This window comes from Scyliorhinus canicula, chromosome 23, assembly GCF_902713615.1.
Source record: "Scyliorhinus canicula chromosome 23, sScyCan1.1, whole genome shotgun sequence".
In the NCBI taxonomy this organism is placed as follows: domain Eukaryota; kingdom Metazoa; phylum Chordata; class Chondrichthyes; order Carcharhiniformes; family Scyliorhinidae; genus Scyliorhinus; species Scyliorhinus canicula.
In genome coordinates this window covers 9,960,322-10,076,161 of record NC_052168.1, presented here as the reverse complement: position 1 = coordinate 10,076,161, position 115,840 = coordinate 9,960,322, and the positions used below count along the sequence as shown (strand labels likewise).

At 47.3% G+C, this 115,840-nt stretch overlaps 3 protein-coding genes across 14 annotated transcripts in view; 1 reads left to right on the top strand and 2 right to left on the bottom strand.

Annotated features, from left to right (window-relative positions):
- Nucleotides 1-29,395: 29,395 nt before the first annotated feature.
- Nucleotides 29,396-84,305, bottom strand: LOC119956454 (F-box only protein 47-like). 7 transcript variants are annotated; one of them, XM_038783713.1, is made up of 13 exons: nt 84,110-84,305; nt 81,956-81,981; nt 74,960-75,164; nt 68,461-68,640; nt 65,664-65,740; nt 61,831-61,908; nt 57,438-57,546; nt 51,570-51,746; nt 48,635-48,778; nt 47,165-47,307; nt 45,010-45,169; nt 34,286-34,419; nt 29,396-32,961 (listed from the first exon to the last, which is right to left on the bottom strand). In XM_038783713.1, the coding sequence occupies exons 3-12, from the start codon at nt 75,162-75,164 to the stop codon at nt 34,307-34,309; spliced, it is 1,386 nt and encodes a 461-aa protein (XP_038639641.1). In that variant the 5' UTR covers nt 81,956-81,981; nt 84,110-84,305; the 3' UTR covers nt 29,396-32,961; nt 34,286-34,306. The 7 variants fall into 7 exon arrangements, with proteins under 7 accessions (XP_038639641.1, XP_038639644.1, XP_038639645.1 ...); XM_038783716.1 differs by having other exon boundaries at nt 29,396-29,964; XM_038783717.1 differs by having other exon boundaries at nt 68,479-68,640.
- Nucleotides 84,306-85,001: 696 nt separating this feature from the next.
- rcn3 (reticulocalbin 3, EF-hand calcium binding domain) lies at nt 85,002-109,980 on the top strand. 4 transcript variants are annotated; one of them, XM_038783418.1, is made up of 7 exons: nt 85,002-85,149; nt 86,948-87,176; nt 91,707-91,900; nt 96,007-96,179; nt 98,214-98,274; nt 105,034-105,233; nt 109,789-109,980. In XM_038783418.1, the coding sequence occupies exons 2-7, from the start codon at nt 86,953-86,955 to the stop codon at nt 109,891-109,893; spliced, it is 957 nt and encodes a 318-aa protein (XP_038639346.1). In that variant the 5' UTR covers nt 85,002-85,149; nt 86,948-86,952; the 3' UTR covers nt 109,894-109,980. The 4 variants fall into 4 exon arrangements, with proteins under 4 accessions (XP_038639346.1, XP_038639344.1, XP_038639345.1 ...); XM_038783416.1 differs by lacking the exon at nt 109,789-109,980 and adding an exon at nt 106,460-106,700; XM_038783417.1 differs by lacking the exons at nt 91,707-91,900; nt 109,789-109,980 and adding exons at nt 91,442-91,635; nt 106,460-106,700.
- Nucleotides 109,981-115,821: 5,841 nt separating this feature from the next.
- Nucleotides 115,822-115,840, bottom strand: part of LOC119956416 (nitric oxide synthase interacting protein) — a 19,066-nt gene continuing 19,047 nt past the window's right edge. For all 3 annotated transcript variants that reach the window (XM_038783615.1, XM_038783616.1, XM_038783617.1), the window contains one exon: nt 115,822-115,840. This exon is cut by the window's right edge and continues 234 nt beyond it. The gene's annotated coding sequence lies outside the window, so the exon portion shown is untranslated.

Sequence of the window (115,840 nt, the reverse complement as noted above, 5' to 3'; positions counted from 1 at the left end):
GAGGGAGAGAGGGGGGGGGGGGGCAGAAAAACTCCTCCAAGTAATTCTTGAAACCATTCTCAGGGCTGTAAAGAGGGAGGAGGGGGTGAGCAGGCAGGGCAATTTCATCACACAGGGAGAGGCGCCAAATCAGAGGCTTTTTAATGATTAGGATAAAGCAACCTAAAACATGGAGAGAATAAGAAAAATTTGCTTTCATAGTTGTATAGAGAGAGATCTGTTGCAATCTCGGGATGTCCCCAAGTCATCTTCAGCCAAAGAAATCCTTCTGACATGCAGTCGCTGCTATAGGAATGGAGGCAGCCAATTTCCCCACAGGAAGCTCCCAGACATAGAAAAGTGACACCGATCAGGCGATCTGATGTTGGTAGAGGTAGATGTTGACTGGGGTAGCAGGGCGAACTGCCTGCTCTCCTTCACGGTCGCACAGTGGTTAGCACTGTTGCTTCACAGCTCCAGGGTCCCAGGTTCAATTCCGGGCTTGGGCCACTCTCTGTGCCACTCTCCCCCCCCCCTTCGTGTCTGCGTGGGTTTCCTCCGGCTGCTCCGGTTTCCTCCCACAGTCCAAAGATGTGCAGGTTAGGGTGGATTAGCCATGCTAAATTGCCCTTAGTGTCCAAAAAAAAAGATTGGGTTACGAGGATAGGGTGGAGGTGTGGGCTTAAGTAGGGTGCTCTTTCCAAGGGCTGGGGTAGACTCGATGGGCCAATTGGCCTCCTGCACTGTACATTCTAGGATTCTAGGATTATAAAATCTTGTCATGGGATCTTATGCATCCACCTAAGGCCAGAAGACCATAAGACATAGGAGTAGAAGTAGACGTAGGCCATCCAGCACCATTGAGTCTGCTTCGCAGAGCGGGAGGATAGGAACGCTCCCCCCTCCCCCCCCCCAGGGCAGCACGGTGGCACAGTGGGTTAGCCCTGCTGCCTCACGGCGCCGAGGTCTCAGGTTCAATCCGGGCTCTGGATCACTGTCCGTGTGGAGTTTTCACATTCCCTCCGTGTCTGTGTGGGTTTCGCCCTCACGACCCAAAGATGTGCAGGTTAGGTGGATTGGCCACGCTATTTTTCCCCTTAATTGGAAAAAATAAATTGGGTACTCTAAATTTATAAACAAACAGAACCCCCCTCCCCCTCCTCCGACCCGCCCCCCCACCTCTCTCCCTCCCCCCCCCCCCCTCCCCCCCGGCCCGGTGTCCTGGCCAACATTTATCCCTTAACCACCATCACAGACTGATTAGGTGATCATTGCTGTACTGCTCCTTGTGGGATCTCCCTGTGCGTAGACTGACTTCCGCTTTCCCTGCATCACAAAAGTGACTAGACTTTCCATCGGCGATTTGGGGTGTTCTAGGGCGGTTTATAGATGCAGGTCTTTCTTCGAAAAGAGAAGCGAAGGTACATGTGGTAAACACCACTGGTAACACATTGCATGTATTACGGTACTGCCACTGTATTACAGGTATCACAGTAAATCCCAGCCTGCTGGCTCCTCCCCAGCAGGCGGAGTATTAAAGTGTGTGCTCTCCCGCGCTGCTCCCATTCTGGTTCCAGCTGCAGGAGGCACAACATCTTGTGCAATAAAGCCTCGATTGTTTCGCCATTCTCGTCTTGTGGTAATTGACGGTGCATCAGTACATGAGGAGAGAAGAAAAAATGACTGCAAAAATCTGCATGACGATGGGAAACAGACAGCAAAACAATCTGGATGTCTCACCGGAAAAGAGAAAAGGAATAGAGGTCTTTGAAACGAAGACGGTCTGATAGGGTAGAACTGAAAAAGTTGCTTCCACTTGTGGGACAATCCAAAACCAGGGAGTATAAATATCAAATATAACAAACCCATAAGGCATTCAACAAAGCTTCCTTTACGTGGACAGCACCTTTAATAGCCAAAGCATAGAATATAAGAGCAAGGAGGTTGCGAAGGAGCTGTATGAAACACTTGTTGAGCCACAGCTAGAGTACTGAATGGAGTTCTGGTCGTCACACTATAGAACATAGAACAGTACAGCACAGAACAGGCCCTTCGGCCCTCGATGTTGTGCCGAGCAATGATCACCCTACTCAAACCCACGTATCCACCCTATACCCGTAACCCAACAACCCCCCTCTTAACCTTACTTTTTAGGACACTACGGGCAATTTAGCATGGCCAATCCACCTAACCCGCACATCTTTGGACTGTGGGAGGAAACCGGAGCACCCGGAGGAAACCCACGCACACACGGGGAGGACGTGCAGACTCCACACAGACAGTGACCCAGCCAGGAATCGAACCTGGGATCCTGGAGCTGTGAAGCATTTATGCTAACCGCCATGCTACCGTGCTGCCCCTATATTAAGGTAGTGATTGTACGAGAGAGGGTGCGGAGGAGATTCACCAGGTTGTTGCCTCGGCTGGAACATATCAGCTATGAAGAGAGACTGAATAGGCTCCTTTGAGGGGGGACCTGATTGATGTGTAAAAAATTATGAGGGGTGTAGATAGGGTAGATAGCAAGAAACTTCTCCCTTTAGTAGAGGGGTCAATAACTAGGGCACATAGATTTAAGGAAAGGGGCAGGAGGTTTAGGGAGGAGTTGAGGAAAATCCTTTTCACCCAGAGGATGCTGGGAATCTGGAACCCGCTGCCTGAAAGGGTGGGAGAGGCGGGAACCCTCACAACATTTAGGAAGCAGAGGACTTCCGGCAATGGCGGGCAGGAGGCAACCGCACACTGGAGGGCTCCCGCTCGGGAATAGAAATTTTGGAGTTTTAACGCCCGGTCCCGGGGGCAACGGAGGCTGAAAAGGCTGTAAGAAGGCACAGGGAGGAGAAATGTCCAAGTTTGGGAAAAAAAAACGACCGCGAAAAAGGGGGTTAACGAAAGTCCGCCGGTGAGTGAAAAAGTCAGCGCAGGACCTTTAAGGAACGCGGAGGCCGCATCGCTCACAGAAGAAGAAATGACCAAAGTGATGGTTATGGAACTTGAAAAACAGTTCACAAAGCACATGGAAGCGATGAGGAAGGAGATGGGGGCGGTATTGAAAGTGCTGGTGGAGGAGGCAATTGCCCCGGTGAGGGTGGCGGTATCAAGCGTGGCGGTGGAGGTGCGGGAGCAAGCTGAGACACTGAAGGAAGTGGAAGAGACAGTACTGCAGCACAGTGATCAACTCCCCTCGATGGGGAAGGAGTTGCGGAGGGTGATAGAGACCAACAAGGGTCTGCGAGCCAAAATGGAAGACCTGGAAAACAGATCCAGGCGACAGAATCTGAGGATTGTGGGTCTGCCCGAAGGGGTGGAAGGCCCGAGGCCGATGGAGTATTTTGGCACAATGTTGGCAAAGCTATTGGGGGAGGAGGTGGATCCCTCCCGATACGAACTGGATCGGGGTCATCGGTCGTGGAGGCCTGTACCAAAGGCGAGTGAGCCGCCAAGAGTAGAGACTCTGTGTTTCCGTAGGTACAGCGTGAAGGAGAAGGTCCTGTGCTGGGCCAAGCAGAAGCGGGTGGTGCAGTGGGCTGGAGCTGGTATACGCATATACCAGGACTTTACGGTGGAGCTGGCGAGGAGGCGGGCTGCCTTCAGCCGGGTGAAGAAGGCACTGTACATCAGCAAGGTGCAGTGCGGCATAGTATATCCAGCTAAATTGAGGGTGACCTGCAAATCCAAGGACTTTTTTTGGGACGGCGGAAGCAGCGGAGGGGCTGGTTTAGCACAGGGATAAAGAGCTGGCTTTTAAAGCGGACAAAGGCAGGCCAGCAGCACGGTTCAATTCGTACCAGCCTCCCCGAACAGGTGCCGGAATGTGGCGACTAGGGGCTTATCACAGTAACTTCATTTGAAGCCTACTTGTGACAATAAGCGATTTTCATTTCATTTCAGGAGTTTGCGAAGGCAGAAGGACTGTGGCAGAATTGAGAAATGGTCGCGTATCGATGTAGCCTCATGTAACTTTATTTTTTCACTGCGTGTTGGTGTATGTACTGAATGAGTCCACGCTGTATATATTTGGACAAGGGAAGAGTTGGGACTTTCATTTGCAATGATGGTTCTTTGGGATGTGGGTGTCTATGCTGGGGTTGTGTGCTGAAGGGGATTTCTTGGTTTTCCTGGGACTGGGCAAGGGGGAGGGAGACCCGGGCGGGGGCTTCCATGGTGGCCGGTTTAAGCCGGCCGGTGAATGGAAGTGAAATGGGGGGGAGGGGCTGCGGCCATCGGAGCCTGGTAGAACAGGTTTCAGTGTTCTAGCCGGGGTGAAAATTTGGGGGAAGGAACCGAGATTGAGGGGAAGAGTTTACTAGAGGAGGTGAAGGGGAGGAGTTTGGAGGGTGGCGGGGTGGGGGGGTGGGGGGGGGGGGGGGGGGTCTACAATTCATGGGTGCCAGTCACGGTATTCTTTCGGGGATTGGATGGCATTGAATATTATGGTCGGGTTAGGGGGGAGGTTGGAGGGTGGACCGTATATGTCAATGGTGACCGTAGGCGATTCCTGATTCCTTTTTCTTTTAGATAGATAGATAGAGAAATACAGCACAGAACAGGCCCTTCGGCCCACGATGTTGCGCCGAACTTTTGTCCTAGGTTAATCATAGAATTTTGGACAATTTTTCATGGCCAATCCACCCAACCTGCACATCTTTGGACTGTGGGAGGAAACCGGAGTACCCGGAGGAAACCCACGCAGTCACGGGGAGGATGTGCAGACTCCACACAGACAGTGACCCAAGTCAAAATCGAACTTGGGACCTTGGAGCTGTGAAGCAATTGTGCTATCCACAATGCTACCGTGCTGCCCTTAAGAAGTTAACCTACACTCCCTTATTCTACCCTAATCCAAGTACCTATCCAATAGCCGCTTGAAGGTCCATAAATTTTCCGACTCAACTACTACCACAGGCAGTGCATTCCATGCCCCCACTACTCTCTGGGTAAAGAACCTACCTCTGACATCCCCTCTATATCTTCCACCATTTATCTTAAATTTATGTCCCCTTGTAATGGTGTGTTCCACCCAGGGAAAAAGTCTCTGACTGTCTACTCTATCTATTCCCCTGATCATCTTATAAACCTCTATCAAGTCGCCCCTCATCCTTCTCCGTTCTAATGAGAAAAGGCCTAGCACCCTCAACCTTTCCTCGTATGACCTACTCTCCATTCCAGGCAACATCCTGGTAAATCTCCTTTGCACCTTTTCCAAAGCTTCCACATCCTTCCTAAAATGAGGTGACCAGAACTGCACACAGTACTCCAAATGTGGCCTGACCAAGGTTTTGTACAGCTGCATCATCACCTCACGGCTCTTAAATTCAATCCCTCTGCTAATGAACGCTAGCACACCATAGGCCTTTTTCACAGCTCTATCCACTTGAGTGGCAATGGGAGGGTTTGTTTTATTTGATGCTTATATTGTCAGGTGGGCCGTTGTTTGGGGGATGGTGGGAGGATGGGATCGTTGTTGGTGATAAGGGGATTGACATTGTATTTGTTACCGTTGATTGTTACACAATGTTTTAGCTTCAACTACTTTCTGTGGTAGTGAATTCCACAGATTCACCACTCTCTGAACAAAGAACAAAGAAAAGTGCAGCACAGGAACAGACCCTTCGGCCCTCCAAGCCTATGCCGACCATGCTGCCCGTCTAAACTAAAATCTTCTACACTTCCTGGGTCCGTACCCCTCTATTCTCATCCTATTCATGTATTTGTCAAGATGCCCCTTAAATGTCACTATCGTCCCTGCTTCCACCACCTCCTCCGTTAGTGAGTTCCAGGCACCCACTACTCTCTGTGTAAAAAACTTGCCCCGTACATCTCCTCTAAACCTTGCCCCTCGCACCTTAAACCTATGCCCCCAAGTAATTGACCCCTCTACCCTGGGAAAAAGCTTCTGACTATCCACTTTGTCTATGCTCCTCATAATTTTGTAGACCTCTATCAGGTCGCCCCTCAACCTCCGTCGTTCCAGTGAGAACAAACCGAGTTTATTCAACTGCTCCTCATAGCTAATGCCCTCCATACCAGGCGACATCCTGGTAAATCTCTTTTGCACCCTCTCTAAAGTCTCCACATCTTTCTGGTAGTGTGGCGACCAGAATTGAACACTATACTCCAAGTGTGGCCTAACTAAGATTCTATACAGCTGCAACATGACTTGCCAATTCTTATACTCAATGCCCCGGCCAATGAAGGCAAGCATACCGTTTGCCTTCTTGACTACCTTCTCCGCCTGTGTTGCCCCTTTCAGTGACCTGTGGATCTGTACGCCTAGATCTCTCTGACTTTCAATACTCTTGAGGGTTCTACCATTCACTGTATATTCCCTACCTGCATTAGATCTTCCAAAATGCATTACCTCACATTTGTCCAGATTAAACTCCATCTGCCATCTCTCTGCCCAAGTCTCCAAACAATCTAAATCCTGCTGTATTCTCTGACAGTCCTCATCGCTATCCGCAATTCCACCAACCTTTGTGTTGTCTGCAAACTTACTAATCAGACCAGTTACATTTTCCTCCAAATCATTTATATATACTGCGAACAGGAAAGGTCCCAGCACTGATCCCTGCGGAACACCACTAGTCACAGCCCTCCAATTAGAAAAGCACCCTTCCATTGCTACTCTCTGCCATTTATGACCTAGCCAGTTCTGTATCCATCTTGCCAGCTCACCCCTGATCCTGTGTGACTTCACCTTTTGTACCAGTCTACCATGAGGGACCTTGTCAAAGGCCTTACTGAAGTCCATATAGACAACATTCACTGCCCTACCTGCATCAATCATCTTTGTGACCTCTTCGAAAAACTCTATCAAGCTGGGGAGACACGACGTCCCCTTCACAAAACCATGATGCCTCTCACTAATATGTCCATTTGATTCCAAATGGGAGTAGATCCTGTCTCGAAGAATTCTCTCCACTAATTTCATTTACGGCTCATCGGCCTGTAGTTCCTTGGATTATCCTTGCTACCCTTCTTAAACAAAGGAACAACATTGGCTATTCTCCAGTCCTCCAGGACATCACCTGAAGACAGTGAGGAGCCAAAGATTACCGTCAAGGCCTCAGCAATTTCCTCTGTAGCCTCCTTCAGTATTCTGGGGTAGATCCCAACAGGCCCTAGGGATTTATCTACCTTAATATGTTTCAAGACGCCCAACATCTCGTCTTTTTGGATCTCAATGTGACCCAGGCTATCTACACACCCTTCTCCAGACTCAACATCCACCAATTCCTTCTCTTTGGTGAATACTGATGCAAAGTATTCATTTAGTACCTCACCCATTTCCTCTGGCTCCACACATAGATTCCCTTGCCTATCCTTCAGTGGGCCAACCCTTTCCCTGGCTACTCTCTTGCATTTTATGTATGTGTGGAAAGCCTTGGGATTTTCCTTAACCATATTTGCCAATGACTTTTCGTGACCCCTTCTAGCCCTCCTGCCCCCTTGCTTAAGTTCCTTCCTACGTTCTTTATATTCAACACAGACTTTGTCTGTTCCCAGCCTTCTAGTCCTGACAAATGCCTCCTTTTTCTTTTTGACAAGGCCAGCAATATCTCTCATTATCCAAGGTTCCCGCAATTTGCCGTATTTATCCTTCTTCCGCACAGGAACATGCCGGTCCTGAATTCCTTTCAACTGACATTTGACAGCCTCCCACATGTCAGATGTTGATGTACCCTCAAACATCCGCCCTCAATCTAGGTTCTTCAGTTCTCGCCTAATATTGTTATAATTAGCCTTCCCCCAATTTAGCACAGTCACCCTAGGACCACTCTTATCCTTGTCCACCAGCACTTTAAAACTTACTGAATTGTGGTCACTGTTCCCAAAATGCTCCCCTACTGAAACTTCTACCACCTGGCCGGGCTCAGTCCCCAATACCAGGTCTAGTGCAGCCCCTTCCCTAGTTGGACTATCTACATATTGTTTTAAGAAGCCCTCCTTACAAACTCTGCCCCGTCTAAGCCCCAAGCACTAAGTGAGTCCCAGTCAATATTGGGCAAGTTGAAGTCTCCCATCACAACAACCCTTTATTCGTTTCCAAAATCTGTCTACCTATCGGCTCCTCTATCTCCTGCTGGCTGTTTTACTACAGGAGGCCTGTAGTAAACCCCCAACATTGTGAGTACACCCTTCTTATCCCTGATCTCTACCCATATAGCCTCGCTGCCCTCTGAGGCGTCCTCCCGTCGTACAGCTGTGATATTCTCCCTAACCAGTAGCTTAACTCCGCCACCCCTTTTACATCCCCCTCTATCCCGCCTGACACACCTGAATCCTGGAACGTTTAGCTACCAATCCTGGTTTGTTGGTGGGGTGTAACTTCTGAAGAAAATGTGAAAACGGAGAATAAAAATATTTTTTAAAAAAATAATTTAAGAAGCATTCAGATCAGCGCTTGAAACGCCGCCGTGTACAAGGCTACGGACCGAGTGCTGGAAATGGGATTAGAATAGATAGGTGCAGAAGGGCCTCTTGCCGTGCTGTACGACTCTATGAATCTAATATGGAACTTGCTATTACAATGGACCAATTGAGGTGTCGAGTCAAGATATATTGAAGGGGAAGATGGGTGAGTACATAGAACATAGAACAGTACAGCACAGAACAGGCCCTTCGGCCCTCGATGTTGTGCCGAGCAATGATCACCCTCCTCCAACCCACGTATCCACCCTATACCCGTAACCCAACAACCCACCCTGTAACCTTTCTTTTTAGGACACTACGGGCAATTTAGCACGGCCAATCCACCTAACCCGCACATCTTTGGACTGTGGGAGGAAACTGGAGCACCCGGAGGAAACCCACGCACACACGGGGAGGACGTGCAGACTCCGCACAGACAATGACCCAGCCGGGAATCGAACCTGGGACCCTGGACCATGGCGAGGAAGGAATAGAATGATCTGCTGATAGAGTGAGATGAAGTCAGGTGGAAGGAAGTTTGTACAAAGCATTTTATTTTTAAAATCTTTTTAGTGGCATTTTCCATATTTATACACAATTGTCTATACAGTATACAGTTTTCTTAACCGCATTAATTTACTTTATTGTACAGAAAGGGTTATCCTGTCTTTCCTTTAATTAACTTTATATACATTTTGTCGCCTTCTGGCTCAGCCTATGGTCCCTTCTATTCCCCCCCCCCCCACCCCACCCCCCCTCCGCCGTCCCCGTCCCCCTCCCTTTTCGACCCCCGCACACCCCCGTGAACTTCGGCTGAGTTTGCTTTTGTGTAACCCCGCCCTCCCACCTCATTCTACGTTCTATGTCCTCCTCTTTTGTGGCTCTCCCACCTTCCCTCTGCCTTCTCCCACCCCTCACCCCCACTCCCTCCCCGCCGGGTTGCGCATTCCTTTGCTTCCTCATCTATCTTGGTTTTCTTTTACCTATTGTGATGATCGGAATACCTTGCCCCTTTAAGAGGCTTGTGATGATCGGAATACATTGCCCCTTTAAGAGGCTTGGAACCCTGGGGGACTCCGCCTCTGGCTACGCCCCCTGGGAAACAGTACTTAAGATGAGACTTCATTTTGCGAGCACACTTCTCATGGAGGCTGCCATTGTTCACTGCTTATTAAAGCCTTTGATTACTGACCTAACTTTCGCGTCGTAATTGAGAGTGCCTCACCTATCCTCCCTCTTTTTTCTTCCTCTCCTTCCCCGTTTTCTTAATTTACTCCTCGTTGCTGGCCTCGAACAGGTTTTGGAACAGGCCAACAAACTGCCCCCATGTACCTAGGAAGCCTTCCTCCGATCCTCGGACGGTATTGTCTGGAGCATTAACGCGGGATGGGAGCAGTGAGGCATGTGGCCAGTTTCTGCGCTGTGAATTCTATACAATAAATGCAATTTGATGGTCGATGCAAAAGACACGTGACCAAAAGTTTTGGATACAAGGGAGAGTTATGGAAAATAAGGACCTTGAATACAGAAATGGAAAGCAGGGGAGAAAGGTTCTTCCGGTAACGCGGGTTGTGAGAAAATGAGGAAAGAGAGAACGGACCTGGGGTGGAAGAGAGAATGGAGAGAAGGAGGAAGGGAAGGCTGTTGCCAATTTAATGGAATACTATCCCACGGGCATCACCAATAATGTTGCCCTTTAGAGTCGCCAATATGATACGGAGGCTCTTTTTATGATATGTTATATCCCAACAGCGTCGCCAATACTGTGGGTGTTTCTGTTTCTCTCATTGAACCACAAGGCTTTCCCGTATATCGGTCAAATGACCACACAACCAGGTAGTCAGTTCAAGTTCAAAGATGGTTTATTTACACACAAGGGTTACTTCGACATGCAGGCACAATATACTACAAGTTAAACTACACTTATCAACTGCAATATACTTAACTTCAGGCGACCGGCACTGTGCAAGTGGATAAGGCCTGAATCTTGATCTCACGTGGCTGGTTTGAAGAAGTGGCTCTGTTCCTGCTGGGCTCATCTGTCAGGTAGCGATCGCTGGTCTTGAACTTGGCTGTCTGGTCGTTATGCTGCAGTTGGGCTGGCACAGGTCGGATTCAAAGGAGGCTGAACACATGGCTGTGTCCCCTTTTATCCCTCTGGGATTTTGCGCTCTTTGGGGCGGTCCTTAATCTTGGACCCAATAATTCGACAGGGCTTCGATCACTGCCTTCGATTTCAGTCAATAAAGGGGCTGGTGCCTTGGTGGCTGGGCGGGTCCTTAGCGGTCATTGACCTTGGCAGTTGGGCTCTCTGAGTAAAGGGAGTGGCGCCAATCAGTCTGTGGCTGTATCGGTTTCTTGAGTGCAGTCCTATTGTTCTGGGGAAATGGGCCATTAGAAAGCAAACGAGCTGGGCTTTCGATCAGGTCTAGCTACCTGCGTTTCAAATACACAGAAGCTCTGTATCTGTCTGAGACCTGGGTTGGCCATAATTCCCATGGTCCTTTGCAGGAAGGCCTTCTCAGATGGCTACAAGGCTGAGTATACAGACATGCCACATGCAAAATTGCAAGGGGAGAGAAGGAATTAAAAAGGGGCAAGGAAAGAGGAGAGGAAAATAAATATAGAAAGAATGGAAAAGAGGAGAGAAAGTTGAGAGAAGAAACAGAACAAAAACACAGGACATTCCCCTTTAGTAGGCCAGGTACATTTTCAGACAAGTAACTATATAATTTATGCCTGGTTGACAGATACAGATTCATCTCAGACAACGCACACTAGATTCTATCTGACAATCTCCCCATTTCCTCTGCGTCTCTCCCTCGCTGGCATAGACATCTTAGACCCTGCTCTAGGCCAGAGGCAGCGACACGCGCCCAAGCATGCTTGCAAAAAAGGGTTTTCGGCTGTGCACAGCCAAGAAAAATCAAAAATTAAAACAATATAACTGCAGGGTGAGTCCGCGAGGCACGGATATTTTAATGAGCTCAACCACAATGTGACAAAAGAGCACAGAATCTTTAAAGCGGTGACAGTGATTCTGGTTAGATTTCATGCTCTGCCATAGCAAAGTAATCGCGTTAGTGAAAGAACCTTCATTTTCTTTCTCAAGAAGGCAAATAACATAACGTACAAGTGCAAGATCTTGTGCTCACTGAAAGCTATGCTGAAGCAGGGGGGTGGGGAATCCAAATACAAGACTAATACACTAGTGCGCTTGCAGATCATTCAATAATATTACATAGTTAACTATTAAAGATAATAAGTCTTGCATTTGCGTCGTCTCTTTCACAACCTGAGCACGTCGCAAGGGGCTTTACTGCTCTTTTACCCACACCCGCTATCACACGAACAGGAGTGGGCCATTCAGCCCCTCGAGCCGACTCCGCCATTCGATAGGATCATGGCTGATCTCAGAGCAACCTTCAATCTGCATCCCACCTACCCCTGATGAAATCATAGAATTCCTACAGTGCAGAAGGAGGCCATTCGGCCCATCAGGTCTACACCGACCCTCTGAAAGATCGGGGTATCACCCCCTTGCTTATCAAGAATCTATTCACCTCTGTCTTAAAAATACTCTTCTGCCACCGCCTTTTCAGGAAGAGAGTTCCAAAGACTAAGATCCACTCAGTGAAATATTTTTTTGCCTCATCTCAGTTTTAAATGGATTTTTAAACAGTGACCCCCTAGTTCTAGATTTCCCCACAAGTGGAAGCATCCTCCCCACACTCACCCATGCCAATAGCCCTCTGGATATATGTTTCAATCAATTCGCCCCCTTATTCTTCTGAACTCCAGCCGAAACCCAACCTGTCCAGTCTTTCCTCACAGGAAAACCTCATCAGACTGTACCGGGCGGCACGGTGGCACAGTGATTAGCACCACTGCCTCACAGCACCAAGGACACCAAGGGTCAATTCCAGCCTCGGGTGACTGTGTGCAGTTTGCACGTTCTCCCCGTGTCTGCGTGGGTTTCCTCCAGGTGCTCTGGTTTCCTCCCACAGTCCAAAGATGTTCATGGAATCATGGAATTCCTACAGTGCAGAAGGAGGCCATTCGGCCCATCAGGGGTGGATTGGCCATGATAAATTGCCCCTTAGTGTCCAGGGATGTGCACGTCAGGGGCGGTTATGGGGTTACAGGGATAGGGCGGGGTGTGGGCTTAGGTAGGTGCTCTTTCAGAGGGTCGGTGTAGACCTGATGGGCCGAATGGCCTCCTTCTGCACTGTAGGAATTCCATGATTCCACGAACCCGCCCAATTCCAGTATTAGTCTGGGAAACCTCTAAACTGCTTTCGATGCGTTTACACCCTTCCTTAAATAAGGACAACAGTACTGTACACTTGTCCCATATTTCAAGGGATGTATTGGTGAGAAGATTCCTCGGCTTCCCTGGAAACTTCAAATTAATCTACCATAGAATCCCTACAGTGCAGAAGGAGGCCATTCGGCCCATTGAGTCTGCTCCGCCATTCAATCATGGCTTCTCATCCCCATTCTCAGCATCGATTTTTTTATTCGCTGGATGTGGCTGTCCCTGTTAAGGGTGGCATTTAGTGCCCAACCCCCGTCACCCTATTCAGATGCAACTCAACAGCTTGTTGGACCATTTCGGGAGGCAGTTAAAATTCAACTGCATTGAGGGATTAATATGACCCTCTGCCGGCATGGTGACACAATGGTTAGCACCGCTGCCTCACATCGGCAGGGGCCCAGGTTCGATCCCGGTCTTGGGTGACTGTGTGTGGAGATTGCGCGTTCTCCCCGTGTCTGTGTGGGTTTCCTCCCACAGTCCAAAGATGTGCAGGTCAGGTGGATTGGCCACGCTAAAGTGGTGTCCAGGGATGTACATGTTAGGGTTACGAGGTTACAGCGATAGAGTGGGGTTGTTGGGAGGGTATCTAGGTAGGATGCTCTTTCAGAGGGTCGGTGCAGTCTCAATGGCCAAATTGCCTCCTTCTGCGCTGTTGGGATTCTATAGTTCTGATCTGCCCCTCAGGTGGACATAACAGGTCCCACTGCAGAGGAGAATAAGGAGAATACTCTGTGAAGTCCTCATCACTATTTATCCTGTTGATATCATAATTAAATCAGGTTATCTGTTTCTTACCCCATCCCTGTTGCAGATTCTTGATGTGTGCAAAATGGCTGCTGCCCTTGTTACCTTGACTACATTTCGAAAACGGCTTCGCTGGCTGTGGAGTGAAAGATTTGTGTAAAAGGAAGTCTTTCTTTCCTCCAAGCTTGCCAAACACCAGCATTTTCCCTCCGAAAACCTTGCTCCTTCATCCCTTCCCAGGTCTCCAATTGTCTGCCCCTCGCACCCCTTTCGGAGTATGGCCGCCCACGGCAGATATTTCAAGGAATCCATGGCCACAATTGGCGAGTGGGACCTGTGCTCCTTCCCAGGGGGACCTCTCTGCCGGCGAGGAAGAATTTCCAGAGTTTTAGGGCCTCGCTGTCTAATAATTGCTCCTTACTGGAGACAATGGTGGGCAGGTGGCGGCAACTTGATGAAAAAAGGGGATTGAGGATGGAGAAGGAGGAAGAAAGAAATGGCACATTTGGTCAACCACAAAGTATATGGAAAATAAACAATATACAAGCTAGTATTGGTGAGGATAAAGAAATTGCCCATATTGCAAATGCTGCACAAACATTGACGTGCTGTACAAACAGCGATTTACTGGGGAAAAAAGAGCCCCGTTTTGGGCGCATTTAGCGGGGTGTTTGTCAGCACTTGCAGCGCTGAGAATGACCCCGCTATCATACAGGACTCTTTCTTTTTCTGGCCTCGTCGAGGAACGCCCCACTGAGACAGCACTTAACCTCATTTCCTGCACAGTACAGGAAGTGTTTGAGACGCCATTTTTAAATGCAGGCCTGATCTCCCTACCCCTCTCCACTGCAGCCTCTGGACCCCATCCCAAACACCCTAACCTACTTGTTAGGGGGTCCTTGAGCACCCCACCCTCACCCTACCTCATAAGTGCAGGGCACCCCACCCCTCCCCAGCCGGGGAGATCCCCAGCACGTGCAATCTGCCAGCCTGGCAACGCCCCAGCCGACATGGTAGTGCCATCCAAGCACCCTGGCAGTGCCAGGGTGCCACTCGGGGTGCTCGGGTGGCAGTGCTGAGGTTCCAGTTGGCAGTGCCAAGGTGCGCAGGTGGAGGTCTCGTTAGATCTCGCGAGGCATCCCGAGCATTCGAGGTTTTGCGAGATTTAACAGCCTCTTCAAGCCCGAGTAACACACAATGAGGCAGTATGATTGCACCCTTGGTTTTTCACAGATCTGAATACCAGATTGACGTACAGTTTAATTTTAATTTAAAGTACCCGACTATTTTTTTTTCTCAATTAAGGGGCAATTTAGTGTGGCCAATCCACCTACACTGCGCATCTTTGGGATGTGTGGGTGAAACACACGCAAACAGGGGAGAATGTGCAAACTCCACACGGACAGTGACCCAGGGCCGGGGTCGAACCCGGATCCCCGACGCCGTGAGGCAGTACTGCTAACCATTGCGCCGCTGTGCCGCCCCAGTTTGATGTACAGTTGAGGGTACATGCACCCAATAGATAGAGGCAGCATGGTGGCACAAGTGGATAGCACTGTGGCTTCACAGTGCCAGGGTCGCAGGTTAAATTCCCCACTGGGTCACTCTCTGTGTGGAGTCTGCACGTTCTCCCCGTGTCTGCGTGGGTTTCCTCCGGGTGCTCCAGTTTCCTCCCACAGTCCAAAGATGTGCAGGTTAGGTGGATTGGCCATGATAAATTGCCCTGAGTGACCAAGAAGGTTAGGAGGTGTTATTGGGTTACGGGGATAGGGGGAAGTGAGGGCTTAAGTGGGTCGGTGCAGACTCGATGGGCCGAATGGCCTCCTTTTGCACTGTATGTTCTATGATTGATGGGCACCCTATTGTAAAGAGTAGGTGGGACTCTTTAGCACAGGTTGCAGCCTATCTATGAAAGGTTATGCAAAGACATGTAACTGTAAGGAAGCCAATGGAAAACCACCTCTGCTAAACCTCCCTAATAAACCCTTTAGATCGATGCACACAGCATCTGGCAATGTGATTTCAACCCTGAAGAAGACTGGACAAAAGAATAGCCTTCACAAGAAGTCGCAAGCGAGTTCCTTATGAAAGACCCGACACTGAAGGTTCCTGGTTTCAACCTCCCACGAGCATCACTGAACCACATCCGTACAAACCTGGCAGATGCGGAGACGGGATGCACAGATGGAAAATGAAAGACTCTCCTGTGTGAGACTGTGGTCACCCAGAACAGATTATGGAACACTTAACGGCTCAATGCCCAACTCGTGAATGTGAAGGAGGTATTACGGCGATACACACCACCACACCTGAGTCAATGGGCTGAATGGCCTCCTTCTGCACTGTATGGATTCTACGGTTCTATAATGTCCTGGCTTGAGCACCTTGATGCAAAATTATAACTTTTGCTCTATATCTGGCCAGAGGAAAGTATAAATAGCTGAAGGGTCCATGTGCAATTCTTGACCGAGGCCTTATCTAGGGGCAGAAGGCTCTGCAGGGGATGGTTTAGCACAGTGGGCTAAACAGCTGGCTTGTAATACAGAACAAGGCCAGCAGCGCGGGTTCAATTCCCGTACCGGCCTTCCCGAACAGGCACCGGAATGTGGCGACTGGGGGGCTTTTCACAGTAACTTCATTGAAGCCTACTTGTGACAATAAGCGATTATTATTATTATTATTATTAGAAGACAGAAATCTTTTTTTAATTTAGAGCACCCCAATTTTATTTTAACAATTAGGGGGCACTTTTAGAGCGGTCAATTCACCTACGCTGCACATTTTTTGGGTTATGGGGGGGGGGGGGGGGGGTGAGACCCACGCAAACACGGGGAGAACGTGCAAACTCCACACGGACTGTGGCCCGGGGCTGGGATCAAACCCAGGTTTTCAGCGCAGTGAGGCAGCAGTGCCAACCACTGCTCCACCGAGGCACCCCTTGCAGAAGCCAGAATGGACAGATGTTTTGCCACAACAATAAGAACCGTGACCGTTTAACTATGTCAAAGGCGCTATCTAAATGCCAGTTGTTAACGTTGTTGTGGTCGACATTCGAGAGGCGACTTAATGAAGAGGGGATTTTAAACTTGAATGAGACATCCATAAAAAGGATCTTGTTTTTAACATATTTACTGAATACGCAGATAAGTGAAATCTACTGTACATCAGGTTAGATCTATTAAAAAAGCTACACAGAATGACTCATGTGTTAACACAGCCTCAGGCTACACTTCGTTACTGTCACAGTCAATACATCCGACTTGAACTATGGAGCAAAGCCTACAGTTTTCAACCCTATACTTATGTTGTGGTTAGGAATGGAAGCCAAAATTCTTTGTTCACCCCGTGAAGTCCAGTTACTTGGAACCGCTGTAGCCAACATTAACAGCTGTGTGAATGGAGTGGGCAGACGGGAATTGAAAGTGGTGTTACTGTACTCCGCAGTACTGCTGAAGATTCTGCTTGAAGTGGCCGCAACCAAGTGTTCGGCACACTTTACATATTTTGAGCACATCTGTTCACGGCGCAATAGTCCTGACGGCAAATGAGCGTCGGCGACCTGAAAATATTGAACATGCACGTCGCCTTTGTAGTGTGATCTCTTCAAATTTGCACGGGTAAAGGCTTTGCTTATATCTCTCTTAAAGCAGTAGCTTTCATGTAAGAGACTCTTACTCGTCCACAGATGTCCTGCAAACGTACAGGGGGAGCTCTGCTCGTGACCTAATAAGAGAAAAATAAGACATTGGTGGAGTTCTCCCAACCCCCCCCCCCCCCAACTCCGCTCCTGGCGGGGGTGTTGAATCTGGCGGGAGCCAAAATGTCAGAAACCTGCTGGCGTAAAATCCTGTCGCAATTCTCCCAATGACCGGTCGCTCAGTGGCGCGAACGCCATTTGCAATCATTCGCACATCTAATGAATGCCCGTTACTCCACATAGTTTACTGGAAGGAGATCGATGAAGACTCCAGATTCGGTGGGTAGGGGTCCAAGTGGGGCATGGGTGCCTAGCTGGTGATTTTTTTTTTAACATTACAGCGCAGTACAGGCCCTTCGGCCCTCGATGTTGCGCCGACCTGTGAAACCCCTCTAAAGCCCATCTACACTATTCCCTTATCGTCCATATGTCATTTGAATGCGTTTAGTGTTGTCCACTACTGTTGCAGGTAGGGCCCTTACTACTCTCTGAGTAAAGAACCTACCTCTGACACCTGTCCTACATCTATCTCCCCTCAATTTAAAGCTATGTCCCCTCGTGCTGGACATCACCATCTGAGGAAAAAGGCACTCACTGTCCACCCTATCTAATCCTCTGATCATCTTGTATGCCTCAAGATTAAGTCACCTCTTAACCTTCTTCTCTCTAACGAAAACAGCCTCACGTCCCTCAGCCTTTCCTCATAAGATCTTCCCTCCATACCAGGCAACATCCTGGTAAATCTCCTCTGCACCCTTTCCAATGCTTCCACATCCTTCCTATAATGTGGCGACCAGAACTGCACGCAATGCTCCAAATGCGGCCGCACCAGAGTTTTGTACAGCTGCAACATGACCTCATGGCTCCGAAATTCAATTCCTCTACCAATAAAAGCTAACACACCGTACGCCTTCTTAACAACCCTCTCAACCTGGGTGGCAACTTTCAGGGATCTATGTACATGGACACCGAGATCTCTCTGCTCGTCCACACTACCAACAATCTTCCCATTAGCCCAGTACCCTGTCTTCCTGTTATTCCTGACGGGCTGTGTGACGGGCTTAGGAAAGGTGGTTGAATCGAGATTTCCTTCTCAGCGCTGTTAGCCTTCTTCCTCGGGTTTGCTGACACCCTGCACGGTCTGGTGAAGACAGACTGGGGAGAGCGATATGAATGCGCTGGACTGATATTTCAATATGGCGCTGGGGCCTTCGAACCCGTCAGCTGAGGGCGTGCCGACGTTATCAGCTGCCGGCCCGACAGGAGGGTACATGCTGTGAATAATTAATGAGCTCCCAATGCTGAATCTGGCGCAGGGTCTCAACTTCTGATCGGCGGGTCAGGCACAACCGGAGCCACATTTAGCCTCAAAATGTGGGAACTCTGCCCAGTGAAAGGCTAGAAACTAAAGAGAGAGAGAGAGAGAGAGAGAAATAACTTACATTTTTTAATTTAAGGGATGTGGGCATCGGTGGTTAGACCAGCATTTAATGCCCATCCCTAGTTGCCTTTGTGAAGGTGGTAGTCAATGACCTTCTTGAATCACTGCAGTCCCTGAGGTGCAGCTACAGCCACTGTGCTGTTAGGGAGGGAGTTCCACGATTTGGACCCAGTGACAGTGAAGGAACGGACGATATATTTCCAAGTCAGGATGGTGAGCGGCTTGGAGGGGAACATCCAGGTGGTGGTGTTCGCAGGTATCTGCTGCCCTTGTCCTTCTAGATGGTAGCGGTCGTGGGTTCAGATGGTGCTGCCTAAGGAACCTGGGAGAGTTCCTGCAGTGCATCTTGTAGATGGTGCACACGGCTGACACTGTTCATCACTGTCAGAGGGATTGAATGTTTGGGGAAGGAATAGCAATCAAGCGGGCTGGATGGCGTCAAGTTTTGTGAGTGTTGTTGGAGCTGCACTCACCCAGGAAAGTGGAGAGTATTCCATCACACTCCTGACTTGTGCCTTGTCGATGGTGGACAAGCTTTGGGGAGTGTGGAGGTATGATTCTGTCTCTGATCTGCTCTGATAGCCACAGTATTTATATGGCTGGTCCAGTTCAGTTTCTGCTCAATGGTGACCCCCAGGATGTTGATAGTGGGGATTCAGTGATAATAATGCTATTGAATATCATGGGGCGATAGTTAGATTTTCCCTTGTTGGAGATGATCATTGCCTGGCACTTGTGGGGTGCGAATCTTACTTGCCACTTGTTAGCCCGCCTACGTATCTTGCTGCATTTGGACATGGACTGCTTCAGTATCTGAGGAGTCATGAATGGTGCTGAACATTGTACAATCATCAGCGAACATCCCAACTTCTGACCTTATGATGGAAGGAAGGTTGATGATGAAGATGACGAAGAACTACCCTGAGCACTACTCCTGAAGTGATGTCCTGGAGCTGAGATGACTGATCTCCAATCACCACAACCATCTTCCTTTGTGCCAGGTATAACTCCAACCAGTACATGGTTTTCCCCTGATACCCTTTGACTCCAGTTTAGCCAGGGCTCCTTGATGCCATACTCGGTCAAATGCTGCCTTGATGTCAAGGACAGTTACTTTCACCTCACCTCTGTCATTCAGCTCTTTTGTCCATGTTTGAACCAAGGCTGTAATGAGGTCAGGAGCTGAGTGACCCTGGTGGAGCCCAAACTGAGTGTCCGGGAGCAGGTTATTGCTGAGTCAGTGCCGCTTGATAGCACTGTGGATGACTCCTTCCATCACTTTGCTGATGATGGAGAGGATACTGATAGGGCGGTAATTGACAGGGTTGGATTTGTCCTGTTTCTTGTGTACAGGACACACCTGGGCAATTTTCCACATTGCCGGGTAGATGCCAGTGTTGTAGCTGTACTGGAACAACTTGGTTATGGGAGTGGCATGTTCTGGAGCACAAGTCTTCAGTCCCATTTCCAGAATATTGTCAGGGCCCATAGCCTTTGCAATATCCAGTATCTTCAGCTGTTTCTTGATATCACGTGGAGAATCGAATAGACTGAAGACTGACATGTGTGATGTTGGGACCTCCGGAGGCAACCGAGATGGATCATCCACCCGACACTTCTGGCTGAAGATGTTTGCGAATGCTTCAGTTTTATCTTTTGGAGGTATGCTGGGCTCTTCCATCATTGAGGATGGGGATATTCCAAGGTCTAAGTCGTTAGCATAAATTGCTAACAGCAGTGGTTCCAGTACTGATCCTTCTGAGATGCCACTCTCAGTTGACACCCTGTACCTTTACCCTCTGCTTTCTGTCCGACAGTTAGCTGGCTATGTGTCTTGCGACTTATTCCATTACTTTGCATCCTCTGGCCTCATTCATCAGGCGATTTGTATTACACCAAATTGAATTCTTCTTGAAAATGCAGACAAAACACTGCAACACCCCTGACCACTTCCCCCTCCACCTTCTCAAAAGATTTTGTGAGGTTGGTCCAACAGGACCTTCCCTTTTGAAATCCAAGCTAACTCTTTATATGGCACCTTCCGTGGCTTCAAATTGCCCCAAGGTGCTTTGAAGCCAATGAAGTAAGTTTTTAAAAGTTCAGTTACTGGTGAAATGCAAGGAACGTGGTAACCAATTTGCGCAAAGCAAGCTCCCACAAACTGCACTGCGACAATGACTAAATAATCTGTGGTAGTGATGTTGATTGAGGAATAGATGTTGGCTAGGACACAAAGGCACGTTGTGCTTCAACTTAATTTGCGTCGTTAGTTCAAAGGATCGCAAGACAAAAGCTACCCCGATCTTCATCTCAATGTCTTAAATAGAATAGAGATTGGGCAAATATGACAATGTGGGGATATCAGCTCCGCACTATTAGCGCCCGGATGGTGAAGGAGAAAATTTCCCTCAATAGTCAGCGCTGTTGTTGGAACATCAAAGGTTCACCATCTGGGTTTGCACACGTTATTTGAGGCTCTTAGAGGGTAGTCATCACTCGTGCAGCTGTAGCCCCCCCCCCCCCAAGCAGTCAATTATTTTGGTATTACACTGCGGATACTGGAGTTCTGAAATAGAAACAGAAAGCGCTTGGAAACCCCAGCAGGTCTGGCAGCATCTGTGGGAGATAGAAACCAAGTTAAATGTTTTGAATATCATATGACTCTTCTCTTGAACTGATTTTGGAACCAGCCACTTTTGGTAAAACAGTTGAGAAAACTATGGGCGGCACGTTAGCACAGTGGTTAGCACGGCTGCCTCACAGCGCCAGGGGCCCGGGTTCGATTCCGACCTTGGGTGACTGCCTCCGTGGAGTCTGCACGTTCTCCCCGTGTCTGGGGGGGGGGTTTTCTCCAAGTACTCCGATTTGCTCCCACATTCCAAAGATGTGCAGGTTAGGTGGATTGGCCATGCGAAATTGTCCTTAGTGTGCAATAGGTTAGTTGGGGTTATGGGAGTAGGGCGGGGGCATGCTGCTCTTTCGAAGGGTCCGTGCAGACTCCATGGGTTGAATGGCCTCCTCCTGCACTGTAGGGATTCTCTGGGCAGGATGGCACCCTGGTACTTCTGGTGCCAGCCTGGCGCCTTGGAAGTGCCAGCCTATCATCTTGGCAGTGCCACTTAGGTGTCAACCTGGCACTGCCATGATGCCCAGGGGCACTGTTATGGTGCCAGGTTGGTGGTGCCAAGATGCCAGGCTGGCATTTTTAGCGTGGCGGGGATCGGGCCGCAGAGTGCCCTGCGGGGGCGTGGGGGGGGGGGGGGGGCCGAGGACTCCCTTAGACGTGAGTTGGGACTTCGGGGGGGGGGGGGGGGGATTCGGGGGTCACATAGGAGGCGCCAGGGCTGCACCTTCCCCGCTGAGGCCTACGAACTACGCGGATGGGCGTTAGATAGAAGGGTGTTTCTTGACGCTCCGAACGCCGGGAACCACCCGGTTAATTGTGTGTGCTACGGGACTCTGTCCCCACGCGGGTAAATCGCGCCCATTGTGTTGAATAATAATGATGTAAAGAATTATACTATTTAGAATTAATCACGTACTGTTGCAAAGTTTAGCTCTAATACAAAGTTACGGTAATTGCTTCTTCTTAGCCCTTAGGAGCTAAGCTAATGCAAAACGTCTGTTGTTATGCTTCCCTCCCTTGCACCCACAATCTACTGTACACCTTCCTTCTGCTTATAACAAATGCGAGCAGTCCAGTCAACCTTGAAGGCTTCAGACTCCTGCTTAATTCATCCATAGTTAGATTTGTTCTTCTAAAATCCCAAGATGCAGTTATGTCAAGTGAAGCTTAGGAATTGTCCCATGATGCAAAAACCCTTGCAGTCCACTACTCTTTTAGTCTTATTATATAATATTCATCACTGCACTAAACTAAAACTATTCATGTTATATCAATTTACCTGCATCCCCCTTTAGCTCAGCAATTACACACAGATTTTAAGATTAAATGGATTGCAAAGTACGTCTGAGGCTACAATGGCCTCATTAACACAAAGTGCCTTTAAATGTACAGATTGGCTGTGGTCAAATACACACTTTTTTTTGATTGATTGGTTGATTGATTTGGTTTATTGTCACATGTACTGAAGTATTTTTGCCCTAGTTCCCTGGTATCTGGATTGTATCTTGTTCCTTAGCAAGCTTGCATCTTTGCAACTCTCTTGTCTTGTCCGGCTTCTCCTGGCAGAGTCGGGAGCTATTCACTCCCCAGTGTCCTCTCTCCAACTGCCCTGTCTTTCAGTTAAAACTAAGAACAAAGGAAAGCCTTTCCCTCTGGAAAGTGGCCTACTGTTCCTAAGCAATTACTTATTTTTATTTACGCTGTAGCACTCTCTAAGCACAATGGAATCACAGTTGGAATTGAAACCAACCCTCACACATACAAACACCTTTGTCCAGCATGAACCTAACTATAGGTTTTACCCTTCCAGACACAGAAACATGAAACTAAACTAACTTAAAAGTGTACCTTATTTCTAATGTTTATCAGTACAAATATAAATCCCTCAAAACTACCTTTGTTTTTCTAAGAGCTGCTATTGGGAACTGTGGGATTTCTCTCAAAGTCATATCACAATTTATGAAGCTTTCTGATCTTCGTACGCGAGCAAATATTTCTCTTTATGTAAGAGGTCACTGGTTATCAGTTAAGTGTCAGTTCCCTTTAAAACATGCACTTGTACCCCTGCAAAATGTAATGAAAATTCACATTCATAAACGCTACTGAGCATTTATATCGACAAAAGGAGACAATATTTCACATGTGATCAGGGCTTTCTTCGGGTAGAATGGGAAGGCTGTCACCTCCAATATACTTTCTTTAAACTGGAGGTGAATGTGTCGAAGCAGAACTTAAAAATGGATAGACCGCAAAAATGTTTACGCAGGTTTTCTTCCCTGTGCCCTTCTATTCCCACCACCCTTCTCCATCCTCTCCACTTCCATAGGCGTTATCTACAACAAGCGTTGCGTTTTTTGTACATTCACTCATTAATGTGACGTGGAAATAGTTCACAAATATGGAATGGCCTCTCTGTCCAGGTCTCCATCGATTATGCCACAGCCGCCACCCCCCCCCCCCCCCCCCCCCCCCCCCAATCACCACCGATCCTGAAGGCATTAAGCTCTTGCCTTGAAAAATTGAATGAATGCTGGACACCCTCAATACTAAATGGTTGTTCTTCATGTGCATGCTGAGTAGTGAGTATTGGTAGAATGCCCAACTGCAGGAGCAATCACAATTGGAACAGGTCCTACCCTCATTCCATGTCTATGTTCACTGCACTCCATTCACTGCTAAGCTCAAAGATGAAGAATGGCTACTTGGCAGCATAGAATAATTTTGTTGCAGATGGAATTGCAGCCTAGAATGAGTTACCACCTTCAGGAAATAAAAGTGGAGAAAGTTGCTTTGGGGAAAGGTTTTCCCAATCCACAGTGCCATATATTGCTGAGCAAGGTTGGCTTATACTAGCTAGGTGGGAATGTGTGCTGTGAGGGAGGTGCAAAGTGGCTTCAAGAGAATTCAGACAGACTTGGTGAATGGGCAAGGAGATTCCAGATGGAATATATTGTGGAAAATGTGAGGTTGTCCACTTGGGTAGGAGGAACGGATACACAGGGTATTTCTTAAATGGCAAGAGATTAGAAAGCATAGATGCACAAAGGGACCTGGTGTCCCCGTCAATAAATCACTGAAGGTTAACATACAGTTGCAGCAATTAGGATGGCAATGGTATGTTGGCCTTTATCGCAAGAGGGTTTGAGTACAGGAGTAGCAAGGTTTAGCTTCAATTGCATAGAACCTTGATTAGACTGCACCTGGGGTACTCTATGCCATTTTGGTCCCCATACCTTACGAAGGATATTATTGCCATAGAGGGAGGACAACAAAGGCTCACCAGACTTGCTCCCAGAATGGAAAGACTGCCCTATGATGAGAGATTGGTGAAACTGGGCCTGCATTCTCTCGGGTTTTGACGAATCAGAGGTGATCTCATTGAAACATAGATGCAGGTATGATGTTTCTCCTGCTTGGAGAGTCTAGAACCAGGGACAAAATTCCAAAATATGGGGAAGCCAGTTAGGACCTACCGTAAATTAAAAATGTCTTTACTCAGACGGTTGTGAATTCTCTTCCCTAGAGGATTGTGTTTAAAGTTGAAATTGATAGATTTCTAAATGTTAATGATGCAAAGGAATATGGGGATCATGTGGGGAAAAAAGGCATTGAAGTAGATGATCAGCCTGAATAGCAGAGCAGGCTCGATGGTCTGAATGGTTCACTCCTGCTCCTATGCCTTGCAACATACACCAAATAACAAGTTCTGATCTGCCTTGTCACTGTCGAACACTGTGAGAGCAACAAAGCAGGGTCGAAGAACCAAACAGTGGAAAATATAATTGTTTTGTTGGGCAACAGGTGCCATGCACCACCTGAATCCAAAGCCCAGTATTCCTGAAACCCAATCTCCTACAGTTGACTTGCTTTATTCGATGAAGCCAATATTGAAGCTCCATTTTCTACACTCTGGATAGCACACGGTAACCACGTGAACATCAATTTGATTTTCTGTGGAATCCTTGACAATAAATGTCTGGCCTCCATAAACATTGCCAGTCACGGCTCTGTGGTAACATGCTTGCCTCTAACTCAGATGGTTTCACTCCAGGGGCTGGTGCACAAAAGTCTTGCCTGACACTTCAGTGCAGTACTGCAGGAGTGCTGCATTGACATAGTTCGCACCTTTCAGGAGACGTGGTAAAGCAAAGCACAGTTCATCCTATCAGGTAGAGGTAATAGATCCTGCAGGATCTTTAAAGATGAGCAAGGAGGTAACCTAGCCAATATCTCTCATTCAATCAACATCACTAAAACAGATGAGTGTGGTAGTATAGTGGTTATAAGTGTCCAGCAGTCTCGGACAACAATGGACTGCTCCCGGGGTTTATGTCACTTATGGATTGAACATCATCTGTCGTGACCATAGGGGCCGATTCATGAGTGTCAATCCCTTACGCAGCTGGCACAGACTAATAGTGTTGGCTCGAGGTCCACTGATGTTTTCATCAGACTTGTTTTTTCCGCCATCCGATGGTTTCTCTTGTCCTCGGCTATTTCCATGCCCTTCCTGTTTCCTTGTCTCCAGGCACTCTGGTCAGCAGCAAGGGCTTCCCATGCATCAACTCCGATCCCAGTCAGCTTGAGGACTCACTGCAGACGTCCTTGCATCTGTCTTGTGCAAATAGCAAGCTCCCATTGGAGCATGTATTCAGGAATGCTGCCGTCATCCATTCAGTGCAGACAACCCAACCAACAGACTGACTCTCAAGAGGGAAAATATGCTGGGATTCCTGCACATTGGTGTACTTTTGTACTCGGCACACAGTCCTGCCCAATATTTTTCTGAGGGAATCTGAAAACAGATTATCCGATCATTATCACATTGATATTTGTGGGAGCTTGCTGTGCACAAATTAGCTGTGTTCCCTAGATCAGTGCTTCTCAAAGTGTGGTACGCGTACCGGTGCCGGTATGCGAGCCATCGTCTGCCAGTACTTGGAGTGTTTCCAGAAAAGTAAGAGACAGTAATCCTGGATTGGCTTGTTTCGTTCACCGGTCCCTGGCACATTGAAAAAAAAAACTGCCGGTACGCCACATCAGATAGCTTGAGATGCACTGCTCTAGATCACAATTGAAATGAAATGCAAAATAAAAATCGCTTATTGTCACAAGTAGGCTTCAAATGAAGTTACTATGAAAAGCCCATAGTCGCCACATTCTGGCGCCTGTTCGGGGAGGCTGGTACGGGAATTGAACCCATGCTGCTGGCCTTGTTCTGCATTTCAAGCCAGCTGTTTATCCCACTGTGCTAAACCATCCCCTGCAGAGCCTTTTGCCCCTAGGGAAGGCCTCGGTCAAGAATTGCACATAGAACCTTGAGCTATTTATACTTTCCTCTGGCCAGATAGAGCAAAAGTTATAATTTTACATCAAGGTGCGCATGCTGTTCTGCATTACAAGCCAGCTGTTTAGCCCTCTGAGCTAAACCAGCCCCTTGACCCCTATACAAAACACTCCCGTTTTTCCACCGGAGTCGGCACTTAGCTGCCCGATGGGAGAATCCCGCCCAAGATCTGGATAACTGCCAAGATCTTTCTGCTGAAACACAGTACTTATACAACTTTCAAAAATCAATAGCCCATCCCAGTTGGACGCGATCCAATCTCTGAAGCTGTTATGCTTAAACTTATCCAATAGAATTGCAAGCAATGTTTAAACTTCATCCAATAGAATTGCGAGCAGCCCATGATTGAGCCTCAACCTGTCGGCTGTGTTTACAATCTCAGCATCCTATGCACTCATTGTTTGTGAGAAACAGGATAGCAGAATTAGCATCCTCTTTACCCCATGGATTGTTTCAGAAAGTCAGGATATCAGAAGTGACGTCCTTTTACTTCCAGAGGATATCAGGGCCACTTGATAACAACTTGTGTTTACTAGTATTTTGCTGATCACACATTTTGTGTGTCTCAAAAACATGGTCAAGTTAGCTATCCTAAATCCCATTTGAATACTTATTACTGCCATGTCCGAAAAATATATATTTAATGGTTAACAATGATTACTCTGTACATTTCCTATAATTAATCTCAATCCTTAATATACTAATTTATGTAAAACTACTCTAGTGGCATCCTAGCTATCCAGATTTAAGAGGTCTCACCACTGGACACCCCCCCCCCCCCCCCCGACTTTAGCATCCGGCAGAACCAGAGTTTCCACTTCATGGTCAACATTGCTGCCTCAGGAACGCTTGGCGGCAATTGCTCATCTCATGACTGCACGGGGGTGGCACGGCCCATGGTTTGGGAACCCCTGTGGTAACACTTAATAGGGGGAGAAGTTATCATCGAGGTCAGTCCAACCAACCGCAATAACTAATCTACCCCAACAGAAGAAAGCACATCCAACAATAAGCATCTGCAACTGAGCATGTCATTGGCAATGTGTGTGAAGTACCCAACCAACCGCTTTATGGAACTGGAGGGAGAGTGGGCAGAGCTGAAGGTTGGAGAGCAAGGGATTAGATCAGACACTTTCAAAAAACTTATTTCCAATTAAGGGGCAATTTAGCATGGCCAATTCACCTACCTTGCACATCTTTTTGGGTTGTGGGGGTGAGGCCCATGCAGACACGGAGAGAATGTGCAAACTCCACACGGACTGTGATCCGGGGCGGGGATCAAACCTGTGTGCTTGGCACCGTGCTAACCACCGTGACACCCAGGTCTGACGCTTCCAGTGTTCCCAGAAATCATCTTGAAAGGAGCTCGCAACTGCAAGACACAAACAGAAGCTCCACTCCAATAGGCCATGTCTGATAAAGTTACCTCAGAATTCCAGACTTTAAAGAATAAAAGGTTTTACACTGAATGGAGGCAGATGTTTGTTGAGTAGCTGCATGCAAAATACATTGACCTGTATTTCATGCAAGGCATTTTCAATGACAATGAATGCATTTTGGTAAAATGGTGTTGTTACTGGTGCAATACCATGGGCGGGATTCTCCCCTACCCGGCGGGGGGTCCCGGCGGGATGGAGTGGCATGAACCACTCCGCCGTCGGGCCGCCCCAAAGGTGCGGAAGTCTCCGCACCTTTATGGGCCAAGCCCTAACCTTGAGGGGCTAGGCCCACGCCGGAGTGTTTGGCGCCCTGCTGGCCGGCAGGAACGGCCTTTAGTGCCACGCCAGCGGGGGCCGAAGGGACTTCGCCAGCTGGCGGAAGTCCACGCGTGCGCCGGAGCGTCAGTGGCTGCTGACGTCATCCCTGCGCATGCGCAGGGGTCACTTCCGCCTCCGCCATCGTGAAGACTATGGCGAAGGCAGAAGGAAAAGAGTGACCCTGGTGCCCGCCCGCGCCGCCTGGTCCCGCCGGTAAGGTAGGTGGTTTGATTCACGACGGCGGGACCGGCATGACAGCAGCGGGACTTCGGCCCATCGCGGGCAGGAGAATCGCCGGGGCGGGGCCCGCCGACATGCGCGACGCGATTCCCGCCCCCGCCGAACCTCTGGTGCCGGAGACTTTGGGAGACGGCGGGGGTGGGATTCACGCCGCCCCCGGCGATTCTCTGACCCGGTGGGGGGTCGGAGAATCCCGCTCCATATCTGGGGAATTATCCTATCTACAATCAATGCCTATTGAGGCTGACTTGTGAAGAAGGGGTGATTGGGCAGGGTACTGAAGCAGCACCTTCATGGGGGCCAAAAGAGAGTTAAATAGGAATATATTATGGCAATGTCACAGATGAATCAAAACACTAAATCCCACTAAAATGTTTTAAGCTTTAATATCCATCAGCAACAAACATGAAAAATACAATCTCCAATCTATTTACAAATAAATAATTTAAATTATTTGGCATATTACTTTCCAAGACAGTAAAATAATCTAAATTAGCTTGCACATATGCATATACGCTAACAAATAAATAATGTAGTTATATATTCATTTTTAAATTAAAGCTAATTTCTAGCTGATACATTTTGCGTTTGACCTTTTTATGCATATCTTTTAAGGAGGTAGCCTCATCACTCCTATGTCTTCAAAAATAAGTTACAAAGAATTATGATTAATTTTAACATTATTATTTTATTTGTTTCTGTTTCTCTGTGGCTTGGTACTACACACGTGCTCACAACAATAGAGCTGGAACTCATGCCTTCACTCATTTTTTGGCAAAGGTAAAGTTGAACAAAAAGCCACCCACCACCTCTTAGCCACATCTACTTTGTAACTAAAAGACAAAAAAAAAATGTAGTTCCTGTCTCATTTCAACTGTGTGCATGCACAGTGTTGTTCTCGGAAACACCTCAGAAAAAAAATGTTAACGGGGCAGTGCAATCAACACTGAATTTTGGAACAAAAATGCACATCCTTTTAAACCAACAGAAATAAATAAAAGGGCATTAAAGTTCATTACAATTCTTTGCAACTCTACACTCGTTAAGGAAGGGAGGAAGTCTCCACACTGATATTGTGGATATATTTAGAGGCATGCAAGTAATGCACGGGTGGTTGGGTTTCACAGCAGAGATTTAATGCCACGGGGTAGAGCATTAGCTGCCCTTTATGGTCAGATTACTCATGACAATGCAGTGCTTTCTTGCCAGGCTAACAACTTGTATAAAGATCTACAAATTGTAGGCTAGGCTTTCTACTTTCACAGAATTGAGCCACTTCTCCAGTGGAACTGGAATTCAACCTTGCACCAGACCCGTCAATCTTTTCAACCTCAGGTTTAGAAACATATGTTTGGCAGGTGCAGAAGTGCCAGGCCGGGGTGATGTAGCAGACCTCTGAGCTGTTGGCAAAACAACAGTTTTTTTTCATAAAAGCCTTGTATATAAAAGCTCCTGCAGCCACTAAGCAATGCTGAATGCCAGGGATGAAGAGATATCCTTGACATCCAGAGTTTTTAAATCACACAAATGGAAGGAAACACATTGATATATTTCTCTCAACTGTATTATATTCAGAAATCCCCATACACCAAAACATTGAAGGTAACCATCAGAAGATTAAATGGTGGGTGTGCATCAATCAGCCCACAAATCAGCGAGGGGAGATGCCAGATCCCAGGCTGGGTTTAGCTTTGCTTCTCCTACTAAGTAGTGTGCAAAATGGCAATTAACAGAGGAATTTACTTATCCACACAACTGAACTACAATTTTTCTGATATGTCCCAATGTTAAGAAGTCCTCCAATGCTGACATTTTCCAATTAATTTTAGCTAACAGAAGGCAGTTTACTGGTGGAATAAAGATTGCTAACACAGTTGGAAGTGGCTGCTCTCAGTAAGTGGGGGGGATTAATTTTAAACTTGTCATTACTGTGTAATGGAGGTGAGCATAATATGAATTACTATGACAGTGATGTCATGCTTTTCTGTTCTAAGGGCTTTCTAATATTGCTTCGGTGCTGTCACATATGCTGGTAGCACACACACCTTCAGCGTAAAGGAAACTCTTTCTGCACCTTTGACAGAAACAAAATTCAACAGTTCCTGTGATTCGAACAGGAACCATCAAGAGTTTTAGCAAAAAATGTGAGTATCCTCCTCACAAGTGTAAAAGGGATTGGTGACTTGCAGATGGAAAAGAAACAGCAGCGCTCAGAAAGTGTGGATCTGTACTTAAGCCAGCATATCAATTTAACTACGTCTTAAGATACCAGTTCCTATCTCACAATGTCGCACAGGTCAAAATTCTAATCTCACTTGTGTTGCTGAAGGGAAAAACACTCAGCAGAGTTCTGATAATTTGCTCCAGGGGGGCGGGGGCAAAGAAAATAATGGGAAGATGAGAAAACGTGGGTTTTCTCTAGTACATTTGCTGGTGGCTAGCTTGAGCTGACGCATTGCCAGGAGCTCAGGAGCAGCTCACATGCATGACCTCTCAGCAAGAAAATGTTAAGCAGTATTGGAGGAATCGAAAGGGTAGGGAGAACCTGTAATATATAAAATCTGACATTTATAACCACACAAACCTTACTTGGGCTTCACCATTCTGTGACACACACATGCCAGCAATGTACATGACCAGGTAAGCCACAGATCCTCACACTAAACACATCATCTCAAATACTCTGAGGGCAATTCACTGTGTCCTGAGTTAGGTGGGCTGTGCCATGACAAATCCACTAATTAATGGGCTGGGAAAAAAAAAATATATTAATGCTCAGGTCTCGATACTGGAATAGTGTTCTGAGCCTAAATTCCACTGGGCACTACTTTTAGCATACTGGTTAACAGATTTGTGTAAGGTTCCTGTGTGTATGTGTTATAACAAAATCTTTAATCCTTTTATTTTGAATGAGTTACTGACTGTTAAGATAATGCATGGGAATCTTACATGAAAACATTAACCAGTGCTTTAAATACAGTAGAATTTTAAACTTCACCAACAAGTGGCGTTTTCTCTTCCCTTCCCTGCACTATGCCATCAGCTTATTCCATCTACTTTTCATGACCAAACACTAGTTATTAAGTGGCAAAGAACAGAAGTGGTGAAAACTCAATGAAGATATCTGGACACTAAAGTTAAGTCCATCGCAAGGCAAAGCCAATTACTAAAGTAAGCCTATCTAGCCTAATTTACAGACGTCTTGGCAGCAGCAGGGAACAGCAGCTTCGAAGCAGGTCAATGAAAGGTTCTGAGGGCCAGTAAATCCAAGGGTGGAATTGGGACATGACCGAGTAGGCAGCACAGATAGTATGGTGTAGGTTGCCTGTTATATACTCTGCCCCATATTCAATTCCAATTGACTTCAATTGACGGAAGATGCAATTCTGCCTATTTTGCATCCCTATCCATGTCCAGCACTTGGCCCATGGAGGCACACCTCCCAGGATCCCAAAACCTACTGTGATCTAGTCACACAGTAGGCACTCTAGCACTTTACCCCAGCTCTACCTTGGACACAGCTGATATGCAATGTAACATTTTATTTAACACAACCATGCGTCATATTCTTCAGCGTTCCAAGTGTCATGTGACTTCTCTTCTGTCACAAACTCTTGTTTCCCAGGAGCGCCAACTGGAAAATCAGATGAAGAGACCAGTGTGGCTAATTCTCGAACCACTGACTAGAAAACGAGCAGCAAAATGACTCGGTGAATTAACCTCAGTGTCTGATTCTTGCATCCACACCCCACAAAAAGCCAGACATTACACCAGACTATTAGGGTTCTGATAGGCATGGTAACAATGCTGCACGATAAGCATGACAGGTGCTTATTATAAAGTGTTACTGAAGCTATAAGCTGTATACACCAGGTGCGCACTGTAACGTGTTAGCTCAGATGTGTGTTGTGAGACATCTGCTGGTAGCAGCAGTTTCCATGCACGGTTACTGTGCAACAGCATGGAGGTAAAAGCTACTTTTCCTGACTCAGTGTATGCTGTAATACATTAATCCAACTGATTGCATGTTTCTCACTCTGGATTCCTACTGTAATAGGAAACACTTTTAATCGAGCAAGCAATTTACTATTTATGGAAATGTTAATGACTGAAAAGGTTAAAATTATAAACATTTGAAGTCTGAGCTTGGCATTCTAGATTTTGCGCTTTTTGCTTTTGTCCATCATTGGGACATGCTTCACATCCTCGCATCCTGGCTGCAGGTTTGTACCTATGATTCCCCATTCAGCCACTGTTAGCAGAGGAGCCTGGTGGAAGTTGAGTCTTCTCTCCAAAGGGAGGAATAAAATTGAGGATCATGAGCCAAGTGTTTCACTTTGTTGCCTTGTATTGGGAACCGATGTCTAAATTATATCATCTTCCTGCGCTCTAATGACCTAAAGGGAAGAAAATCAGTACAGTATGCAATAACTATTGGAAAAGATTCCTACACATCAACATGTTTGAGAGTTCGCTCTTCAATTTGATCTATGGTGCTCCTGAATCAAACTGTCTGGGGCCGAATTCTCTGCTTGAGAGACTAAGTGCTGACACGGGGACTGAATTGCGAGTATTCTGCGTGGATGAAAGTGGTGCCAGTCCCGGAGCGATTCAGCTCCCGTTAATGGGCTAGCACTGACGCCACACAGAACCCACGCAATTCCAATGCATGTCGACCCTCATCCAGCCAAGGTGAGGTACATTGGAGCACGCCCATACCATTGATGGATCGGATCTGGCCAGAGTACCTAGGGCGATGTCCTATAGAACTATAGAACAGTACAGCACAGAACAGGCCCTTCGGCCCTCGATGTTGTGCCGAGCAATGATCACCCTACTTAAACCCACGTAACCTGTATACCCGTAACCCAACAATCCCCCCATTAACCTTACACTACGGGCAATTTAGCATGGCCAATCCACCTAACCCGCACATCTTTGGACTGTGGGAGGAAACCGGAGCACCCGGAGGAAACCCACGCACACACAGGGAGGACGTGCAGACTCCACACAGACAGTGACCCAGCCGGGAATCGAACCTGGGACCCTGGAGCTGTGAAGCATTGATGCTAACCACCATGCTACCGTGAGGCCTGCGGGGCTCATCCATACGACTCGTGGCACTAAGCTCCCAGTGGCAGTTAGCGGCTTGCACAGCCACATGGCTACCTTGCAGACTGCGGGAATGGTGGTTTCGAACCCGACCACCCCTGACCCCAAGCCATCCCCCAGCCCCTAGCAGACGCCCCCTGGCCAACGGCACACAACTGCTAGCACACTAGCGATGTTGGACACTGTTTGTACCCCCTCCTGCCCTCCCATGAATATGGCACCTGTGTCCCAATTTGAAATGCTACACGTGAACCTTGCTGTTGGAGTTCCTAGTGGCGGCGGCGGAGCATTGGGGAAGGCCTGGACAATGCTGGGTCAGACCCGTTAATGATATGCCAACGGCCTCTACTGTTATATTTGCATTCCCACGCTGGCGTAACGCATTCACACTGTCACTGATGCACCAGAGCATGGGATTCTGTTTGGTGCCCGGCGCCACAGCTTTACCGTTTTAGCTGGAATGTTTTACCCTCAGAAGGAGAGCCCAAATGAATACTGCTTGGTTCAAAGGATAACTATCTTGTTTCCTCAATTGGCTAGGGAAATAGAAACAAAAAACTGCATAAGATTGTTTGGTCTGACAATAGGTTGGGTTATATAAAGTATTACTTTTGACTTCAAGAATGCCTTTCACGTTAGGATGTTGCTGAAGGCACAAAGCATGACTTCTTTATGAAACTCTGCTTGAGCATTCACCATATTGTACATGTTGTATGTTACACCTTCGTCTTCATCAAGGCCGCCTGCAACACAAACAGCACAGCGGCAAATTATCAGATTAGCAAATTTAATCACTGTTCATCACATTTAAAACAAATTACTTTCAGTATCAGAGACCCAAAGAGAATCATAGAATCCCTGCAGTGCAGAAGGAGGCCATTCAGCCCATCAGGTCTGCACCAACCCTTTGAAAGAGCATCCAGGCCCACTCCCCCGCCCTATCCCTTTAACCTGCACATCCCTGGATGTTAAGGGGCAATTTTAGCATGGCCAATCGACCTCACCTAAATATCTTTGGGCTCTGGGAGGGAACCGGAGCACCCGGAGGAAACCCATGCAGACATGGAGAGAAAGTGCAAACTCTACACAAGACAGTCACCCAAGGACAGATCCCTGTCGCTGTGGGGCAGCAGTTCAAACCACTGTGCCACCGGGAAACAAAAATTATAACGCAGCTGCAGGGTCAATTTGTTAATTTCTACAGGGGTAAAATTCAACTTGGGCAGGAGTGAAAAACTGGTGACATTGCATCTGCCAGTTTAAACCTCCCCCTCCCAATATTCAGACCCATTGAAGTAAATGGAACTGAATAACACAATCAGGAGCGAGAGCACTGATTCTTTTTTGTCTCCCAAGACATTTTGCTGACGTAATGGGAGGAATTTCTTGATATTGTTACTTAAATTGACAGTGTGACAGAACTAGATTAACTAACATAGGCACAAATTCAGTCAATAACTTGGGTTTATTTCAGTAATCATGTCATCTCAGCTGTATAGGGCGGCATCACAATAAGTGAAGTTCAGATGGCACAACATTCTGGTTATGTAAACCAAGTTGTCAACCAATCCCGCCAGCAGAATGGCACCTCCCACAGAATAATACCCATGACAAACTGAAATTCCGCCCGGGGAACTCCTTTCCAGATGTCCATGCCAACCCATCAGTGCGGGGTTAGACGACATGTGAGCATGAAATCATGAAGCGCTGGGAAAGTCACCATTTGACATCGATTTGATGTAGACCGCATTTTAGGCACATCAGTTACATAGACTTGGGAATGGGGCCTCCTCGGCTACCACACAATTCCGTTCAACAAAGATTTGTGGGCTGATCCCCTTGGGATCTGACTCATCAGATTTTACTGTGTATGTGTAAAACCAGCTGTCAAGAAAAGAAGAAAATTTAAATATCTTTCTTTTAGTAATATTACTGACATACTTCTTATGCTGTGTGAGACAAGCTCAAGGGGTTGTAAGTATAGGTACCTGGAGTAGGTGCAGGGTGGTTGCAAGTATCTAAATCAACAGTCAGAAGTGTTTTGATATATTAATGAACCAAGAGTTTTATATTAGGCAACAAAAAAAGTAGTCTTAATAAAAGCAAAATATTGCTGATGATGGGAACGTGGGGCGTGATTCTCCCAAATGGAGACAAAGTGCCGATGCCGGAGTGAAAACCGGAGTGTTTCACTCCGGCGTCGGAGGCTGCTCCTCACCCCCTATTCTCCTACCCCCAGGGGGCTAGGAGCGGCGACGCGTCAATCTTGCATGCCGGGCCCTGACGCTTGCGTCAAAACGGTGCCTCCTGAATGACGCGGCCGGCGGCGCCTAAATGACGTCACCCACGCATGCGCAGGTTGGCCGGTACCAACCCACGCATGCGCGGTTGCCGTCTTCCCCTCCGCTGCCCCGCAAGACATGGAGGATTTATCTTGCAGGTCGGCGGAAGGAAAAGAGTGAGTCTTTCAGAGACGCCGGCCCAACGATCGGTGGGCACCGATCGCGGGCCAGACCCCTGCTGAGCACCCCCCTGGTGCTCGATTCTCCCTCTGCCCCCCACAGGCCCCACACGCAGCGGTCGCGCGCTTTTCACGCCGGCAGCGAACAGGTGTGGTTGGCGCCGGTGTGAACCGGCTGTGTTAGGCAGGCCGCTCGGCCCATCCGGGCCGGAGAATCGCCGCTCAATGGGAGCGGCGATTCTCCGAGCGGCCTGGGGGGGGTGGGAGAATCGCGTGCGGGTGCCAGGGCAGCGTGGCGTGATTCGCCTGGCACTCCCCCGATTCTCCCACCCGACGTGGGGGTCGGAGAATCGCTCCCGTGAAATACAAACAGAAAATACTTGGTAAACCCTGCAGGTCTGCAGCATCTCTAGAGGGCCCGATTCAGCAACCTAATTGCACCTGCCACAGATTTGGGCACAATGGGTGAATCGTGCAAGACAGTGACCCAAGCCGGGAATCAAACCTGGGACCCTAGCGTTGTAAAGCAACAGTGCTAACCACTGTGCTACGGTGCCGCCCAACCTAGTGAAAACCACAGGTCATTGAAGGCAATATTCACAGCCTGTACGCTGACAGAACGCAATTAAAGCCTTTGCCAATTTTCACATTTAAAACCAGGCCGAAGATCAAGGGCTGGATTCTCTGCCGGCGGGATGCACCGTTTTGTCGGCAGCCCGGGGGTTTCCCGATGGTGTGGTGCTGCCCCACAATGGGAAACCCCATTGACCAGCCGGCATAATGGAACATCCCGCCGGCGGGGTGAAACAGAAATATGGCGCGGCGGGACGGAGAATCCAGCCCCAAGTTCTTTGCAGGATTTTATGCGAATGTTCATGACAAGTTTAAGAAATTAAGATGGAACAAAATTGTAAATCAATAATGTGTAGGGTAGACATCCCAGTGACTATGCAAAGAATGCAGCTTATTAGTATGGGACATTTTCAGCTCCCATGTAACAAATCAAATCAAGAGGCGCTTGCAAAGAAATAACACCAAATTGCAGTTATACTGGGGTCCAACATCCACAGTTCAACCTTTGGACGTGTTCCCCCAACAAACCATTCGAGGATCATGTTTGTCCCAAATGGAATTGATGAATGGTAGATGGACAAAGAGTGGAGATATGCGTGGTGCCTTACTTGATGTTCTTGTGATTTCGTTATCAAATCATAGGATGCTATTAATGCAGAAACTATTCTAGATAATTCAAAAAATTGCAGAATGTTACCGATATTAGATACCCAAACCAATGGATGAAGGGGAAGATAATTTGCTGTGGAGGGATGAATCTGAAACTGAAAATGCCAAATCTGATCCAGAGGGGGGTTCCTTATGTTCGACAAAGTGACTCATAATGAATTGGATTAAATCTTTGCCTCAGATGCCAAGAACAATGAATTTGACAGATTTTAAAACACTTTGTTCGGGGTTAAAGGTATCCATGTAGAATTAATTTGTTCAATAAAACGTGTCATATTGATTTAATTTGAATTAGCGGTGCTACGCTGTTTACTTTATGGGCAGGATTTACATGCTGTTCATGTTGGCAGGAAATTCCAGACCCACACCGACGCACGCTTTTCCCGACAAAGAGAGGTGTAGTCAACGGAAAATCCGGGATCTACTGGCGCGGGGCCAGTAGATCACGCTGGCGGTCCGCCTGCGCTGCCAAAAAACATGGGGTGGGGTGGTCGGTAAATCCCGCCCTATATTTCAAAATTGTCATCCCCACCCGCTACACAAGCATCAGCGATACATATATGTGCCATTTATAAAAAAAATCATTTTACAGTGTGGGCGTCGCTAGCTAGGCCAGCATTTATTGCCCATCCCTAGTTGCCCTTCAGAAGGTGGTGGTGAGCTGTCTTCTTGAACCACAGCAGTCCATGTGGTGTAGGTGCACCCACAGTGCTGTTAGGGAAGGAGTTCCAGGATTTTGACCCAGCGACAGTGAAGGAACGTCCAATACATTTCCAAGTCGGGGTGGTGAGTGACTTGGAGGGGAACCTCCAGATGGTGGGGTTCCCAGGTACCTACTGCTCTTGTCCTTCTAGATGGTAGTGGTCGTTGGTTTGGAAGGTGCTGCCTAAGGAACCTTAACGAATTACTGCAGTACATCCTGTAGAGGGTTCACATGGTTGCCACCAATCGTTGGTGGAGGGATTGAATGTTTGTGGAAGGAGTAGCATCAAGCGGGCTCGATGGTGTCAAGCTTCTTGAATGTTGCCGGAGCTTATTTTTCAAAGCTTCATAAGTTGATTTATACGCTGTGATCTGTGGTACCACATTCATCAATCATCATGCCTAGTTGTCTGCTGATCCAACAGATGTGGGGACACAATGGTTACGAGTGCCTTGGAAGTTCCCAAAATAGGCGCCAGACCCTTTGAAAGGCCAGCATCCGTTGCCCATCACTAGCTGCCTTTGAACTGAGTGTCTAACAAGACCATTTCAGAGGGTAGTTAAGAATCAACCATATTCCTGTGGGTTTGGAGTCAAATGTAGGCCAGACTGGATAAGAACGGCAGATTTGCTTCCCTTAAGGACATTAATGAATCAGATGTGTTTTTACAACAATCGATGATAGTTATATGGTCACCGTTACTGAAACTAGGGTCAGGTATTTCATAGGCGGGGTTTTCTGTCCCACCAACCGAAGAGTCCTTGCCGACACTGCTTGTCTCGCAGCTATTTCACGCGCAATGAGTGTTAATTAGCTGCAAACAGAACTTCTGCCCCTCAGTCAGGAAGGAGTACTGTCTTAGAGTTGCCAGCCAATCTGACAGAACCTGCAGTGGACAGAAATGGACACTCATGATATCCATGGAGCCTAAGTCACGGGAGTGCACAGAGAAATGAGTTTTCAGGGGCTCAAGACGGGGAGGGTAGGGAAGCCCCCGCGCGGGTGTCGAGGGAGAGCCGGGCAGGAGATGGAAGGGAGGTCCAGCGGCTGCTGGATCTTAAGGTGGGGAGGGGAGGTGCCTGAAGTTAGAAGGGGCCCCCTGATGGGAGCACTCCATCCCTTCCTTCCCACCCAAGCCTTAAATTCGATCATTTTCGGGCTTTCCCCATATCTAGGAAATCCCAGTCTAGAAATTGAGGCTGTGCAGGAAACGGCCATATGTTTTTGATAAATGACGGGGCCAAAATCATTGAGAGATCGTGGATCAAGCATGAAGCCCATCCATGCTACTTCACGCTCCACCACGCCTACAAACATGCTGGCAAGGGAGCATGAAATTCAGACCCAGCTTTCAATCCGTTTTTCTTATTAATTGAATTTAAACTTCACCAGCTGTCATTGCAGGATGTGAACTCGTGTACCCAGATCCAGGCTTCTGGATTGCTGATCCAGTGACATTACCAGTACACCACTGTCTCCCACTAATTTATTTTAGAGAAGCTCCTCTTCTTTCCCGTTAAGCCATGAATAATTGCTTCGGAGTTCAAGAGACATTATAGAATGCTGATTAGCTTATATTAATAAGGCTTCCATCCGAGTCAGGCATCTGTCTCTAACACCTAAAAAAGAGATCTAGTTAGGGCGGCATGGTGGCGCAGTGGTTAGCACTGCTGCCTCACGGCACTGAGGACCTGGGTTCGAATCCCGGCCCCGGGTCACTGTCCGTGTGGAGTTTGCACATTCTCCCCGTGTCTGCGCGGGTCTCATCCCCACAACCCAAAGATGTGCTGGGTAGGTGAATTAGCCATGAAATTGCCCCTTAATTTGAAAAATGTTTTAAAAAGAGATCTAGTTAAGATCATAATGAGCAGAAATCAAGCAGGGAAAGTCCAGTCGGTCTTTATACAGCTATTTTGACTGCACACCAATCCCAACATGCGGCGTGGGTTAAAATTCTCGCTAATGAGGATAAGTGATGAATAACAGAAGCATGATGGGGTGGGGATGGGATAATGAAAAGTATTTATATAAATTCCTGTACAAATATATTCTTTTGCGTGTTATCATTCAACAAATCTTGCCATTTCACGTCACACGTGGTTTATTAAGCCGATTCTCCTAATTGCTATCATATTTTTCTGTTGTTTGTTTTAGGTAAGGGAAAGCTTCAAGGCTGTATTGGAGGGAGCAGGAACTGTCAGGGTGAATTACTGTGATGGACAGAACTTGTTTTTTTTATTCTGCATTTGTTAGAGGGTGAAGGATGACATGGACTCAAGGATGGAACAAGCTTTCTGAAACTATGCAGAAGGGAGCAGGATTTATTCCAATGCAAGATCAATAATCAGTTTACCAGTTGATTCACTCATTTTCTCACCTAATGCTTCAACTTCTGGAAGAAACATTGGAGGTGAAATTCACCCTGGGATTGTGGAACAAGATGGGTGATAGCAAATCAACAGCTCATTTACACTCAACTGGGTTTACTTTGCCACTGATGTTGAAATGAAAATCATACAAGTGTCAAATATGCTGATTTGTTTACGCCATTTTGCACAAGTGCCCATGGTGAATTTCAGCCCCACTAGGTTTGAGGGACGTGGCTAAACTATTGAGAAGAAGAAACAACAAGGTGTGGTAGTCACCACTGATGTATTATACTGTATATATGGGTTTTACGGTAAGGCCCTTGTACTACAGGTACGGGGGTAGATCCCTGCCTGTTGGCTCCGCAGAGTAGGCGGAGTATAAATGAGTGTGCTCTCCGTACAGCAGCCATTTCGTCAGCTGCTGTAGGAGGCCACACATCTCTGTGTAATAAAGCCTCAATTACATTCTACTCTCGTCTCATCGTAATTGGTAGTGCATCATAAGGGAACAAAAACAAACACTATCTCAAATTAAAAACGGGCAGAATTAACAATACAGTACAACTAAGGCCTATGCATCCACTTAGCAAAATTACAATATGAACTTTTATCGACTAGGTGGATGGCCCAGCATCGACATGAAATGCAAGTCGTGTCCATTTCATGGGTAGCAGCCAATCAGAAGGTTGGCAGCTCAGTAGCGCCATTAAGAGCCCTGCAGCCTATAGAAGGTAGGCAAAAAACATCTTTTTAAAAATACAGAGGGGCAGGGAAAATGCTCCCGGGAAATCACTGGGGATCTGGGGAACCACCACGGGCAATCACCGTCAGGTTCCAAAGGTAGCAAGAGAAGGAACGGGTCTTGAGGTGGGCAAAGGACATTATTATAGATGGGAGGGACCACACTACCAAGATATATTAGGACGTGGGAGCTGACTCGAAGGCTTGCAGCGTTCAACAAGGCCACGACTGAGTTGTACAAAAGTAATGCGTGATTCGGTGTGGTGTACCCGGCCCACCTTGGCCTGATTTTTAAGTAGAGAGACTATTACTTTGAGGCACTGGAGGAGGTGGGTGAGTTTGCAAAGAAATATAGACTGGGGGCATACTAATTGTTCATTGTTAGGTGAATTTATTGTGAGATGTTTGTATTGTGGGTGATGGTATGTGGTTATGGGGATTTTCTGGGGGGTGGTTCTGGGCAAGTTCTTGGGGTATGTATTTTTGGGGTTGTTTGTGGGATAAGTGTTGGTTTTCTTTTATATTAAAATAGCATGTGGGCGAGGGAGGGGAGGTGCTGGTTGTCGGTATGATTACCTTTCAGGTTTTACCCTGCACGGGGGTTACCCTGCTATCTGTAAAGTTAGTCAACGGGAGCAGAGGAGTGGAGTTATCTGCAGCTTATTACTTTAGGGTTTTTAGTTTAGGTAATGAGTTTAGGGTTTTTGTCCTCGTTTTGTTTGTGATTGGGCTGCCCCGCTGCCGTTTTCCGATACAGAATTCACCACGTGCCTGCGGTAGTCACTTTGAGGATTTGGAGGTTCAGGCAGCATTTTAGGCTGGGCTCCATGTCAATGCTGGCCCCTATTTGTAGGAACCATTTGTTTGTGCCACCTGGCTTGGACCCATCATTCAGGGCTTGGGAAAGGGAGGGTTTGAGGACATGTTTATTGAAGGGAGTTTTGTCCGGAAGAAGGAATTGCTGGAGAAGCTCCAGCTCCCGAGAACTAATGTATTTAGGGACTTGCAGATTCGCAAATTTTTTCCTTCATTTGCCCTGGCACCGTCCTCCTCACTCTTGGATTGGGTCCTGTCCCTGGCCGGGTTGGGTGAGTGGAGGATTTCGAATATCTATGGTCGGATCTTGTCGACGGAGCAGGCTTCGTTGGAGCAAGTAAAGATAAGGTAGGAGTCCAGTTTTTGATGAAGGGGTGTGGAGTGAGGCTGTTCACAGGGTCAACTCCACCTCGTCTTGTGCTAGGCTCAGCTTGATCCTTTCAAGGTGGTGCACATGTCAGGGCATGGGTAAACGGTTTCTTCTCGGGGTGGAGGGTAGGTGCGAGCTTGTGCTAGGGGACCGGCGAATCTACGCACATGTTTTCATCTTGTCCTACACTTGTAAGCTTCTGTGTTTCCTTTTTCAGCACCATGTCGGGGTTTCTGGGCATTCAGCTAGAGCCTTGCCCATTGTGGCTAATTTTGGTGTATCGGACTCGTCGGTGCTGCAGATGAAGGCTGACATCCTCGCCTTTGCCTCGTTAATAGCCCGGAGGCGAGTTCTGCTCGGGTGGAGGTCCCAAGTACCGCCCAGTGCCTCGGCTTGGCTGAGTGATCTGATAGAATTTTTGTATCTTGAGACGGTTAAGGGATCAGTGGAAGGATTCCACTCGAGGTGGCAGCCTTTCATCTCTTTTTTCATGGAATTAGTTAGCATCAGTTGCTAGGGTTTGGTTTTTGTTGAGTTCTGTTTGTTCATGGGGGACTGGGGTATTTGTGGGTGAGTGAATTTTGCAATGATGTTTGTTGTATGTTATTGTGTTGTTTTATTTTGTTACAATGAAAAATGTTTCTGCATAAAAGCATATTTTGGCTTCAAAGGCTTTGGAAAGGGAGCAGAAGGGGTACCTACAATATCCTCAGGAGTCCTGAAAAGTTAAAAAAAGATTTATTTTGGTAAACATAAGTAAAGGCCGCAGTGCGGCATACAGCCGGGACTAGCGATCAATCCAGTCCCAATCCTGGCCGGCTTTTAAGTACCTGGTTCAGGAGCCCGAGCTGCTCGGCCTCCGCCCCTCAGTGGGGGAGCTCGTATGCATGAGCCCGACGGGATATCAATTGTCTCATCCCCGTGGGTCTCGTGAGGGCTATTACAGAACCGGAGATGAGGAGCTTTGGGTCCATGGGGAGACTAAAAGAACTGGGATTCTTCTCCCTAGAGCAGAGAAGGCAAAGGGGTGATTTAATGGAGGTGTTCAAAATCTTGAAGGGTTTTGATGGATAGGGTGAAACTGTTCATTGACAGAAGAGTCAGTAATCAGAGGTCACAGATCTAAGATAATTGGCAAAAGAACCAGGGGAAATTAGGAGAAATATTTTTACACAGCAAGTGTTCCAATCTGAAATGTGTTGCCTGAAAGGGTGGTGGAAGTTTATTCAATGGTAAATTTCCAAAAAGGAATGGACATGCTGGTTTAGCTCAGTGGGCTAGACAGCTGTTTTGTGATGCAGAACAAGGCTAGCAGCACGGGATCAATTCCCATACCAGCTGAGAATTCTGAATTCTCCCTCTGTGTATCCGAACAGGCGTCGGAATGTGGCGACTAGGGGATTTTCACAGTAACTTCATTGCAGTGTTAATGTAAGCCTACTTGTGACAATAAAAAGATTATTATATTATTATTATTACTACAAATAATAATACTTGAAAAGTAAAGAAAATGCAGCACCATGAGGAAAGAGCAGGTGCAGGTAGGACTAACTGGCGAAGAGTCGGCACAGGCGTGCTAGACAGTGAGGCCTCTTTTTCTGCCGTGTGGATCTATACTTTTTCTGCATTAACAGTCAAGTGGCTGTACCAATGAATGTAAAGAAAAATCAGATGGAGAAGAGGTAATCCAGCAGATTCTAAGTTATCCAACCCCAGCTATCATCTCAGCGATTTGGAGAGGTTACCAGAGGATGAACAACCCCCTGACTTGCACAGGAGTTAAACTTTAAAAGTCAGATTGCTGAAACGGCAGAACACTTGAGCAAGAAGAAACCAGTGAATAGTTGTTGAGTGGAATAGATGGTCGAGTGAATGAATCCAGAGTGATGTGCGGTTATGTTATTACACATATAGACGGGCTTATGTTTCACAGAGTTTGACTTTCAAAACTGGTGTTTCACTTCATTGGTAAAATATGAATATGGGGAAGAGTTCAATGTTCAGAAGGTTGTTGAGAACCTTACCTCAGTTATTTGTGAGCTCACCTGCTTTTAGTTTGAGAAGGGGGGGGGGGCATGGGAGCACAGTGGTTAGCACTGTTGCTTCACAGCTCCAGGTTCGATTCCCAGCTTGGGTCACTGTTTGTGTGGGGCCTGCACGTTTTCCCCATGTCTGTGTGGGTTTCCTCCGGGTTCTCCGGTTTCCTCCCACGGTCCAAAGATGTGCAGGTTAGGTGGATTGGCCATGCTAAATTACCCTTAGTGTCCAAAAAGGTTAGGTGGGGTTACTGGGTTACAGGGATAGGGTGGCGTGGGCTCGAGTGGGGTGATCTTTCCTAGGGCCGGTGCAGACTCAATGAGCCGAATGGCCTCCTTCTGCACTGTAAATTCTATGAAGCCCCTGTCGGGATGTTTTAATTTGTAAAAGGCATTATATAAATACTGTTATATAAATAAATGCTGTTCCTTTTGTGGTCAATGTTGGCGAAACAATGCCTTTGTCCAGAAACATTTGCTGAATATTAGCAGAGCAATTAAGAGCCCCCCCAACCCCAGCCAACAGTCAACATCTTACCAAAATTATGCTTTATTTCCTGATTTATGAAAAAATATATAAATTAAATGTACTCACTAAACATTAGGGATTCAATCATATCCATGGTAACCCGTGCAAAAATCTTCTCAATTGCCTGTAGAAAGTTCCACCTGCTTTCACTGCTGGGAATCACCTTGCAGATTCTATGGACCATTTTCACAGTCCAGTCCATGCAGTATCCATCCTTTTCACATACCTGTGCACAAAATTCCAGGTGTTGGTATCTACTACAAGCACAAACATTATGCCAGGGATTATCATGAAATAAAAAAGTAAAAGCGCTGCTTTGCTATTTGATAAGCAGAAACTCCTGGAAATGAACTCCAGGCCACCCAGCATCTGAAAGAGGAAGATAGGGTTAACATTTTAAATGCGACCTTTCATCAGAATCAGCAGATCAGAGATCAGGGGCAAAGTAAGGCTGCCTCCGCTCTGCCCCAACAATATGCCATTAACCCAGCCTCTGAAGAATACCACCTGAAGCAAAAGTTAACATTTCAACTTCCCATCCCCAACCAGCCAACCTTACAGTCCCTCTCAGTATGTTTGCCAGCTTAATGCCGATTTCATTGATTCAGGGACATTTTGTATGGTGCCCTGAATAGGAATTGTGCAAAGTCATCACCCCATGTTGGGGTCTTACAATCAGCAATGAAAAATAATTTTTGCTACATAAATTTTGGTCAGAATTAAAGATCAAATTTTGGTTTATGAAGAAAAAGAATTGTTCTCAACACACTGGCCTTTGCAATTTTTGATTTTTAAAATCCTGGAAGGTATCTATAATAATAATAATAATAAATAATAATAACCTTTATTGTCACAAGTAGGCTTACATTAACACTGCAATGAAGTTACTGTGAAAAGCCCCTAGTCGCCACACTCCGGCGCCTGTTCGGGTACACAGGGGGAGAATTCAGAATGTCCAAATTACCTAACAACACATCTTTCTGGACTTGTGGGAGGAAACCGGAGCAGAGATAGAGATAGATAGAGAAATACAGCACAAAACAGGCCCTTCGGCCCACGATGTTGTGCCAAACTTTTGTCCTAGATTAATCATAGAATTTTGGACACTAAGGGCAATTTATCACGGCCAATCCACCCAACCTGCACATCTTTGGACTGTGGGAGGAAATCGGAGTACCCGGAGGAAACCCACGCAGACACGGGGAGGATGTGCAGACTCCGCACAGACAGTGACCCAAGTCGAAATCGAACCTGGGACCCTGGAGCTGTGAAGCAATTGTGCTATCCACAATGCTATCGTGCTGCCCTTAAGAAGAAATTAATCTACACTCCATTATTCTACCCTAATCCATGTACCTATCCAATAGCCGCTTGAAGGTCCCTAACGTTTCCGACTCAACTACTTCCACAGGCAGTGCATTCCATGCCCCCACTACTCTCTGGGTAAAGAACCTACCTCTGACATCCCCCCTATATCTTCCACCATTTACCTTAAATTTATGTCCCCTTGTAATGGTTTGTTCCACCTGGGGAAAAAGTCTCTGACTGTCTACTCTATCTATTCCCCTGATCATCTTATAAACCTCTGTCAAGTCGCCCCTCCTCCTTCTCCGTTCTAATGAGAAAAGGCCTAGCACCCTCAACCTTTCCTCGTAAGACCTACTCTCCATTCCAGGCAACATCCTGGTAAATCTCCTTTGCACCTTTTCGAAAGCTTCCACATCCTTCCTAAAATGAGGTGACCAGAACTGCACACAGTACTCCAAATGTGGCCTGACCAAGGTTTTGTACAGCTGCATCATCACCTGACGGCTCTTAACCGGAGGAAATCCACGCAGACATGGGAAAAACGTGCAGACTCCACACAGATAGTGTCCCAAGCCGGGAATCAAACCTGGGACCCAGGAGGTGTGAAGCAACAGTGCTACCGACCCACTGTGCTACCGTGCTGCCCAACGTCAAGATTTAGAATGTGGGTCTCTGAGATTACTTTTCAGTCCACTTTTAATTTTTTCATAATCTTTCTTAATAACATTCCCGTCTCTAAACTGCGCTTACCCAGCTTTTATCCTCTTACCACAGCACTTTACAAAGACAGACAAATTGAAAAATATCAGCTTAGTTACACTCATAACTGTAATAGCCTGAGGATACCAGAACATAACAAATATTTTTTCCCATGTCTAATAGAATCTGATTCAGTTATTTTCATTTTACTCACCAAAGACAGGAACACAATAAGTGTGGCAAGTTCATTGAGCCTCCCATTCACCGCTTTATTGGCCAAGAACGTAAAGCACATGTTATTCCCACAACAAATCAGAAGACGAGCACTGTTCTCCAGGAGCCACTCTTGAGGGAAACCTAGAATAGATGCAGCCTCTGTCATCACTCTCTTTCAAATTTTTCCAAACTTCTCCTCTTTTCAGGCCTCTTTTTCTCAAGGCATAAACTCCTGTTGGGGTACATTTTCACGGGCATCAGCATCTGCCTAGTACCTTGCCCAAGTGAGCATTTCTCATGTGGGAGGCTAGATAGTGGATGTGAGTAGACTGTTCAACTCTTGAGGCATCATATTAAAGCTCCATCCTGTCTTTGCCTAAAGGGTCTGAAACAAGCTTTTTGCGTTTCTTTTTAATTAAAGCCTGCCTAAGGCCAACTGCATGTAACATCCTCATGTCTGACCCAAACAAGATCCACTAATTTACCACGTGCAATGAATCAAACCTGGGATCTACTCAGTACCATTAAGTGCAGTGTGTTTATGTACTGAAATGAGGCTGGTGCGCAGACAGTCCATCTAATTACCAGAGAGCACAAAGAGCAAAGTTAACGTCCCAAGTAAAACTAGAGGTTATACAGAGTAGTAGATGCATTGCCTGGGCTTACATCAACAACATTCCATGTTTGGTCGGTCAACGCATTGGAAAAAATAGCTGCTGGTCATCAACAAGGGTTGATGGTTAGAAAGAGGCTTATAGATATGGATGATCAAATCTTCTAGAGGATATTATGGTCCCTGTGCTGTTGGGAAGGTAGAAATGTCAACCATAAACTTTATCTCTAAGATGCCTTCAAGCTCAGTTTCTTCATGTGATTCAATTTGCTTTCTCCTCAGTAACTCTTAACCCTCCATCACAACAGTTCATACCTCTATTTCTATTTTACTTATAATACCAGGCAGCTCTTTTCTGAATTAACTTATTATGCTTCTTTTAAACCTGGAATTATCCATCTGTTTTTTAATCATCTTTATTAGTGTCACAAGAAGGCTTACATTAACACTGCAATAAAGTTACTGTGAAAATCCCCGAGTCGCCATACTACGGCGCCTGTTCAGGTACACTGAGGGAGAATTCAGAATGTCCAATACACCTAACAAGCACGTCTTTCGAGACTTGTAGGAGGAAACCGAAGCACCCGGAGGAAACCCACGCAGACACGGGGAGAACATGCAGATTCCGCAGTCACCCAAGCCGGGAATTGAACCCGGGTCCCTGGCGCTGTGTTTTACGTTTCTCCTCACTGAATGCCACATTGAGCCCCATTTTTTTTTACATGAAACTGAGAGTCATCACATCATCCACCAGTCTCATTCAATATTTCCCAAGGCTTCAAAACCGTGAAACTCATTGCATCTCAGTTTTTCCTTTCCCTTACAATTTTTAGGCTTTTTACATAAAGCAATTACCTGCTAATTCTTCTAACAAGGTGAAAATGTCATCAGCTGTCCATTCCTTGGTATTTTCATGCAGCAATCTAATCGCTGCTGCAATACCCTTAATACTGTCCTCGTTTGCAGGTAATTGGGTCATATGATGCCAGTGGATCTGACCTGAGGATGGAATATATACAAACAACAGCATCTTGCATTTACAAAGCACCTTTAAAGTGGTTGACACCATATGACTCAATATACAGAAAAAGAATATTGAGTGTACTAGAGGATGGCCAATGTTTGTGACACTGGGCGCGATTCAACGGAAAATTTCAACGTCTGGTTTTGGGCGCGTTTGGCGGGTTGTTTCATGACTGATGCATTGGCAAGATCGCAGCCAGTATTCAGCGGCACTTAGTGCCCAAAAAAAGCCTCCACGTGATTCTCGACATTACTGGTTCCCTTGCCGCCTGATTCGCCCGACTCACGCCTCAGCAACTCAATGCTAAGAAGGGGGAGCTGCTTTTAAATGCTCCCTCACCACTCACTCCCAGTCAACATACAAGCATGGCAGCGCGCAGACCTGCTCGTCGCTTTACGGATGCGAGCTGGCCAGGTTTCTCGACGCTGTGGCTGAGAGGCAGGCCACACTGTTACCCCGAGGGGGGTCAGAGGACCAGCAGCAGAGTGAACCTGGGAGGCAGTGGCAGTGGCTGACAGTACGGGCAGCATGACAAAGAGGACCGCGTCCAATGTAGGAAGAAGACAATCAATAAGGGAGTGGGGGCAGAGAGATTTACTAGAATGGTTCGAGGGATTAGGATTAACACAGTGGTTGAATCGTGCCCTGTATCCCACCATGAATATGAACCTTCACAAGGGAAAAACAAAACTAGAAAAGCACCATAGAATAGTATAGCATGTAGGAGGACATTTGGCACAGGAAGTCAGTGCCAGCTCTTTCAAATACCACTCCAGTGCCCATTCCCCATATCCCTACAAAACTTTATTCTCTCATTTATCATTTCCCTTATGAAGACACGAGCTGCAAAGGTAAGTTTCTCAGCCTCTCCTGATATCAGTTTCACCTGCCAACCTTCAATTTCCCAAACCGCATCCCAAATTACTGGCTGACACCTCGCACCCTCCCGGGATCTGATCTTCATGCTTGTTCCTCAGTTCCCCCTGGTACATACCAGCACAACTCCTTCATGACCAGGGGCGGTACCCACACATGCCACCTGCTTTAGACTCCCCCGACTCATCAAATGTGCGGCTCACAATGCCCTCTCTTTGTCCCCACAGGAAAAGATAGCCCATCATCAACAGGAAAGGGCCAAGGCGGGGAGCAGAGTCCCAGAAATTTGCATCCTTGCCCCCTATGAGAAACGAGACCCTGGAAATCGTGGTGTTGCCCGAGAAGAGAGTAATCACCAACAGCGAGGTTGGCCTGCACCAGAGAGCTAAGGATCCACCGCCCCTTCACCCAGATGACCTGTCTCAAGTGAGTAGTTTGTGTCAGACAAAATAATCCTTCACTCTCCTTGACACAAGTTCATTGACCTGCAGGATCTGCTGAGGCCAGGCCACTATTGTGCCACGTTCCCGTTTTCGAAAGGAGTACTAAACGACGCCTCCCGCTGGCTGGTCATTGCCGGGAGGCCACTGCATTCAACTTCAATCGCGTTAATGAAATGAAAATGAATGCAAATAAGGGTTAATGATATTCTTGCCATTTTTGGATGTGATCCGGAACTCGCCATCGCGAGCAGGCTGGGGGAATTGAAAAATGCTCGCTCCTGGCACACATCTTGATTTTGGCCTTTCCCGCTATTCACCCATCGCCCTGGATTGGTGCCGGGCTCAACACAGTGGTTGAATCGCGCCCTGTATCGCAACATGAATATGAACCTTCACAAGGGAAAAACAAAACTAGAAAAGCACCATAGAATAGTATAGCATGTAGGAGGACATTTGGCACAGGAAGTCGGTGCCAGCTCTTTCAAATACCACTCCAGTGCTCATTCCCCATATCCCTACAAAACTTTATTCTCTCATTTATCATTTCCCTTATGGAAATTACTCTTGAATCTTTTCCAACACTCTAAAGCAGTGCATTCCACATCACTTGTTGCATGAAAAAACATTTTCAAGTTATTTCCACTTCTTTTACCGACATCTTAATTTACCCTATAAACCCTTCACAGTTTTAAACTCCTCCATCAAATATTCTCTCAGCCCTGCCTGCTCCAAGGAAAACAACCTCAACTCCTCCAGTCTCACCAAGTAATCCTAATCCCTCGAACCATTCTAGTAAATCTCTCTGCCCCCTCTCCAAATCCTTTGCATCCGTCCCAGAGTCTGGCATCCAGAACTGGGCATAAGACTCCATTCGTTTACATGTGAAAGTGCTGATTCTTACTGAGATGGTACCAGGGATACCACTCATCTTTTGATATTTCATACAACAGGCAAGAAAAAGGATGGGCTTTGGGGAGGTGGTTGGGAGGCTGGGGGGCGAGGGTAGTCAGTGTCCAATGATGCCCACCGTCATTGATGAACCACACACTTATTTATGAGGTTCACACATTGAGAATAGACATTTGAGTGAGGTATTATCGAAACTTGCTTGCACCCACGAAACTGCTTCAGTAAAAGTCAAGCACTTCAAAAATAAGAGGGAAGTATATTAAATTGCATAAGTGTTCCATGCCTCAGGCGGCACGGTGGTGCAGTGGTTAGCACTGCTGCCTCACGGCGCCGAGAACCCTGGCTCGATTCCGGCCCCAGGTCACTGTACCTGTGGAGTTTGCACATTCTCCCCGCGACTGTGTGGGTCTCACCCCCACAACTCAAAAAGATGTGCAGGGTAGGTGGATTGGACATGCCAAATTGCCCCTTCATTGGAAAAAAAAATAATTGGGTACTCTAAATTTACAAAAGAAAAGTGTTCTGTGCCAGTCCTTACCATCGCTGAGTGACATGGGCCCATACAGCAAGTACAGCAGTCTTGCTTGGTTCACCATCGGCCATGGCTTCAGGATGCGAGTCAGCCAGAAAGCTATATCGCACTGGTGCTCCCAGTGATCTAAGAGAATGCGGCGATAAAACAGACGGACCTGTAGCTCCAGCTTTCTAGTTGCACCTATTTCAAGCACAACACAGAAAAGTTGTAGAAATTCTAAAATCCCAAGACAACGATGCATTATTTATAGATTTCAGATCGCCAGAATAGTTGTTTCACCAGAATTCTATCCTTCAGACTGAATAGCACTGCGTGGATTTGTTGGGGGTTGGGGATATAGCAGGGAAGATGTTGGGACAGGAAAATGGGCGGTAGAGTAAAATTTAACACTGTAGGTACAACTGATACAACTAGGAATGAACTATATGTGTTATTGAATAAAACATTCTTACAATTTGCTCTGCAAAGTTACATTTAATCCTGATCCATCCTTCGCTTCCCCCCCCCCAAACACCTCATGAGAAAGAAGAAAACCAGGTAGTAAAACTAATAAATGTGGTGAAAATAATAACAGTGGATAGTCACATTATCTGATAGTCTAGGTCGGATTTTTGAAGTGGGATCAGGAACCCGATACCCAGATGAATTTCAGATTCCCAACCCTGTTACAATTCAAATAATAAATTTGAACTTCCAGTTAAAAGCTAAAAGGTGACACAGCAAGATTTCAAATTTTGTAACCTTTACTGTAACAAAAGACTGAAATCTACACTGACTAAACATTATCTTTGTCGGCAACTAATGTGGTACTTTAAACCACTAAACAGAACATTCCCCTTTTTCTATTAGCAAGACTGAAAACATACTTCAAAGATTCTCTGACCCTCCGCGCTGAAATCACGCTCGACGCAGAGAATCACCCAAAATAGGCCCCCACGCCGGGACGCGATTCTCCATACACCAGGGAATCGCCACCATTCGCACGCACGCGATTTATGCGGTGCCGGTTGAGGGCCGTTGGAAAAGCCCCCCCCCCCCCGGCGATCCTCCACGATTGACCGGCCGAGTTGCTGCCGGCGTAGTTCTAATGTGGTTCCGCTTGGGAACTCGGAGTCGCGGCTGATGTGGGCGTTATGGTGGGGGGCGTGGGGATCGGACATCGGGGAGTGGGGCCTCGACAACAGGCAGGCCCGCGATCGGAGGACACCGATCGGTGGGCCATCGCGATCCAGGAGCATCCTATCTTCTTCCGCGCAGACCCGCTGTGTGGGTCCACCTTGTTGGCGGTGCCCGTGCCGAGGGGAGCCGCCGCACACATGCGCAGACCCGCTTGCGGTCGCCGTGCGCATGCGCAGCCGCACGGACTGTACAGCAGAGCTGTGGGACGCACTCCGGAGGTCTACTAGCCTCCTGGAAAACGGGGAATCACCCCAGACTTTCCAGAAAAAAGTCCGGAGTGATTCTCGCCCGTTTTCCGGCGGGCGTGGGGACTTTAGTCCCCCTAAGGGAGAATCCCGCCATACTTTACAATGGCCTTCAAGTAGACATTCAATTCTCCCAGAATTCAGTCCAAAGTGATTCTTAACTCCCTTTATTTTTGTTCTTTTCATTTCTCAGCCTGGAAACATTTCATCCCAGAACTGTCTTTCACTGTGAAGTTTCTTTCCCCTGGAGGTTCTTCCTCTAGCACATATGAGGCAAATCTTCAAGCCTCGTTTTAAATCCTAATGAGTGTGGTCTTTTCAATCTGAGAGTGAGCTCCCGCCCGCATTTATGTATGGTGAACCACAGTGGCGCACTGCCTACAGCTGCTCTCCCTCTCCTAAATCATGGAAAACTAACCTTGTCTTTAAGACTCAGGAACTCTTAGACCATTCCTTTCTCAAAGCCCATCACCATGGCAAATGGAATCACTTGGGCCTTGTATTCAGGTAGAAATAGTGATTAACTATCCTTGGAAGTAAATGTATCATTTAAAGAACCATGATATTCTCAACACTTTCCTCGGACTTTGGAGTCTCACAATCACTCAGTGTTTGCACATAGACTGTTGTCAATGTCTCCAAGTGTAAATGCTTTACATCCTGTTCCCAGTAAAATAATTTGGTCCTTCCATTAATCTTTAACAGCCCCCTCCCTCACCCAAGCCTGTTAAGCAGAAAACAGAACAGGCCATATGACCCCCCCCCCCCCCCCCCCTTCATTTTACACTAAATTAAAGGCACAGTCCCAAATTATAATCTTATACACCTCATAACTGCAACAAACCCATTTCTCAATATCACCATTGCAATGCAGTTTTTAAATTTGAATGGCCTATTTGTCCAGGAGGCAAACTCGATGCCCAAGAACAGACATCAAAGGTGGGCTGCCAGCCTGGAATCAGTGGTAAAGGCAGGTGGCAAACATTCTAGGAGCTTTCAAAGAGAGCAGCCAGCGCCTCAGAGTTGACGGAAAGAGGCCATGAAAGGATCTATCTCTCACATTGGCAGAAGTAGGTCTTGGGAAAAACAGGCTAAAAAAAACAAAGACAGATAAACTTTAATTGGGTCCGTGGCAGCTGTGTACCAACATGTACCTGACTGTTCAGGTTCACCGAACTAAAGTTTAAAAATTCAATTCTGCGTCAAACAGGCCCCTTAATAAACTCCTTAAGGAGCTTAAGCGACTATTAATTTGCAGCATGAGGTTCCTGTCCCCTCCCCCTGCCAGTCCTTTCAAAAATTGTGTTGGGATCCCAAGGAACGTGGCTTTCATGACAAGCCCCAGGTCTAGGAGCTCTTGCGCGAGGGAAATTGCTGGTAGATCCTTTTTCAAATTGAAAATGGTGAGCAAAAGGATAATGTCATATCCAAATGTCTATAAGTAGACAAATGCCATAAAATATAAGCACAAATATAAGCACAAATTCTTTAGTCCTTCAAGTTAATAAGTGATGGGCTTTTCTGGACCTTAACTGAATAGGTTTATGCTCTCTAATACTGCACAATGTCTTTTGCTGCCATAAAACCTCATCAACAAAAGCACATAGCAGTGTTAGAACGCTCTAATGTGATTTGAGATAGATTGGTGGGCTGAAGGTAAATAACTAGGTTTTTTACCACTGTCAGTTGCTATTGCAGGGATACGCCACTGGCAAAGATGCAGAGCGCACACGAGGCACTTGCCCTAGAGGGAGAAAATTGGATGAGCTTCCTGGTTGCTTTGTCCCCTTGCCTTTTAACAATCAACTCAAGAACAGCATTGGCAAAAGCCTGGGAGCAGGTTACCTGGCCATTTAAATGCCTTCGTGGCAGGGAACACGTTTAAACTGCTGTTTGTGTATGGGGCTTATAAAACACACAAAAGAGTTTCATTGTGGATAGAGAGCATTGTTGAGTCCAACAAACTTCCTTCCCCTCCCCAGGCCAGATCAGTTCTATTCTGACGGACTCAATCACTTCACTTGGTCAAAAATGAAAAAAGGACTTGCATTTATATAACACCCTTTTACAACCTCAAGCATCCCAGATGCTTTACAGCCAATGAAGTATCATTCAATCATAGAAAGATTACAGCACAGAAGGAGGTCACTCAGCCCGTTGTGTCCACACATGTTTTCCGCAAGAGCAACTCAGCGAGCTTCCTTTTCTCCATTGCCCTGCAAATATTTTCTATTCAAATTATTCAATTATCTTTTGAAACCACATTTGAATCTGCACCCACCGTGCTCTCAGGCAGTGTATTCCAGATTCTAACCACTTGTATACATTTTATGAAACCCTAGCTGCTATTGTAATGTAGGAAATATTGGAGCCAGATTGCACACAGCAAGTTCCCACAAACAACAATGCAATTATGGCCAGATAATCTGTTTTGAGTGTTGGTTGAGGGATAGATATTGACCAGAATACCAGGGAGAAGTCCCCGGTCTTTATTTTTGAAGTAGTGCCGTAAGATCTTTTCGGTTCACCTGGTTGGTAGTTGGAGAAAGACCTGACCTCCATCCACTCTCAGCAACATCTTACTGCTCTCCCATTAGTAGTGGGATGGAGAGTGAGAAATCACAGGAATGCAAAAACGCAAGTCCTATCGGTCCATTGCACAGCACATCAATGCTCTGGGGAGCCCCACTGCTTAGGCTCTTTCACGCAGCTATATAATCAGGCTGATATGTTATTCCCGCAGAAAAGAGGCAGCATAGAGAGTTTAAACTTCTCTATCATTTGACAAACTAAATAATACTGCAGCATCCTCTGGTGGCAAAAATTAAGTGCTGCAATTGAAAATCTTATTTAAGGGTGTTAAAGCCAAGGTTTGCCAATCGTTTACTTTATCGCTGATAATAAATAATCTTTTTATTTTCGAACCTTATGGAGCCATTTTCTTTCATTCAATTACCGCGATCATTAAGCTATTACAATTGGAAAATCTAGAGCTAACTATTATCAGTATTTTGGAACTAGGCCGTGAATCCTATTTGTACATCCCTCTTCAAAAGGAGTCAACCATCAAGCTCCTTATTACACATCAAATAGCTACTAGTAATAATAATAATCTTAAGTAGGCTTACATTAACACTGCAGTGAAGTTACTGTGAAAATCCCCTCGTCGGCACACACCGGCGCCTGTTCGGGTGCACAGAGGGAGAATTCAGAATGTCTAATTCACCTGATAAGCACGACTGGGAGCAGGAACAATGGAAGATTTTCTTCCTCCGCAACCCAGGGGTGATGAGGTCAACTGCTGGCCCTTGTAGGAGAAAATGAGAGCACCTGGAGGTAACCCACTCTGACACGGGGAGAACATGCAGACTCCACAAAGACAATGACCCAAGCCGGGAATTGAACCTGGGACCCTGGCGCTATGACGCAACAGTACTAACCACTGTCCCCAAAACTAAAGGTTATGTATGGACTTTGTGTGCAGCACGGTGGCGCAGTGGGTAGCACTGCTGCCTCACGGCACTGAGGTCCCAGGTTCGATCCCGGCTCTGAGTCACTGTCGGTGTGGAATTTGCACATTCTCCCCAATTTTGCATGGGTTTTGCCCCCACAACCCAAAGATGTGCAGGGCAGGTGGATTGAATACGCTAAATTGCTCCTTAAGTGGAAAAATAAATTGAGTACTCAAAATATATTTTTTTTAAATTAAAAATAAATAAATAATAAAAAATGTATGGAACTTGTCATCCTAGTCATTTCGTACACATGCATATATTATTTTCTTGAAGCTCACACCTCTTGTTCTTACTAGCCGCACTCTAGAACTTTGCCTGTGTCAATTCTTCATGTGTGAGCCTTGCATGTAAATGTTGACGAGCTATTTTATCATACAGGGAAGCTCAAGTCATTGGAAAACGACTGGGAGCAGGAACAATGGAAGATTTTCTTCCTCCGCAACCCAGGGGTGATGAGGTCAACTGCTGGCCCAGCTAGAGGCCAGCTCTTCAACTACACGGGAGCAAACATCCTGGGACTTTTTTGGTTTGTGTGGTTTAGTACCACATCAAGAGTTCATTTATCCATTGAGTCATCAAATGTCTATACAGATTATTTTTGGTTAAACGGTGATTGCTTTCGATGACTTCACCAGGGCTTCTGGCTGCAAAAAACTTGCTGAGCCCAGCATTACATGGGTGCTGAATTAACAGACAGAGCTGGAATGACATGTTCACTGAAGCAAATTGCTGTTAATGGTTGAATCGCTAATATTTTCTCTCAACTCCAGAACACTGTCAGGCTTAGCAATCTTTCTCAGGCGCTTCCCTTACCCATAAATTCCTTCAGCTTAGTTAAAATTACGCTTCCATCAATTTACATGTACGCCATGTTTTGCAATATGCTTTACTGATTGGCCTTGTCTGCTGCATTGTAATTTCAACCAATTTACCTGGTCTGCTGCACACCACACTTTGCATTTTCCGTGGCAGATTCGCACTTTCGTTCAGAAAGTTAAACACACGATGGCACTCCAGCTCATCCCATCCTGCTATAAGAGTCTGCAGGAAGGCCGAAGAAAATATACATTAAAAGGCAAAGCAAATATGGAGTTCTCTTTTTCTGTCTCCCTTCATTTACTTGATTGCTTTCTTTCCTTCAGAAGTCTCCCAATTTCACAATAGAGAAGGATTACTTCTCCAATAAAGTCCCTCTAAAAACATCCAGAATGAACAGGAGCTGGTAGGTTAACTCGTCCACAATATTTTCTTCCGGTCAAGTCATGCCACAGCATATAATTCGAATGGGTAAGAAACAAAATAAAACCTGCCCCAATTTACACTAAAAGGTAGTGTAGACATTAGGAAGGACATAAAATGGTTGCAGGCTGGAAATGGAAAATAATGAGTTCAGATCTCCCGGTCTCCACCCCGGAAGATGTGCTGGGGGATTTCTTGAAAGTTCTAATGCAAGGAATTTGAAGGAATTACCCGGGAATTTTCAACTTCGTTGGCCAATTCCCCTGCGTCCAGAGCCTCCGAAACTCTTGATGTAAAGTTGGAGACTTAAGATAGTTCCAACTTACTTACAAATAGTTACCCAGGAAAAATTAGACAGATTAAAACCAGTTCTAATTCCTGGGCAACTAAGTGACTGACCCCTCGACTCCCCACTGGAACCCCCTGAAAAAAAAAACAACCATCAACCAACCCCACCCCGTCTACCCAATGATCCCCACTCCCAACTATTCCCCGTGACAACTCCATCACACTCACCCTTCCTCCCACCCCCCCCACCCAGATACCCCTCCACTGCAACACTGACCACCCCAATCACTAGATTACCCATCCCCCATCTGACTGCACCCTTACATCCCGGAAAGTTTCCAGGATGACCTTTAGGGCTTTCTTTTGGTGAGGGCAGAATTTTTTGAAATTCAATTATTGGATGTGGACCACGCTTTCCAGGCCAGTATGTATTGTCCATCTTCAATTGTCCTTGAGACGGTGGTGGTGAGCTGCCTTCTTGAATCGCTGCAGTTCCTGTGGTGTAGGCACACCCACAGTGCTGTTAGGGAGTTTCAGCATCAGCCCAGTGACAGTGAAGAAATGGTGATTATACTTCCAAGTCAGGATAGTGTTTGGCTTGGAAGGGAACTTCCAGGTGATATTGCTCCTATGTATCTGCTGCCCTTGTCCTTCCAGCTGGTAATGGTCATGGGTTTGGAAGGTGCTGCGTACGGAGCGTTGGTGAGTTCCTACAGTGCATCTTGTAGATGGTACACGCGGCTGTCATTGTACATTGGTGGTAGAGGGAGTGACTACTTGTAGAAGGAGTGCCAATCAAGTGGGTTGCTTTGTCCTGGATGGTGTTGCGCTTCTTAAGCATTTTTGGAGTTGCACTCATCCAGGCAAATGGCAAGTATTCCATCACACACTTGTAGACGGTGGACAGGCTTTAAGGAGTCGGGAGGTGAGTTACTCAGGATCACAGAATAATACAGTGCATGAGAGGCCATTCGGCCCATCAAGTCTGCACCAACGCATGAAAAACACCTGACCTGCCGACTTAATTCCATTTGCCAGCACTTGGCCCATAGCCTTGAATGTTATGGTGTGCCACTTCTTTATAAGTCTCGCATGTGGGACCTTGTTAAAGGCTTTGCTTAAGTCCACGTAAACTACATCAATTGCACTACCCTCATCTACACACCTGGTCACATGCTCAAAAATGCAATCAAATTTGTTAGGCATGACCTCCCTCTGACAAAGCCATGCTGACTATTCCTGATCAAACCTTGCCTCTCTAAGTGGAGATAGATTATCTCCTTCAGAATTTTCCCTACCACTGATGTGAAACTCACTGGTCTGTAGTATCTCTTGCTGTAGGATTTTTAGCCTTTGACCTCTTGCAGCCACAGTATTTTTTATTGTTTTATTTTTTTAAATTTAGAGTACCCAATTCATTTTTTCCAATTAAGGGGCAATTTAGCGTGGCCAATCCACCTACCCTGCACATCTTTGGGTTGTGGGGGCGAAACCCACGCAAACACGGGGAGAACGTGTAAACTCCACACGGACAGTGACCCAGAGCTGGATCGAACCTGGGACCTCGGCGCCGTGAGGCTGCAATGCTAACCCACTGTGCCACCGTGCTGCCCGCACAGCCACAGTATTTATATGGCTACTCCAGTTCAGTTTCTGGTCAATGGTAATCCCCAATATGTTGACAGTGAGGGATTCAGCAGCGGTAATGCTATTGAATGGCAACGGGCAATGATTAGAGTCTTTCTTGTCGGAGATGGTCATTGCCTGGCACTTGTGTGGCAAGAATGTTACTTGCCACTTGTCAGCCCAAACCTGGATATTGTCCAGGTTCTTGCTGCATTTGGACAGGACTGCTTCCACATCTGCGGAGTCACGAATGGTGCTGAACATTATGCGATCATTAGTTCCAGCTCACTGAAACATATCAAGAGGCCTTACCATGACTGCGCAAACTCTGGCAAAGATCCAAGCTGGGCACCTTGGTGGTGTCCAGCTCTTCAGATTCTTGGGGGGGGCGGGGGGGGGGGGGGGGGGGGGGGTAGGAATCAAGTGACACAGTCTGTTGGTGTTCTAGTTCCAACTCACTGTCACCAAAGGAATTTGATCTTTTGCTCAGGGAATACTCAAGCTTACCTGAATAAAAGCACCACAGACAGGCTGAATGAAAAAGAAAACTGCCTCCAGCCAATGCTCAGCTAGACTTGTAGGCATAATAAAGTAGCAATTCAGAAACCTGGACTAATAATTGAAAGATACAAACTCAAATCCCACCATGGCAATTTGAGAATCTAAATTCAGTTTTGAAAAGGTGGTAAAGGTAAAAGTGACTATGAAACTGTCAGGTTGTGAAAAAAATACAACTGGCTTGTTAATGCCCTGAAGGAAAGTAAATCTGCCTATCTGGCCTAACTCCGGTTCCACACCAACACAGTTAACTTTTAATAGGGCCTGAAAGAGACCTATCAAGACATTCAGTTATATCAGAACTGCTGTGTCAGCGGTACTCTGACAGCTCACTACCATCTTCTCAAGGCACTGGGGTGGGCAATAATTTCCAATCTTCACAATGCCATCCACATCCCAAGAATTAATGAGTTGCCATAAAGCATAGTCATCCTTTCAGATTATCCAAGGACAAAAACATAAAGACCATTCGGCCAATTGCGCCTGCTGCTTCCACAGTCTACGCATGAATGTCTAACCCTAGCCTCCTTGACCCAAATTTCATACCCTCCACATACCTATGTGAATCAAACAAATCTATTATTATTTCTATGACACATAACAATATTTTATAGCAGGAATTGGTTTTAAAAGGGGGAACAAAAACAACTGACAATAATTTGGGAAAATACAGTTAGACTATAAAACCATCAGATGCAGGAGCAGAATCAGGCCATTTGGCCTATCGAGTCTGCTCTGCCTTTTAATGAGATCATGACTGATCTGATATGATAATCCTCAATTCCACTTTCCCACCTTATCCCGTTAACGTTAGTTCTGGTCACCACATTATAGAAAGGATGTGGAAGCTTTGGAAAGGGTTCAGAGGAGATTTACTAGGATGTTGCCTGGTATGGAGGGAAGGTCTTATGAGGAAAGGCTCAGGGACTTGAGGTTGTTTTCGTTAGAGAGGAGAAGGCTGAGAGGTGACTTAATAGAGACATATAAGATAGTCAGAGGGTTAGATGGGGTGGACAGTGAGAGTCTTTTTCCTCGGATGGTGATGACCAACACGAGGGGACATAGCTTTAAATTGAGGGGTGGTAGATATAGGACAGATGTCAGAGGCAGTTTCTTTACTCAGAGAGTAGTAGGGGTGTGGAACGCCCTGCGTGCAACAGTAGTAGACTCGCCAACTTTAAGGGCATTTAAGTGGTCACTGGATAGACATATGGATGAAATGGAATAGTGTAGGTCAGATAGGCTTCAGATGGTTTCACAGGTCGGCGCAACATCGAGGGCCGAAGGGCCCGTACTGCGCTGCAGTGTTCTATGTTCTATGTTCTCACCCTCGATTCACTTTCTGAACATACTTAGTGACCCAGCCCTCTACGGTAAAGAATTAAATTCCATAGTAGATCTTTACAGTCTTTTAAAATATTATTAATGTGTTACACTACTGTTAACAGAATCACAGCAGGAGCATATTCAGCCTGCTGTGTCTGTGCCAATAAACCATGTGTCATTCTCCGTCTCTTACCATCTCCCTTTTCAGATAATAATCCAATTCTTCTTGAATGCCTTGAAAACCTCAATGTAACATCACTACTTATAATATGACTGCCCGAGCCTTACCTGCAATAACATCCCGAAACAGGCAAATCCTGAACACTGTGCAAACATAGTACAGCCGCCCATCCTAAAGCATGGATTCTGACCAAGAGAAAGAATAAAAAAGCACTTTCAAGAGCAATATTAACAGAGAAGCAGAAGATATTGGAACAAAAAATCTAGGATAACCTTTAGTGACAGCCCATTCAGGGTTGCCTAGTTCTGATAATGAATCACATTGAAACATCGACCATTGCTTCTCTTTCAGATGCTGATTGACCGGTGGCGAATTTACAGAATTTTCTTTCTTATTTCAGATATTCAGGGTTCGTAATGTTTCTTTTTGTTTTGGACCTGAACAAACATTTGGAAATGAACTACATAGCAAAAGTTGCAGAATGGAAGGTTGAAGAATGAATGAGCAATTTGTACAGTGCTCTGGCCATGTACATTGCACCTTCAGTCTTGTGTGCAGCTCTTGATGCAAAAACACATCCAATTTCTGGAGGTATTGCAGAGAAGAGCCAGGAGGCTGATCCTTGAAGTCAAAGATCTGAAAAATTGCATAAATTTCAGCTTTTCAGCCAGGAAAGGAAGCAACTGAGATGTGATCTTACACAGAATTATAAATTACACAGACAGGACAGCACGGTGGCCCAGTGGTTAGCACTGCTACCTCACGGCGCAGAGGACCCAGGTTTGATCCCAGTCCCAGATCACTGCCCGTGTGGAGTTTGCATATTCTCCCTCGTGTCTACATGGGTCTCACCCCCTCACCAGTGGGTGAATTGGCACGCTAAACTGCCTCTTAAATGAAAAAAAAAGAATGATGTATTCTAAATTTATTTTTAAAATTTTAAAATTACAGAAACATGCCATTTGGCGCAACAAATCTATGCCTGTATTTATTCTCCACACACCAGTCCACTCTCAACCCATTTCATCCAACCCAATTAGCACATTTTTCTATTCCTTTCTCTCTCAAATATTTATTTTAGCTTCTCTTTCACATGCATTTATGCTACTTTCTGCAACCGCTCCATGTGGTACCTTGGGCGGGATTCTCTGGTCGCAGAAATCGTGTTCGGCGATCGGCCGGAGAATACACGTTTCCGACCAAATGGGGGTGGCTTTCATGATTGTCCGTCCCCTCCAAAGCGGCGTACTCTGCTAGTACACCGCAGGCCGTACGAACGGCCTCAGGACGTTGCCTGAGGCTCACCCCCCGATGCTCCGCCCCAACTGGCCGGGGTCCCGATGATGTCGATCGCGTGTGCTATCATCCTTCGGGAACTCGGCGTGACCGCTGCGGACTCAGTCGGGGAGGGCCGATCCGCAGGCAGGGAGGACTTTGTCAGGGGCAAGGGACACTGTTGGGGGGTGGTCCGGGGCGCGCGAGCTGGCTAAAGGGGGGACACTTCAAGCCGCCGCCATGCGCATGCGCAGCCATGAACCAGGTAATTCTCCAGGCCGTATCGGCAGCTAGAGCCGGGTGCGCCAAGCTGCTCGGCTCCTAGCTTCCAGCAAAACAGAGGATCGGTGGCCATTTTACGTCGAATCTTCGGTCATTAAACACCACCGTTCCCATGCCGGCGTCGGGACATAGCCTCAGAATCGGAGAATCCAGCCCCAAGTTCCACATTCTCACCACTCTCTAGGTAAAAAAATTTCACCTGAATACCTTGTTGGATTACAAAAGTACCAAATAAATTAAAAGAATTGAAAATATAAATCTAAAATAAAGCTAGAGTAGGACAAAGGGACACAAGTTCAAACTAGCAAAAAGCAGATTCAGGACTAATAGCAGGACGCTCTCCTTCACATAAAGACTACTTAAAGTTTGCGATATACATCCAGTTAAAGTAGCAAAAGCAAAGCCCTTGAAATATTTAAAAATCAAAATAAGGCCTCAGGTTCTTTTTGAATGGCCCTTGATTTCCTGTCAAATGGAAAGTAATGGGCAAAAACAAATTGGGTTCAAATTCTCACCCATCGGGTTCGTAACAGCAGTAAGGTAAGGAAAACAAGTGGGATTCTGGAAAGATGCAAGGAGCATGGATGGTGTAAAATGGCCTGGGAAGAGAAAAGCCAGGGCCAAGGGTGAATCAGGGTTAACAGCACAAATCAAGATTAAACCGCCTGTAAGGTTCAAAGGGAGCAAGTGGGAAAATTATAGAATGGAAGTAGGTCTGAAGGAGCATGGCCAGGATTTGAGGACAAATCTGAACATGAGCAGTATGTAAGCACTTGGGGCTGGATGAGTTGGTGATCATGACCACAGGTAACATTACTAGGGCCAGAAAAAGAAAGAATTTGCATTTATACACCACGTGGTCATGGACTTGGATGTGACAAAGCTGATGTAGCATTTTTAATGTAGCATGTTGTAATGTAAGAAACATAGCAGCCAATTTACACTCAGCAAGATTTTACAAACAGTACTGAAATAATGTACAGACAATCTGCTTTAGCAATGTCGGATGAGGGACAAATATCAGGCAAGATAAAGGAGCAGCTAATTTTCAGAAAGTGCTTTGGGATCTTTTACATCTACCGAAGAGGGGACATGGGGCTTTAGTTTAACACTTCATTTGAAAGACAAATTTTTAAAAATATTTTAGAGTACCCAATTATTTTTTTCCAATTAAGGGGCAATGTAGTGTGGCCAATCCACCTACCCTGCACATCTTTGGGTTGTGGGGGTGAAACCGACGCAGACACAGGGAGAATGTGCAAACTTCACACAGACAGTGACCCGAGGCCGGGATCGAACCCGGGTCCTCAGCGCCGTAGGCAGCAGTGCCAACCACGGCGCCGCCGTGCCGCCCCCATCAGAAAGTGGTCTCAGAATCGCAATGACCCAGCCATCCCTCTACACAGAATGAAATTAAATCACATTCTGCTGGCAGGGTCCGGAATCAGGTAAAGATGAAAAAAGAAGGAATGCCAGAGAAAATACAGCCAATTACAGAATATGTGGATTATCCAGTTTACTGAACATACAATGATCATTTTGAAAGTAAGGACACCTGATTCCGGACTCAGCAATCCAAGTTTACTATTTATTGCAGCTGTCTTTATTGAATCTAGAACCTCAGGCACACTGATTGTTGTAAAAAACCATCTGGTTCACTAATGTCCTTCAAGAGAAGGAAATCTGCCGTCCTTACCTGGTCTGGCCTACATGTGACTCCAGACCCACAGCAATGTGGTTGACTGTTAATTGCCCTCGGGGTGGGCAATAAATGCTGTCCCAGCCAGCGACGCCCACATCCCATGAACGAATCAAAATACTCTGCAGATGCAATTATCCATGAGTCATTTTGGATGTTCTCAACCCATTCTGTGTTGTTTGGCAAAAATAACATCGAATTTACAGTGCAGAAGGCCATTCGGCCCATCGAGTCTGCACCGGCCTTTGGAAAGTGCACCCTACTTAGGTCCACGCCTCTACCCTATCCCCGTAAACCCACCTAACCTTTTTTGGACACTAAGGGCAATTTAGCATGGCCAATCCATCTAACCTGCACATCTTCGGACTGTGGTAGGAAACCGCAGACACGGAGGGAACATGCAGACTCCACACAGACAGTGACCCAAGCCGAGAATCGAACCTGAGACCCTGGAGCTGTGAACCAACTGTGCTACCGTGCTGCCCTATCTTCAGGGAGGGCATAAATTTCGCATAACAATGTCATTCATCTCAGGCCTCAGTATTTGCTCACATATAAAAATTATACTGGAACACTTTTAGATTTTGCATTGGTTCAACAGAGTTGACGTTAATCATCATTTACACTGAGTTTATATATCTTATAAACGGCATTTTTTTAATCTTCACAATCGCGTCATCTTACCTTTAATAATTGGTTATGCACAAATTTTAGTCTCTCTTTAGTGGGCAACAAAAGGGTACACCTTTTGAACAACAAACCTGGGTGGGAGAAATCAAAAATTACTACTGTGATAACACGCTGTACAGGTTAATGAGGTCCATGACTGCAAAGTGCAAACCTCTCATTCTAATTCACTATCAGTCTTTGATGAGTTAGATGGTCTCAGCTGAAGAAGCAATCGAGTGCGAGAATGTCTCCCTCTTCCTTCGGAGGATGGGGGAATTTCAGGCAGGCCACCGGTAAATAGAGGAATCAGGGAAGGCCGGCAGTATATGTTGGGGCTGGTGGAGGGAGGTGGGGGGGGCACGGCGGGGACTAGTTGAGGAGGGGAGCACACCAGTAAATGGAGGAATTGAGAATCGGCTAAGAATATAGGAGATTGATGGAGAGCAGCAGTTATTCAGGGAGGGCTCCAGTTAATGGGAGAACTGGGGAAGGCACAGATCGGTTGAAGAAGCTGAACTTGTTCTCCTTAGAGAAACTTGAGAGGAGGTTTTATAGAGATGCTCAAAATCACCTGTCATCGAGACAGAGTGGATAGAGAAGCCTTTGCTTTTGGCAGAGCAGGCGAGAAGCTAAGCACACAGATGTAACGCGATTGGCAAAAGAACCAAAATCGACTCGAGCCACATTTTTTTCTACTCAGCGAGTGGTTAGGATCTGGAAGACACTGCCTGGGCGTGTAGTGGAAACATTCAATAGTGGCTTTCAAAAGGAAATTGAATAAGCTCCTGAAGATTTAAAATTGAAGGTGTATGGGGAAAGGGCAGGGGTATGGGACCAGCTGAATAGCTGTTGCAGAGAGCCACTTTGGGCTTGATGGTTCCCTTCTGTGCTGTAATCATTCTGATATTATAAGACACGAATAATAAGCTCCTTTCTCCAGGAAGAAGGCTGAGATAACGTCAGAATTCTTAAAAATAGTGACAGGCTTCAACAGAGTAGACATAAAGAAGTTTCCAATTGTGGGAGAGTCCAAAGCCAAGAACGAACCATAAAATAGTCACTAATAAATCCAGTAAAAAATTCAGGAGGAACTTCATTACTCATACTGGTGAGAATTTGAAACTCAGAAATAATATACAATCATAGAATCCCTACAGTGCAGCGCAGGAGGCCAATCGGCCCATCGAGTCTGCACTGACCCTCCGAAAGAGCACCCCACCCACGTCCAATCCCCCCACCTAACCTTTGGACACTGAGGGACAATTTAGCATGGCCAATACACCTGCTCATCGTTGGACCGTGGGAAGAAACCGGACACGGGAAAATGCGCAAACTCCACTCACATGGTCACCCGAGGTCGGAATTGAACACAGGTCCCTACCACTTTGAGAGAGCACTGCGAACCACCGTGCCAAAATTCTGCCCATACATTAATTTAAGGAAAGCAAGATAAGAATATGAAGCGGAAAAGAATAAAAAGTTCAGTTGCTAGGTGGGGTGAAGTTCCATTGCAATTGATTTCTTGGAAATATTACTCGAGTGGAATCCCTCCACTAAAAGCCGTCTGATTCCAGATGAAGTAAATATTGTGAAGAAGCTTGTGTGGAGTATCAACCTGATGGGCCGAATGGCTTGTGTCTGTGCTCTAAATTCTTAGATATTTGGTGACCCTTTTGAAGTTGTCATCCATATTATGTAATTCTTTTTCTGCCACCTGCACCCAAAAAAAACAGAGATGAGAAAGAAAGCCAGGAACTCTGTTTGAAATTGGCATAGTGCGACCCTGATAATTGTCAACATGAGAGAGCTGAATTGGACTATGCTCTAAGCCTCCCAGTACCATCAAATAACTTGCCATGCAATGAGGTGCACTCATGTATCATAAAGTCATGGGAACTGACGGTGTCGAGGGTGGTTGGATCCAGAGTCAAACCAGGGTGGGGACTCGCGATTTTTGGAGTTGCGGTGAAGCTGGGAGTGCAGGAGGCGAAAGAGGCCGGTGTCCTGGCCTTTGCGTTCCTAGTAGCCCGGCGGAGGTTCTTGCTGCAGTGGAAGGATGCGAGGCCCCCAAGTGTGGAGACCTGGATCAGTGACATGGCGGGATTTATAAAATTGGAGAGGATCAATACAAGGGTTCTATAAACGGTGGCAGCCTTTTCTGGACTTCCTGGCTCAAAGATAGGTATCTTGGTCAATAGCAGCAGCAACCCGGGGGGGGGGAATTCAAAATTTTTCAATAAAAATTATTATTATTTTTTTTTAAAGTCATGGGAACTGGGCAGCACGGTGGCGCAGTGGATTAGCCCTGCTGCCTCATGGCGCCGAGGACCCAGGTTCAATCCCGGCTCTGGGTCACTGTCCGTGTGGACTTTGTACATTCTCCCCGTGTTTGTGTCGGTTTTGCCCCCACAACCCAAAAGATGTGCAGGTTAGGTGGATTGGTCACACTAAATTGACCCTTAATTGGAAAAATTTAAAAAATCTAAATTTTAAAAAGAAAATTAAAAATAAAGTCATGGGAACTTAAACACGGAAGGAGGCATTTCTGCCCATTGTGTCTGTGCCTCGGTTAATTCCAGACCGGAGCTACACAGTGCAGTGCCATTTTGGTGCCCTTTCCCAATCTTTCTACAGTTTTACTTGTCAAGTATCTCTTAAACATTGCAATTGAATCAGCTTCAATAACCACTAGCGTGAGAAGAAATTCTTCTAAGTTCTCCATTTACGCATCTAGTGCAAACTAAATTTCTGCTTCATGCAAAGAATACCATTTGCACAAGAGGCGGCTCATATCTGTGGATCAGTACCTTACCCTGTGATAGCGTGTTACCTAAGGATCTGTAGTGTTGCATCGCAATTGATTTCTTGGAAATGTCGGTAGAGTGGAATCCTTCCAATAAAAGCCGTCTCATTCCAGATGAAGTGGCAATGTAGCCCACAATCTGAGTGCCAACCACTTTTGATGTCATGCTCAGAACACTGATGTCTGTCACTGAGAAAACAGGGTGAAAAAGTAAGGTACTGTGTTTGATCATTATGCACAATTTTTAAAGAGGGCAAAAAAAACGTTTACTATGGGCACGATTAAACTAGAAACAAAAGAGTCCATTCTGAGCAGGAATCGAGGGGTCGTTCCCTGTGCTTGTAGAGACAGGAATGACCCCACTATCTAACGGCACTCTGGTTTTTTTCAGGTCCCCAGTGGGGAGCGCCTGCCGAGGCCGCACTTAGCTGCATATCCTGCATTGAGGAGCTCCGACGAGCAGAGATCCTCAATGCAGGAACAAAAACGACACCCTGAACTCTAAACGTCGTCCCCCCCCCCCCCCCCCCCCCCCCCCCAACGCAACTCCCGGACCCCACAAACTCACATGTGGGGGGGGGTCTTCGAGACCCTGCCCGGAGGTCGACCAAATGGAGACTCCAATTGCCTGGAAGACCACCCCCATGTTTGTGGGGACCAGTGCGGAACACGCACGGCTGGGGTCTGCTCCTCCAGGCCAATTGATGCCAGGTGGCCGTTCGATCGGGCAGTAGCGTAGCTAAATGGGTTTTTAAGCTCTTTTATCTGTGCGAGTCTGGGTCTTACCCATTGTTGGTGGGATCCAGATCGCAAGATCTTGTTAGATCATGCGAGGGGTCAAGGCTGTCAGGAATTCTGGGAAAGGCTTCTCCCGGGATCTACCGGCCACATCCCGTTCTGATTCCGGCAGGACCCGGGTGGTAAATCGTGCCCTATGTCTTATTTTCTCTCCACAAAGGGTGCACAGACCTATCCACATTCTGCAACAAAGGTTTGGAGAGCAACTCACTTCAGGGTTTAAGACAAATTCCAGTGACAGAAAGCCTGTGGATGAAAATGCTCAAGTTATCTGTCATCTGAATGAAAAATGAAAATCGCTTATTGTCACAAGTAGACTTCAATGAAGTTACTGTGAAAAGGCCCTAATCGCCACATTCCGGCGCCTGTTCGGGGAGGCTGGTACGGGAATTGAACCGTGCTGCTGGCCTGCCTTGGTCTGCTTTCAAAGCCAGCGATTTAGCCCTGTGCTAATCCAGCCCCTATCTGTGGGAAAGTCAGGATCTTTTAAGAAACTTAGAGGCACAAGAAATAAAACTCTGGCGTAAAACTGCCCCCACATCAGGTCGCTGGCATCCGTGGCCATTTTAAAGAATTTAGAAAAATCAGGGGCGGCCAACACTGGTTCGCTTACCAATATGGCCCTCAATTTCTCAAAGGCTGTTTGACATTCTGTGGAACATACCATTTTGTTTCTGCAATAAATTAGTCAAAGGTAACGCTATGGTACTAAAGTTAGGTACAATTTTTCTAAGTACCAGCATTTGCCTGGGAACCTCATAATCGCACGTTTTGTTTCGGAAATGGGGAAATGTAGTAATACCCTTACCTTGGTTGTTCTGGGTACCACATGTCCCTGTCCCACGTGTCCGAGGTAGGTCACTTAACCTTGTTTTTGGCCAAAGTGGTGACTAAATCAACCAACTTCAGTTGTGTAAATAACTCCTCCAATTGTCTTACATGGGCAGCACGGTAGCATGGTGGTTAGCATAAATGCTTCACAGCTCCAGGGTCCCAGGTTCAATTCCCCGCTGGGTCACTGTCTGTGCGGAGTCTGCACATCCCCCCGTGTGTGCGTGGGTTTCCTCCGGGTACTCCGGTTTCCTTCCACAGTCCAAAGATGTGCGGGTTAGGTGGATTGGCCATGCTAAATTGCCCGTAGTGTCCTAAAATGTAAGGTTAAGGGGGGGTTGTTGGGTCACGGGTATAGGGTGGATACATGGGTTTGAGTAGTTTGCTCGGCACAACATCGAGGGCCGAAGGCCCTGTTCTGTGCTGTACTGTTCTATGTTCTATGTTCCTTCCGTGTATCCAAATAGATAATGAAGTTAGGCACCCAGCCACTGCTTGACGTATGAAATGTTGCTGGTACTTTTTAAAATCTGAACGGCATCACTTTACACTGACACAATCTCCTTGGTGTTACAAAGGCATAGCTTTAGTCCTGGGTGTTAAAGGAACCTGCCAATACCCCTTCATCAAATGGGTTTTTGAAAGGCATGAGGCGCTGCCTATCCTATCGATACAGTCCTCCAACCTGGCAATTGGATACAAATCCATTTTGGCGATTTCACTGGCCTTCCAGTAGTCTATACAGAACCGGTTTGTCCCATCCGGCTTAGGTAATAATACGACTGGCGAAGTCCAGCTACTCTTACTGGCTCAATTAAATAATTCTCCAATGATTTCCACTTCTATCTGAGATCATTTCTGTGGGTTCAGTCGAAATGGATGCTGCTTCATCGAATTGGAGTCACGTACATCCACATCATGTTCAGTTAATGTAGTACAAGGCGTGTGCAAACCAATCGACTTATGCTTTTGCAGTAGCTTTATGATATTTTTTTGTTGCAAACTCTTCTAAGTATGTAAACTCAATGGGCTGGATTCTCTGGTCCTCCAGTCCCGTGTTTCTCTGCGGCGCGCTGTTCGCTGGTGGCAGGATTCTCTCTTCCCACCACTAGTCAATGGGTTTTCCCATTGAAGACACCCCACGCTGCCAGGAAACCCCGGGGGGGGGGGCTGTCAACGTGAAAAGACAATCCCAACAACCGGCTTAACTGTTCTAGCATTACCGTATTTGCCAGTCGTACTACCGGAGGGTCACTCTGTGAACTGTTGACCTCTTCCCCTACCTCACTCTTACAATTTCTGTCCTCTTCCACTACTTCTACCACCTGACCTGCCGGTTCCATCCATCTTCCTCTACGATATCTGAGCAGTACCATTATCTGATGACCATGTCCATTCCTCATCTGCAGGTCTATGAAGTGTCTCCACTTCTTCATCAATACCGTTCTTAATGTAATATCACTCTGGAACCATCAAACTCAGCCTCTGGGAGAGCTGCCTGTGCTAATTTATGTAACTTTGGGTCTGCCTCCTGGGCCCTCAATTAATCAAATCCTAACAAAGCCACTTCCCAAAGTAGTCTTTTCTACTTTATCATAATCCTTAGGGAAGCATAAATTCCCTGCATCCGCCCCGTCAGTTTACTCTGCAGGGTAATGTCCACTTTTCCTTTGGCCACTCCATTTGAGTTGCTATTTTCTCAAATGCCATGAAGAATACCTCTACATCCATTTCCTCAAATTCTGTCTTTAATTCCAACCTTTTAAGTTGATCTTCTCTTCCTAATCTTTCCATTTCCACGTCAAGTTTCCTCTTGAGGGGCACGGTGGCACAGTGGTTAGCACTGCTGCCTTATAGCTCTAGGGACCCAGATTCAATTCCAGCATTGGGTGGCTGTTTGTGTGGAGTTCGCACATTCTCCCCGTGTCTGCGTGGGTTTGCTCTTGGTGCTCTGTTTTGCTTCCACGGTCCAAAGATGTGCAGGTTGGGTGGATTGGCCATGCTAAATCGCCCCTTAGTGTCCAAAAGGTTAGATCGGATTATGGGGATAGGGTAGAGGTGTGGACTTAAATAGGGTGCTTTTTCCAAGAGCCAGTGCAGACTCAATGGGCCGTATGTGCCTCTTCTGCATTGTTAATTCTATGATTTCAATTTCCTTTTGAAAAGCTCTTTCGTCTTCCCGCATCTCCATTTCTCTTTCCAGCATATCTTTTTTTTTATTCCCTCTCATGCTCGAACTGCAACCAGATTCTCTGCAGATTGGTTTCCCCACTAGAAAATGCTACGGATGCTACACTATCTGGACTAATTGCGAGTGGGATCTCCTGAACTAATACTCACATATCTGTCATTTTAGCTTTAACTGGCACCTCTACCATTAATTCACTTGCCAATTCAATCAACTTGTCTTTTCAAAGCCCTTGTAAATAGACCAAAGGCAAGTCCTCTACCTGAAGAAAGGTTTTTTGCAGCTTCCAGATACTAGCTGGCTATTACAATGCTTATGCCTCTTTAATATATACTGTACCTCAAATCATCACTGTCTACCATCCCAAAGATATCGGATGAGCCCCCAAACTATGTCACGAAACCCTGGGCTAGTGTGTGGTCGCAACACAGGTGAAATTAGATTCATTTAAAACACCCAATGTCCTTGGTTGAGCCCAATAAACTACAGTCATCAGGTTTGTAACTTTAAAACACTAGTAACCTTTTATTATGTATAGTACTATAATTAAACAGACAGAAAATTGAATTAATTATCTAATACCCTTTTCCCAACCCTCCCCTCCCAACTCACCCACTCTACACACACACAGACAGACAAACAACAGAGGAGAAAGGGTGGTGGAACAGGAAAGAAAATATTAATATAAATAAAAGGATAAGGATCTTTGATGCACTGGGATGGTTTCCAGTCAATGTCTCTCTGAAGGTCAGGCTTTCGCCATTATACTTCTTCCTTGGGTGATCATTGCTCGGCACAACATCGAGGGCCGAAGAGCCTGTTCTGTGCTGTACTGTTCTATGTTCTAGCCTTGAGATGGTTTTCTCTGGCAAAGTTGTCTACTTTCTGTGCAGACTCAGCATCATTTCAGGTTTACAGCAAAGGATGTGCCAGACACTCACTGCTTGCAGAACTATAGAGCAGTTATTTCACTTCATTAAGCCGGAGAGAGAGTGTTCCTTTCACTTCCAAGGTCTAAACACTTCTGCTACGTTCTCTCAGAAAGCATTACACTGGAACCATTGTCAGGCAGAACACTGTCCCTGGCCAAGCCACCAATTGCCAGTTAACCAATCAAACCAACTCCATCCAAACCTGGGGCGCAATTCTCCAACCCCCACGCCGGGTGGGAGAATCGCGGGAGTGCCGGGCGATTCCCGCCACGCCGCCCTGGCACCCGCACGTGATTCTCCCACCCCCCCAAAACAGCGTGCCGCATTTCACGACAGGCCGCTCGGAGAATCGCCGCTCGCCGTTTGTAGCAGGCGAGCGGCGATTCTCCCGCCCAATGGGCTGAGCGGCCTACCCAATCTGACAGGTTCACGCCGGCGCCAACCACACCTGGTCACTGCCGGCGTGAACAGCGCGCGAACGCTGCGTGTGCGGCCTGTTTTGGGGGGGGGGGTGGGGGGGGGGGAGGATCGAGCACCAGGGGGGCGCTCAGTAGGGGTCTGGCCTGCGATCGGTGCCCACCAATCGGCGGGCTGGCATCTCTAAAGGACGCACTCTTTTCCTCCGCCGCCCCACAAGATCAATCCTCCATGTCTTGCGGGGCGCCCGTGGGGAGGACGGCAACCGTGCATGCGCGGGTTGGCGCTGGCCAACCTGCGCATGCACGGGTAACGTCATTTACACGACGCCGGCCGCGTAATTTACGCGGCGCCGCTTTCACGCGGCGCCAAGTCCCAGCGCGCGTAATTGACACGGCGCCGCTCCTAGCCCCCTGGGGGTGGGAGAATAGGGGGTGAGGAGCGGCCTCCGATGCCGGAGTGAAACATCCGGCATCGGCACTTAGTCTCCCGATGGGAGAATTGCGCCCCTGGTTCCTAATATTCATTCGGTGCCGAGGAGTCTGAGTTCTCCTCTCAAAAAACAAAACCTGGGAACGCAGTGTCCAAGCAAGCAGGCTGGTTCACTTTCTGCTTTGTACTTAAAGGCACATCCTGAATATGGGTCCACGGACCAAAATAAGAAAATAAAAGAAATGGGAATAAAGGAAATAAACAGGAAGGACTCTTACAGAGGTCATCAATCTTTCTCTAACATCCACACATGTACAGGGCTTATTGGAAAGTGATCAGGAATGGGAATTTGCCCTGAGATTAGCAACCTGAGGATAGGTAAAGAATTGAATAGGGATCTTTTGATCTGTGTGGCCCAATACTACTCATGGCGGTAACTTTACAATGTGCCGGGGCGACACATAACGCTGCTGCCATGCTTATCTTTAGTTTTTAGGAACATATTGCAAACAAAACCAGTGATAGAACGGCTTAATCATATCAGCAATCATTAGTGTTTACAAACCCCACAACATTAACTGCAAATTACTTTACCAGGGATGACTTGTTAAGATATAATGTCGACACCCGATCTGTGTTACAGTAATTAAACTAACTACAAGGAATTACCCAGTTTGGGGCTGAACCTATAGAGCATAAAAATCCCAGATTTGATTTCCACAGTCTGGACTTAAATTAGAATTGTGCTCAGTGCTCCTAGGTTAGGTGGCGCTGAAAAAGAATTTAGGTTTCCCGCTCTCGATTGATATTGAGTGGGCCAAGTTGAAACATTGGTGTATACATGGACATTGATTGAGAGCGGGGGAGGGGGCAATGACTTCCTTTAAAACGTGCATTGTGATAGTTGTACCTGAAAGATAACACAACACCTTGTGAAAGATTTCAACCGGTATTATCTGGAAGTAGCCACAATTATAATGTATGTGAAGGTTTTCCAGCCTGCCACCATCCTTCTTGGATTGTTGATGTCTGCAACTTCTTCTGTATTTCTGGTTTGGAATCAGGGTGAAAGCATTTATCCCCAAAGGTGCCTCATCTCCCTCCATCGCTTTCATCTGTTATTTGCAAAGGAAACAGACAAGTAAATGTTCCAAGCCAAGCAAATCCACTTTATTTTCCTTTCCCTGCATCTCATAGTTTTCTGTCCTTTACTCCTGAAGGTGGCAACTCAGATGGAGTATGGTTTAATAGCCAATGGTCTTATTTACCTTCACCCAAGTAGCATTCTCGCCTAGACACAACTTCAGCAAGATATTTTACAGAAAACATCACAATACAAAGTTTGACTGGCATCATACAAAAACAAAATAATATGTCTGAAATCTTAAAAGTTCATTTCTAACACTTTTCACAGAGTTCTTGAAATACGTAACATGGGCACACTTCTGCCTAAGGAGTTCCATCTCACTGCTGTGGTGTGCAATACAACTAAGTTTAAACAGAGGTGGTCTAGTACAACAGTGGTTCTCTCACTGGGATCTGTGAACACCCGGAGGTCTATGGAGACAATCCAGGGTTTCATCAAAAAACTGAATAGTGGCGGGAAGTTGGCATGGTGCGAGGTGAGAGCAGAGCGTAGCTTCCACATTACGGTTCAGACCAGGTTGGCTGTCCCGCCTGAGAGGGGAACGCAGAAGGAGGACACTGAACGTGGCAAAAAGATCGCCAGTTAAACCCATAGTTAACGAGGCTGATGGTGGGCACCAGGTGAATTCAGCATTGTTCAAGGTTTTAAATAATTAAGTACCATATAATGTGCATTGATACCCGTAAGTAAATACATAGAACAGTACAGCATGTTCTCTTAAAAAGCATTACTAAAACACTCTATTCAGCAGCGTTTTATCAGTATTCCATAGTGTTATAATTTGGGGAGTGGGGTGTGTGATTGCTGATCCATTTAAAAAGAGGGTCTGTAATTGGAAATATGGAAAGATGTGTCATTTGAAACATGGAGGTCTGGCAATATCTGGCCTGAGAGAAACATAAGAGGATACAGGGAAAGATCTCACGAAGGGTTGATAGCAGCTTCAAAGAGCAGGATTATAAAATGCAAATTCTTTCTCACAAGCAGGTTTAGCAAACACACAGGATTTTTGTATGAAGCTAAAAACAATGGTTCACACCTTCATTGAAAGTAACTATCTTAGTAAGCATCTGGAAAAACATGGATGGAAGTTTCAGTTGAATTAAGTGCCGAATATTTAAAACAGCCAGGTCGTTCAAGTTATAACCAAGTGAATTTTTAGCATATGTTTCACACCTTCATTAAAATTAACTCTCTTAGTAAACAGCTGGAAAGGAAAGGGTGAGGTTCAGTTGAATTTGGTGAAAATTCTAGGTGTGAAATTCTACTAACACCAAGTAAATTAAAGAAAATTGGAGACTATCTGTCTACGAGAAACATAATTTAAAATCAAAATCAAAGTCAAAGTTATGAGCTGGGTACACAATTGGAAAATAAAACTATAGAAATGACAGGAATTAAAAGTAACACCTCTTGAAACCAAAGCATTTTTGAATATCAGAAAGGAACTTTGAACAACACAAAGGACAATGTAATCAGATCTGAGGGCTGAGGCTATGCCCAAAATGAATACTTAGTTGTATTAGAATGTTTAGATCAAAGATACTTCATACAATCAAAGTGGAATAATAGTATTTTACAATAAGGTAATAAAAATTTAATAACTGTTAGAAAGAGAATATAAACCCAGAGACCAGAGCAGGAACTACAAGAAGCAGAACCAGAACTCAGAGAGAAGGAACAAGAGAAGCAAGCATATTCAGCTTAGTCAGCTCGGTCATGGGAACGATAAGACAAGCAGCCGAGCTAAAACAGCTAATACATTTAAGGAAGACTAGAATTTAAAGAGGAGGCACAGTCAGCTCAGAGATAGCCAGCAGAGCCAGCTCTCCTAGCTTGGTATATGGGAAAGATAGGAGATAGCAACCGAGCTAACCAGCGAATACATCTAAAGAAGACCAGATTTTAAAGAAGATTGATTGTCAACTTGGGCCTGAAGGTCCCTTCAACCAACCAGCAGGATCCAGAAGCAAGGTCTTTTCACCTTTCTGTAAAGAAAGTGATTGCAGCTTTTAAAAGAAAAATATATAATAATAAAATAACTTAATTTAACCTGAAACAGTGGTTTATTCCTAAAGTCTACTTTACTTAGTTAGCCATGCAGGACCCAGGATCGATGCTACTAAGTGGTAAGTAGATAAAATCTTCGGTGAAGGTATGGGTTATACCAGGGGGTAACTTGAAAATATAGTTTGACCTGAAGAGCACCCACCGAAGCCTGCATTGGAGTCAGGGAGTGAGAATCCATGTTCACCATTTAGAACGTCGGCCCTTTTTGGTATAGGGGGATTTCTAAGAATAGTGGTGAGTTTTCAACAGCAGGTCCTTCAACCAAAATGTTTTGAGAACCACTTCTTAGACTAGGAATGGCCAATCACACTGGTATTTCTCCATCCAAAGAGAAAATGCTGGAAAATCTCAGCAGGTCTGACAGCATCTGTAGGGTGAGAAAAGAGCTAACGTTTCGAGTCCAGATGACACTTTGTCAAAGCGGGTCATCGGGACTTGATACGTTAGCTCTTTTCTCTCCTTACAGATGCTGCCAGACCTGCTGAGTTTTTCCAGCATTTTCTCTTTGTTTTCAGTTTCCAGCATCCGCAGTAATTTGCTTTTATCCAGTATTTCTCCATACCTGCGGTTTCTACCATGCTTCTTTGGAAATTTTGCAATGTAGAACCAAAGAATGGTCACTGCACTTTCTTTCAAATTGTTCCCTTTGTTTTACATAGCCTCCCCTGTTCTTTGTACCAAAATGTAAAGCTTCACACTTCCCTGCGTTAAGTTTCATCTGTCACGTGTCCACCCATTCCACTAGCCTGTTTGCCTGTTTGTGTCCCCTTGGAAATCTATCACTATGCTCCTCACAGATCACAATACTTCCAAGTTTTGGGTTGTCAGCAAATTTTGAAACCGTGTCCTGAACATCCAAATCTAAACCATTAAAATAGGTCAAGAGAAGTAGTGGTCCTAGCATTGACCCCTGGAGAACATCATTGGCTAAGGATTACGACCATAACTGTTATGTTTTTGTATCAATCAATCAATGTACTTTCATTGATTAACGGAAATTCGCTGGGACACTTTGAACAGCATGATGGCATAGTGGTTAGCATGGCTGCCTCACAGCGCCAGGGACCCGGGTTCGATTCCAACTTCGGGTGACTGTCTGTGTGAAGTTTGCACTCCCCCCCCCCCCCCGTGTCTGTGTGGGTTTCCTCCGGGTGCTTGGTTTCTCACACAGTCCAAAGATGTGCAGGTTAGGTGGAATGGCCATGATAAATGTCCAACGGTTAGGTGGCAGTTAGGGGATAGGGTGGGGAGTTGGACTAGATAGGGTGCTCTTTCGGAGGGTCGGTGCAGACTCGATGGGCCGAATGGCCGCCTTGTGCATTGTAGGGATTCTGTTCTATGGATTGGGTGATTATCGGTGGGGGATGAGGGGTCGGGTGGTCAGGGAAGTAGAGTGGTTGGGGAGCGGTTGGATGGTCGGGAGTTGGCGTAGTCTGAGGGTGGTGCAGTCGTGGTGGTGGGTGGGCACAGTCATGTAGGGACACAGGGAGTAGGTGTAGTGAGAGGTGGTGTTGGAGTCAGAGGGTCGTCAGGGGAATGGAGGTCGTGACCAGGAAAGTACTTGGAGCCAGGGCAGCAGTGGTGCAGCTGGGACGGATGGGGGGTGTTGGGAGTCTTGTTGGGGGTTCGGGAGGGTATTCGGTGGTGGTTGGGTGGGGGGGCAGGGGTGTAGTCTGAGAGGGTGGGGCTGAGGGGTTAGTCGGGGATGTTAGTACAATAGATACCCAGGAGTTTGAAATGGTTTAAATCCTTCAACCATTTACTGGGTAACTATTCTGCTACGAGAGTCAGAACCATCCAAAGTCTCCAATTTAACCTGAAATTTAGGATGGTTCCAGGTACAGGGTAATTGCCTCTTGCAAGTTTAAACTTCCCGTTTTCCCTTCCCCCAGACAACAGAAGTTCTCACCCTTTGTGTGTTTGTCTCCCTTCTCTTGCACAAAGCCGTGTGCTCTTTTCAAAGGGGAGATTTCAATGCAGGTTTCTCGGGAGTGGAAAGGAGGGGTCTCGTGGCGAGTTGGAGTTCCCATGTGGTTGGGCAGTTGGCACTCCCCCTGACAACACGGCACCTTGGCATTACCAGGTCATGTATGCTGGCACTGCCAGGGTGCCTGGATGGCACTGCCAGGAGCACTGTCTGGGTGTCAGGTTGCCCGTGCCAAGGGTCGTGCCCAGGGGGCCTTGCCCATGAGGTTGGGGTGGCTCAAGGACCCAGGAAGAGGTAAGCTGGGTGAAAAGGTGGGGGTCCTGAAGCCACAGTGGGGGTGCAGAGGGGGGGGGGGTCAAAAGATCGGAGCTGCCTTTAAAAATGGCGGCCCGTACCGCTAGTAGTATCACTTAAGGAGTGCTCTCGAGGGGCAGCATGGTGGCGCAGTGGGTTAGCCCTTTGCCTCATGGCGCCGAGGTCCCAGGTTCGATCCCGGCTCTGGGGCACTGTCCGTGTGGAGTTTGCACATTCTCCCCGTGTTTGCATGGGTTTCGCCCCCACAACCCAAAGATGTGCAGGGTAGGTGGATTGGCCACGCTAAATTGCCCCTTAATTGGAAAAAAATGAATTGGGTACTCTAAATATTATCTTTAAAAAAGAGTGGTCTCGATGAGTTCCTTGCCGAAGCCAAAAAAACACCAAAGTGCCTTTGAATAGTGGGGTCTTACTCGGTTCTGCATGTGCCATGAAACATCCTGCTAACACGCCGATCAGCACTTTAACTTGAGTCCGCTGAATTGGGCCCAATGTTTTTGTTATAATGCAGTCTATGAGAGTTAACATGTTAGGCCAGAATAATTGCAACAACTTGCATTTATAAGCCGATTTAATTTCGAAAAACGACCCCATGCGCTTCGCCTAGGTATCATTGAAAACGTACGATGAGTCAAATAAGGAGATATTAGGAAGAGTGACCTGGGATGTTCATGAGATGTTGATGCCGTTAGCAATTATTCTCCATCCTAAGTGCCCCTTGAGAAGATAATGGCAGGCCATCTTCTCGAACCACGATAGCCCGTGTGGTGTAGGTACTGTTCGGTAGCGAGTTCCAGGATTTTGACCCAACAGCAATGAAGGATCAGCGATCTGTTTCTAGGCCAGGACGGTGAGGGCCTGGGATTGGAAGTTGCAAGTGGTGGTGTTTCCAGGTTCCTGTTGCCCTTATCTTTCTAGGCGATAGATATTGGAGGTTTGGAAGGTATTAGCGGAGCACTATTGCTCCTGTTCAATACAGCCATGTGGGCAATAAACGTCGTTAATAGTGCAAACTGGCCAGCATTAGACCTATACCATATTTCAGGTTTACAAATTACTTTATATATTAATTTTTAAAACAACTAACGTTAAATCCATCCTCCATCATCAAGATTGAAAATGAAAGACCATGGGGAACGTCTGATTTAAATAAACTTTCTTTGTTATTTCAATGCATATCTAATTGTTTGTTTCCATAGAGCCCTCCATATTGTTATCCTATGTGAATTTCACCTGGAATTTCTCATTGTCTTAAAATGATTGATTGTCAGAAGTTATAAATATCACCTAGATAACTCTCATTCTCTTGGCTATTATGCTGCGATTCTGGAAAGATCTGTAATATAGTAGACTTTCCCCAAGTGCATTAACCAAAGCTTTTCAATCTTCAAAGGGTCTGCTTTTGCACCAAAGGGAAATATGCCTTTCAAACTTGGACTGTTCTCCACAATGAGTTGTGATTTGTGGAAGGTGGATGCCAGCTGGGAGCGAGCTTTAGAAAACAAACCTAGGGTGGACAGTGAGAGTCTTTTTCCTCGGATGGTGATGACCAACACGAGGGGACATAGCTTTAAATTGAGGCGTGAGAGATATAGGACAAATGTCAGAGGCAGTTTCTTTACTCAGAGAGTAGTAGGGGTGTGGAACGCCCTGCCTGCAACAGTAGTAGACTCGCCAACTTTAAGGGCATTTAAGTGGTCACTGGATAGACATATGGATGAAAATGGAATAGTGTAGGTCAGATAGGCTTCAGATGGTTTCACAGGTCGGCGCAACATCGAGGGCCGAAGGGCCCGTACTGCGCTGTAGTGTTCTATGTTCTATAAAAGTGATAAAGACATGAAAAACAGTTTCGGGAGAGGTTGGGGCCAGTTCTTGTCGGGTACAAAAGATGTTGCCGAAGAGGAAGAGAGCGATGATGGATGCAAGAAAGGACACCAAGTTGAAATCACTTCCACACTTTCGGGCAATATAAGATTACCCTGATGTTTGACACTCAACTGGGTTTCAGTAGAGTCTCAGTCTCTCTCTTGACATCTAAAATCTTAGGGTTCACCCATGGCATCACTGCTAATTACAAGCCTCATTTCATTTTTAAATGTATTATAATTAGGAAGATGCAGGACTGTGCCTTTCTCCTACTGCAAAACTGGATACATCTAGCACACTTTTTACAGCCCCAATATCTATCCAGTTAGGCACCGGGAAATTACTTACTTCCCACTTTGCCCATGCTATTTTTCCTCAAATATTACAATTGACAAATGCACTATCGGGTTCTTCTTTGCACAGTGTCATTTCCACTCCATAATGGGTTTCAGTCCATTGGTCGTTGTAATGAGTAATTGAGTGAAGGAACAATAAACAATTAGAACCGGAATTCCGACCTTCCCCTGCAAGACTCAGAACAATACTGTTGGGGGTTTCGAGATGCAAGGATCACCTACCTTGTCAACCACAGCTGGGGTCCAGCCTACCGAGATCAAAAGGGAGAGATAAGAATGGGTGGAGAAAAAATTAGACACTATCAAATGTCAAAAAAAAAGCTAATACTTCTATTAAACTGTGCAGGGACAATTAATTATCACTGTTATTTATATATAATGTTGGTGACAGGCTTGGGAGAGACTTTAGAATAATCACTCCACAGTGGCACTTACTGGCTGTAGCTTCCAACTACAATGTTACAGGAAATGCTGACAAAAAGGGTTTCCATTCTAAATGTTTATTTGTTAAATATCAACTTAAATTCATGGCCAAATATTATGATAAGAAGTTAAAGAAGATGTGTACACAGAGGCAAGAAATGCTATTGGAGCTATAACTTGCATTTGTACCACATCTTTAACATAATAAACTGTCCTAAGGCGCTTTACATGAGCATTATATAAATTTGACCCGAAGCCACCTAAGGAGATATTAAAAGAAAAATGCTAGAGGTAATCTGAAATAGAAAGATAAAATAATGAAAATACTCAGCAAATGAGGCAGCGTCTCTGGAGAGGGAAACAGAGTAAACATTTCAGAAAACACTGAGTTTTCATCAGAACTGGAGACGATGAGGGACGTTAGCAGGTTTTAAGTTCTGAGGCAGGTAAAGCAGGAAAGAGGGTGAGAACGATATCTGTCCTCGGCATCCTGTACTGTTCCAACTAAGCTCAACGGACGTTCGAGGAATAGCATGGCACTATTCAATTGGGCACTTCACAACTAGCCTTCCGATTCAATACTGAGTTCAACCATTTCAATTATAACCTCTTCCCCCATTTCCTCAGACAGGAGCGGATGCTAATGATCCTGCTTTTTCTATTAATAACCATCTCTAGACTTATCTGTTGTTTCTCTATTTGTTGCATTATCATCGCCTTCTGGCTTGCGCCATTATCCATTTACTCATTTAATCACTCCTGCTCTGCACCATCCAGTCCCTTCCCTTGCATTCTTTTCTCCCATCTCCACCATCCCTTCCCCAGTTCTTTCTTAAATCCTGTTAAAGCCTCAAACTTTTTTCCAGGTCTGATGAAATTAGTCATTGACTGAAATGTTGACTCGTTTCTCTCTCTTGGCGGATGCACACAGTATCATTTCCTGTTCTTAAGGAAGGTTTAAGACTCACAAACAAACAAACTTGGTCAGAGGTTTTAAGATGCGACTTAGAAAGAGGTAGAGATGGCAACACGGCAGCACAGTGGTTAGCACTGCTGACTCACGGCGCCGAGGACCCGGGCTCGATCTCGGCCCCGGGTTACTGTCCGTGTCTACGTGGGTCTCACCGCCACAACCCAAAGATGTGCAGGTTAGGTGGACTGGCCACGCTAAATTGCCCCTTAATTGGAAATTTTTTAAGAAGATGTAGAGAAACTGGTGGGGAGGGCAAACTTCAGGTCAGGATCCTTGGCTGCTGTAGCCAGTCACGAGCAGTGACGTGACTATAACCAAGGATGCACAAGATGCCATCAGAATTGCAGGAATAGAAAGATCCCAGGGAATGTGGCGCTGAAGGAGCTGACGGGTGGAGGGATTTGATAGGACAGGAATATTGAGGCGTGGCCAGGCGGGGAGCCAATTTAAGTCAACAAGCTCTCGGCGAATGATAGACAAATGGGGACTTGGTGCGAGTTTGGTTACAGGGCAGCGGTGTTTTGGACGTGCCACATTTAAAGACGGCTCAACTTGACCGGGGAAATCATTACTGCCGGGTAAGCATTCAGATAATAATTGTAGGAATGCAAACAAAAAGGAGGGTTTGTGTAAATATTGAGCCATAACTTCAAATCACCAGGATCTGGCTCCAAGTGACTTTTAATTGCTAAAAAGAATTGACAGCTATGGCTGCCTAACACCGTCCCAGTGCAAATCTTCAAATGGTTTTGGTTGCCTCACTCTGCGGCACAAGTTATCATGGAATTCCCTACAGTGCAGAAGGAGACCATTCAGCCCATCGAGTCTGTGCCCGCCCTTGCAAAGAGAACCCTACTTAAGCCTGATTTACGTCGCCGACTTAAGTTCTGACAGAAACTAGTTTTTTTTGGTCCACGAAATATGGCTATTTTATAATTGGCCATTAATTTTTCTCATTTTTTTTCCTGTTACTTCCTCACCTCTTTTCGGGCAATAAAAAGCTGTCACTTAACCCGAAATGGGTTCGGTTTTTGTTTTCTATTTGAGGCTCACTTTTTTTTAGCTGTTAATTATGATTGTTTTATTTGGAGGGCGGGAAGGATGGACGGACGGACAGCAGCTGTCGGCCTCACTGGCGCCTCCACCGGGCTGGCGCTCCAGCCTCGCCCCCTCGCCCTCGCGCGGGCTGATGGCCAACAGCCCCGGTACCGGCCCGCCCCGCCTTCCCGCCCAAACCCGGACCAATCAGCGCCGGGCTGCCCAGAGCTAGGCCACGCCCGACAGGACAGGGGGCGGGCCGACCAACGTGAATGACGTGCGGTCGACCAATGAAGATGAGGCACAAGGGGCTCGAGGGCGGGGCCGGCCGACGTGATTGACGCGCCGTCAACGAATGGGGATCAGGCATAAGGGGAGCTGGGGGGCGGCACAGGGCGACTTGATTGACGTTCCATCAACGAATGAAGATGAGGGATAAGGTGGTGAGGGCCGAAACCGCCACGCCCTCGAGCCCTTATTCCTCATCTTCATTCGTCAACGATACGTCAATCAATCCCAAGCTCAATCATGATAGGATGTTCCAACCAATGATCGATCAACGCGACGGGCGGGGTATGGCATTCTGAATCTTTTTTTTTAATTATTATTTTTGAGTCTCTCTCCCCTCAATTATTTGTTTTTTTATGATAAAAACGCCTTTGTTGTTGCTGAGAGAGGGGGTGGGAGGGTTCGTTTTGAAGTGGAAAACCAGAGAAACTACAAATACCAGAAGGCCGTGCGGGCCGGACGCGCGCACGCGCAGTCGCTCGCCCCTGTCAACGTGGCGATTCCTGGCCAGTCAGAAGGCGGCGTTTACCCTGGACAGGTTTCGCCAATCAGAAGAGCCGTAACAGGTCTGCGGGTGCGGGGCGTGGAATGAAAGACCGGCGGTGATTGGATGATGTTCAATCTGTGGTCCCTCAGACAACTTTTTGCACAGACTGAGATAACTTCAGCATCTTATCACACCCACTGGTATCTGGTAAGGATGATCAGTTCTGTCGATAAGACAATAGCAGATTTTAACCTAATACAAAATAACACCGGTCTTATGTTTTCAATGCAACTGTGTGTTTTGCTACTTTTGAATTACCACTTTAAAAAGTTTTGGAGAAGTTTTAAAAGTTGGCAAATATTTCATGCTGACATGTTCTCATGTATGTGTCAAAAGTTGTGTCTACTGCTACCTCTCTGAAACGTGGGCACTCTCTGCTCAAGAGGTGCCAAACTTTTCACAGAGAGATTGGCTGAACTTTTTAAAGTTTTGGAATTATTTGCTTTAAAGCAGCGGGAGGTCTATTGTATGAAAAAACAGCTGCTTTTGTCCAAATGGAAAGACAATGAATGTTCTGAGAGAGGGGAGGATTGCTTTTGAGAAAGTTTAAAATGGTTGGTACAGGATGCAGTTGATTTTTGTAGTTTTGTACTTAAAATATTGAGGGACGGGTTTGCAAAACCTGAATAGAGCCAGAAACAAGAAATGTACCAAGTCTGCATGCTCTGTTTCTTTCTTCTTTTGCATGCTTCAAGCTTTGTTTTAAGGGAAGTCCATCACGTATGTAGAAAAAACAGACTGCCGTGTTTTTAATGAACTCGCAGCCAGTTTTTCAAGTTGTGCAGACCGTTATTTCCATTTAGAATCATTTGTTTTTGAAAGATGAACTTATGCAAGGCTTTCTGACTCGGGTTTCGAAGCCCAAATTAGTTTTTTTTTAATGGCAAGTATATGTAACAAGTTTGGAATGTGGGAAAATACTGAATGTTTATTTTAAAACTTTAAAAAAGTGTTGTTGGAAATAAACCACAGATAAAATGAATTTGTTGCTCAATGTTATTATATTCAACATTTAAAAACGTCATCTTGTTCTTGCACCTTTTATCAACACGGTCTGACAATGGTGATGTGTCCATTAATCTGCTGGACGAGGTGAGGGTTGGGAAGTTGGGCTCGGGTATGTTCTGTGCTATCGAAAACAAGCAAACATGCCAGCTTCCTGACTACCTGGCAGGCTGTTTAATTCTCTGCAGAGAATGCCATGTGAATCTTTTCAAAATCCTGTTTTTGTCATTCTTTTTTCCTTCTTTGATCGCTGGATTAACTGTTTGAGCTAACAGGAGGGCCGGTAATTAGGGGATACTGACATGACAGGACTGGGAAAAGAGACAGGGACAAGATGGGTTTAACTTTTTAAATTTACGTCACCAAATTTCAGATCTGGGATACGTGTCGCCTAGGAGTGCAGGGTAGGAGCAGATCCAATGCTAATAACTAACTAGATGTATTTATTGCTTTCTGGCATTTGTGCTATGCCTTATGACCAAATGACCAAACACTCTGTCAAATTCTAAATTTAGTGGCATGATTGGAAAGGTTTTGTAGGGAGTGGGGCATTGTCCCGGATTAGATAGCTTTTGCAAAGGAATAACACTGGGACAATGGGCTGAATGGCCTCCTCCTTGAGTGCTGTGTAGTTTTATGATCTTGGTGATTTGCAAAACATATATTTTCAGTTGCTTAGTTCAGTCATTCGTCACACTTTTCTGCTCATTTGGGAGTTCTGTAGAAGGGTTATTTTAGACCCTCAGTTTGTCCCCCCCCCCCCCCCCCCCCCCCCCCCAATGCTGCCAGACCTGCTGAGTTTTTCCAGCAATTTCTGCTTTTATCTCGAGTTCCAGAATCCGCAGAATCTTGCTTTCTTTTGCTTATCTAGTTGCCTGTCTCTCATTCCCTGTGTTTTTTTTTCTCTCTCTCTCTCTCACTTTCTCTCAATCTCCTGCAGTGACTATGAAGTCGCTGATTCCCCTTTGCCTTTTGGCCCTCTGTGCCTCCCTGGCCCTGTCCAAACCCACCTCGGAGAAGAAGGACCGGGTGCATCACTCCATCGACCTGGGTGAGCGCGATCCCGAGGACCAGAAAGGCTTCCAGTTCGACCACAACGCCTTCCTGGGGAAAGAAACTGCCAAGACCTTCGACCAGCTCACTCCGGAGGAGAGCAAAGAAAGATTGGGGTAACGCAAGAATATCGATATTTTCCTAACCACCCTCCCCCGCTCTTATTCTCCCAGTGCATCCGCTTCACCGAACCTCATTAACTAACCTTTCACACACCCACTTCCCTAACATCTCAGTCCAGTTGGCTACAAGTTTGGAGTGTTGCTACTTTGCAGTGACTTAATTGTTGGCGATAACATCTTTTTGTCGTAAGTGAGTTACACTTGAAAAGCTCAAGCTCTCTTTGAGCTTGTTTCTACTTGAATCGTTCTAATAAATAGTTGATTTGCTCCTAGCTTGTAACAAACTAATAGCTGCAGTATTTGCATCTCCTCTCTCTGGAATGTAACATGTCAGAGATTTGCTGCTTTCGGATGGGGTACCTATTTTCCTGGGAGAGGTGGGGTTGGAATTTGATGCTTGGGAGAGTTGAGGAGTGCAGATTGCTTTTGATGTGTGTAAGTTGTGAACTGTTTGAACCTCCATTTATATCGATATTTTGTACCCTGTCCTTGTTGTAAAGCAGTGGGGATTGTGATATTCTCCGCCCCTCCCCACTTTGTAACTGACTTGCGGTACAGTCTTTAATCTGGGCTGTTGTTTCCTGAAACGACCCTTCTGTGTTGCTGAGTTGGCAGTGAGGACCCATTCCTCCTCCCTCCCACACATCCACCCATCCCCACAACTGTGTAATAATCAAAGGCTGGAGGAGACGTGGCAGAGGAGTGAACAGCTCCAGACCACGTGGCCCCTCTCCATGCAAGTCCAGACCAGCAATTATTTCTGCCTTTCCACAAAGCACTCCAGATATTTCTGGTTTACAGCCGGGTCTGTAGGAAACTGGGGCAATGGGTTGATCGAATTTAATTGACGGGGTCGGTGCCAACGGTGAGGATTCACACTGGTGTCCACCTCCCTCATTGGGCATGACCCTTTTTTGTGGGGGGGGGGTGTGAAAATTCGGGTTTGGGGCGGGATTTTTAAACCTACCCCTGGTGGAATGAGGTCGAATGCTCAGCCGTAGTAGCTGCCCGGCACTTTGGCTGTGATCGGGAACCTGCGCCGGGTGAATGTGCGGTCACCGAATCGGTGGGTGTCACTGATGGGCAGCGGGACCCTCCCCGGAACGGCGGTTGGGGGGGGAGGGGGGGGGGGGGGTCGACCTCGTAGTCACGAGTGACCATCGTCATGCACGAGCCCATGTGGTAGGCTGCTCAACCGTGGGAGGGGTTTGGGGAGACTCTAATGTCACAGCCCTGCTCGATCTGCCCTCGGCTGGATTGTGCAGCGAAGAATTCGCTAACTTCCTTCCCCGCGTCCGTCACGCTCCTACACGGGCGTGTCATATCTGCGCCGTTCAATGGGCTCTCAATTGTTTCCTGTATTCTATGACGGGATTTGTTGCCCACCCCTAATTGCCCTTAAACTCAGGGGTTTGCCACACCATTCCAGGGGGGGGGGGGGGAGGGGGGGGCAGTTCAGTCAACCACATCGCTGTGGGTCTGGAGTCACATGTAGGCCAGGCCGGGTAAGGACGACAGATTTCCTTCCCTGAAGGTGCATTAGTGAACCAGGATCATTCTCATTACTGAGAGTAGATTTTAATTGCATAGAACATACAGTGCAGAAGGAGGCCATTCGGCCTATCGAGTCTGCACCGACCCACCTAAGCCCTCACTTCCACTCTATCCCCGTAACCCAATAACCCCATCTAACCTTTTTGGTCACTAAGGGCAATTTATCGTGGCCAATCCACCTAACCTGCACGTCTTTGGACTGTGGGAGGAAACCGGAGCACCCGGAGGAAACCCACGCAGACATGGGGAGGACGTGCAGACTCCGCACAGACAGTGACCCAGCGGGGAATAGAACCTGGGACCCTGGCGCTGTGAAGCCACAGAGCGAGCCGCTTGTGCTACCTTGCTGCCCTAAAATTCCATATTTTTGTATTTTTAAATTTAAATTCAACCAGCTGCCATGGTGGGATTTGAACCCGGGTCCCTCGGGGTGTTAGTCCGGGTCTCTGGATTACTAGTCCAGTGGCATTATCACTGTGCCACCCAAAAGGTTACTCCCATTGGCGCAAATCCTCCTTGTGGCTGTGGGCATCTTGGTGGCACAGTGGGTGACGTCGCTGTCTCCCGTGAGTTGCACCGACCCAGAAAGTCCAGGTTCAAATCCCAGTCCTTAGGCCCATCGGAGCAGCCTGGCTAGATTGAGAGGTGGAATTGGACAGGTTTGCATTACCCATGAGCATTTACACCCACTCCCATCACTGATGCTGTTCAAAATGTTGGGGACGGGTGTGTGCAAGACTGTGTTTGGCTCTCCCGAAGAAAGACTTGCATTTATATAGCGTCTGGGGGCATCCTGAAATGTGTTAAACTCGATTTAGTACTTTCTGAGGTGGAGCAGCTGTTGGAGTGATCGCAGGGTCAAGAATTGCTATAGAATCCCTACAGTGCCGAGGAGGCCATTCGGCCCATCAAGTCTGCACTGCCTCTCCGGAAGAGAACCCTACTAAGCCTACGGGCAGCACGGTAGCATGGTGGTTAGCATAAATGCTTCACAGCTCCAGGGTCCCAGGTTCGATTCCCGCACTGTCTGTGCGGAGTCTGCACATCCTCCCCGTGTTTGCGTGGGTTTCCTCCGGGTGCTCCGGTTTCCTCCCACAGCCCAAAGATGTGCGGGTTAGGTGGATTGGCCATGCTAAATTACCCGTAGTGTCCTTAAAAAGTAAGGTTAAGGGGGGGGGGTTGTTGGGTTACGGGTACAGGGTGGATATGTGGGTTTGAGTAGGGTGATCATTGCTCGGCACAACATCGAGGGCCGAAGGGCCTGTTCTGTGCTGTACTGTTCTATGTTCTAAGCCCACTCCCCCCACCCTACCCCTGTAACCCCATCTAATGTAGCACGGCCAATCCACCTAACCCACACAAGATTGGACAGTCGGGGGCGAAACCGGAGGAAACCCACGCAGACAAGGGGGAGAACGTGCAAACACCAGACAGAGTGTCCCCCGAGGCCGGAATTGAACCCGGGTCCCTGGCGCCCCGAGGCAGCCGTGCTCACCCACCGTGAGTGCGGCACGGACTGCTGTCATTTTTCTGTTCGATGTCGGCCATGAAGGAAACTCGGCAGCCAATCCATGCACAGCAAGATCCCACGGAAAATCACAATGCAATGGTGACCAGATAATCTATTTTGATGGTGCTGGAGGGAGAAATACCGCCCAGGGCATTGAGGAGAACTCCCTAGCTGGTGTTTGAAATTGTGCCGTGGGATCTTCCACACCCGTCTCTTGAGGGCAGACATGGGCCCGTGGCTTAACATGCCATTTATTTTTAAAATTTAGAGCATCCAATTCATTTTTCCAATTAAGGGGCAATTTAGCGTGGCCAATCCACCTACCCTGCACATCTTTGGGTTGTGGGGGCGAAACCCACAGGGGAGAAGCTGCAAACTCCACACGGACAGCGACCCAGAGCCGGGATCGAACCTGGGACCTCGGCGCCGTGAGGCAGCGGTGCTAACCATTGCGCCACCGTGCTGCCCTAACGTGCCATTTGAAAGACAGCACTCCGCAGTTGGAGATCAGAGAATCAGAATCATTACAACACGGCAGGAGGCCATTTGGCCCACCGTGCCTGCACCAGCTCTCCGTTCGAACACGTTACCCAGCCCCGTCATCCCCCGAGCAATCTTCCTTTTCTGCGATTTACTAAACCAGTTCCCTCTCGAATGCCTCGATTTGAATCTGCCTTCACCGGCCACCAGCGCAGTCCTCTTGCCGCACGGGAGCGTCGGCCTGGATTTTGTGCACAGGACTCTCTGGAGTGGCAACCCGCAGCCTCCTAGCCCCACGAGAAGAGTGCTGACCGCTGAGGCTGGGCAGATGGTCAGCTTGCCAGACCGATCACGCTGCTGTGGTCGGACTCCGCTGTGCGGTCTGAGCCTTTTGGAGGGTAGATTCTTTACTCGGAGAGCGGTTAGGGTGTGGGATGGACTGCCTGCTGTGATAGTGGAGTCGGACACTTTAGGAACTTTCAAGCGGTTATTGGATAGGCACGTGGAGCACTCCAGAATGACAGGGAGTGGGATAGCTTGATCTTGGTTTGGGACAAAGCTCGGCCCAACATCGAGGGGCGAAGGGCCTGTTCTGTGCTGTACTGTTCTGTGTGTGTGTGTGAGACAGCAGGGAGGGGAAGTGAGGGGGAAGTTTTTTTTTGAGGGGGGGGGGTAAAGTGGAGCGAATTTTCACCCGCACCAAACTTGCTTACAGAAAAATAGTAGATAGAGTGGACAGCGACTCAGATGGCCTGGTGACCAGCACCGAGCTGCGTGATTGGATGAAGCGGGTTCGGAGACGCTGGTTGACCGAGAACGTGGGCAAACAGCTGGACATGTACGATACCAACAAAGACGGCAGGGTTGAATGGGAGGAGTACACGCAGCGGCTCTATGGCCACCTCATAGGTAGGACCTCTCACTTCTCACCTCTGACCTTCTGCTTGCCTTGTATCTTCTCTCTTGTCCTGTTCTTTCAGGAAAATCGTTGACCGGATTGACCGGAACAAGGATGGCCTGGTAACCGCTGAGGAGCTGACCGCCTGGATCAAACGTGCGCAGAACAGATACATTGACGAGAACGTCAATAAGAACTGGAAGGATTATGACAGTAATCAGGATGGGAGAGTGTCATGGGATGAGTACAAGAATGCTACGTACGGGTACTACCTGGGTAAGATGTCAGAAAGTGGCAGAAAATTCCTTTTTAAAATGTGCGCACACAGGTCTCTGTAATGGACGTGCCACTTGCCCTCTGTTCTTCCCTACCCTACCCCTGACCAGGAGCGGTGCCCCGGACACTGGCTTGTCATCCAGCACCTCCCCACCCAAGTGACCAGCCTTTCCCGTGACAATAAGGGTTGGCGATTCGGCCTCATCCTGGTGCCTGTGGCCTCCCCCCAACTGGGACGCTGGAGAAAAACGCGGGGAAATTTCAAGGCGGCTTGCAGCAGCGGAATGGGAGGAGGCCAATCAGGCCTGTTCTGTCGTTGCGTGAGATCACGGCTGACCCGGCAATCAATCAATCTTGGTTTCATGGTTCACGATAGACCTGGCACTAATTACCACTCTGTGCAGGAGATTTCCCCAAACTTTCGTCCCCTTTGTGCATCGAAGTGTGGCTCTAGAATCCCTGCAGTGCACAGAATGAGACCATTCAGCCCATCCAGTCTGCACCGACCCTCTAAGATAACCCGACACAGGCCCACTCCCCCGCCCTATCCCCGTAACCCCATCTAACCGGCACATCTTTGGACACCTAAGAGCCAGTTTAGCCTGGCCAATCCACTCAACCGGCACGTCTTTTCCCTGCATTCCTAAAACGTCTGGCTCTGATTTTCCAACTCTCAACCCAGTGGGCATGTTTCCTCTAGCTCTACCCCTTAAATATCTCAAACATCAGTCAAGTTGCCCCTGCGTGTTTCGTCTTTTGACGTGAGCAAAGAACAATACGGCACAGGAACAGGCCCTTCGGCCCTCCAAGCCTGTACCAGTCACGATACCAACCTTGGCCAAAACCCTCAGCGCTTCCTTGTGCCGTATCCCTCTATACCCATCCCATCCATGTGTTTGTCAAGGGCTTTGCTGGCCGTAGCCAGCAGTTGTTGCCCATCCCTAACCCCCCTTGAACGGAGTGCACAGAGGGGTAGTTAAGAGTCAACCACATTGCTGTGGATCTGGAGTCACGTATAGGCCGAACCGGGTTAAGGACAGCAGATTTCTCTTCTCTTACCTAAAGGGCATTACTGAACCAGGCGGGGGTTTCCCAACAATCGACGGGGGTCATCATGACTGTGATTTAGTTTTTTTTTCAATTCCGGGTTTATTAAATTTGAACTCCACCAGCTGCTGTGGTGGGATTTGAACCCATGCCCCACCCCAAGCATTAATTAGCCTGAGCTTCTGGGTGACTAGTCCCAGTGACCATTACTCACTCCATCCGGCTGGTCTCTCTCATTCTACCCTCCATAAACTTGAATCACTGAATCCCTGCAGTGCAGAAGGAGGCCATTCGGCCCATCGAGTCTGCACCAACGCTCCAATAGAGTACCCCACCCAGGCCCACTACCCTGCAACCTAACTGGCGCATCCCTGGACACTGGCGTGGCCGATCCTCCTCACCTGCAGATCTTTCGATCATCCATAGGTCATCGAGAATTGATGTAACTGTTACAAAGGGGCATAACTATAAGGTTCATTGTGGAGGGATGTCAGAGGAAGGTTCGTTACTCAGAGTGGTTGGGGCGTGGACGCACTCCCAGCTATGGTAGTGGAGTCGGACACTTGAGGAACTTTCAAGCGGTTATTGGATAGACATATGGAGTGCGCTAGAATGATTGGGAGTAGGTTGATTTGATCTTAGTTTCAGACTAGTTCGGCACAACATCGTGGGCCGAAGGGCCTGTACTGTGCTTGCGTCGTCCATTTGGCCCGTCACACCTGTGCTCGCCCTTCTTTCCAAACCCCTCCTTGGCCTCTGCCCTCCCTCTCTCTGCAATCCTCCCTCGACCCTCCAATATCTGCGTTCCTCTAATTCTGACCTTTGATTTACAAAGCGCACCATTGCCCTCCAGTGGACGGGGTTCAGTACTGCAACCACTCCGATTGTGCCAAGAACCCTTTTGGATTAAACACGGTGGGGGCTTTTTATCAAAATTGAGGGTCCGTGCTTGTTTAATTAGATGCTTTGCGTTGTCTCCTCCGTTTGAGGGGGAACGTGTGACATTTCCCTTCCCTTCACAACCCAGGGGCAATCGTATCTTCTATTTACCTCGAGCTTTTCAGCAAACTTTTCCGACGAGGGGACGAACCTCATCTGACCCCCTTCCTGAAGGGGAGGAAGAACCCGTTTGGGTGACTCCGTTCCTGTCATCGACTCCATTTCTCCATTTAAAAATTTTTTTTTTGGGTAATCTCCAGAAATTCATATCTGTGAAAAAACTCTTTTTTTTTCTCCACAGACGCTGCCGGGCCCGTTAGGGTTGATCCAGCATTTTCGGTCTTTCACCTCCTGACCTCCAACCTCTTCCTGACCTTGCATTACCTGGTTCATTGGAAACCCCCTTTTATTCTAAAATCTGTCTGCACAAATCCACTCCCATTTCCCCCGCCACCTTCACCCGTCCTTTAAACCCCATCGGGAAGGGGTACTCCCTCTTGGAGGGTGAATTGTGACGAGGATGCAGGAATCCTACAGCAAGATCTGGACAGGTTGGGCGAGTGGGCAAACCAATGGCAGATGCAGTATAATTTGGATAAGTGTGAGATTGTTCATTTTGGAAGCAAAAAGAGGAAGGCAGATTACTACCTGAATGGTTGTAAATTGGGAGAGGGGATTGTGCAGCGGGACCTGGGTGTCCTTGTACACCAGTCGCTGAAGGTAAGCATGCAGGTGCAGCAGGCGGTAAAGAAGGCTAATGGTATGTTGGCCTTCATTGCAAGAGGTTTCAAGTATAGAAGCAGGGATGTGTTGTTTCAATTATACAGGGCCTTGGTGAGGCCACACTTTGAGTACTGTGTGCAGTTTTGGTCTCCTTCTCTGAGGAAGGATGCTCTTGCTCTCGAGGGAGTGCAGCGAAGGTTTACCAGACTGATTCCGGGGATGGCGGAACTATCACATGAGGAGAGATTGACTAGGTTGGGATTGTTCTCGCTGGAGTTCAGAAGAATGAGGGGGGAATCTCATAGAGACTTATAAAATTCTAACAGGACTGGACAGGGTAGATGCAGGGAAGATGGTACCAATGATAGGTGGGTCCAGAATCAGGGGTCACAGCCGGAGGATTCAGGAGAAACCATTTCGGACAGAGATAAGGAGACACTTCTTCACCCACAGAGTGGTGAGGCTGTGGAATTCATTACCACAGGGAGTAGTTGATGCTAAAACTTTGAATATATTCAAGAGGTGGCTGGATATAGCACTTGGGGAGATTGGGATCAAAGGCTATGGGGAGAAAGCAGGATTAGGCTATTGAGTTGGATGATCAGCCATGATCGTGACGAATGGCGGAGCAGGCTCGAAGGGCCAAACGGCCTCCTCCTGCCCCTATCTTCTATGATTCTATGTATGTACTCCTGACCCTCGGATAAGAGACCCCCACGAGCGGTCACTTGGGAACATCCAGATCAGGGCCCTGGGGGGGGGGGGGGGGGGGGGGGGCACCTTCGCATCACGATCTCGTCAGGAGAAGGGACCCACCCGGTTTAAAACGTCTTGCAGCTTTGTCACTGTGTCCTACAGCGAAGGAGGCTGTTCGGTCCATCGTGCCTGTGTCTGCCCTTTGAAAGGGTTGCCCAGGGCGGCGTAGTGGTTAGCACTGCTGCCTCATGGCGCCGAGGTCCCTGGTTCGATCCCGGCTCTGGGTCACTGTCCGTGTGGAGTTTGCACATTCTCCCCGTGCCTGCGTGGGATTCGCCCCCACGACCCAAAGCTGGGCAGGGTAGGTGGATTGGCCATGCTAAATTGCCCCTTCATTGGAAAAAATAAATAACAAAAAATTGAAAGGATTGGTACCGCTCTCCCCTGCTCTTTGCCCATAAACCTCCTCCAATCGTGTATTTGAAAGAGGTTATTGAATCTGCCTCCACCACTCGTACAAGACGCATCTTCCAGCTCATAACTTGTTACGTTTATATATATTTTTGTAAGTTTTCCGTCGATGTTCTTCTGCCAATTATTTTAGAACCATGTCCTCTGGTTACCTACCCTCCTGCTAGTGGGAAACGAGGTCTCCCCCTCTGCTCTTACCGTCTTGATATTCATTCCTGCCCCCCCCCCAGGTGAGGAGTTCAACGATGTGGCGGACAAGGAGGCTTACAAAAAGATGCTGAAGCGAGACGAGCGTAGATTCAAGATGGCGGACAAAGATGGCGACCTGATCGCCACCCGGGAGGAGTTCACTGCGTTTCTTCATCCGGAGGAGTTTGATTACATGAAGAAACTCGTTGTCACGGTGAGCTCGGTGGTGATACCTGCGAAATTCCGCTTTCCCTTCTTGTTCGCTTTCTTCCTTATCTCCTGAAGGTAAGGTCCCCCCCCCCCCCCCCATTCCTGGGGCAAGCATTGCAAAATGGCCTCTGTGCTTCTTGTCAATTTTAGACTCGTTGAGGGATAAAGAAGGGCTTGCGTTTATATACCGTTTTCCACGTCCAGCAGACGTCTCCAAGCACCTTGCAGCCAATGAGGTGCTTTTGCAACTCAGTCATCGTTGTAAATGTTGGCAACCTGGCAGCCAATTTGTGCACAGAATGATCTCACAAACAGCAATGTGATAATGACCAGATAATCTGCCATTTTTATTTATCTTTTTAAAAAATTTCCAATTAAGTGACAATTTAGCTTGGCCAATCCACCTACCCTGCCCATCTTTGGGTTGTGGGGGTTGAGACCCACGTAGACACGGGGAGAATGTGCAAACTCCACATGGACAGTGACCCGGGGCCGGGATCGAACCCTGGTCCTCGGCGCCGTGAGGCAGCAGTGCTAACCATTGTGCTGCCCTAATTATTCCCCATCCTAATTGCCCCCTGAGAAGATCATGGTAAGCATCATCCCGAACCATGACAGCCCATGTCTTGCCAACAACTGAAGTCTACTGGCTATAATTTCCTGTCTTCTGCCTCCCTCCCTTCTTAAATAGGAGTGTTCCATTTGCCATTTTCCAATCCTCTGGGACCCTTCCTGCCCCCCCCCCCCCCCCCCCAGTGATTCCTGAAAGATCACCACCAATGCCTCCACAATCTCCTCGGCTATCTCCTTCAGCACCCTGGGGTGTAGTCCATCCGGTCCTGGTGATTTATCCACTTTCAGACCTTCCAGTTTCCCCCAGCACCTTTCTCCTTGGTGATGGCCACTACTCAGAGGGGCAGTTAAGAGCCAATCACATTTGCTGTAGATCTGGAGCCACCTGTAGGCCAGACCCAGTAAGGGCAGCAGATGTCCCTCCCTAACGGGACAATAGTGAAGCGATTGGGTTATGAGGCCACCATTATTGAAATAATTTGTATTTAAATTCCCCCCCGTTGCCATGGTGGGATTTGAGCCCAGTTCCCCCCCGGGCATTACCTTGGGCCTCTGGGTTAATAGTCCAGTGACATTACTCCTACAACAGTTTCCCCACGTTTTGACTCCAAAGGGATGGCCTTGGCTGAGCTAGGTTAAGAACCCCATCCAAAAGCCAACCATCTATTGATTCTGGCATTATACTGGTTTGGGCCAAATGGCTTTGCTTTGTGACATATATCCTATGATTGAATCTTTTTGGTTTACAAGTGCAACAGGTGATTAAGAAGGCAAATGGAATTTTGTCCTTCATTGCTAGAGGGATGGAGTTTAAGACTAGGGAGGTTATGTTGCAATTGTATAAGGTGTTAGTGCGGCCAAACCTGGAGTATTGTGTTCAGTTTTGGTCTCCTTACTTGAGAAAGGACGTACTGGCGCTGGAGGGTGTGCAGAGGAGATTCACTAGGTTAATCCCAGAGCTGAAGGGGTTGGATTATGAGGAGAGGTTGAGTAGACTGGGACTGTACTCATTGGAATTTAGAAGGATGAGGGGGGATCTTATAGAAACATTTAAAATTATGAAGGGAATAGATAGGATAGATGCGGGCAGGTTATTTCCACTGGCGGGTGACAGCAGAACTAGGGGGCATAGCCTCAAAATAAGGGGAAGTAGATTTAGGACTGAGTTTAGGAGGAACTTCTTCACCCAAAGGGTTGTGAATCTATGGAATTCCTTGCCCAGTGAAGCAGTTGAGGCTCCTTCATTACATGTTTTTAAGGTAAAGATAGATAGTTTTTTGAAGAATAAAGGGATTAAGGGTTATGGTGTTCGGGCCGGAAAGTGGAGCTGAGTCCACAAAAGATCAGCCATGATCTAATTGAATGGCGGAGCAGGCTCGAGGGGCCAGATGGCCTACTCCTGCTCCTAGTTCTTATGTTCTTATGAATCTTTGAAAGAAGATGTTAACATCTTTTCTCTCTCCAGGAAACCATTGAAGACATCGACAAAGATGGTGATGGGATGGTTGATCTGAAGGAATACATCAGTAAGATTCTTATCTTCCTCTCTCACTAAGTTGCTGTGAAAATCCCCTCGTCGCCACACTCCGGCGCCTGTTTGGGTACATGGAGGGAGAATTCAGGATGTCCAATTCACCCAACAAGCACGTCTTTCGGGACTTGTGGGAGGAAACCGGAGCACCCGGAGGAACCCACGCAGACACGGGGAGAACGTGCCCCTAGTTCTGCTTTCACCCGCCAGTGGAAACAACCTGCCCGCATCTATCCTATCTATACCCATAATATGTTTCTATAAGATCCCCCCCCCCCGCCCATATCCTTCTAAATTCCAACGAGCACAGTCCCAGTCTACTCACCCTCTCCTCGTAATCCAACCCCCTCAACTCTCGGATTAACCTAGTGAATCTCCTCTGCACACCCTCCAGTGCCAGTACGTCCTTTCTCAAGTAAGGAGACCAAAACTGAACACAATACTCCAGGTGTGGCCGCACTAACACCTTATACAATTGCAGCATAACCTCCCTAGTCTTAAACTCCATCCCTCTAGCAATGAAGGACAAATTCCATTTGCCTTCTTAATCACCTGTTGCACCTGTAAACCAACCTTCTGTGACTCATGCACTAGGACACCCAGGTCTCTCTGCATAGCGGCATGTTTTATTATTTAATCATTTAAATAATAATCCCTTTTGCTGTTATTCCTCCCAAAATGGAGAACCTCACATTTGTCAACATTGTATTCCATCTCCCAGACCCTAGCCCATTCACTTAACCTATCCAAATCCCTCTACAGACTTTCAGTATCCTCTGCACTTTTTGCTTTACCACTCACCTTGGTGTAGTCTGCAAACTTGGACACATTGCCCTTGGTCCCCAACTCCAAATCATCGATGTAAATTGTGAACAATTGTGGGCCCAACACTGATCCCTTAGGGACACCACTAGCTACTGATTGCCAACGAGAGAAACACCCATTAATCCCCACTTTTTGCTTTCTATTAATTAACCAATCCTCAGGGCCTCACGGTAGCATGGTGGTTAGCATCAATGCTTCACAGCTCCAGGGTCCCAGGTTCGATTCCCGGCTGGGTCACTGTCTGTGTGGAGTCTGCACGTCCTCCCCGTGTGTGCGTGGGTTTCCTCCGGGTGCTCCGGTTTCCTCCCACAGTCCAAAGATGCGCGGGTTAGGTGGATTGGCCATGCTAAATTGCCCGTAGTGTAAGGTTAATGGGGGGATTGTTGGGTTACGGGTATATGGGTTACGTGGGTTTAAGTGGGGTGATCATTGCTCGGCACAACGTCGAGGGCCGAAGGGCCTGTTCTGTGCTGTACTGTTCTATCTATCTATCTCTATCCATGCGACTACTTTACCCTTAATGCCATGCATCTTTATCTTATGCAGCAACCTTTTGTGTGGCACCTTGTCGAAAGCTTTCTGGAAATCCAGATATACCACATCCATTGGTTCCCCGTTATCTACCGCACTGGTAATGTCCTCAAAAATTCCACTAAATCAGTTAGGCACAACCTTCCCTTTATGAACCCATGCTGCATCTGTCCAATGGGACATTTTCCATTCCATATGCCTCGCTATTTCTTCCTTGATGATAGATTCCAGCATCTTCCCTACTACCGAAGTTAAGCTAACTGGCCTATAATTTACCCGCTTTCTGCCAACCTGCTTTTTTTTAAACAATGAAGCAACGGTGCTAACCACTGTGCTACCGTGCTGCTGACATGTCATATAATAACTGGACCAACCAATTTGCACGCAGCAGCTCCCAAAACCAGCAATGGGATAAATGACCAGCTAATTCTTTTGGGTTTTTTTTAATGATGTTGACGGAGGCATAAATATTGGGCACATCACCAGGGAAAAAGAACCCTGGCTCTTCCTCATAATAGTGTTGGGGTACAGGAACCGACCCCGACTTTTGTTAGAATCCAGGGTGAGGGGCAGCACGGTGGCGCAGTGGGTTAGCACTGCTGCCTCACGGTGCCGAGGACCCAGGTTCGATCCTGGCCCCGGGTCACTGTCCGTCTGGAGATCACACATTATCCCCGTGTTTGCGTGGGTTTCGCCCCCACAACCCAATGATGTGCAGGGTAGGTGGATTGGCCACGCTAAATTGCCCCTTAATTGGGGAAAAAAATATTTGGGTACTCTAAATTTATTTTAAAAAAATTAAAACTGAGCGAGAAACCCAAACAATTTTTTTCAATTTGTGAAACTAGGGAAAAGATAATTCACCCCAGGTGTGATGATCCTGACCAATAGGTATCTTTTATGTTAAAGCAAACTTTTAATTTAAACACAGAATTAACCACATTAGCATCAAAGAATATAGCTTTACAATGACCAGTTAAAGTTCCTAAATAAAACTAAATACTTGAACTTACTATCTATACCTACTACTAACTCCAATTAAGCAACCCAATGCAGTTCAAATGCCACTTATAAATCAAGTTTTTTTTAAAAAGTATTTTTATTAAGGTTTTGCAGAATTTTTCATAATAAAACAGTAGTAACTATAATAACAAAACAAACTAGAGTGAACATTAACATAGTGCAAAAAGAGAATATACAATAACAATTAAATAGACATTACCCCACTCGACCCAGTCTTCCCCACACCATCCCAATGAAGCACTCGCCCCCCCCCACCCCGCTACGGATTGCTGCTGCTGCTGACAGTTTAATTTTCCCCGAGAAAGTCAATGAACGGCTGCCACCTCCGAGAGATCCCTAGCGTAGACCCTCGTAAGGCAAACTTTATTTTCTCGAGGCTGAGAAACCCAGCCATGTCATTAACCCAAGTCTCTACACTCGGGGGGCTTAGAGACCCTTCACATTAATAAAATCCGTCTCCGGGCTACTAGGTAGGCTAAGGCCAAGACGTTGGCCTCTTTCGCCCCCTGAACTCCCGGGTCTTCTGACACTCCAAAGATCGCTATCTCTGGAGTCGGCACCACCCGTGTGTTAAGCACTTTGGACATTGCCCTTGCGAACCCTTGCCAGAACTCTCTAAGCTCCGGGCATGCCCAAAACATGTGGACATGGTTTGCAGAGCTGCCCTTGCACCTCATACAACTGTCTTCCACCTCAAATAACTTGCTCATTCTCGCTGCCACCATGTATGCCCGGTGGACCACCTTAAATTGAATTAGACTGAGCCTGGCACATGACGAGAAGGAATTAACTCTGCCCAGGACCTCTGTCCACAGACCCGCTTCCAACTCCTCACCTAGCTCCCTCCTCCCACTTGCCCTTGAGCTCCTCCACCGGGGTTTCCTCCGCCTCCTGTAGTTCCTGGTAGATATCCGACACCCTCCCCTCTCCCACCCAGGTGCCGGAGACCACCCTGTCCTGTATCCTCAGTGGCGGCAGCGTCGGAAAGGCCACTACCTGTTTTTTCAGGAAGGCTCGTACTTGCAGATATTTAAAGGCTTTTCCTGGCAGCAGATTAAATTTGTCCTCGAGCGCCTTCAAACTGGGAAAGCTTCCGTCTATGAACAGATCTCCCATCCTTCTGATGCCTGCCCTCTGCCAGCTCTGGAACCCACCATCCATTCTACCCGGGACAAACCTGTGGTTGTTGCATATCGGGGTCCAGACCGACGCTCCCTCCGCCCTCCTGTACCTCCTCCACTGTCCCCAGATCTGCAATGTCGCCACCACCACCGGACTTGTGGAGTAACGGGTCAGCGAGAACGGCAAAGGAGCCGTTATCAAAGCTCCCAGACTAGTACCTTTTACATGACGCTGCCTCCAGCTGTTCCCATGCCCCCCCCATCGCCCACTTCCTAATCATAGCTATATCGGCCGCCCAGTAGTAGTTGCGAAAGTTCGGCAGCGCCAACCCCCCCCCCCCCCCCCGACTCCGCTCCAACAGCGATCTCCTTACTCGCGGGGTCTTATTCGCCCACATAAGGCTCGCAATGATCCTACTCACCCACTTAAAAAAGACCTGAGGGATGAAGATGGGGAGGCACTGAAAGACAAACAAAAATCTGGGGAGGACAGTCATTTTCACGGTCTGCACCCTCCCTGCCAGTGACAGCGGGAGCATGTCCCACCTTTTAAAGTCCCCCTTCCATTTGCTGCACCAACTGGGTCAGGTTGAGCCTGTGCAGGGCATCCCATTTCCTGGCCACCTGTATACCCAGGTAACAAAAACTTTTCTCTACCATCCTGAGCGGCAACTCTTTCAGTCTCTCCTCCTGCCCCTTGGCCTGGATCACAAACAACTCGCAGTTTGTACCCTGAAAAACTACCAAAATCCCTCAGGATCCGCGGAACCTACCCCAGCCCCTCCACAGGGTCCGAAATGTACAGTAGCAAATCATCCGCGTATAGCGAAACCCGATGTTCCACCCCTCTCCGAATCAGTTCCTTGAGGCTCTCAGCGCCACAGCTAGTGGTTCTATAGCTAGGGCAAATAGTAACGGGGAGAGGGGACACCCCTGCCTTGTTCCCCGGTGAGGCTCGAAGTACCCTGACCTCAGCCAGTTTGTACATGCGCTTGCTACAGGCGCCTGCTACAGCAATTTCACCTAGCCAATAAAGCCCTCACCAAACCCGAACCTCCCCAGCGTTACGTATAAATCAAGTTAACACAACAGGTTTACTTGATGTCTTTGGTGTAGAACTTTTAGAGAGACCCTTTGAAGAGCAGAGCCAGTACACGTCTGTCTTGTCAGACTCCAATCCTATGGCTAACTGCTATTGAACTTAAAATATTCGAGCAGACTACAAAACTACAGGCAGACCTGGCTCCTCCCATTAATTACATCATTTGCATCCCACTGAGTTCCATGGCCCTGCTTAGCTAGGACTAAATACCACTCCCTCATAAATTATCTTCATTCCAGGAAATCTGCAATCAAAACACAATGTTCCATTAGTAAATGCCGCGCCTTTTAAGACGCATTAAGCTCAGCTTTAGCAGGCACACCGCCTGTGCGTCTTTGAACCATGGTTTTTAATAACATTACTGGCACAAATATGAACTATAATATATAATTTCTACATCCATCACAATAGTGCCACAGGGTCTTTTGCATCCATTTGAGAGGGCAGGCGGTTTAAGGTCTCCCAAAAAATGTGGGGTATTTTTTTTTGTGCTGGATTGAAACTGTCCATTTGGAACCCAGACCCAATACAAAGATCAGAATCTGCTTCTGAGTTGGGTCCGAACGTTAAATCTTAGGAGGTGAAGGTAGGAGAATTGCTTTGAGTTAATTAAGGCTGCATACGGTAACACCAGAGATTTTGTTGGCGCAGTGGTTGGCATTCCCTGCCTCTGGACCACAAGCTCTGGTTGCAAGTCCCACTCCGGGACTTGATAACCCTGGAAAGTGTGTTCGTAACATGGCCAAACATGTTGAGTATCAACTTGCAAAGGCTGATGGGAAACGGGGCTATTTAGCACAGGGCTAAATCGCTGGCTTTGAAAGCAGACCAAGGCAGGCCAGCAGCACGGTTCGATTCCCGTAACAGCCTCCCCGAACAGGCGCCGGAATGTGGCGACTAGGGGCTTTTCACAGTAACTTCATTTGAAGCCTACTTAAAATGAAAATCGCTTATTGTCACGAGTCGGCTTCAATGAAGTTACTGTGAAAAGCCCCTAGTCGCCACGTTCCGACGCCTGTCCGGGGAGGCTGATACGGGAATCGAACCGTGCTGCTGGCCTGCCTGGGTCTGCTTTAAAATCCAGCGATTTAGCCGAGTGAGCTAAACTTGTGACCATAAGCGATTTTCATTTCCATTTCCAATGTGCCTGATGGCAGACGGTAAGAGGGGGAAGAGTTTCCTGGCCAGCCATCTGCAAGTGGCAACAGCACACCACTGTAGTCATAGAACATAGAACAGTACAGCACAGAACAGGCCCTTCGGCCCTCGATGTTGTGCCGAGCAATGATCACCCTACTCAAACCCACGTAACCCGTAACCCAACAATCCCCCCGTTAACCTTACACTACGGGCAATTTAGCATGGCCAATCCACCTAACCCGCACATCTTTGGACTGTGGGAGGAAACCTGAGCACCCGGAGGAAACCCACGCACACACGGGGAGGACGTGCAGACTCCGCACAGACAGTGCGGGAATCGAACCTGGGACCCACATCCAAAGAATTTTTTTTTTAAAGTAACCCCAGTATTTCCAGGTAGAATGGATGTGATTGACAGGGGGAAGTTACACATCCGCTCCGGATGTTTACATAGCTGTAAGTGACTGACTGGGATTGATTTAAGTGACTATCCTCCACTCGCTGCCTTCTGCCGGAGAGAACAACCTCCTTTCATTTAGGGGTATCACTGTCATTTCAGTCATTCATTTATAGAGACTTTTTATTTTTAAATATTTCTGTAGACTGTTTGCTTTAGTGCACATTTAAAATAAACTGTAGATTGTTTTGGAATAGTTAAATCGACACTGTAGACTGTTTGCTGTAGAATAATTAGACTCTGTAGACTGTTTGCTGTAGAACAATTAGACTCTGTAGACTGTTTGGCCGAGTCCTGCAAAAGATCTCCTGCCTCTAATTCATTGGCTGACACAGCTGTGTCAATAGATACTCAGGCTAATTAAAATGAATAGTTTCGCTCTTGATGACATTTATGAAATAGCTAGTTACATTTTTTTTCCCCCCCTGGTTAACCTGTACCCCCAGTTTCGATCCTTCTACCTGACGGTTTGGCCTCGGGTAGTCAACCTGTAACACTGACTGCTCCCCAGAGGCGGCGCAGGTAGTGACTTTCCGTAATCCTGTCTCCCAATAGGTGACATGTACACACCTGAGGAAGGCCAGCCAGAACCTGACTGGGTGAGGAATGAGAAGGAGCAGTTCCGGGACTTCCGGGACGCAAACAAAGACGGAAAAATGGACCACAGCGAAATTGAGCGTTGGATTCTGCCTGCGGATTACGATCACGCAGAGTCGGAGGCCAAACATCTTATCCATGAGTCTGATGTCGACCAGGTCAGAGTTTGTCGGTTTTTTTGATCGCGTTTTGTGAGATTCTACCGAAATATTTGGCCTCCCCTTCACTTACCCGATCCTTCCTCTCGAATCCCCTGACCTTTGTTGTGCTCCCACTCTTATCGTGACCTCTCTTTCCGCCATCCCCTATATCTCATGCTTCCCCTTCCCTCTTGCTGCTCTCTCTTCTCTCTCGCGCGCTCCAGAAGTGTTTCTCTTCCATGTGTTGCTCTCGCCTTTATAATCCATTACAGGTTGTTTTGTGCACACTTAGAATCCCAAGGGCAGCACGGTGGCGCAGTGGCTAGCATTGCTGCCTACGGCGCTGAGGACCCGGGTTCGAATCCCGGCCCTGGGTCACTGTCTGTGAGGAGTTTGCACATTCTCCCCGTGTCTGCGTGGGTTTCGCCCCCACAACCCAAAGATGTGCAGGTTAGGTGGATTGGCCATGCTAAATTGCCCCTTAATTGGAAAAAAATAATTGGGTACTCTAAATTTAAAAAAAAAAAGAATCCCTGCAGTGCAGAAGGAGGCCATTCGGCCCATCGACTCTGCACCACCATCCGAGAGAGCACCCTATTTGAGGCCCAACCCCCCGCAACCCCACCTAACCTGCATATATTTTGGACGCTAAGAGGAAATTTATCATGGCCAATCCACCTAAACTGCACATGTTTGGACGGTGGGAGGAAACCGGAGGAAACCCACGTAGACACGGGGCGAACGTGAAAACTCCGCAATCCGTTCACTCCTGCTCCAGCTACCTTTTCTGTTGTCGCCTTCTCCCCATCTTGCTGACATTCCTCATCTCGTCCTTGTTCACCCTCGCTGCCTTGTCCACACCTGCTGCCTGAGTCCTTGCCCATCCACACATCCCTGGCAAAGGGCGCAAGCTTTAAAGTTGGCAAGGGTAAGGCGGGTGCTAGACGGACTAACTGAATGGCTCTCGCAAAGATCCAGCGCAGGTGCAATGGGACAAATAAGACCGTAAGACACAGGAGCAGGATTAGGCCATTCGGCCCATCGAGTCTGCTCTGCCATTCAATCATGGCTGATGGGTTTCTCGTCCCCACTTTCCTGCCTTCTCCCCAGATCCACTTTTTCCCGGCTGCACGAAAGATTCTCATGGCCCTGGTGAGATTTGTGGAGGAAGACCGAATTCTACTGTCCCGATTGACTCCCAGTAACCCTGTGTCGTCTTTTTGTTTTGTGGTGTGTGTTCGCAGGACGATAAACTGACAAAGCAGGAGATTTTAGACAACTGGAACATGTTTGTTGGCAGCCAAGTGACCAATTACGGGGAGGACCTGACACGAAAACACGACGAGCTCTGATCCTTGATTCAATGCTTTCCATCAATGAACCCATCAGAATCACCGAATCCTGAAGGAATTGCAACATTTTATTTGTAGCTAACCCTAGGCCTGGATAATTCGAATTGTGATCAAAAAAAAACATTAATTGTATTTATTTAATTGATTTTTTTTTTTAAACCCCTCCCTCTTGCGAGACTGAATTTCCATCAAGTTGCCCCTGCACTCCAAAACAAATTGGATCTCCATGTTTCTGTGGCATAGGAATCGATACAATGCCCATCTGACTGGTTACAATAAATGGGGCAATGAGATGTCCCAGAAATGGATCAAATCTTCCATTCGTTGTTGGGATTGGAATTGGAATTTATCCCAGGAAGGGTTTGAGATCCTTGGTTTTGTTATTTTTTTTGTTTTTGGTTTTGTTATTGAGTATGGCCTTCATCCGCCTGGAAATATTATGCTCCCTCTTTGTGCCGATCTTGTCTTCTGTCCCCCACTACCAGAAGGGGCACCTCCCATTTATTTCTAAATCTTTGGTTCAGTTTAACGGCTTGGCAGGCGTTCTGAGCAGGGTCGCCCACATGCTCCTGTACCGTTTCAAAAAGTGCCGAGGCCAACTTGATGGAAAGCCCATTTCTTGCTGCGCCCTAGCTGGTAGCCTCCGTCCTAGAAGATGAAGTCTGGAAGTGTCCAACTGATGCCAGGTCGGTGTCTAGAGGGCACTCGCGTCCGTGCGCCTCCTGGTGGTGGGGTCTGAGTAAGCCGTGGTCTTTGGGTGAGGCTCCCAGTGTAGGTGGAACCAAGATCGTAGTCACGAATAGCGTCAATTTTTCAGCGCACAAAGAGGCCCGACAGCCCATCGTGTCTGCGCCGGCCATCGAGCACCTATCCCATTTTCCAGTACGTCTTCGGGTAAATCTTCAACTCTGCCCAGTTTTTATTTACATTGCCCGTTTTTGGATTAACTGGTCCATCTTGATTGCCATGGGAGCCAAAATTTAGGGACAGGAGTCTAATTGAAAATCAACCCGGATAGCATGCCAAAGTGTTCTTTATTATTTCGCCCTAGCGATGACAGTCCTGTGCACAGCCACTACCTTGTCCAGGTTTGGTCCCAGGCACGACCCAGTTTGAGAGAAGAATGTGTCATTTACAAACTGCTGGAAGGGTTACAAACTGCAGGTTTTGGGCACTGCTCAAATCCTGGCGCCCACCCCACTGCCCATTGCCTAATCTAACTTCGCTCTAATCAAACGGATTCCAATTGGGGTCTGACACTGAAAGCTTACTGAGCCTTGGCAGAGCTGAACCGCACAGGATAAACTCCTGGTCAATAAGGAGCTCTGCTGATCTCTGCTCAATATCATTTGAAGGTTGATGAGTGGGAGTGCTGAATTTAGCCCCAGCATTTTGGAAGGGGGGGGGGGGGAGCTCCCCGCCTAGAAAGACTTGTATTGACATCGGGAATGGCTGTGCACCCGCCCCGTCCTTTTGCACTGACGTGAATCGGTACCACTCGCGTCCCTGGTGAACCTGACCATGGCTGGAATCAGTGCCTCCAAGAGGAAGAAGGGGGGGGGGAGAAAATTGCTTTCGCATCAGTCGAATATTTCCAACGGCGTCATCAACCTGACGGAATTCCAGGCGCTGCTAACACCCACCTAATGAAATGACTCGCGCCCAATTCCGTGCTTTTTGTTTCTTGGTGGGATGTCTTGACTGAGATTGATTTTCCCGATGGAGAGGGGGAGGGGGCGAGGGGCAGGGGAGGGGGGGGGAGGGGTCCAATCCAGGGGAATGTATCTCAATTAATAAGATACCAGCCTGTAATGCATTATGCAGTGCGTGGCGGCCGGTTTGCCAGCTGGAGACTGGATGGTGTTCGTCCTCTGTGGGGACCAGTTCTGCATCGTAACACACCGCGTCCAGATTTCCATTCCAGTCACCGGGGGGTGGGGGGGGGGGGTTGTGGCTTTAAATGGTAACACTAGCTTCACTGATGAGAAAATTTTTCCTCCACATCACAACACACAGACAGACATATTGAGGGTGGGCAAGAAGAAGTTTGTTTAGGATCCCATTTGATACTTTTTTTTCCTCTTATTTTTTTTTCCCCGTGCTGTTTGTTTTGAGAAGCTGAAAGGGATGTGCCTATCCCTGAACCTTGCTTCGTTCAGCTTAACATACATGTGTTCGTTTGATCTGAGTTTGGAGTCCGATCAGGACACAAAAAGACTGTGACCTTATTTTCTTCTACGTCCATTATTTCATGTCGGAGGGGAGGGGGCAGACAAGACAAGCCAGCCATTAATGGAAGTTTTGTCTTGGAGGATGGGATGGGAGGGAAGGGGGCGAACAGAAGCAGGGGTTGCCCAACTCACCCTTTGTGTTTTCAAGTGGTATGGCATTACTGCGCAGGAGGACCGGTCTATAGAATAACCCACCTGAATATACTGTGTGGGCTCTAACGTCACTCTGGGATAATGGCCACAATATGTGTATCAGGATGCTGGGACCTTTGCAACTCCATGTCCCTGGTAAGAATTCGCCCAATACTTAATTATTTGAAGAAGTTTAGGATGCGGATTGCATGTCTTTTTATATTAATGCCACTTATTCATCTGCATTAAGATAATACTTAGCTTGTTAGAAACACTATTTCACTTTGACAATGAAAACCATGAACCTCACTGTGTGATACTGAGCTGGACGTTCCCAGTGGCCCTGGGCTGGGATGGGATGTGCTGATCTCAGCAGTGATGGGGAGAGTTGCCAACGCTCATCTCTCTCTCTCCCTGTGTTTTGTGTCCGTGCTAGGTACAGCTCAGCTTGGGTTCCCATTCCCAAATGCAGTGCGGTAAAATAACTCCCCATCAGCTGCTCCATCGGGAACACCGCCTCGCACCACGGCACTTAACTGCTCGGTTGACTCCCCCACTAACCCTTCTATTGCGGATGCAGGTAGAGGACGGCCTCTGGTGTGAGATGCCAACCTGCCGGGGGGGGGGGGGAGGAGGAGGAGGAAGAGAGAGGAGTGGGGAAGGGGGGGGTGGCAAATAGGAATCGGACCGAAACACTCCAAACTAACACTTTAATTCACACCACATGGACCTCACTGAGACTGTTGCAAGGAACCGATTGTATTTTTTTGTTGTTGTTTATGTTCCTGGCGCGTGTTTAAGCTGTTAAGAAAAGGAGCAGTAATAATTCTAACGCGAAGTCTCGCTTCTGTACGTCAGGATGGCAAACTTTCAAAAGAAGAATTCTTGGAGAAGTACCACCGGTTCGTAGGGAGCGCTGTGACAGATTACGGCGAGATGATGGTCGAGCATGATGAACTTTAGTCCGCGGCGTGTTCTCGGAGTGGCGGTGCTCTTTGACCCATTTTCCCACTGTTTGTAGTTTCCTGTAATGTTGGGTTTGTGGGGGGGGGGGGGGGGGGGGGGGGGGTTTAATTTGTCTGAGTTCTTGTACCCAAGTCTCTCTTTCTTTGAATGGAGATCTTTATCACCACCATTGATGTTTGATGTTGTACTGCTTTACCACTTCCTATTGGATCTGGTTGGAGCCAGATTTCAGGGGATGACGGTTTTGGCAACTTGATGCCTAATTTGGGGGGGGGGGGGGGGGGGGGGGGGGAATTGGATGGTGTGGGGTAGGGGGGGGAATTGAAGAATCCTTCACTTGAGGTTGGGGCTGGCTGCATGGTTGGCCTAGTGTAAAGGGAACGCTACACCACTTTCGAGATGGATGGTGGAGCAGTGGCCCAGGCAATGGGTTCGTACTCCGGAGGCCCACGGTGCTGCTCGAGGGGCACGGGTTCAACTCTCACCACAGCAGCAAAGCGGAATTTTTTATTCGATTAATAAAATCGAGACGGGAAAGCTTGTTTCAGTAAACTGGGAAATAGTCGTTGACTGTTTTGTCGATTCACGAATGCCCCTTTGGAGAAATCTGCTGTCCTTACTTGTTCTGGCCTACAGGTGGCTCCAGAGACATGGCAATGCAGTTGACTTTTAGCTGCCCTCGAGGGCAATTAGGGATAGAGCCCTAGAATTCCTACAGTGCAGAAGGAGGCCATTCGGCCCATCGAGTCTGCATCCACTGTCGGAGAGCACCCTACCTAGGCCCACTTCCCAGCCCCATCCCCGTAGCCCGACCTAACCTGCACATCTTCGGACACCAAGGGGCAGTTGAGTATGGCCAGTCCACCTAACCTGCACATCTTTGGACTGTGGGAGGAAAGCGGAGCACCCGGGGGAAACCTACGCAGACACGGGGGAGGAAGCGCAGACTCCACACAGATAGTCACCCAAGGCCTGAATTGAACCCGGGTCCCAGACGCTGTGAGGCAGCAGTGTTAACCATTATGCTGCCGCCATTCTGGGCAACAAATTCTGGCCTTGCCAGTGATGCCCACTTCCCATGAACTAACCATCCCACACTAGATAGGAACTGCTCCTGCTCCTGCTCCAATGTTCATTTCTCCTGTGGAGCAGAATCTATGATGGGGATTGCCTCCACTTGTACCTTCCCCTCTGCTCCCTTCTTCTTCGCACCCCCACCTCCAACCACCACCTCACACCATCTTGGACTGAAGTTATAACCCACATTCTGCCTCGTCAACTGTACTTTGCCCATTTTGAATCCAGACTGTAATGGACAAGTGAAACATATCTCGAACCTATGCCTATCCAACAGGATTATGTAATTTATTCCTCTTGAGCCTGTTCCACTATTCAGGTAGATCTGTCTCTCGACTAGTTGCCCACCTTTGCCCTGCCCCCCTTCCCTTCCCCCGAGTCCCTTTAACACAAATTGAAGATCCACCTTAAATTTTCAATGGATCCAACAGCCGTGTTGGTACTGGGGAAGAGATTCCCACTATCTTTTGTGCTTCCTAATTTTCCTCCTCGGGTAGCTGTACTATTACGGGCACGGAGATACACGAAGGTGGGATGTTTAAGCCTCCCGTTGCCCGTGGCTTCAGGACACGTTTCACAGCGCCGCTGACCTATCCCAATTTATCACCGTGGCCTGGGAGGTAGTTGCCCCATGCTGGGACTACTGAGGTCTGATTCACACCAAGGGCACAAGTTGCCGTAGGTGAATTCACCATCTCCCGTACGGCACAGGAGGCTGTTTGAGCCATTGAGTCCGTGCTGTGTCTCTGTCAAGCAGTGTCATTCGCCACTTCTCCCCTCCCTGTAAGTGCCCATTCCATTTCCTTAAATCGTACGTTGACTCCACTTCCACCACCCTGGCGGGCAGCGGGTCCTAGATCGTTACTGCTCAACTGCGTTAAACATCTCCCCACCCCAACCAAGTCCTTGGACAATCAGCTTTCTTTTGCCCGTCTCACCATAACCTGCTGTAATCTTGTACGTGTCTATTAAACCACCCCTCAATCCCAGCTTGTGGCCTACAGCTGCACGGTGTTGAGATAAAGGGTGGGATTCTCCATCCTCCCAGCCATGTGCTTGCCCGTGGCGGGATGGGGTGCGCCATTCGTGGTGGGATTCTCGGCTCCCAATGGGAATTCCCATTGAAACCGCCCCATGCCGCCATGAAACCCGTGGGCAGCAGGCAGGACCAAAGAATCCCGTCGCCAGCGAATGGCTGGAGAATTCCGGCCAAGTTTCCTGGGGAGTGCCGCCAACTCTAGTTGGACACGTTCCTGGTGGTTGGCCTCACAAGTCAACACAAACGTCCTTAAAGATTTATCTTGCCAGAGGGCGGGACGGTGGCGCAGTGGTTAGCGCTGCTGCCTCACGGCGCCGAGGACCAGATTTCGATCCCGGCCCCGGGTCACCGTGTGGAGTTTGCACATTCTCCCCGTGTCTGCGCGGGTCTCGACCCCACAACCCAAAGATGTGCAGGGAAGGTGAATTGGCCACGCTAAATTGCCCCTTAATTGGATTTCTCACAACTCCTGTCTCCCAGCATCAATCCCCGAGCAGCCAGGCAGGGTTAGCCGCAAGCTAAGCTTGGGAGGAGGTGGAACATCAGTCAGGCTTGCTACCCCTTACTAAACAGTGACTCAATGGGTACAGAGGCTGCAGGCTGGTCCAGTTGCAAGCAAGTCACGGCAGCCTGCACCTTTGGAACTGTATCCCAGTGAGAATCAGATCAAAGTGGGGGAAGCTAGTGTGGTGGTGGGCCGGGGAAAGAGGGGCTGGAAGTGTAACCAAACTGCTTTGAAAGCGTCACGGTCTTGTTGGATTTGCAGGGTTGTGCTCATGACTGCTCGATCCTCCTGGATACAAAACAAACATGTGGGAATGGTGTCTCACCGTGTACTGTGCCGAAGACCAGAAACTGTTTGTCATTAAAACTTTTAATAAAATAAGAACTGTTCTCTGCCTCCTTTGCAAATTAATTACACCGCTTCCCTCCCTGCAGACATAATGAAATAATCGCATTGAGGGGGGTGTCGGCACTTTGATTGTGGTGTCTCCCGGAAGTAAGGAGGAATTTGATTCGTTAACTGTGCTAACTTGACCAAGGTTTCGGTGGGCGGCACGTGGCTCAGTGGCTAGCACTACTGCCTCAGGACCCGGATTCGTTCCCGGCCCTGGGTCACTGGGCGTGTGGAGTTTGCACATTCTCCACGTGTCTGCGTGGGTCTCACCCCCACAACCCCAAAGATGTGCAGGGCAGGTGGATTGGCCATGCTAAATTGCCCCTTAATTGGGGGGAAAAAAAAGAATTGGGTACTCTAAATTTCATGGGAGTTAACAGGGCAGAAAGAGGCCATTCGGCCCATCGAGTCTGCACCGGCCCTTCGAAAGAGCACCCTACTTAAACCCTCGCCTTCACCGTAACCCAACCTAACCTTTTGGACACCAAGGGGCAATTTAGCATGGCCAATCCACCTAACCTGCACATCTGAATTTATTTTTTAAAAACCTGACCAAGATTATTTAATTCGCACTTCCAGGCCACAGATCACTACCTCAAAGGCTGACTTGAGTAGGGATGCTATGTGAACAATCACCATTACCCTCCAAAAGCTATTTCCACGACCACAGGCGTCCCAAAGTGTTTCATAGTCAATGAAGTACTTGAGGGGTGGTCACTGTTGCAGTGTAGTAAACGCAGGAGCTAGTTTGCGCCCAGGATGCTCCCTCCATCTGCTGTGTGATGAACGACCAGATTGTGTTTTACTGATAGTTGTTGAGGCTAGGAGTAGTGGATGAGGTGGAGGGCTGTTGTAGGCTGCAAAGAGACATTGATAGGATGCAGAGCTGGGCTGAAAATGGCAGATGGAGTTTAACCCTGATAAGTGCGAGGCGATTCATTTTGGGTAGAAAAAATTTGAATGCGGATTACAGGGTCAAAGGCAGGGTTCTGAGGAATGTGGAGGAGCAGAGAGATCTTGGGATTCACGTCCACAGATGTCTGAGGGTTGCCACTCAAGTGGATAGAGCCGTGAAGGTGGCCTATAGTGCGTTAGCGTTTATGAACAGGGGGCTTGAGTTTAAGAGCCGTGGGGTTATGCTGCAATTATACATGACCCTGGTAAGACCACATTTGGAGTATTGCGTGCAGTTCTGGTCACCTCATTATAGCAAGGATGTGGAAGCATTGGAAAGGGTGCAAAGGAGATTTACCAGGATGCAGGATAGGTCTTATGAGGAAATGTTGAGGGAGCTAGGGCTTTTCTCTTTGGAACGGAGGAGGATGAGAGGCGACTTAATAGAGGTTTATAAAATGATGAGGGGATAGATAGAGTGAACGGTCAGAGACTATTTCCTCGGGTGGATGTAGCTGCTACAAGGGGGCATAACTATAAGATTCAGGGTGGGAGATTTAGGAGGGATATCCAAGGTAGGTTCTTTACTCAGAGAATGGTTAGGACGTGGAATGGACTGCCTGCTGTGATAGTGGAGTCGGACACTTTAGGAACTTTCAAGCGGTTATTGGATAGGCACATGGAGCACATCAGAATGACAGGGAGTGGGATAGCTTGATTTTGGTTTCAGACAATGCTCGGCACAACATCGAGGGCCGAAGGGCCTGTTCTGTTCTATGTTCAGATATGATGCTTACTAGCACTCGCATGTCACGCCGAGAAAGTAACGAGGGCTAATAACAGAGCAGACCACCACCTTTTAACAAGCCTAATTCTCAACCCCACTTTCCGATTCCCATAAGCCTGGAGTCACTTAGTGTCCAAAAACCTCATGATCTTGGCCTCTGAGAATGCCACTGATGCTGCACCTCCATTAGGCAGGAGGGATTCCGTCTTTACCGGGAATAAAAATTATAACTTATTTTGCTCATTTCCGCTCACTTTCTAGGCGCGCTGACAGTTGAGAATAGGGTTCCAGGCTCTCGGATTCAACTCAAAAAAATGGTCATGATGCGCCAGCCGTCAGCAAATATTAGAAAACAGAGACGGGATGGCCTCACTTTGTCCCCGTGTAAGACCATAAGACATAGGAGCAGAATTAGGCCACTCGGCCCATCGAGTTGACTCCGCCATTCGATCATGGCTGATATTTTTCTCATCCCCATTCTCCTGCCTTATCCCCATAACCCTTCATCCCCTTATTGATCAAGAACCTATCTATCTCTGTCTTCAAGACACTCAGTGATTTGGCCTCCGCAGCCTTCTGCGGCAGAGAGTTCCACAGATTCACCACCCTCTGGCTGAAGAAATTCCTCCTCATCTCTGTTTTAAAAGGATCATCCCTTCAGTCTAAGGCTGTGCCCTCTGGTTTTTCCTACTCGTGGAAACATCCTCTCCACATCCACTCTATCCAGGCCTCGCAGTATCCTGTAAGTTTCCATTAAATCCCCCCCTCATCCTTCTAAATTCCCAACGAGTACAGACCCAGAGTCCTCAACCGCTCCTCGTATGTTAAGCTCTTCATTCCCAGGGATAATTCTTGTGAACCCCCCTCTGGACCCTTTCCAAGGCCAACACATCCTTCCTTAGATACGGGACCCAAAACTTCTCACAATATTCCAAATGGGGTCTGACCAGAGTCTGATACAGCCTCAGAAGTGCATCCCTTGTCTTGTATTCTAGCCCTCGCGACATAAATGCTCGCATCTCATTTGCCTTCCTAACTGCCCACTGAACCTGCACATTAACCTTAACCGTTAACGTGCAATGATTATATTTTGCTAACTTTTCTCAACACCCCGGGACTGAGGGCAACAGGGTCCAAGGTGTTCTGCACGACGAGTAAGATTATCCTCTTGACAGGCAGCTCACAAGCTTCTTAGGATGGCAGCAACTTTATTCTAATGGAAGCGGAGAATGACGAAGAGGATGACTTT

Excerpts from the sequence above, each read along its gene's own strand:
- LOC119956454 (XM_038783713.1), bottom strand. The coding sequence starts at position 75,164 with ATGAAAGCGATGGAGGGAGATGAGGCACCTTTGGGGATAAATGCTTTC. Across the intron at positions 65,741-68,460 it reads AGGTAACACGCTATCACAGG|GTTTGTTGTTCAAAAGGTGT; the intron begins GTAAGGTACTGA and ends TCTCCCACCCAG. Across the intron at positions 51,747-57,437 it reads TGTGGTGTGCAGCAGACCAG|GTGCAACTAGAAAGCTGGAG; the intron begins GTAAATTGGTTG and ends TGCTTGAAATAG.
- rcn3 (XM_038783416.1), top strand. The coding sequence starts at position 86,953 with ATGAAGTCGCTGATTCCCCTTTGCCTTTTGGCCCTCTGTGCCTCCCTG. Across the intron at positions 96,180-98,213 it reads TGAAGAAACTCGTTGTCACG|GAAACCATTGAAGACATCGA; the intron begins GTGAGCTCGGTG and ends TTCTCTCTCCAG. Across the intron at positions 105,234-106,459 it reads ATGAGTCTGATGTCGACCAG|GACGATAAACTGACAAAGCA; the intron begins GTCAGAGTTTGT and ends GTGTGTTCGCAG.